General features: G+C 40.2%; 1 protein-coding gene and 1 pseudogene across 1 annotated transcript; one reads left to right on the plus strand and one right to left on the minus strand.

Annotated features, from left to right (window-relative positions):
- Positions 1-6214: 6214 nt before the first annotated feature.
- On the plus strand, positions 6215-82993 carry LOC142164194 (uncharacterized; annotated as a pseudogene).
- Positions 82994-125865: 42872 nt separating this feature from the next.
- On the minus strand, positions 125866-126294 carry LOC142164195 (putative mitochondrial protein AtMg00860). The gene has a single exon (XM_075221535.1). It carries the CDS (start codon positions 126292-126294, stop codon positions 125866-125868), a length of 429 nt encoding a protein of 142 aa, XP_075077636.1.
- Between the last annotated feature and the right edge of the window lie 17885 nt (positions 126295-144179).

Below are 144179 nucleotides of genomic sequence, written 5' to 3' on the forward strand. Positions count from 1 at the left end.
CCTGGGGTTAGCAGGTTACTATCATCGGTTCGTGGAGGGGTTTTCATCCATTGCAGCCCCTATGACCAGATTGACCCGGAAGGGTGCCCAAATCAGGTGGTCGGACGAGTGTGAGGCGAGCTTTCAGAAGCTCAAGACGGCTCTGACTACGGCACCGGTATTGGTTTTGCCCACAGGTTCAGGGCCATATACGGTCTATTGTGATGCGTCTCGTATTGGGCTTGGTGCAGTGTTGATGCAGGAAGGCAAAGTCATTGCCTATGCTTCGAGGTAGTTGAAGATCCACGAGAAGAATTATCCGGTTCATGATCTCGAGTTGGCAGCCATTGTTCATACCTTGAATCTCTGGAGGCATTACTTATATGGCATGACGTGTGAGGTTTACACTGATCACAAGAGTCTTCGGTATATGTTCAAGTAGAAAGAGTTGAATTTGAGGCAGAGGAGGTGGTTAGAGTTGCTAAAGGATTATGATGTTACTATCTTATACCACCCGGGGAAGGCCAATGTGGTGACCGATGCATTGAGCAGGAAGTCCGCCAGCATGGGTAGTCTTGCTTATATTCCAGTCAGCCAAATATCGCTTGCTTTGGATGTTCAGGCCTTCGCCAATCGTCTTGTGAGGTTGGATATATTTGAGCCTAGCAGAGTGTTAGCTTGCACGGTTGCTCGTTCCTCACTATTAGAGTGTATCCGTGAGCGGCAGTTTGAGGATCCCCATTTGTGTGTCTTGAGAGACACGATGTAGCGTGGAGGTTCCAAGAAAGTAACCTTAGATGATGATGGTGTATTGAGATTGCAGGGGTGAGTTTGTGTGCCCAATGTTGATGGGATTCGAGAGTTGATCTTAGCGGAGGCCCACAGTTCTCGGTATTCTATTCACCCGGGCGCGGCGAAGATGTATCAGGATCTAAGGCAGCACTATTGGTGGCGTAAGATGAAGAAAGACATTGTTGTGCATGTGGCTCGGTGTTTGAATTGTCAGCAGGTTAAGTACGAGCATCAAAGACCTGGTGGTCTATTTCAGAGGATTGCACTTCTCGAGTGGAAGTGGGAGAGGATTACGATGGATTTCGTTACTGGACTTCCGATGACTCGGAAAAAGTTTGATGCAGTTTGGGTCATTGTTGATAGGCTGACCAAGTCAGTGCATTATGTTCCTGTTGCAGCCACCTATTCGTCTGAAAGGTTAGCCGAGATTTATATTAGGGAGATTGTTCGCCTTCATGGGGTGCCACTATCTATCATTTCGGATCGGGGTACGCAGTTTACCTCGCATTTCTGGAGAGCGGTTCAGCGATAGTTGGGCTCCCAGGTTGAGTTGAGTACAGCATTTCATCCCCAGACGGACGGTCAGTCCGAGAGGACTATTTAGATTCTTGAGGACATGCTCCGAACCTGTGTCATTGATTTTGGAGGCTCGTGGGACCAGTTTTTGCCTTTAGCAGAGTTCGCCTACAACAACAGCTACCAGTCCAGCATTCAGATGGCTCCGTATGAGGCATTGTATGGTAGACAATGTCGGTCTCCAGTTGGATGGTTTGAGCGGGGAGAGGCTAAATTATTGGGTACGGATCTGGTTCAGGAGGCCTTGGACAAGGTCAGGATTATTCAGGATAGACTTCATACAGCTCAGTCCAGACATAAGAGTTATGTAGACCGCAAGGTCAGAGATGTTGCTTTCATGGTTGGTGAGCGGGTATTGCTCCGTGTATCGGCTATGAAGGGCGTGATGAGGTTTGGGTGAAATTGGGTGTTTTGAGTAGAACTTATGTTTCCTACAAATTGAGGAGTTGGACCTCAATTTGAGGTCCGATTTCAAAACAAATAATATATTTGGACTCGTGGGAGAATGGGTAACCGGGTTTTGGTCCTAACCTCGAGTTTCGACCACGTGGGTTCGGGGGTGTTTTTGACCATTTTGGGAAAAACCTTGTAAAATTTATTTTCATGCATGGGGAGTGATTCATTTAGTAATTATTAATGTGATTAAGTAACCTATGACTAGATTCGAGCGGATTGGTGGTGGAATCAAGAGGTAAAGCTATACTAGAAGCGTGAGTTGAGTTTGGAGCATTCGAGGTAAGTGTTTGTTCTAACTTTGGCTTGAGGGATTAGGATTTGGATGTTATTTGCTACGTGTTAACTGTGGAGTACGATGTATAGGCATGGTGACGGTTATCTATGCACCGGAGTCTAGCATGACCGTGAGTCGTAGTTGCTTTTAAATTCGAAAGATGTGAAACAGTTGAGCTAATTACTTGCTATAATTATGAAGTGATAGTTGAGAAGCAGATGAGTTAAAGAAGGAAGTGTGGTATTTTTCCCTTGCCGGGACTTATTGTTGATTTGTTCTCCCTTGCCGGGATGTTTAATCTTGTTGTATATTCCCTTCCCCGATTGGTTGTGACTGATGATTGGGTGAGGAAGAGCGATTATGCACGAAGGGTCTTTCCGTGCCATGTTTTGATAATTATGCACGAAGGGTCTTTCCGTGCCATGTCTCTAATTATTTGAGCAAAAGCACGAAGGGTGATGTCGTGCACTATATTTGACAGTTTTGATGAGAATTGAGAGTAAAAGCACAAAGGTTGGTGTCGTGCAGTTGTTGATTCACTTGATCTCTTTCATAGATGTTAATTATTCAGTTTCCATCTCTCTGTTCGTTGGTCTTATATCTAAATTGTTACACCCCACAGCATGTCCCCTCCCTATTATCTGTTTAAATTCTGTATATCTTTCTGTTGTTGCACATATATCTGTACAGGTTAATTGTGGTAGGTCCGGTCTAGCCTCGTCACTACCTCGCCGGGGTTAGGCCAGGCACTTACCAGCACATGGGGTCGGTTGTGCTGATGCTACACTTCTGTGCCCTTTTTGTGCACAGATTCGGGAGTAGCTTACGGACCGCAGTAGCAGTAGATTGGGAGCGTGCCTTCAGTCCAGAGACTCCTAGGTAGTTCGCTGGCGTGCGTGGGCCCTGAGTCACATCTATTTCATTTCTGTTTGTTTTCATTGTATCGAAGCAGACTCCTTATGTATTTTCTTTCAAACTCTTATTTGTAGTATCTTATAGTAGTCCGTGAGTATTGTGACACTAAATCTTGGGTAGAGGATGATGTTAATTTTTCCGCATTTTCGTTCATTTAATATTAAATTAAGACTTCCGCTTGAATTTATTGTTTTTAGTATTATCTTGTTGAAAATTAGTTGAAAAGGTATGTTAAGGTTGGCTTGCCTAGCTCCGACAGTAGGCGCCATCACGACTCCCGATGGTGGGGAATTCGGTTCGTGACAGGAATAGATACCTCTATAGAAATATACTTAGCAGACGATAGAATTGTACAACTTATAGAAAAAAGTATAATAAGTGCAGTAAAGGGTAACTTAATATACCAAAAATTAAAATTCATAGTAAGTGCAAACTATTCGGTTGCAATAGATGATAAAAATATAGATAAATCATTAGTTCTATACTGGAAAATATCGGGAATAGAACTAGCACCAGGAAGTAAGATATTCACAGCAAGATGTAAAAATCTATATGTCTTAACAACAAAACATAAGATAGCAGCTAAAAATAAAATAAATAGAATTAAAATAGAAAATCCGTTCGAAAGAATAGTATCATTTATAGACAACAATGATTATAGTTATAAAGAAATAGACATAGAAGAAGATTTAGAAATAGTAAAAGAAAGATTAAGCACGTCAAAACGAACAAGTGATGAAATACGAGAAACATCATCAAGAATGAGTACATCAAGAAGAATAGATTACACAACTCCACAAAAATTAGTAGAACAAAAAATAGAAGAAATAAACCCACATCATTATTATATAACAGGAATAATGGACCAAAGAAAATATTTAATATTAATAAATACAGGACAAGAAGAAAATTATGTTATAAGAGAATTAATACCAGAAAAAGAAATAGTAACAAAAGAACAACAATGTTCAGAATTACCAAAAGCACTAAGAAAAAGTGAAGAAACGACTGAAAAAGAATTAATTATTGGAGGAATACCAATATTAATAAATTTCAAAATATATCAAGGAGATAAAAACATTACACTAGGAATAAAATGGTTAGAAAAAGTCAAACCATATAACTTAGAAGATAGGCAATTAACAATAAGTTATGAAAACAAAAAGATAATAATCAAAAGAACCTTAATATAATGACAAAAATATATATACTTGTCAAGATAATAGTAGAAGGATATTATAATAGATATTATACACCTATGATGGATACAGGAGCAGAAGCTAACATGTGTAAACATAATTGTCTACCAGAAAATAAATGGAAAAAGCTAAAAAAAAAACTAGTAGTAACAAGTTTTAACAATGAGGGAAGTATGATAACACACAAAGCAAGGAATCTAAAAATACAAATATGGGATAAAATATTAACCATAGGAGAAATATATAGTTATGAATTTGCAAATAAAGATATATTACTAGGAATGTCATTTTTAGATAAGTTATTCTCATATACTATAACAAAAACACATTGGTGGTTTACTACCCCATGTAAACAAAGAATAGGAGCAAAAAGAGTAAATAATAAATTGAGAAAAACAACACCCTGGATTAAAGGAAGTGAGAAGATCACCCAGAAATTAGAAAATATAACGCTAAGCAACCATAATATAGAGATAATCATTTTCTCAATAGACAAGATAAAACAACTCCAAGATAAATTAGAACTACTATATAATGATAATCCCCTACAAGGATGGGAAAAACATAAAACGAAAATAAAAATTGAACTAATAAATGAAAATAGTATAATAACACAAAAACCTTTAAAATACAATTTTAATGACCTAACAGAATTTAAAATACATATACAGGAATTGTTAGACAATAAGTACATACAAGAAAGTAATAGCAAACACACTAGCCCATCATTTATAGTAAATAAACATAGTGAACAAAAGCGAGGAAAAGTCGAATGGTTGTAGATTATAGAAATTTAAATGCAAAAACAAAAACATATAATTATCCAATACCAAATAAAATACTAAAAATCAGACAAATACAAGGATATAACTATTTTAGTAAATTTGACTGTAAATCAGGATTTTACCATTTAAAACTAGAAGATGAATCTAAAAAGTTGACAGCATTTACGGTACCACAAGGATTTTACGAATGGAATGTATTACCCTTTGGATATAAAAATGCACCAGGTAGATACCAACATTTTATGGATAACTACTTCAACCAATTAGAAAACTGCATAATATATATAGATGATATACTATTATATTCTAGAACAAAGAATGAACATATAAAACTACTAGAAAAATTCATACACATTGTAGAAATATCAGGAATTAGTTTAAGTAAAAAAGAAAGCAGAAGTAATGAAAAATAAAATAGAATTCTTGGGTATACAAATAGATAAAAATGGAATAAAAATGCAAACTCATATAGTACAAAAAATAATTAACTTAAAAGAAACACTTGATACAAAAAAGAAGTTACAATTATTTTTAGGATTAGTTAACCAAGTAAGAGAATATATTCCTAAATTAGCAGAAAATTCAAAACCATTACAGAAAAAATTAAAGAAAGATGTGGAATACCATTTTGACGAAAAAGATAAAATACATATAAAAAGATCAAAATTATGAGTCAAAAATTACCAAAACTATATTTTCCGGATGAAAAAAGGCAGTTTACATACATAGTAGAAACTGATTCTAGTGATCACAGCTATGGAGGAGTTCTCAAATATAAATATGATAATGAAAAAACTGAACACCATTGTAGATATTATTCAGGATCATACATGGAACCACAATTAAAATGAGAGATAAATAGAAAAGAACTATTTGGATTACATAAATGTTTGTTAGCATTTGAGCCATATATCGTTTATAACAAATTTATTGTAAGAACAGATAATACACAGGTAAAATGGTGGATAACACGGAAAGTACAAGATTCAGTAACAACGAAGGAAATAAGAAGGCTTGTATTAAATATACAAAATTTTACATTTACAATTGAGGTAATAAAGACTGATAAAAATGTTATTGCAGACTACCTATCAAGAAAAAGGTACCCAAACTGATGACAGACAAGAAACAAAAGATTTATTTACAATCTTTACTACTCTATCTTTACAGATGGATAGTATGGGTAAAAGATTACAACAACTAGAGGAAAGCAAGCCAAGTCAGCAGCATGACTATAAAATGCGGAGCTAAGTCGATCGGAAGACTCAAAATTTCCAGAGTTAGAGGGAGACGTTGGGAAACTCCGTAAAACCCATAACAATGTTTGTTTACATACAGCTTGTCACGACCCTAGTTCACCAACCGTGAACATGTCATGACGGCACCTAGTCTCCGTGACCAGGTAAGCCTAACACTTGCGGAAACATAATAATTGCGGAAAAATAGAATACCATATTTAATTATCTAAAAAGGAAATTATACTGAATGTCGCTCGGCATATACGACATCAATGTCTCAAGACTAAAACAATCCCAAAACCCGAAAACTCACGGGAAAACACAGGCTACAGAAATGTATAGTGAGGCTCCAAACTCCAGAATATCTAACAAACGGAAGGAAAGAGAACTAAGTACTAAAGATAGAATAAAGAGGGAGACTCGTCGGTCTGCGGACGCAGCAGATCTACCTCGAAGTCTCTGTAGTCCTCCTGCCTCACTGATAGTGCGCCTGAGTAGAGGTACCTGGATCTGCACATGAAAACATGCGCAGAAGAGGCGTGAGTACACCACAGCGGTACTCAGTAAGTGCCAAGCCTAACCTCGGTTGGGTAGTGACGAGGAAGGTCGGGGCCCTACTGAGGTTATATAAAAAATATAAAGATGTCAGGATAAGATAAGCAGTGCAATTTAGAACCTACAGTAAGAATCTATGCAGGATAATAAGAGTACAATAACGGAAACAATGATGAAAGCAAACCATAAGGAAAGTAATCGGGGATCTCTAAGTATCCCGAGGATCTCTTAGTATCCTCGTCATGTACTAGGGATCTCTTGGTATCCCGAGGATCTCTTGGTATCCTCAATATAAGCCAGGGATCTCTTGGTATCCCGAGGATCTCTTGGTATCCTCAATATGTACTAGGGATCTCTTGGTATCCCGAGGATCTCTTGGTATCCTCAATATCAACCAGGGATCTCTTGGTATCCCTAGGATCTCTTGGTATCCTCAATATATGTGTCGGGGATCTCCCGGGACTCTAACCCCTAGTCCCAAAGTAAATGTGCCGGGGGAATCTAACCCGTAGTCCCAAAGTAAAACAAGAGCAGCAACACAAGAATATTAAATTAAAAGCTAATTTCCTACCAAGTAAACATTTACTTCTAGCCTAACATGCTTCACGTAATGCAATTCAGGCAATTTAAGAAAATAGGCAATTAAGTCAACTAAACATGCCTTTTTAGACTAGCAACATGCTAAATTCACAAGTAGCATAAAACAAGGAAAGAACTCAATTGAAATACTTAAGGAAAAACCGGATTTTCAACAATTAGCTCAAGTACGCGCTCGTCACCTCACGTACAGGGCATTTCAATTATCAAATATAGCACATCCTAAGGGGAAAGGTCCCCCACACAAAGTTATACAAGCCACTTACCTCGAACCGGTACAAAAATCGCTAAGAAACAATGCCCTTGCCACGAGTATCTGACTCCGAGTGGCCCAAATCTATTCAAACCAATTACATATTGTAAATAACATCGCAAGTAACTAGTTCCACTGTTAAAATCAAAGCTAAGGCACGAAAATAGGTAAAATGACCAAAATGCCCCTCAGGCCAGCATCTCGGAATCGAATAAAATTTACATTTCCAGAAACCTCGTACTCTCACGAGTCTAACCACACCAAATTTATCCAATTCCGACACCATTTGGTCCTTCAAATCTTCATTTTATATTTTTTGAAAGATTGCACAATTTTCTTCCCAAATTCTATCTCAAATCACTAATTAAATGATGAATTCAATGGTATATTCATGTATTCTAACCAAATCTGATTTAGAATCACTTACCCCGATGAATTTCTTGAAAAATCTTCGAAAAATCGCCAAAATCCGAGCTCTATAGGTCAAAATATCAAATAAAAACCCAAAACCTCGTATTTATAGAGTACCCCTCGGATTCCGACAGTGCTGACCGCACAAAAATGACTGCGGTCCGCGCCCAGGGAGTGCTGACCGCACAAAAATGGTCACGGCCGCGCAGCAATTTGACTGCAATGACAGGCTTCACTATTTAGGCCGTAACTTTCTCTACAAATGTCCAAATGCCTTTTATAATATGTTTCTGAAAACTAGATTCAAAGCTCTACCACTTGTGTTTTTCAATCACCTCAAAATTCCATGTTGATCAAAAGATATGACTTCCGAAGTAGAACCAGCAGCTTGCAGATCTTCCCGGGCACGGCCGCGCGTCCAGCGCGCAAAGGAGCGCGGTCCGCGTCTCCACTGCTGCCACCTCCATTTTGCTAAGTTCCGGGGTATCCGTACTTGCTCAAAACTCACCCGAAACACACTCGAGGCCCCCCGAACCTCAACCCAAAGCACCAACGCCTCCTAAAACATTATGCAAACTTGTTCCAATCATCAAAACACCTCGACTAACACTAAAATCATCGAATTACATCAACTTCAAGCCTAAGTTCTTTTAGAAACTTCAAAACACACATTCGATCAAAAACCGGACCAAAACATGTCTGAATGACTTGAAATTTTGCACGCATATCCTAAATCATCTAACAAAACTACAGCAACTTCCGGAATTCCATTCCGACCCTTGGATCAAAATTTAACCTATCAACCGGAATTTGTCAAAATACTAACTTTCGGCATTTCTAGCCTAAATGAGCTACGGACTTCCAAAATATATTTCGAACACGCTCCCAACCCCGAAATCACCTAACGGAGCTAACGGAACCATCTGATTTCCATTCCGAGACCATCTTCACACTGTTCCGATTATGGACCATTTTTTCAACACTTAAGCTCTTATTCAGGGACTAAGTGTCCCAAAACACTCCGAATCCCAACACTGAACGTCCCGGCAAAATAGAATAACAGAAATGAACTTAGGGGAAGCAGTTAATGGGGTGACAGGGCATAAATTATAAAGACAACCGGCTGGGTCGTCACATCCTCCTACACTTAAACATTCGTTTGTCCTCGAACGAGCATAGAGAACATACCTGAAGTAGCAAAAAGATGAGGGTATCGGCTGCGCATATCCTGCACGGTCTCCCAAGTCGCCTCCTTGGCCGGCTGACCCCACCACTGAACCTTTACTGAAGTTATATCCTTTGACTTGAGCTTTCGGACTTGCCTGTCTAATATTGCCACTGGCTCCTCAACATAGGATAGATCCTTGTCCAGCCGGACTAAACTGAAATCCAACACGTGCGACGGGTCACCGTGATACCTCTGGAGCATCGATACATGAAATACTCGATGCACTCCTGCCAATCTGGGAGGTAAGGCAAGCTCATAAGCAACCCCCCCCAACTCGCCTCAATATCTCAAAAGGGCCAATAAACCTCGGACTCAACTTCCCTTTCTTCCCAAATCTCATAACGCCCTTCATAGGCGAAACCCAAAGCAGAACCCGCTCACCAACCATATAGGAAACATCACAAACTTTCCTGTCCGCGTAACTCTGCTGTCTGGACTGGGCTGTATGGAGTCTGTCTTGAACCACCTTAACTTTTTCCAAGGCACCCTGAACTAAGTCCGTGCCCAATAATCTAGCCTCGCCCGGCTCAACCCAACCCACCGGAGATCTACACCGTCTCCCATATAAAGCCTCATACGGTGCCATCTGCATATTGGACCGATAGCTGTTGTTGTAAGCAAACTCCGCCAATGTCAAGAATTGATCCCAAGATCCTCCAAACTCAATGACACACGCGCGGAGCATATCCTCAAGAATCTGAATAGTGCGCTCGGACTGTCTGTCCGTCTGAGGGTGAAATGTTGTACTCAACTCTACCCGAGTACCTAACTCATGATGAACGACCCTTCAGAACCGTGATGTGAACTGAGTACCTCTATCTAAAATGATGGAAACCGGGATACCATGCAGACGAACAATCTCCCGGATATAGATCTCCGCCAACCGCTCTGAGGAATAAGTAGTACACACAGGAATAAAGTGAGCGGACTTGGTCAGCCGATCTACAATCACCCAAATAACGTCGAACCTTCTCAAAGTCCGTGGGAGCCCAACTACAAAGTCCATGGTGATCCGCTCCCTGATACAGTCAAACAAGGAATACCGAGAAACCACACAAGCTAGGACTCGACTGGGCTTCGAAAGGTCCAATCTCACAAACTGGCTGACTAAGGCCTGAACATCCATTGCCATAAGTCTCTCTGCACTGCTTCTACTTTCTTTAGATCCACCCGAATACCCTCACCCGATACTACGTGGCCTAAGAATGCAACAGAATATAACCAGAACTCACATTTCGAGAACTTAGCATATAACTTCTTCTCTCTCAAAGTCTGAAGCACAGTTCCCCGGTGTTGCTCATGATCTTCCCGACTCCGGGAATACACCAGAATATCATCAATAAAGACAATGACGAACGAGTCAAGATATGGTCGGAACACACTGTGCATCAAATGCATAAAGGCTGTTGGGGCGTTGGTCAGCCCAAATGACATAACAAGGAACTCGTAATGGCCATACCGAGTCTTGAAAGCAGTCTTCGGGATATCTGGTTCCCGAATCTTCAACTGATGGAAACCTGAGCGCATGTCAATCTTAGAAAATATCTGTGCAGCCTGAAGCTGGTCAAATAAATCATCAATACGAGGCAAAGGATAACGGTTCTTCACTGTAGCTTTGTTCAACTGTCGATAATCAATACACATACGCATAGAAGCACCCCTTTTTTTGCTTTACCAACAAAACAGGAGCACCCCAAGGCGATACACTGGGCGAATAAAACCTTTATCAAGCAAATTCCTATAACTGATCCTTCAACTTAACTGAAGGTTTCACCTCATCCTTAGTCCATAACCTTAGGACAGGACCCAAACTTCAAAATTTGCCATTCGTCATAGGATACGAATTCCACATCATCACACTGCAATAGTCTTATTTCAACACACTTAAACTTTTAATAATGCTTAAATACTTCGAAATTATTCCTCCAGGTTGCTACATTCTCCCCCACTTAGGGTCATTCATCCTCAAATACACGACGTAGCTTATCTCTTTCTTCGCACATCTTAAGGTCTCAATTTTTCTAACTTCCAAAATTTATTTATTTTTTTGAAATTTCGGCAGAGCCTCCCCTGTATTTGGGTCTATCCACCTGCCAGAGTAACACCAAAACAACTACTAACAACACATCCACAACCCAATGAAACACCACAATGTATATATCAATAACACTAATCTCATCATTATAAGCATCGCATTATCATGCTGATATCTGGACATGAAACACATCATCTGTATGCTAATAACCATGTCTCTGGCCATAATAGTTGTTCATAAATCACAACATTGCCAATTAACCTTATGTTAACAATCATCTTATTTCAGACCTCCACTTTACTCACAACGAGGCATTGAGACCTCATAATTACTTACCCAAATTAACGAGTCACATTTAACGCCACATGGACGCTCATCTCATAGGCTAGAGCTCAACGTTTACAACACAAAAAAAATGGTTGAATATGAACAGAAAATATACAAGAATTGTCAAATAAGCCCAATAGGCATGACTCCCATTTAAAATATAGTACCAAAAATTTTAATTTCATAAAAGGAGAATTTTAAACACATAAACCTTTCACTACCAGGACCTTGTCCTTATATAACATCCACCGCAGCTTGTAGCTCGGTTTAAAATATTTCACATTATATTATTATTTGAGGATATCACCCTCAACTCTGAATCACAAGTATTTGCACATTGTGCCAACTGAAATTTTTCATTTCCTTTCTTTCTTCTTTTCAATAATTTCCGTCAAAGAAAATCACAACATACAATGATAGGGATAGCTATCTCCATATAATAGCCCAACGTGAGTATTCACATAAGTAGATTTCAGGATTACGAAGCTCACTCATGAGTGGAGCATATTAAGAGGACTCGCCTAAATTTTCAAAATCAAATCAAGTTAAGGAAAAAAAATCATTTTTGTAACAATCAGAATTGTACTTGTAATGACACCATCTGGTATAGTGTCCTCAGCCACACTATAGCAATTAGATCAATGGGTCGGGCATCCACCTCTTAGGCGCCATCTGCCCGTTCGTTCTCCGTCTCTATCTTGTAGCGTATGTAGATTAGTATCTATAATGGAGTGTGTTGACTGTGTGTTCTGATGAAATAGGTTTCTCCCAAGTTTGGGATAATTTCTCATGATGTTTCTAGTATCACTACATTCATAACAACCCATCTGCAGTTCGGCTGCTCATACTGAGTCTGTGCCGGATAACTAGAATAACCATTTAAGGAACCCCATGCTAGTGGTGCATTTAAAAGATAATTGTCCCATGAGAGTGCCCTGATTAACTGGAGCACTACGAGTATTCTAAAATTGTTTTCATTTCCCTGCTGATGCTGAATGTAGAATCATTATGGACATAGGAACATCGAAAGTCCCCACATCATCTCATACAAATCTCAGCTCCTACTCATATACAAGTTTCAGAGAACTTTTGGATACCACATAAATACACCTCATGCCAAATCGGATATGACACATGACCCACAATTTGATCGTTGATAGTGAACTCTCTTCACTTGGTGCAAGGCTATAAGATACATCTTGATACTCCACAATACTAACCTTTATCGCTCGTATGTCACCATCATGAGACACCTCAAGCCATTCGTTTGGCATATGTCCTTCTTAGGACAGTTAAACTCACTTCCTCCAGCATCTCGGTTGCTAGTTGTAACCTTTGCTAGATAGACATCTCATATGTACCATATAGTCCCTATTACCACCAACTATCTTCAGATCTACGTCCACCTCGTGACTCTACCATTACTGCGACGATTAGGCAATTAAGTAAACCTTCTTAAGACCGTTCTTATCAACCAGATGTCAGAACCTATTGCACCCTCATGTGCACAATTGAATGATCTCTCAATACTTCTGCATTATCGATATGGATGGCACGCGGTAACAACGGTTGAGCAAATTCTTGGCTCCCTTATAATCCTTCTGTAGCATCACGAACCATCGGCGCAAAATTGATACCGAGTGCGCAATTTCAATACACGAGTGAATGCAAAAAGGACATATGATATAAGCTCCAAACTGAATAAATGACGCACGATAAGAAATGAAATGAAGTGGAATTTTCCTAACGTTTACATAGCCTCTCGTAGATAAGTACAGACGTCTCCGTACCGACAAGCGAGACTCTAATAAACCGGCCTGTGTCCCGTGACTCCTATGAACCTAGAGCTCTAATACCAACTTGTCACGACCCTAGTTCACCAACCGTGAACATGTCATGACGGCAACTAGTCTTCGTGACCAGGTAAGCCTAACACTTGCGGAAACATAATAATTGCGGAAAAATAGAATACCATATTTAATTATCTAAAAAGGAAATTATACTAAATGCTGCTCGGCATATACGACATCAATATCTCAAGACTAAAACAATCCCAAAACCCGAAAACTCACGGGAAAACACAGGCTACAGAAATGTATAGTGAGGCTCCAAACTCTAGAATATCTAACAAACGGAAGGAAAGAGAACTAAGTACTACAAATAGAATAAAGAGGGAGACTCGTCGGTCTGCGGACGCAGCAGATCTATCTCGAAGTCTCCGTAGTCCTCCTGCCTCACTGATAGTGCGCCTGAGTAGAGGTACATGGATCTGCACTTGAAAACATGCGCAAAAGAGGCATGAGTACACCACAGCGGTACTCAGTAAGTGCCAAGCCTAACCTCGGTTGGGTAGTGACGAGGAAGGTCGGGGCCCTATTGAGGTTATATAAAAAAATAAAGATGTCAGGATAAGATAAGCAGTGCAATTGAGAACCTACAGTAAGAATCTATGTAGGATAATAAGAGTACAATAACTGAAACAATGATGAAAGCAAACCATAAGGAAAGTAACCGGGGATCTCTAAGTATCCCGAGGATCTCTTAGTATCCTCGTCATGTACTAGGGATCTTGTCACGACCCAAACCCCGCTCCGGTCGTGATGGCGCCTCTCATGAAGACAAGGCCAGCCAACCTTTTTAAACAGCCTTTTTCAATAATATATAAACATGAATTAAACAGTTTCAAGATAATTAGATAACGTGATTTCACGAAATATAACCCAATTCGACCCAAACCGGGGTGTCACAAGTCACGAGCATCTAAAGAGTTTAAATATGACTAAAAACCTAGTAATATACAGGATGGAATTTAGAATCCAAGGAATAGGTATGGTGCCACGAACGCAGGCGGTCACCTTGCTCAGCTATGATAGCAAAACCTCTAATCAGCTAATATCCCGCTACCAGGTTATCAGTACCTACAGCTGTACGCGAGGTGCAGGGAGTAAAGTGAGTACTTTCAACTCAGTGGTAATAAGAGTAAATAATAACTTAGCGATAAGAAATCACGTAAGAACACTTCATTATGCTATCTAAGACGGTACAACCCTTTTTGAAAACAGTAATTCCATGAAAATCCTTTATAAAATATCTAACTCAGTTTCAAACCTCTTTTGAAAATAATCTTTTTAACAGTTGCAAAATAATTCCAGCCATCAGTGTCACTATGCATAGAAACCCACCCCTCGGGCAATATCTTCTTTCCTGGTCAGCCACTCGGGCACCAACACTCAAGGATCAGATAGCACCAGCAAAAGCAGATAAATATCTTCAGAAATATCACAACAACAAATAATGAACAAATGCGTGAATGCAATGCAATGCATATGATGGTACATTCCAGTACCCAATGCGGCGTGCAGCCCGAGCCATCCATATTTATTTATCGTCGATGGCGCTCACTAGGGGTGTGTACAGACTCCGGAGGGGCTCCTACAGCCCAAGCGCAATATCTTGGTCAGTCATTGTTACCTGACCAATTTACATCATACAGTGCCATTGTTACCACTGTTTCAAGTATATCATACAGTGTCATTGTTACCACTGTTTCAAGTATACATCACACAGTGTCATTGTTATCACTGTTTCAAGTTACATCATACAGTGTCATTATTACCATTGTTCAAGTTACATCACACAGTGTCATTGTTATCACTGTTTCAAATTTCTGCTCTGTCCAGAAAAACAATATAAGCCCCTTGGGCATTTATAAAACAGTAGTCCTCAGCCCGAAACAACACTTAAAATATCTTTTGAGTTTTCAAAACTTAGAGATATGGCTGAGTTCGCAAAACAGTATTCAAAACCTTGGTCTGAGACCGTATGATATGCAAATTATGCTAAAACAGTAATATCAATCCCCGAAGGATTCTACAAGTCGGCACAAGGACCCAAACATGGCAATCAGCCCAAATTATGATGATAACATGTAATTTCAGTTAAATACGCAGTAAAATCAACAACCGAGACGGACCAAGTCACAATCCCCAATGGTGCTCTACCCCACGCTCATATCCGGTGTGCAAGTCACCTCAATATAGCACTATGATGTGCAAATCTGGGGTTTCAAACCCTCAGGATATCATTTACAAGTATTACTCACCTCTAGCTCGCTATGCCCTTGCCTCTCAAATTGGCCTCCTCGTGTGACGAATCTGCCAAAAATACACAAACATCGATGAAGTTCGATTTCTAAAAGACGGGGTTTTTAACCCTACATATTTGAAATTCGCCCCTTAATGATACTATAATGATCCCATACAGTTATGTAACTTCAATCTACAATACAACACTCAATAGGGCCAATATTAGTACTAGATCCCATAAATTATGCCATTTAGGCATATTATCAAACATCTTGTAAGCATAAATATTTACACCTCTTAACTATAGCATTGGTTCCTCCAACTATCACCATTAACCAACAATTCATTCCACTATTATTCTTTAACAATTTATACTCCTAACATCACATGTGTGATCAACCATTCACCCCAAACCAACAAAAATTCCATCCAATAAACACCTTTAAATCCCTACCATGTTCATGTATTTAAATTGGGAATTTATGGCTTCCAACCACCATACAATAAGTTGTAATACTTGATTCATACTCATATTCCCATAATATATCCATTTATGTGAGTCTAAGGTGTAGGATTTACCTTTTGGAAGATATCTTGCAAAACCCTTCTTTCAGTTCTTGAAGGAATTTCTTGAAAATCTAAGAATTTTCAAGATCAATCCATGTTAATATAAGTGTTTAGGAGTAGTAATCAACTCAAAGTACTCCAAAAATCTTACCTTGGATCATAGAAATGAAGAGTGAGACGAAATCCCCTTGAGAGAGCAAGCCCTTGCTCCAAAAATGGCTTGGGAACTCTCTATTCCCGGTCTTGGGGTATTTAGGGGCCTGCTACTAGCGCGGCCGCGCATCTGGGCGCGCTAGTTTGCCCAGTGTTCTGTCTTGGGCGCGCATATTTTAGCGCGGGCGCGCATCTGGGCGCGCTAGTGACACATGCCCAGTAAAATGGTCATAACTTTATGTATACACCTCCAAATGAAGAACGGTTTGTTGCGTTGGAAACTATACTCAAAGGGCTTTAATTTTATAGGTTGTGGGTCATACAACTCCTTATATAACGGGACATATGATCGTCCAAAGTGAGGTCTTACGTGCACTCATTTACAACTTTCGTCTATTATGAAATTTTTCCAACTTCAAAAGTTTCCATTAGCCATCCGAAATCACTATGAAGCCCTCGGGACCTCAATCAAACACGCCAACATATCCCATACATTATTGGAATTTCTTCCAATCAACAAAACACCTAAAACAACATCAAAACCATCAATTCACATCGAATTCAAGCCTAAGGTTTTTCCAAAAACTTTCGAAACACGCATTGGATCAAAAACTTAACCAAACCACCTCCGAATGAAATGATATTTTGCACACACATCCCAAATCACATAACGAAGCTACAGCAACTCTCGGAATTCCATTCCGACTCCCGGATCAAAATGTCACCTATCAACCGGAAATCGCCAAAATACTAACTTTGTCAATTCAAGCCTAATTCTACACCGAACCTCCAAAACCACTTCCAATCACGCTCCTAAGTCACAATTCATCTCCCAGAGCTAACGGAGCCATCAAAATTTACATCCGAACCCTCTAACTCATAAGTCAATGCCCGATTGAGTTTTCCAACTTAAGTCTTCTTAAAAGAGACTAAATGTCTCATTTCTTATCAAAATTGCTCCAAATAAATTCTAATGCATCCAATACCAATAATGAAACATGAGGAAGCAGAAAATGGAAGAACGGGGCAGTAACTCACGAGACGACAGGTCGAGTCATTACATTCTCCCCAACTTAAACAAACGCTCATCCTCAAGCGTACCTAGAGTTGTCCTAGAAGCCAACCAAAAGCTGAATGACCTTATCAAGCATAAACCCAGGGATGATCCCACGTCACCCTATCTCACATGGGTCTGATAACGCGTTGTAACTAAGATCACACAATCTAGTCTAGCCCATAAATCATAGAGCCACATTTCACCTTTTCGAAATCATACACAAGATCAGAACCTCAAACCTATATTCAGGATAAGTCTGAACCAGCTGTAATAGACCATGCCTGCAACCTTAGGTGCAATTACATGATATATTAATAACTCAAACAAATGTAGCGATAACTTCCATTCACAGCAGCTGCCCACAACAACTAAATCCCGATAGAAATCTCTTATTAGCCAATGTCTCAATCCAACACTCTCATATACTGCCAATGATAACTGAAACATGCAATAAATCATAACCATTGCTCAGATCAACCATTCATGAGGCCATTTCTCCTCTAGCAATTATCGTAATATATATTTTTTTTTAACTGAACCTCGATATTTACCCATCAAACATGCTGAAATCAAATCTATTCGTATTCATCAATGACCCCATTGATCACCTCGAATCAAACACACCACTCTGGTGATATGGCACCTCAATACATGCCTAAGCCACAACTTTCATAATACGCGCACCAATAAGAAACGGCCTGAACATACTCAAGTCATGAAAAAAATGACTCAAACGAAAGAGCCGCACCTCAAGCTCATCAGTACCATCAGCGAACCCAACAAGAACATGCCGCAATACTACCGAAATATCATTAATTTAATAATATTACCTTTATGAGACATATACTCTGGTCAAATCACTTTCAATTAGCAATATTATTTCCCCAATCATCCGAAGATCATTCGCCCTAATCATCTGAAGCTCTTTTCTCTAATCACCTAGAAGAAAATCGTTACACATCCTATATTCTGTATGATGTACATAGGTATTGTTCTAACTCTTACAATATTGACATGACGGACAAGATCTGTATAAATTCATAACACTATCGAATCAATAATTCATTGGGTCTATACTTATGGCAAAAATTATCACCTCATTCTGAACCAAACAATAGTCTTAGCCCCTTAATTTACTTTATATACTCAGATTGCACTGATCTCAAATTCAATGATCTTGTCTCACCCATTACGAACTGCCCAGGCAATAAGCCACCTCAGATATAATCAAAAGCTGCATATGATGCCCCAATATGCCAATAGGATACTAATTCGAACGTGTCACAAAAGGAAAACGAACTCTGGAAGGAATTACCAATCCCATGCACTAATACGGACTTTCCTTAGAAAATAGGAAGCAAGGCATACAAAATAGCATATAGAAAACTATACTCAGTATCACACAGTTGTGGCGTGCAACCCGGTCCAGATAACATACCCATGGCGGCGTGCCACCCGATCCATACATAGATCTCACATAAGGAGATGCACATCGAGCCAAATTTGCTCATTACAACAAAATACCAGGTATCGATCATAAGCATGCTAAGTGCATAATAATATCTCTGAGGGACATATAGCGTTATAAGCTACAAAACTCAAGCACAACTGAGGTGCGATGTACAATCTGAATTTCAAGAGCCAAGATGATCATACAACGTCATTCCTACACAGATTCTCAACACATAGCAATTTCTCAAGTCGTCTCACAACTCACACGGCGCAATGCATCACTACGCCAAATATCTGACAATGAAACATCAACCTAACTACTCCTCAATGAGGACCGCATTACTAAAATGCACACATCAGGCCTGATATAGAGCCATTATTCACATTAAATCTATCCATCGACTTCAAGCCAATTCTGATCACACTGAACTAGCCTGATAACCTTTCAAAGGTCCATACTAACTCCCATTTGATAACACATAAGAACAACCATCACAAATTTCCTACTTGATTTACATCTTTAACCAATCAAGTGATCACATGCCATACTTATATAATCTTCCCGTGGGACACACTCCCACAACCTACCACAACAATATCTGGAGCGTACCTCCAAACCATCGATCGCACTAACGCTGAAGCGATCAAGAGTCATTAACCAGGATGCAAAACCCCTTTACAAAACACCGATCTTAGGTGACACTGAAGACAATGCCAACTTACCGTAAACATCGAAACTTATCTCCTACTCATCCGAGCTCATGACATCTTGTCAAAAAAATTTCCTTCACTCGTGCCATTCTCGACCCAATTTCCACAACCAGAACTGATTCATCTGCATACATCAATCAGAACTAACATAGTATATAACCGCACAATCTGCTAACCAATAGCAAGCTCCCCAACTTGGCTCAAAGCCATATATCACAACACACTATACTCATAACGTATATACTCCATTGCTATCATAATACCATAGTGAGATTAAACTCACTCCTTCATAAGCTTGTGGAAACACAATCCATCTGAAATTTTAACTCTTCCGCGTTTTCTTGCATTCACTCACATAATAGTTAAGCCTACTCTTTAGGCGACCAAATTTTTTTACTAAGTCCCAAATTTTTCAAAAATTTCGGCAGAGTCTCCTTTGTAATTGGGCCTATCCACCTGCCAGAGAATCACCAAAACCATCCTAACAACACATCCACAACTTAACAAAGCATCACAACATATATCAATTACATTAATATCAATATTACCTATATTATACTATCAAAATTGATACATGGACATGTGTTGCACCTATTTGAACCATAACACATAGAAAATACCTTTCAATCCTCCATTATTGGGCTATTCAACCGAGTAAGAACATATTCTTTCTTTAATATTTTGGACCTTCAAGGTGGTCTCCTTGACTTAAAGATTTCGTCATAATACATTTACAGAAGCGATCTCAGCTCCCAGACTTATCTAACTAGTATGACAAATAGCTTCCCCTCATAAGCCAATTACCCACTAGCTTTACCTTTAGTTAATATTTTTGTATACCTTCCACTGCCATACACATTACACCATCACTTAATCTTCTTGAGTCTAAACTCATACCGTAACATGAAATTTACTTCACTTCAAATAGGAGACATAAAAAGATCCTTCACGCACGCATTACTTGGGACTACAAATCCTATCACAATGGAAATCATACATTCAATAGTTCATCTATCATCCAGTAGATCTTCCTCGTCACTTCCAAGTCGTATAGATACATATCGTAGTACTATCATACTCCTCACATAGCTATCCAGCCATGATTCCCACTAATAGAGACAATACCGAACATATAAGTTCAAAATACTTGCTCACACAATAAGCACCTCGGTGCTAAAGCCATTGGCAAAGATCTGGCCTCAAGTCCTCCAAACTGGCCTAACATCAAACTCAAAACGACCACGTCTTGCCCTTCGATCGGGGAATTACAAGCCATCAAGGCACATCTAATACTGAGCATTCGTTCGCGCATACGAATACGTGGAAGGAATTGTAAAAGTTATTTTTTTCAAGCTGAATCAAGGACGCACGATAAGAATTAGAGAATATGAAGTTTTTCCTAAAGGTTCTACAGCCTCTCGAGGATAAATACAGACGTCTCCATACCGATCCGCGAGACTCTACTAAACCTGCTCATGACTCGTGAGACCTATGTAACCTAGGCTCTGATACCAACTTGTCACGACCCAAACCTCGCTCCGGTCGTGATGGCGCCTCTCATGAAGACAAGGCCAGCCAACCCTTTTAAACAGCCTTTTTCAACAATATATAAACATGAATTAAACAGTTTCAAGATAATTAGATAACGTGATTTCACGAAATATAACCCAATTCGACCCAAACTGGGGTGTCACAAGTCACGAGCATCTAAAGAGTTTAAATATGACTAAAAGACCAGCAATATACAGAATGGAATTTAGAATCAACGAAGAAATATGGTGCCGTGAACGCTGACGGTCACCTTGCTCAGCTACAATAGTATACCTTCAGTCCGCTAATAACCCGCTACCGGGTGAACAGTACCTGCAACTGCACGCGAGGTGCAGGGAGTAAAGTGAGTACTTCCAACTCAGTGGTAATAAGAGTAAATAATAACTGAGCGATAAGAAATCACGTAAGAACACTTCATCATGCTATCTAAGACGGTACAACCCTTTTTGAAAACAGTAATTCCATGAAAATCCTTTATAAAATATCTGACTCAGTTTCAAACCTCTGTTGAAAATAATCTTTTTAACAGTTGCAAAATAATTCCAGCCATCAGTGTCACTATGCACAGAAACCCGCCCCTCGGGCAATATCTTCTTTCCTGGTCAGCCACTCGGGCCCCAACACTCAAGGATCAGATAGCACCAGCAAAAGCAGATAAATATCTTCAGAAATATCACAACAACAAATAATGAACAAATGCATGAATGCAATGCAATGCATATGATGGTACATCCAGTACCCACTACGGTGTGCAACCCGAGCCATCCATATTTATTTATCGTCGACGGCACTCACTGGGGGTGTGTACAGACTCCGGAGGGGCTCCTACAGCCCAAGCACAATATCTTGGTCAGTCATTGTTACCTGACCGGTCAGCCATTGTTACCTGACCAATTTATATCACACAGTGCCATTGTTACCATTGTTTCAAGTCACATCATACAGTGTCATTGTTACCACTGTTTCAAATCACTGTTGCGGCGCGCAGCCCGATCCATGCTCAATCTAGAAATCTCATTGTTACCATTGTTCAAGTTACATCACACAGTGTCATTGTTATCACTGTTTCAAATTTCTGCTCTGTCCAGAAAAACAATATAAGCCCCTTGGGCATTTATAAAACAGTAGTCCTCAGCCCAAAACAACACTTAAAATATCTTTTGAGTTTTCAAAATTTAGAGATATGGCTGAGTTCGCAAAACAGTATTCAAAACCTTGGTCTGAGACCGTATGATATGCAAATTACGCTAAAACAGTAATATCAATCCCCGAAGGATTCTACAAGTCGGCACAAGGACCCAAACATGGCAATCAGCCCAAATTATGATGATAACAAGTAATTTCAGTTAAATACGCAGTAAAATCAACAACCGAGACGGACCAAGTCACAATCCCCAATGGTGATCTACCCAACGCTCATATCCAGCGTGCAAGTCACCTCAATACAGCACTATGATGTGCAAATCCGGGGTTTCAAACCCTCAGGATATCATTTACAAGTATTACTCACCTCTAGGGTAGGATTTACCTTTTGGAAGAAATCTTGTAAAACCCTTCTTTGAGTTCTTGAAGGAATTTCTTGAAAATCTAAGGATTTTCAAGATCAATCCATGTTAATACAAGTGTTTAGGAGTAGTAATCAAATCAAAGTACTCCAAAAATCTTACCTTGGATCATAGAAATGAAGAGTGGGACAAAATCCCCTTGAGAAAGCAAGCCATTGCTCCAAAAATGGCTTGGGAACTCTCTATTCCCGGTCTTGGGGTATTTAGGGGCCTGCTACTAGTGCGGACGTGCATCTGGGTGCGCTAGTTTGCCCAGTGTTCTGTCTTGGGCGCGCATATTTTAGCGCGGGCGCGCATCTAGGTGCGCTAGTGACACATGCCCAGTAAAATGGTCATAACTTTCTGTATACACCTCCAAATGACAAACGGTTTGTTGCGTTGGAAAGTAGACTCAAAGGTATTTAATTTGATAGGTTGTGGGTCATACAACTCCTTATATAACGGGAGATATGATCGTCCAAATTGAGGTCTTACGTGCACTCATTTACAACTTTCGTCTATTATGAAATTTTTCCAACTTCAAAAGTTTCCATTAGCCATCCGAAATCACTCCGAAGCCCTCGGGACCTCAATCAAACACGCCAACATATCCCATACATTATTCAAACTTGTTCCAATCAACAAAACACCTAAAACAACATCAAAACCATCAATTCACATCGAATTCAAGCCTAAGGTTTTTCCAAAAACTTTCGAAACACGCATTGGATCAAAAACTCAACCAAACCACCTCCGAATGAAATGAAATTTTGCACACACATTCCAAATCACATAACGAAGCTACAGCAACTCTCGGGATTCCATTCCGACTCCCGAATCAAAATGTCACCTATCAACCGGAAATCGCCAAAATACTAACTTTGTCAATTCAATCCTAATTCTACACCAGACCTCCAAAACCACTTCCAATCACGCTCCTAAGTCACAATTCATCTCCCGGAGCTAACGGAGCCATCAAAATTTACATCCGAACCCTCTAACTCATAAGTCAATGCCTGGTTGAGTTTTCCAACTTAAGTCTTCTTAAAAGAGACTAAATGTCTCATTTCTTATCAAAATTGCTCCAAATAAATTCTAATGCATCCAATACCAATAATGAAACATGAGGAAGCAGAAAATGGGAAGAACGGGGCAGTAACTCACGAGACGACGGGTCGGGTCATTATAGATCTCTTGGTATCCCGTGGATCTCTTGGTATCCTCAATATAAGTCAGGGATCTCTTGGTATCCCGAGGATCTCTTGGTATCCTCAATATGTACTAGGGATCTCTTGGTATCCTCAATATCAACCAGGGATCTCTTGGTATCCCTAGGATCTCTTGGTATCCTCAATATATGTGTCGGGGATCTCCCGGGACTCTAACCTGTAGTCCCAAAGTAAATGTGCATGGGGAATCTAACCCGTAGTCCCAACGTAAAACACAGAGCAACAACACAAGAATATTAAATTAAAAGCTAATTTCGTACCAAGTAAACATTTACTTCTAGCCTAACATGCTTCATGTAATGCAATTCAGGCAATTTAAGCAAATAGGCAATTAAGTCAACTAAACATGCCTTTCTAGACTAGCAACATGCTAAATTCACAAGTAGCATAAAACAAGGAAAGAACTCAATTGAAATACTTAAGGAAAAATCGGATTTTCAACAATTAGCTCAAGCACGCGCTCGTCACCTCACGTACAGGGCATTTCAATTATCAAATATAGCACATCCTAAGGGGAATGGTCCCCCACACAAAGTTAGACAAGCCACTTACCTCGAACCGGTACAAAAATCGCTAAGAAATAATGCCCTTGCCACGAGTATCCGACTCCGAGTGGCCCAAATCTATTCAAACCAATTACATATTGTAAATAACATCGCAAGTAACTAGTTCCACTGTTAAAATCAAAGCTAAGGCGCGAAAATAGGAAAAATGACCAAAATGGCCCTCAAGCCAACGTCTCGGAATCAAATAAAATTTACATTTCCAGAAACCTCGTACTCTCACGAGTCTAACCACACCAAATTTATCCAATTCAAACACCATTTGGTACTTCAAATCTTCATTTTATATTTTTTGAAAGATTCCACAATTTTCTTCTCAAATTCTATCTCAAATCACTAATTAAATGATGAATTCAATGGTATATTCATGTATTCTAACCAAATATGAGTTAGAATCACTTACCTCGATGAATTTCTTGAAAAACCTTCGAAAAATCGCCAAAATCTGAGCTCTATAGGTCAAAATATTAAATAAAAACCCAAAATATCATATTTATAGAGTACCCCTCGGATTCCGACAGTGTTGACCGCACAAAAATGACCGCGGTCCGCGCCCAGGGAGTGCTGACCGCACAAAAATGGTCGCGGCCGCGCATCAATTTGACTACAGTGACAGGCTTCACTATTTAGGCCATAACATTCTCTACAAATGTCCAAATGCCTATTAAAATATGTTTTTGAAAACTAGATTCAAAGCTCTACAACTTTCGTTTTTGAATCACCTCAATATTCCATGTTGATCAAAAGATATGAGCTTCCGAAGTAGAACCAGCAGCCTGCAGATCTTCCCGGGCGCGGCCGCGCGCCCAGCGCGAAAAGGAGCGCGGTCCGCGTCTCCACTGCTGCCACCTTCATTTTTCTAAGTTCCGGGGTGTCCGTACTTGCTCAAAACTCACCCGAAACACACTGAGGCCCCCCGGACCTCAACCAAAAGCACCAACGCCTTCTAAAACATTATGCAAACTTGTTCCAATCATCAAAACACCTCGACTAACACTAAAATCATCGAATTACATCAACTTCAAGCCTAAGTTCTTTTAGAAACTTCAAAACACACATTCGATCAAAAACCCGACCAAAACATGTCCGAGTGACTTGAAATTTTGCACTCATATCCTAAATCATCTAACGAAACTACAGCAACTTCCGAAATTCCGTTCCGACCCTTGGATCAAAATTTAACCTATAAACCGGAATTTGTCAAAATACTAACTTTCGGCATTTCTAGCCTAAATGAGCTACGGACTTCCAAAATATATTTCGAACATGCTCCCAAACCCGAAATCACCTAACAGAGCTAACGGAACCATCGGATTTCCATTCCGAGGCCATCTTCACACTGTTCCGATTACGGACCATTTTTTCAACACTTAAGCTCTTATTTAGGGACTAAGTGTCCTAAAACACTCCGAATCCCAACACCGAATGTCCCGGCAAAACAGAATAGCAGAAATGAACTTAGGGGAAGCAGTTAATGGGGAGATGGGGCATAAATTCCAATGACGACCGGCTGGGTCGTCACACAGCTGCAAGTACGAGTAAACAAGTTAATAAGAAACCATATACCAATGCCAATTTGAATAACATATTTGATAAACCAATTACTCCAAAAATACCAAAAGAAACAAAGACTACAACACCACAAACCTCAACCTATGCAAACAGTCTACACCAAAATAAGAAAATATACAACCATATTACCCAGACCTATATTGAAAACATATACAAAATCCAAACATTTCTAAACCTTAACCCCAGAGCAACTACTACAACAAATCCAACACAAAACTATATAACCCAAAAACTCCAAGGATATAATAGACTTATTGCCCAACCAAAGACCAGATCCAATTTAGTAAAAACATGTTACAATTACGGATTACTTAGCACAGTATATACCTATGATGGAGAAGAGATAAGTGGAATACCAGAGATATATAAAGCATTCATTACATATAAAAGAATTACAAAAGGAAACCTATTTTTTATAAAATTCTATACAGCACCAGTTGAGATACTATACGATGAAATAAAACCTCTTATACAAGTTGTAAAAATATGATTGACACGAGATATGATAATACCAGAAGAGATAGAACAACAACCAGAGATACCAAAAATCGAGATACCGAGTTTTTACGCCAACAAAAGAATAATTGGAATAGCAACTATTAACCAAGAATTAGCCAACAATTATCTACAGGAAAATGCCATTTGGAGCTACTACTCAAGAGATCAACTAATGATATATGCAAATTCAAGGGAACTACGACAAGGAGATATGGATGAAGTCCAAAAATGGATTTTATCATTATTAAAACCAGAGATGCAACCAATTACAAGAGCACTAAAGAAAGGATTTATTTCCAACGAATTACTAACAAGATACTGCAAATTAGTAGGCCACAAGTACCAGTATAAATACAAATACATGAATGCAATGCAATGCATATGATGGTACATTCCAGTACCCACTGCGGCGTGCAGCCCGAGACATCCATATTTATTTATCGTCGACGGCGCTCACTGGGGGTGTGTACAGACTCCGGAGGGGCTCCTACAGCCCAAGCGCAATATCTTGGTTAGTCACTGTTACCTGACCGGTCAGCAATTGTTACCTGACCAATTTATATCATACAGTGCTATTGTTACCACTGTTCAAGTATATCATCCAGTGTCATTGTTACCACTATTTCAAGTATATCACACAGTATCATTGTTACCACTGTTTCAAGTATATCACACAGTGTCATTGTTACCACTGTTTCAAGTATATCACACAGTGTCATTGTTACCACTGTTTCAAGTATATCACACAGTGTCATTGTTACCACTGTTTCAAGTCACTTTATAATCAGTCCAGAAAATAATATAATAAGCCCTTTGGGCATTTATAAAACAGAAGTTCCCAGTCCGGAATACATTTAAAAATATCATTTAAGTTTTCAACACTTAGAATTATGGCTGAGTTTGCAAAACAACATTTAAAACCTTGGACTAAAATTAAATGATATGCAAATCATGCTAAGCAGTAATATCAATCCTCGAAGGATTTTAAAAATTGGCACAAGGCCCCAAACATGGCATCAAGCCCAGTAATATCAATGAAGTATGTGTATCAATCACCAGTATAGTATAAACATCACACGGGATGGACCAAGTCACAATCCCCAATAGTATCCCACCCCGCACTCGCCATGGAGTGCGTGTCACGCCTCAATATAGCGTTACGATGTGAAAGTCCGGGGTTTCAAACCCTCAGAACAACATTTACATCTGTTACTCACCTCAAGATTGCCAAAAGTCTACTCCGCGATGCCCTTTCCTTTCGAATCGACCTCCTCGCGCGTCGAATCTTGCCAAAACCACAAGGAATATATTACAATAGGCTAAGGGAATATAACCCAATCGAAAAGACTCGAAAAATATCGAAAATCACGAAATTTGCAAAACCCGAGCCCCAGGCCCGCTTCTCGAAAAATTACGAAAGTCTCATCACCGGATTCCTCGTCTCGCCACGAGTCCGTACATATAAAATTTACCAAAATCGGAGTTCATTTGATCCCTCAAATCACCAAATCTTATTTTCAAATCCCTAGGCCTAAATCCTCATTTTTTCTACAATTTTCATGCTCAAATCAGTACATAATTGATGTACTTAACTTAAAATAGGTGGGGATAACTTACCTTCACATTGATGATGAAAATCCCCTCTTGAAGCTCCCCAAAAATCGTCCATACTTTGAAGAAATGAAGAAAAGTGAGCTAAATCCGTGTATAAAAGAATCTGCCTGTGCTTCGCCGAGTTGTACCTTGCACTTGTGCTATACAAGTTGTACATCCTATTAAAATTGTTCCTTGTCGGATACCTTTTGTTTAAACACCCATAACGTCTTGTATAAATATCCAAATGACAAACGGTTTGAAGATTTAGAAACTACACTCAAAGATCTTTAATTTAATAGGCTGTACACCATATAACTCTTTATATATCCCGAGATATGAGCTTCTAAAGTGCATCGTAAATTCTGCCGAAATTGCTCCAGCAGCCCTTTTCGATCCATAGTAACTTTTTGAAATGATATCCAAATCGCAAATGGTTTAACTTTACATAAACTAGAATGTATGGGCTACAACTTTTGTGTTTTGTACTTTTTCTGATTTCTTATAGATTACAAGATATGAGCTTCCAAACTGGACTACTCGCACCTAAAATTTTCTGGGCACAGCAGAATTTTCTGCAATTTTCTGCAATTTTTTCTAAGTCCGAAATCACTCTGAGACACCTCCGAAACACTCTTGAACCCTCGGGTCTCCAAACTAAATATGAACACTGACTCTAAAACATCACACGAACTTGCTCGAGCGATCAAATCGCCAAAATAACATCAAAATCAATGATTTGAGCCTTAAATCCAAGAATTCTGTCAAATTTCATAAACTTTCAAATTTTCCAATTTAAGGCCGAAACCCGTCAAACAACGTCCGTTTGTAACCAAACTTTACAGGAAGCGCTTAACCAGCATATATGACCTGTACCGGGCGTCGGAACCAAAATACGAGCCCGATACCATTACTTTCTGATCAAATTTCATTTTCATTTTCATTTTCCTTAAACATTTTCAGAAAACAATTTCACGAAAAAATTCATTTCTCGGGCCTGGGACCTCGAAATTCGATTCCGGACACACGTTCAACTTCCATATTTTTCTATGGACCTTTCGAGACCAAAAAATACGGGTCCGGATCCATTTACCAAAAATGTTGACCAAAGTCAACTTTAACAATATTAAATATCAAAATTTTTCAAATTTTTCCCATAATTCATATATTTCAACAAAAAGATATTCCGGACACACTCCTAAGTCCCAAATAACCTAACGAAGCTATCCAAACCATAAAATTCGCATTTCGAATCCGATATCAAAATTTCCACTTCCGGCCAAATTTTCTCAAAAACCTTCAATTTTCCATCTTTAGTCGAACGACTCCAAAATGACCTACGGACCTCCGAATTCACTTCCGATCGCGCTCCCAAATCCAGAATCACCATACGGAGCTACTGCCAGTCTCGGAATCCCAAACGGACATCAATAACACCGAAATGCATTTTAAACCAAACTGATGCAATTTCTTCTAAAATGCTATCTTCCACAATAGGCGCCAAAACGCTCCCGGGTTATCCAAAACCCGATCCGGGCATACGCCCAAGTCCGAAATCATCATACGAACTTGATGGAACCTTTGGATCCCAATTCCGAGGTCGTTTACTCAAAATTCCAATCCTAGTTCATTTCTTCAATTTTAAGCTTTCAAAATGAGAATTTCCATTTAGATTTGACTCCAAACTTCCCGAATTTTAATTTTGACCATACACACAAGTCAATATACCTGAGATGAAGCCGCTCATGGCCTCAAACTACTGAATGATGCGCCGGAGCTCAAAACGACCGGTCGGGTCGTTACAATCTCCCTCACTTAAACATACGTTCGTCCTCGAACGTGCTGAGAACTACACTGAAGTAGTCTGAAATCACTTGTTTAACACATCATGCACCTTCCCATGCTACCACTACTCCGTTGAGCACATTAGCTCGATAATTCTGTAGATATACTTATTTATTCAAGCAAATAAGTCATTAGGCCCAATTCCAACATCCTGAATTTCCCTGCCAAGCCTGTTTCCATCATACGACCACCATATCAATCTCCACATGTTGTACCCAAACATGACTGCATAACTTTGCTGAATTCACACTTTGCATCACTTTACTCATAGAACCACAATAACATTCTTTAAACATAATAGTCGAAATTCCACGAATCTGATGCTCCCATTGCATCTCATGATCTACACAGGTCTTGCTCTAGTTTTTTTTTTCAACACCGATACGACTGAAGAGATGTGCCGAAATTTACAACCAACTGCTAAATCAACAATTCATTGGATCTAAACTCCTGACAAGTTCCATTACCTTGTCCCAAACCAAAGAATGATCTTTGCTCTATAATATACTTCATATAATCAGTTTGCACTGACCCCAAATCTAGTAACCTCGTCTCACCCAGTACGAACTGCTCAGGCAATAAGCCACCTCAGACATAATCAAAAATCCCACAAGACGCCACAATGTGCCAGTATGTTATCAATTCGAACGCGATACAAAAGGAAGGCGAACTCTAGAAGGAACTACTCAACTCGCACACTAACATAGACTTCCTCAGAAAACAGGGAAACAGAACACACAAAAGCAAATATGGGCACTGAACTGAGCATCACACTGTTGCGGCGTGCAACCCGATCCAAACAACATACCCATGGCGGTGTGCCACCCGATCCACATATAGAACTCACATAAGGAGATATACGTCGAGCTGAATAGCTCATCACATCAAAATACCGAATATCGGTCATAAACACACTAAGGTGCATAATATCATTCACAAGGAAACATATAGCGCTATAGGCTACAAACTCAAGCACAACTGAGGTGCGATACATGATCTAAGTCTCATCCTGCTCATATAACATCACCGCTGAGCGGAACCTCAACACATAAGGAATTTACCAAGCCGTCTCACAACTCATACATTGCAATATATCTTTACATGAATTAACTGACCACGAAATAAGACTGCGATTATCCTTCCATAAAGAGCGCATTGCTGAAATAAACACAACTGGCCTTACGTAAGGCTCACTTCCACATTTAAATCTATCCACCGACCTCAAGTCGATCTTGATCGTGCCAAGCTAGGCCAATAATCTTTCACAAGTCCATAACCCAATAAACAGAGTGCCCTCCAGGCATAAATTCTCAAATGGATGATATTACCAAAATCCTCATACTTGGTTTAAATTTCTAATTAATCAAGTGACTACATGTCACACTTATACAATATTCCTGTGGGACAAGCTCCCACCATCTTCCGAAATAATTAACGGGTCTGCACATCCAAACCACCGGTTGCACTAACGCTGAAAAGCGATCAAGAATCCCTAACCAGGATGCAAAGCCTTTCTCACAGAACAACGACCTCAGGTGATACTAATGTCAATACCCATCTTACTCAAAACACTGAAACTCATATACTGCTTATCCGAGATCGTGACATCACAGTCATTGACCAAACTGCAACCTTGGTCCTTACTTCAAATTCCATACCACTCACTGCACCTCACGTGCTAATATACGATAGACGCGATTTCCATCACAACTCTGGAATCGTCGATAGGCTAATACTTCATCACATAAGACTTTCCATTTAACTCACTTCAGGAGAACTATAGCAGCTTACAGGCGAATCCTCATAATCGTCGAATATGCCAATCTCTAAGTAGTTGTCCAAGCCACCATAACACTTTCTGGGATCCGCCTACTCATAATAGGCCCTAACAAAAGAATGCTTCAGAATAACATCAATCACTGCGGCCGACAAGCCTCACATGCATAACTCGATCACGCTGAACGAACCGATCACTGACACCAGTATACCAACTCAACTATGGCTAATCAATCTACTTCCTTCCAATTTATCCTTGATTGCCTTAGAAATAATAATATCTCCCTTTAACACCTAACTTATTTCAACCAAACTCACCCTGAGTGACCTTAAATCACGAGACCATGCTGTCTCAAATACCATGACCATTTCATGTCTCTCAAATGCTACACCGCAAATCAAAACATCATAGAACATTCTGTGTCTTTCTTCATAAGCTGCTTCAAAAGCTTGACTCTTAACCGTACTTATAGACTCAAAATCATTAGGCACCACACTTTACCTCTTGGATTAACTAGGACCGCTATTGAGAGCCACCCAGCTCTGACTTGGCCCCGAATGCAACCAACTCTACTGAATTTTATAACATATGAATACCCTCTCGATAAAGCACCTAGAGGGATCACTTCCCTCGAAGCCTGCACCTATACGAGGCATAAATCATGAATCTTCCCTCAAGTCTGAACATGAGCCAATAAGGCTAACCATAGCATGCATCCAACAATTCATTTACTCAAATTACCACTCATGGTCCTTTTCCGTAGCTGCAATAACCCACTAATACGCCAATAACCAGAATTCACGCAGGTAATAAACCGTGCAATCAGCTAATCAACAGCAAGCTCCCCAACTTGGCTCGAAGCCATAGATCACAACACATATACTCTATTGTTGTCATAATATCATGGTGAGATTAAACTCACTCCATCATAAGCTCGTGGAAACACGAATCATCTGGAATTTTAACTCTTCTACAATTCTTGCATTTACTCACACAACAGTTAAGCCCACTCTCTAGGCGACCAATGTTTTTTTTTAAGTCCTAAATTTTTCAAAAATTTTGGCAGATCCTCCTTTGTAATTGGTCTTATCCACCTGCCAGAGAATCACCAAAACCATCCTAACAACTCATCCACAACTTGACAAAGCATCACAATGCATATCAATTACATAAATCTAAATTGATACATGGACATGCGTTGCACCTATTTGAATCATAACACATAGAAAATACCCTTCAACCCTCCATTATTGGGCTATTCAACCAAGTAGGAACATATTCTTCCTTTAATATTTTCGACCTTCAAGGTGGTCTCCTTGACTCAACGATTTTGTCATAATACATTTACGAAAGCGATATCAGCTCCCAGACTTATCTAACTAGGAGACACAAAAATTATTCTTCACGCGCCCATAACTCGGGCTACTCAACAAATCACAATAAGAAACGAATCACTTAACAGTTCATCTACTATCCAGTACGCTTCTTCGCCACTACCAAGTCGTACAAATACACCTCGCAACACTAATATACTCATCACGTGGATATCCAACCGCCATTCCGGCTAACAAGGACAATAATGAACATATGAGTTCAAAACACTTGCTCACAAAATCAGCACCTCGGTGCTCAAGCCATTGGCAAATATTTGGCCTCAAGTCCTCCAGACTAGCATGGTAGCTGCTATTATTGCAAATTTGATGAGTGGTAGATGTCCCTCCCAATTTCCTTTGATGTCCAAAACACAAGCTCGTAACATTTCCTCGAGTGTCTGAATAGTGAATTTGGCTTGGCCGTCTGTTTGCGGATTGAAAGTTGTGCTGGAATTTATTCTTGTACCCAATCCTTTTTGGAATGATCTCCAGAAGTGAGCTGTAAACTATGTACCCCTGTCTAATATAATAGAAATCAGAACACCATGGAGTCAAACTATTTCCTTGATGTATAGCTTAGCATAATCTTTACCTGAGAATGTTTCCTTAACTAGCAGAAATGAGCTAATTTAGTGAGTCTATTCGCGATAACCCATAGGGAATCAAATCTTTGGCATGATCACGGTAATTTGGTAACAAAATTTTTGTTGATCATCTCCCATTTCCAGGTTGGAATTTCCATATTCTTAAGCAATCTTCCTTATTTCTGGTGTTCAACCTTAACTTGTTGGCAATTTGGACACTAAGTGGTGTATTCAGCAATGTCCCTCTTTATGCCATTCCACCAGCATAGCTGTCGAAGATCGTGATATATCTTGGTTTACCCTGGATGAGCAGAATATCGAGATTGGTGAATCTCTCCCAAGATTTGCCTTTGAGTCACCCTATATCGGGAACACACAACCGGTCCTGGTATCTAAGGACTTTGTCCTCGGATAGCTCAAACTTTTACTCCTTTTGAAAGGGAATGTTTTCTCTTATCTTTACCTAGTTTGGATCATCAAATTATTGTGTTTTTACCTCAGCTACTATCAAGGATCTGGTAGCAATTAGAACTATGGCTCCTACGCTACCAGTGTATAGCAATCGTATACATAAATTAGCCAACTGGTGCAAGTATTTAGTCATTTCCTACTTATAATCTTTCGCATGTCGTACGGTGTCTATGGATTTTTGACTTAGCATGTCACCCACAATGTTTGCCTTCATAGGTGGTACAAAATATCAATATCGTAATCCTTTAACAATTGAATCCACCACTATTGTCTCAGATTTAATTATGTTTGCTTGAATATGTAATGCAAGATCTTGTGATCGGTGAATATGTTGACATGAACTCCATACAGATGGTGATGCCATATTTCAAGGAAAAATAATAGCTACTAGCTCGAAGTCATGAGTTGGGTAATTTTTCTCTTGTTTCCTTAGTTTTCTTGAATCATAAGCAACAACTTTCCTATGTTGCATTAGCACACTACCCAAACCCACTCTAGAGGAATCACAATAGTAACGTACCCCTCGAGTCCTTCAAGAAGAGTTAGAACTGGCGCCAAGGTTAACTTGTGCTTTAACACTTGGAAGCTTCTATCACAAATAGCGGTCCATCGGAATTTCGCTGCCTTATGCATCAACTTTGTTAATGGAGCAGCTATAGAGGAGAAATTTTCCACAAACCTTTGGTAGTAACTAGCCAAGCCCAACAAGTTGCGTACCTCGGTAGGTGTTGTGGGCCTTGGCCAATCCTTAACTTCTTCTACCTTTTGACCATCAAAATTAATTCCTTCACTTGTCACTATATGCCCAAGAAAAACTAATGTGTTCATCCAGAACTCGCACTTGGAAAACTTGGCGTAGAACTTGTGATCTAAAAGCCTGTAGGACTTTTTGCAAATGCTCTACATGCTCTACATCTGATTGGGAATACACTAAAATATTCTCTGTGAACACGATCACAAATATATCCAAAAATGGCCTGAATACTTGATTCATCATATCCATAAAAGTCGCCTGTGTATTGGATAGGCTAAAGGACATAATGAGAAATTCATAGTGGCTATATTTAGTCTGAAAGGCTGTCCTCAGAATATCTTCTTCCTTGTTTCTTAGCTAATTATACCCAGATCTAAGTTTAATCTTCTTAAAATACTTAGCTCCTAGCAATTGATCGAATAAATCGTCGATCCTTGGAAGCGCATACTTGTTCTTAATGGTGACCTTATTCAGTTGTTGATGATCATTACGAATCCTCAAAGACTCATCTTTCTCTGGAACAAATATCACGGGAGCTCCTCATAGGGAAGTACTGGGTCGAACAAAGCCCTTGTCTAAAAGATCTTTCAATTAAGTATTCAACTCCCTCAATTTAGTAGGAGTCACCCTATACATAGGGATAGATAACTGTAAGGCCACATAAAATTCTTCTTAAAACCAGGAATTTCGTGGTGCCAAGTTAGGATTATGTGTTAGAGCTTGCTCGCTGCGGTTCAGACTTTTTGGATTGAGCAGTATGACATAAAGTTAAAGGAAAATGTTTTGCAGAAGTGTGTGTTTTTGCGGCCCATTATACGACCGCTTAATCACTTTGCGGGTAGCAGAATGGCCGCAAAGTGAGGCAATCTTTCTGGCCAATTTTGAGGTCAGTTTTGCGGCCAATCATGCGACCACATATCTATTTCGCGGACCACACTTTGGTCGCATAATCATCCTTGGACTTTTGTGATGGGAGGTTGTACGGCACATTATGCGACCGTAGAATAGGTTTGCGGATCGCATATTGGCCGCAAACCAAGGCAGAAAATTCAGGTCCTTGAGGGCCACATTTTGCTGTCATTTCACTGGCCGCATAGCCATTATGTGTTCGCATATCATATATGACCGCAGATCTGTGTTGGGACTCCAAATTTCTAATTTTTAAATATGTCGATATATCATATGCTATAGCTCATTTTAAACCTATTTCTGATAAATTTAGAGTGATAAAGAGGGTCCGAGAGGGTGAAAGGGTTCTTCATAAAAAATTACTTGATCTTTGCTAGAAACATTGAAGATTTGTCAAGTGAAGTTCACTAGGTCTTCACCATAAAGGTAAGAATCGGTTCCCCACCTCTCAATTTTGAAATTTGTACTAATAATGGGTAATTAGTAAAATGGCTCATGGGTATGAGGGTTATTTATTTTGCATGCATGTGTGGTGAAAGTGTGTAGGAAGATTATGGGCTAAAATGATAAAAGATGGGTTGTGGAACGATGGAACCTTACTCAAAAAGTGTTTTAAGACATAATGCACACAAAGTGTTTGATAGGATGCTCCAGTGAGCAAGAATTATACACCATTCTCCTAATTTTGTGTTCAATTATCTTATATTGCAAAAATAGATTGAAGTTGCTAAATTCCTGATCATCTTAATGTTTAGGGGAGCTCAATTGAGGTATGTATGGATAAACCTCCTTCTTCTTAGGAATGAACCCCTGGTGTTCGTGTAATTGGTGCAAGTCCCTAAATTGATCACACAAGAGTTGACTGCCCTAATGTGTTGTGTTGAAAGATTCGTGTTCAATATTTGCTCTAAATGTTCATCATGTTATCATGACATTTGAGGATGTGTTAAAATGTGGATTATATGTTGAGAAAGGTTAAGAATTCATGTCAAGAATCGAATAAAGATTGTTATGCTAATTTGTATGAAGGGCCTCTATGTACTTATGATCTTCCAAGTCTTACCCTTATGTGTACAAATGCCTTACATGATATGCCTTATTGTTGCTTGTGATCGTGTTATTGAATGTGTAAAAGAGAAACTTTAATTGTAAAATACGGCCAAGGGCCAAGAAAGACTTAATAAATGAGGCCACTCGTACCAATGTGCTGAAAGATGGGAATGAAATATGAAGTGAGATGATTTATTTAAAGGATGATATCTCAAGTGAGATGGCCTAGCTGATCGGGCCATGATCGTATGTCATGCCGCAAATATGGTGGTAATTGTGCTGGAAATGATGGTTGAAATTGTGGATATGGCTGATGTCTCAAATGAGATGAACTAGCTGATCGAATCGAGATCAGATTCTGTATAAGAATACGGTGGTATTATGGATTATGGCACATGGCACTAAAGATTATCAATTTAATAAAATGGAAATTGACTTGAGAACTAATATATCCTTACTTGATGTTTTAGTATTGTTTGATGCCATTATTGTACATCGTGATTGTTCCCCTTTGTTTCATTATTCACTCTATTAAGATTGGTATTTAGCTTTACATACTAGTAATATTTGTTAGTACTAACTTCCTTTTTACCGGGGGCACTACATCTTTAAATGGATGTAGGTGGTCCCATAGCAGACAATGTTGATCGTAGCTAGTGGTGTATAATCATCACCCTCTCAGCAGACTCGGTGAGCCCCATTTCTTCCCGGGGTCATGTAGCACATCTTCTGTTTATATGTTTACCACATTTTGAGGTATGGCCGGAGCCTTGTTGCCGGCATTATCATAACTGTCATTTGTATCTTTAAAGACTCCGTAGACATTTATGTGGGTCGTATATGGGTATTGGAAGGGTTAGTAAATTACGTTGTGTTTTGAACCCTTGTTCCTTCAAATTGTAAAGTGTATGAAATTTTGAAAACATACCAATGATGTAGCAAATGAATCGATTTAGAAATGCTACAAAAATCTTCCTACTGTATAATGAATAATAACCTATTTTCTTGATCATAATGAGTTGGGTAGAAAATTTTTAATAGGCTTGCTCAGTCGGGTTCACTTGGTTGAGTGCCGGTCGCGCCTCCCCAGGTTGGGGCATGACAATATCAGTTTTCTATCGGGTGGCACATCGATGGAAAACTCGATCTCTCTATTGGGAGGGATACCCAGGAGCTCATCATGGAATACATAGGAAACTTCACTAATAATCAGAATCGATCGTAGGGTTGGAGGCTTCGCCTCAACATCCTACACCCGCACCAAATGATAGAAACATCTTTTCAAAATCATTTTCTGGAACTTAAGGTAAGAAATGAAGCTCCCTATTAGTGCTGCAACATCACCCTTCCATTCAATGACGGGTTCTCCAAGAAAATTAAAGCGAACGACTTTCAACCAACAATCCACTTTGGCATAGCACGAAGCTAACCAGTCCATCCCTATAATGACATCAAATTCCATCTTCTCTAATTCATTAAAACTATCCAAGGTGTGTCAGTCATGAATCATCACATCAAAACCTCGATATACCCGTGTAACTATCACAGACTCACCTACAGGCGTGGATACTTCAAATGGCTGATGTAACAATTCACACTCTTTACCATATTTACTAGCAACAAGTGGAGAGAGATACAACAAGGTTGAAATAGTTCTATCAGAGCATAAATATTGATTGAGAATACAAATAGTATATATGTAACCACATTCGGCGATGACTCTAGGTTCTGCCATCCCGACAATGAATATATGTGGTTATGTTTACCACCCGAGTTAGATGATCCACCTCTACCTCCACTTCTTCCTACCAATGGTTGCATGTGGCTCATGATGGTGTGTTAATGATGACAAAGTTGATGTGGATCCCGTTGGAGGTATCATGTTATCCACATTCCTCACCGTGCAAAAACGCATAATATGACAAGGATGACCTCAAGAATAAGATATGTCTGAACTTTGCGACAAGTACCAAAATGACTGGTACCACATCGACCGCAATACGACATCAGGGGCCTCATCCTATTGGGGTCTCCACTATATTGCGAGTTTTGCCTTCAGGAATTTTGACCCTGAAGGGAAAAAGTGGCCCGATCATGACACTGACCTTGGGACTGTGTTGTAGCATTAGCCACTAGATAGGATGGGTGCCAGGGAAATAAGGTCTGAACTCACCTCGAGACTCACTCATGTCACATATAGACTAGGCTCTTTTGCGTTGGCCCCAATCATGCTCTCAAGCAACTCGTTGTTGCCTTTTTTTTATCCTCTAAGCTCTGCGTATAGTCTTCAATACGACCAATATCAATTTTCAGACTTATAGAATTAGTGGTGCATTCATTAATAAAATGTGTTCCCATACCACCCACAAAACAATGTACTCTATCATTCATCTCTGCTACAACCAAAGGAGCATACTTGGCAAAGGAGTTAAATTGCATATTGTACTCCCAAACATTCATTTTACACTACTCCAAATGTAAGAATTTTTCTTGTTTAGCTCGGCGGAGCTCAATAGGCAAATAATACTTCACTCCATCCATCCTTCTAGTGGAGCAAGAGGTCCCTTAAATTTTTCCCAAGTTTCATACCAAATCACAACAATATCCCGCTCTTTGTATGAGGCAATCTCCACAGACTCTGTACCAATAGCATGCATAACTCGTAAGGTCTGCTGCATCTAAGCAAGAAAATTTTGAGGATCTTTATTTTGATTTGTGCCAATTGTCACACCTCCTTTTTCCTACCCCCGGAAGAGTATAAGGGAGTTTTTTCTAATTTAAGTGACATTATTCTAAATGAGATTGTTTTAATTAATCAGAGTCGCCACTTGGGATAATTTATTTGGTATCTCACGTCACCAGTTTATTTTTAATCCCAAATCGAGGGAATTTCGACTTTCCTTTTGAAGTTTGCAAACCAGAAATTCTAAGAATGGAATTCTGTTAACCAGGGAGAAGGTATTAGGCATTCCCGAGTTCCGTGGTTCTAGCACAGTCACTTAGCAATTTATACTTGGCTTAAATTGTTTAACTATTCATTTTTAGGACCTATATGCATTTATCTATTAACCGCTTTTAAATACTTGATTATTAACTATAAAATATCTTAAAACGAGTCATGTGTACGTGTACTCATTTCGTTTGGCGCGTCAAAATCATATCACGCGAACGTGTCCACAATTAATAACGCGTTATTATTATTAAGAAAGTCAGGCCGAAGTTGCGCGAACACATACTCCAAATTGATTTTTAGGATCGTTATTATGTTACGCGAACGTGTATACAATCACCATAATTTGATTAATCAAGAGCTCGCCTAAAGTATCCTATGGATATTCACGAATTGTTTCGATTTGACGAGCACGAGACTAAAGCACGTATATAAAATAGGTTACGTTAGACGTAGAGAGGGATACAAGAATGGTTGATAGATTCATTTCAAAAAGAACAGTTGATTGGCAAAATGTGAGATATTTATAAACACCTTCAAACATATGTTTCGACATGAATTCTTTGGTATGCAAAATGTTGCTACTCTTATTTTTATCAAGTAAGAAAATTGCTAATAAAACAAAGGGCTAATTAAGATAGAAGAACTACAAAAGATTGGGCATATTCACAGCACGAATAAATACAAAATCTATCCAAGTAGAACAAAATCAGAAGGAGCCAAAAGAATTTTGTCAAGAAAACCATCACCTTTTCCATCATAAAAAGAGGTAAAGATTGTTCATGTCCTCTATCACAAATCTACAAACCCAATTTACTATGAGGAAACAGTTAATAATACTACTTACAACTACTCCCAGTCGATGATAAAGAAAAGTGTGATAATTATTGAAACAAACTCCATAAATCAGTAATTCCTAACATAAGGAAAATAGCAAATCAATAGAAGAGTAGGGAATACTCAAATACTCAAACTCCATATTCGAATGTTTCGTTTTAACTCAACAAATACTCAAATATATTTAACGACCATGTAAAGAGCAGGGAAGAATCAGACATTTATATAGATGCATTTGGATTAAAATTACAGCAACTTAAAACTTGTGGAACTTTTGACCCGAAAATTTTCCATCGACCGGAGAGGACCTCGACGAACTCAGAACTCCTCGGAACTCCTCGGAAAATATGGCAAAAAACAGTGGCAAAGCACAGAGCGACCATAAAAGCAGTAAGGTTAACGGCGAGGGACGTGACTCCGCCCAAAACGTGGAGTACCCGACTCTATAGAATTAAGTTTAGGAAGCTCTACTTCTGAATCCGCCGTCACTCCCATTCCTCTCTCTATATTTCCTCTCTAGGAAGCTTTTTGGTCAGCTTTATTTTTGTCTTTTTTTAGGTCTTAGGCATTTTTGTTAAATTCTCATAAAGTAGATGATGAGCCTCCGATTTTTGAAGCTGAAGCAGTAGTCACCAAGGTTTGATGGGGATTCACGAAGAAGATAAAAATTAGGGAGGAAGTCCTTTGTGAAAATGGCGCTCCGTGTTTTTTTGGGTGTCCACGGCGCTCAAAAGCTCATGGTAGAGATTAGGTTAGGGGTATGAGCCTAGAAATTATGGGCTTGAGAATTATGGCTATGTCCAAAATTAGTCCTTAAAATGGATTGCTCGAACCCAAGTTTTATTCTTTCTCCGTGAACGGGACTAAAATACGACCACATTTATTAATTAGTCCTACTTAAATAAAATAACTGTTAAAATAAGACTGACCATTAAAACAAGATAATTTTTGGTATTTTTCAAGATTAAAAATGACTACAAAACATTAATGAACCTATTTTTGTAATTTTCGTTTTCTTGTAATAAAATAAAAGTAAAAGAGTAAAAATGAGCTGAAATAGTTATATTAGGCCTAAATTAAATATTTACATGCTAAATTATGTAAAACTTGGGGAGGGTAAAAATCACATGTCTACAGCTGCCCCTCTTTGACTGGAAATACGAAGTATTTTCTGACAAAGAACGACTAGACAAGTTTTTTTTTACCCGACCCTTATTTAGGAGACCAAAACAAAGAGGAAGGAGAATGTGACCGAGCTCTGGTATCTGACCTGCCTACATATCCTTGGCTATAAAGAAATCAGACCACGTGTAGTTCAAAAGTGAGTGAGATGATGGAGTATGCCGAGGTGGAGAGCTGGTTGAGGTGCCGTTCCGCTGAGGTTCTGGTCCACGGTCCCGTTATTACATCAAAAATCAAAACATGAAAAAGACTAGTTAAGCCTATCAACTACGAGTTAAAAGATTCCTATCTATAAGTCTTCTGAAGCTTGATCTTGAGTCTTGAATGGTTCTTCATGTAGACTTTACATTTGAACCTCGGCGCTGGTTAGCTGCAGCTACTAGCTCGTTCTTCTTTAGCTTTGGGATCAAGACCGGACATGCAGTGCTTGTGAGCTCAGTCATGTCTTGAGCAATCCACCTCTTGTTTCAGCTTCACTCCCTTTTTTCCTTTTTCTTTTCTTATTATTTTTTTTGTTTTTTTTTTAATTCTGGACTGAGATTACTTCCATTGATCATCTCGTCTGTTGACTCGCCTTCTTGTCGCGAGCTTCTGCCACTTCTAACTTGAACTGTTTTTCTTTGAGTCTTGAACTGCTTTCCCTTGAAACTCAAAATGTTTTCCCTTGTTCTCCAGGTGAGCGCTTGATTGCTGAAACTTGAACTGTCTTCCTTTGAAACTTACAACTGCTTTTCCTCGAAACTTGAACTGTTTTTCCTTGTTCTCCAGGTGGGTGCCTGATTGATGAAACTTTTTGTGTTCCCTTGTTTTCCATGTGGGTGCCTGCAATTAAAACCAACAAAACAAACGAAATTTTTCTGCCCTAGTTTGCACTAGGAAGATTTGTGAGTTATTAGCAATATTGTAAACCACTTATACTATTGATGCAATGATGAGTTAACTAAAGACTAGACTAGGATGTACGTCTCCTAAAAGTGATTGAGCTTGCGAAAAACTATAAACTAAGCTTGACTAAAGTAAAAACTGACCCTATTCTCCAGGCGGGCCCCCTGATTTCAAGAAAACTAAACATTGATAATCTTAAGAAAACTAAAAAATGACTCTCTTCTTTTTTTTTCAAATTCAGACTTCCCTTTTTTTTTTAAATTATTATCCTAGGATAAAATTTATCGGACTAGGTTTTCTATCTTAGGAGAAAGATTCATCAGAGTAAGATTTTGATCTTAGGAGAAAGTTCATCAGACTAGGTTTCTTTTCTTCTTCACTTGGTTGTCTATCTTAGGAGAAAGATTCATCAGACTAAGACATCGATCCTAGGAGAAAATTCATCAGACTTGGTTTTCTATCTTAGGAGAAAGATTCATCAGACTAAGATTTCGATCCTAGGAAAAAATTCATCAGACCAGGTTTTCTATCTTAGGAGGAAGATTCATCAGACTAAGATTTCTATCCTAGGAGAAAGTTCATTAGACTAGGTCTTCTATCTTAGGAGAAAGATTCATCAGACTAAGATTTCTATCCTAGGAGAAAGTCCATCAGACTAGGTCTTCTATCTTAGGAGAAAGATTCATCAGACTAAGATTTTGATTGGGAGGAAAATTCATCAGACTACGACTTTTTATCCTAGGAGGAAAAAATGTGAAGATAAATGGCAAGATTTTATGCACAATAGCAAGACAAATAAAGGCAAAGATTTGAGAAACTTCCCGTTGTCGGCTCTTCTCATCTTTTCTTTTTCTTCTTTTTTTTGTTTTTTTTTTGAACCACTTTTCTTGCGCTGCTTTGTTCCTGTTTCACACAAAGAAATATTTGTCAGTTTTTGAAAATGATGGTCGATTTGTGGCCTTGAGTCCTTGGCAGCTTGGTTTTTGCTCAATCAGCTTGAGTCGGCTTCAAGAGACTTTTGCTCTGCATCAACTCTAATTGTTTCACATCCGGTACCATTGTATTTCTGGCTCAATCAGCATTATCCCAACTGGAGATCTTTTCTTAGATGACCTTTTCTGATATCTTGAATGACTTCCTGCTTTTGAGCAATTTTTCTATCAGAGAGAATCACAAGTTATCTTTGCTTACGCCAAATAGGATGACAAGAGTCTTTTGGGAAGAGCCTTTGCATGAATCCTCAAGGCACGTTGACAGTAACAACCGAGTGCTGGCCAAATTTACTTTGTACAACTGAAAAGCTGGTAGCAGATTTTGAAATCTTTTCTTGCTTGTTTTGAGAAGGACTGACTCAGGGTGAAGGATATAATGACGCAAAGAAACAAATATTAACAAGAAATGCCCTTGTCGGAAGGACAGGAGGAAGAATTTTTTTTTTCAATAACTAGCCTTAATGATTATGACATGCATTTTAGACTCAACGGCCTGATCTATCAAACTAATCCAATCTTCCCTTTTACCATTCTTATGATCTTTGAATTCGGGCCTATCTGTGTCAATCCTTTGCATCAGCTTCACGACTCACTTTCGAGTAATGGTGCCCCGAGGAATTTTCACCAACAGGCCTCTCTCATTTATTCATCTCTACTTACCGTCGCCTTACTGTGCCCTAGAGGGTTTTCACTAGTAAGACTCTCTCATTTTTCTTTTTCTTTTTCTTTTTATTTTCTTACTTTTTGTGAGTAACTTGACAGTGTTATATGTCGTATGACAACCGTTGCTCATTGCATGCTTCTCTTGACATTCTTGAAGGCATATCGGGAGGCCTTTATTTGGAAGGTTTTTGGATAAGGTTGGACGAAAGACCGATATGAGGCTCAAAACAGACTAAAGATGACGGGGTTGTATACTTACAACTTTTGAAGTCGACTCTTTTAAAAATGAAATAAAATCCTTGCTCTAGTTTCAACTATTATGGATTTTTTTTTTTGAATTTTTTTTCTTATTTGGTTGGACCGAACCGTGAGGCTGCCTATGTATCTTTTTTAAGGAATCAGGTCGAACGTAGTTCAAACATCTGACCTAAACTATTTTTCATCTTTCTTTCTGTTTCTCCTTTTCTTTTTTTCTCTTTTTTTTTGCATCAGCTTCTATTTTTTAGGGCATGGACCTTTGACAATTCTTTTTTTTTCTTTTTCACTTGAACTTTCTAAGAATTGCCCCAATTTGTACTCTTGGGACATGGACTTTTATTTTCTTTTTCTTTTCTGTTTTTTTTCCCTTTTTTTTGACTCTTGATTCCAAAAGAGGGTGGTCAAAGAATATAACACAGGCTCAAAAGGGGTAGTGAAGGATATAAAGTGTTTGGATAGCAGAAAAAGGGCCTCCCAACCTTGAGAACGCCAAACATAGTATCTTTTCGTGATCACATTATTAACGAACATGTCTATCTTCTTGGTGTGTCGTGGTCACAAGACATTTTCCATCCCTTAATGTCAAACTTTCCAAACAAACTTCAATTGAGTAAACATTTTCAAGCCCGATCTTCACAATGATTTGAAGGTGAATTTTACTCGACCTTAGTTCCAAAGTATTGCAACTCTTTATTCATCCTCAAATGTATATTTTTTTTAGTTTTTGTTTTTAATTATCCAATTCTAGATTAAATCAGTTCCTAAGATCTGGCCAAAATTTTCGCATGCATGTCATGTCATTAGAACTAGCGACAAAAGAACTAGGAACAGTATGACACAGAAGGACAAACTGTATTTTATTGAGTAAAGGATGAAAGGGTTTTACAACTAAACAAGCAACCCAAAATACGAGTTACAACCCTAAAGTAACCCGAATAATAAAAATAGCAACAGAACAGACAGACAAGACTCGCACAAATAGAATGGAGGGATATAAGGGTTTGACTCAATAAAACAAATAAAATCTGGATCACAACCCTGAAATAACCCAGATAACAGAAAAATCATCAAAACAAGCTACTAAGATTCCTTCCTAATGAGGAGGGAATGACTTTTTAATTGCTAAGCTTGACATTTAGCCACAAATTTGCTCATCCGAATCAGCAGAGCCTTCTCCAATTTCAAAATCATTAACTTCGGTTAGCAAATTCCCGAAAGGATTCTCATATTCCCTGTCACCATGCATCATTCCCACAATGTGTGCATCATCATGTGCAGGTAAAGGATTCTGCACGATATTCTGGGTGTCACTGTCTTGGATCACAATCAGGTTTTCCTGGATTATCCTTTCTATTTCTCTTTTCAAATCCCGACAGCTTTCAACATTGTGCCCCTGGGCATTGGAACGGTATTCACACCTTTTAGAAGGGTCAAAGCTTCTTGCACGGGGGTCCACATGATTTGGAGTAATATGTGCAATCATGTCATACTGCTTTAATTTCTCAAACAAGCTTGCATAGGACTCTCCTATTGGTGTAAAATTATCTTTCAACCTTTGTTCCCTTCTATACCCCTGGCTTGGATGTGGGTTATAGGGCATTTGAAAATTTTGTGGAGGCTAGTGGAGATTTTGCGGTGCTGGTGTTCGCCTTCTGGGGTGTCTTGGTGGCTGGGCAACATACTGAGGTGCAGCAACAGAGTATTGAGAGTTCTGAAGTAGATAATAGTATTCAGGGGAATCATGGGAAACCTGATAAGGTTGCTCATACCTTCGAGATTCTCTCCTAGGACCTCTTCTTGACCCTGATGTCATCATGATTTATTCGTGCTTCTCATTCGTGTCACTAAAATCATCGGATTCAATTGAGACAACCTGAGTTGCGGTTTTGAGAATTGCTTGACTTATAATTTTGCCTGTCTTAAGACCATTCTCAATCATTTCCCCCATTTTGATTGCTTCCGAGAAGGATTTACCCACTGCGGACATCATGTTTTGAAAATAATCTGGCTCTTGAGCCTGAAGGAAGACAGTGATTAACTCGTGCTCATCCATGGGTGGCTTAACTCTGGCCGCTTGCTCTCTCCATTTAATGGCATATTCCCTGAAACATTTAGTTTGTTTCTTTTTCAAGTTTGAAAGGGAATTGCGGTCTGGGGCAATGTCAATGTTGTATTGGAATTGCTTGACAAAGGCCTGTGCCATGCCATCCCAGACGTACCAGTGAGACGTGTCTTGGTCCATAAACCATTCGGAGGCTACTCCCGTAAGGCTTTCCCAAAAATAAGCCATCAACAATTCTTCATTTCTTCCCGCACCTCTCAGTTGATTGCAATACCTTTTCAGGTGGGCTATGTGATCTCCATGTCCATCATACTTTTCAAATTTGGGAGTCTTGAATTCAGGCGGCAAGTGGACATCGGAGAACATATATAGATCTTTGAAGGCAACACTCTTTTGACCTGCCAACCCTTGCATATTTTTCAACCGTTGTTCTAAGTTTTTCACTCTTTGGGTCATTTCTTCCTGTACCATCTTTCGGGCAGGCTTCTCAATATTTGCAGGAAGATCAAACGAGTACGAGTGATACTCAGGATAGTGGTATTGCTCTTGCTGTGTAGCAAATTGTGACTCAAGACGAGGCTGTCATTGACCACTGGCCCATTCTTGACACATTTCGGTCATTTGCTGTTTTAGTATTCTATTTTTCTCAAACATAGTAGACTCTTGTTGAACCCTCTGACCCTGAGTCTCTTGAGCACTTGTAACAGCTTCGATGTCGATTATCATTTTTTCTTGGATCTTGTGTTTCCAGCTTACCACAAACCGACCACATTAACCTTCTTCACAATTAAAAACAAAACATGTTAGAATGGGCTCAGTCGGTCCTTATTATTATCAATATTATTTCATTTCTTCATTTTTTTTTCATTTCTTATTAATGGCGAGCGAACCTGATGTGGGTTGCCTACGTATCATGTGGGAACATGAATCAGATCTTGCGTAGTTCGGGAAAATCATGAATAAAGGAAATAAACTAACTTTTTTTTTGGATTTTGAATTTTTTTCATTTTATTTTTTCGAAAGAAAGACTTATAAAGAAGAAAGAGAATATTTTTGGGATTTTGATTCTTCTTCAAAAATTTTGCAAAGAAAGACTTCTAAAGAAAAGAGATATTTTTTTTTGAATATTGACCTCTTATTTTTGGAATTTCGAAGAAAAACTTCTAAAGAAAGAAGAATATATTTTTGAATTTTTGGACTTTTATTTTAAAATTGTGAAAGAAAGACTTCTAAAGAAAATATTTTTGAATTTTGAATTTTCTTTTCAATTTTTTAAAGAAGAATGAAAATATTTTTGGATTTTGAGAAGAAATTAAAAGAAAATATTTTTGGATTTTTATTTTTAAAAACAATTGGGGTCTTAAAGAAAGACTTTTCTAAAGAATGGAGTAAAGAAAAATATTTTTGGATTTTTTTGAAAATGGTGGGCCGGAACCGATGAGGTTTGCCTATGTATCTCACATCCGGTGAGAATCAGACCCGCGTAGTTCGCCCAGTTTTGACGGAACAAGAAAACATGACACTTGAAAATTTTGGCTCATTTAGAAATGACTTTTTTTTCTTCAGAATTTTGGCAGATTTTCAGAATTTTCTTAATACCCACCTCTCACTTTTTGATTTTCTATTTTTTTCTCTTTTTTTATTTTTTGATTTTCTTTCCCTATTTTAGAAGTCGATCAACATGCAAGCCGAAACAAACAGATGCGCAAGTACCACGTAAGATGCATCAGAATGGTCTTTTAATTTGGGTAAACCTTTCCTAGACGGACTCAACCCCTATGTTGAGTCCCCAAAATCAAATGCACGTGATACAAACAAGCGTTCCTACTAGGGATCCGGCATGAGGCTACGTTATTCTAGGTTTAAAACCTGGGTGTATTGTTCTAGACCTGGCTTACCCGAGCGGACAACTGGGGCCGAAGAGGGGGCAACGTACTGGGAGCACTAAAGTCTACCCAGCCTTGTTGCTGGCCCAACTTCGATCTATTTGGTATAATTTCTACAGAAAAAGCGGCTCACGCGAACGTGTGCACCATTTTCAGAAGACTTAGAGGGGTGGCGTAAGAAGACATTTAAATACAGTTCAAGTAATATCAAAGCGATAAATGACAATTAGCACATTAACTCCACAAAATACAGTAATATCAACAATAAAGCCAAATAAAAATCGCATTAATAAGCTCGAATTCTTGAACCCTGAACCAGAAGTTCTGGGTTCTTATCCCCAGTGGAGTTGCCAGAGCTGTCACACCTCCTTTTTCCTACCCCCGGAAGGGTATAAGGGAGTTTTTTCCAATTTAAGCGACATTATTTGAAATGAGATAATTTTAATTAATCAGAGTCGCCACTTGAGATAATTTATTTGGTGTCCCAAGTCACCGATTTATTTTTAATCCCAAATCGAGAAAATTTCGACTTTCCTTTTGAAGTCTGCGAACCAAAAATTCTAAGTAAGGAATTCTGTTAACCCGAGAGAAGGTAGTAGGCATTCCCGAGTTCCGTGGTTCTAGCACGGTCGCTTAGCAATTTATACTTGGCTTAAATTATTTAACTATTCATTTTTAGGACCTATGTGCATTTATCTATTAACCGCTTTTAAATACTTGATTATTAACTATAAAATATCTTAAAATGAGTCACGCGTACGTGTACTCATTTCGTTTGGCGCGTCAAAATCATATCACGCGAATGTGTCCACAATTAATAACGTGTTATTATTATTAAGAAAGTTAGGCCGAAGTTGCGCGAACGCATACTCCAAATAGGTTTTTAGAATCGTAATTATGTCACGCGAACGTGTACACATTCACGATAATTTGATTAATCAAAAGCTCGCCTAAAGTATCCTATGGATATTCACGAATTGTTTCGATTTGACGAGCATGAGACTAAAGCACGTATATACAATAGGTTACGTTAGACGTAGAGAGGGATACAAGAATGGTTGATAGGTTTATTTCAAAAAGAACAGTTGATTGGCAAAATGTGAGATATTTATAAACACCTTCAAACATATGTTTCGACATGAATTCTTTGGTATGCAAAATGTTGCTACTCTTATTTTTATCAAGTAAGAAAATTGCTAATAAAACAAAGGGCTAATTAAGATAGAAGAACTACAAAAGATTGGGCATATTCACTTCACGAATAAATACAAAATCTAGCTAAGTAGAACAAAATCAGAAGGAGCCAAAAGAATATTGTCAAGAAAACCATCACCTTTCCCATCATAAAAAGGGTTAAAGATTGTTCATGTCCTCTATCACAAATCTACAAAACCAATTTACTGTGAGGAAACAGTTAATAATACTACTTACAACTACTCCCAGTCGATGATAAAGAAAAGTGTGATAATTATTGAAACAAACTCCACAAATCAGTAATTCCTAACATAAGGAAAATAGCAAATCAATAGAAGAGTAGGGAATACTCAAATACTCAAACTCCATATTCGAATGTTCCGTTTTAATTCTCAACAAATACTCAAATACATTTAACGACCATGTAAAGAGCAGGGAAGAATCAGACCTTTATATAGATGCATTTGGATTAAAATTACAGCAACTTGAAACTTGTGGAACTTTTGACCCGAAAATTTTCCATCGACCGGAGAGGACCTCGACGAACTCGGAACTCCTCGGAAAATATGGCAAAAAACAGAGGCAAAGCACAGAGCGACCAGAAAAGCAGTAAGGTTAACGACGAGGGACGTGACTCTGCCCAAAACGTGGAGTATCCGACGCTATAGAATTAAGTTTAGGAAGCTCTACTTCTGAATCCACCGTCACTCTCATTCCTCTCTCTATATTTCCTCTCTAGGTAGCTTTTTGGTCAGCTTTTATTTGGTCCTTTTTTTTAGGTCTTAGGCATTTTTGTTAAATTCTCATGAAGTAGATGATGAGCCTCAGATTTTTTGAAGCTGAAGCAGTAGTCACCAAGGTTTGATGGGGATTCACGAAGAAGATAAAAATTAGGGGGGAGTCCTTTGTGAAAATGGCGCTCCGTGTTTTTTTGGGTGTCTACGGCGCTTAGAAGCTGATCGTAGGGATTAGGTTAGGGGTATGAGCCTAGTAATTATGGGCTTGAGAATTATAGGTTAGGTCCAAAATTAGGCCTAAAAATGGATTACTCAAACCCAAGTTTTATTCTTTCTCCGCAAACGGGACTAAAATATGACCACATTTATTAATTAGTCCTACTTAAATAAAATAACTATTAAAATAAGACTGACCATTAAAACAAGACTATTTTTGGTATTTTTGAAGATTAAAAATGACTACAAAACATTAATGAACCTATTTTTTTAATTTTCGTTTTCTTGTAATAAAATAAAAGTAAAAGAGTAAAAATGAGTTGAAATAGCTATATTAGGCCTAAATTAAATATTTACATGCTAAAATATGTAAAATCTTGGGGAGGATCAAAAATCACATGTCTACACCAATAAATACTGGGGGTTCCAAATTATGAAATCCTGAAACCTCGTAATGACTGTTTTATATGAGGTAGCAAGGGCCTGATGTCGGGCATGCGCATCTACTAATGGAGTCAACAATGGCACAACACTCCTTATATCTTGATCATGTTCATAAGAGATAGAAATGCACAAGCTTTTAACCTGAATACCATAGATAAGCAATCGGGGGCATACACTACTATAGCCATGAATCATAAATGTATGCAAGCTTTTGTAAAACCATGTAAAAGTCAAGCCATGCATTAAATATAATATATATATATATATATATATATATATATATATATATATATATATACATACATACATACATATCTGGGGCATATCATCACATTTCATTCCATACCCAGCCTCATAGAGGACTTAGTCGTACCCAGCCTCAGGAGGTCTTGGCTATAACCAGTCTCAATGTAACTGACCTTGAGAGGACTCCTAACATCGCATTATACATCAATCCATACCTGGCCTCATAGAGGACTCGATCAGACCCGGCCTCAGGAAGCCTCGATAGTACCTGGCCTAAACAGGACTGTCCCCTTTTTTTCGAAATCGGGTTTCAACATTTCTGGGACAACTCTTTTTTGAGAGGGTATAGAATCGAAAAAGTCGCCACCTAAGTGATTAAGGTGTGTTAGGGCACTTAGAGCAAAAAACTCATATAACCACTTTACATCACCAGAGATCGGGTAAGGGCTCCAAATTACCTTGAGGACAAGGTGTTAGGTATCCCTCGAGGTCCACAACGGTGGGTCTCGGCCGAACTTAAATTAAGTGAATTAGTCTAAAAGGGGAGAAAATAATTTGGACGATACAATATTCAATTTATTTTAAATAGGGGTATATGGGTGGTGCTAAGCTTTTTTAGCCTATATGATCATTCCATGCAATACTTTGTAACTTCTTCATGTTGGGGTGTTACTCATAGCATTAGCACACGGACTATCATCTCCTTACTACCCAATTACTAACCTTATGTTGTTACTTAAGCGCACTAGTTGAATCTAAATCGTACCTTATGCGTGCATTACCTGTCCCTTGCCTATGGCCCTGGAGGTATTAGGACCTCTATTTGGGATGGTTCTAGACCTATGTTATTTAAAATGCAAAATCTAGGCGACAATTAAAACAAGTAAGACTTTCAGATAAAGAGCAAGTGTGGGCTCACATTGACCTCCACACATAGGCAACAAAAGCACACAATTAAATCAGTAAGCTTCGTTAACTTTCGAATCCTATAGGTAAGATATCTAATGATAAAAATAGAGTATAAAGGTAGTTTTATTAAGGCTAGCATTAAGACCTATTTGTTTGCCTACTGATTTTATTCAGCATGAATCTGGGCACTTCATGCAGTAATATGTCATAATTTAGATCCAGAATCATTGTTAAGGCCTACAAATACGTTGCCTAAGTGATTGACAATAGCCATTTAATTCATAATTGAGTAATAGAATCCTATAAGCATGATTTCTATGAGCTTATTAATTACTAACCTATAGACATGGTTTCTGGATGTAGTACTGATTTTAACTCGTAATATTATAGATTTTTATTTCTTATAGGCATGCTTTCTAATTGCTGAATTGACTTAAGTCCTATAGGCATGATATCTATTTCTTTAAACCCTATAGGCATGATTTCTAGGTTTGACATTGATTTAAATCCTATAGGCATGATTTCTATTAACTGTGTACGGAGAGAAATGAAACAAATTGCCAAGAAGGACAGTTAATTCAAACAACAAGATCCTATAGGCATGATTGCTAATGCACATTTGTTGAAAACATGCATAGACCCTATGAGCAGGATTTCTAATGTACAGAATTGAATGAAAGTCCTATACGCAGGATCTCTAGTATGCAAATATAAAATACGGAATCAAGATGATTATGAAAGTCCTATAGGCAGGATTTCTAAGCATAGTATAGTACTCACACAATTCAATCAGCATAATTAAAACCTATATGCAAGGTTTCTACCTAGTTTTACCAAAAGATATAAGGAGAACCCTCCCCCAACTTTACTAAATAGCCCTAAATCTATTATTACAGACTAGAATAGCTGAATGAATTACATAATGGTAATAGTTACACAATAGGGAGGCTTCATAAGCCCAAATAAACCTAAGAACCAGGCCTTCCCACATAACAACCTTGAAGCATAATAGTAATTCATCAACAACACATTAAAACCTGGCTTCTAGTGTGTCAAAGTTCGCAAAGAGCCTCAGAGACCCCGGGCAATGCTCACACCAGAACCACACATTCAGCAAAGAGTTCATAAAAGCTTGAAAATCAGTCCCCCAGTGTGTCAGAGTTCAAAGGAGTCTCAAGGACCCTAGGCAGTGCTCATATTGAGGTGGTTGAGAACCTAAGGAACTAAGAGTAGAGGTTTTAAAAACCAGTACATAAAAAGGAATAAAGGGCAGGTTTTAAAATAGTTCAATTTCAGAAGAAAGAAAGTTCAGAACATAGAGTTGTAGGCAGAATTGCTCGAGGAAACAAACAAGGTTCATGCTTAAACACATAGTTCAAATAAGTTGAATCTAGTTAATATAAATACTTATGCTAGTATTCAAACAGTCATGGCTTAATCACAGAAGCAATTAGGTAGAAATATTTGAGTTAAACAAACAAGACATGTGAGTTAAGTAACAAGCTAACTGATTGCATGCTTATAGTGTGTAAAGTTCAGAACAGGTAAAGGGTAATAAGTAATACATGAAACAAGTTAAATCTTAGGCTAGATCATGAAAAGGATTCATATTATTCAGAATAACTTAGTCTTAAGTTAACAATGTTACTAAATGAGATCATATAATTATGTGAAGGATAGAATCATACTGAGAATTGAAATAGGCTAGTCAAGCAAGGCATAGATAATGAAAATACAAAGGCTGGGGCATACCAGTTAAGTGACAAAGAAAGTAAGTATACCACAACAATGAGATTCCAGTAAATTTTGGCCTTGGCTTTCAGCCGGCCAAAGTCAAGAGATACTTAGCACATAAGTCAGAACAAGAGAGAAAGAGAGAGCTTAAACTTTTTTAGTGAAAATCAGAGAGTTCGAGAGTTGTCTAGAGGGAGTGAGGAAGAGGTTTAACTAGTACTCAACGAAAGAGATAAATAAGGTGATAGGTCAATCGTAGACAAATAAGAATGAAAATAGAAGTAGAATCAATTCAAGGTCGGCTTCAATCAATTAACAGAACACAATAGCATAAAATCAGGCAGGTATTATTTAGATTAAGATACAGAATCAATCAATAGTCAAGTACCAGATCAAATAAGGTAAGGAAATAATGAGAACAAATAAATCGACCAAAATAAGGAAATATCAGTATCATATAGGAAGGAAAGACAGAAATTTCAGTAAAAATTTCAAAAATGCTAATTTTGGGGTAAGTGAAAGATTCAACCAAAAATAGACAAATTCAACGAGTAACAAGGTAAATAATATTATTAAAGCGAACCAAAAATGAACCAAAATCTGGTTTGAACCAGAGATCCAATACCTTAACTGAAGATACAAAAATCGTACTCACAGATATTGGGATGAACACGGATGAGAATAACTAAAATATAAGAGATTCTGGATCAGATCTGGTTCGAATCTTTCAAGATCAACTTTCCATTTGAGGCAAACCAGATTAAGTAACACCATAGATGGATTGTAGGTAAAGAAGTAAGGTCAAATAAGGCAAGGAATTAAGAAATGATTCCATTTCTAGCCTAATTTGAAAGAGAAATGGTGACGGCGGGTTAGGGTTTGAGAAGGTGAAGGGCGAGGAGATAAGAGCATTTAGGGGTGGCGGAGACGGGATAATGGGATTAGGGTTGGGTTTGGTTAAGTTAAAAAAGGCGGATGTAATGTGGACCGTTGATCTTAGAGATCAACGGTTCTGATTTAAGGGGTTTCTGGGTCGGGTGGTTTAATTGGGTAGGGGTAAATGAGTATTGGGCTGGTATATATAATTGGGTTAGGTTCGAAATTAATTAGAAAGGGGATAGATTTTAAATACCTAATTAAATCAGTAAAATAATTTATATAAATAATTAATAAATAATAATGAGACGACCAACTTGTCACGACCCCAAAACCGGACCCGATCGTGATGGTGCCTCTCGTGAAGACAAGGCCAGCCGACACTTACCCATTTCAGTTTTTAAGTAGTTAACAATGAGAATTAAGTCTAAAACATGATAAATAATCCAAAATTAAACAGTCAACAATACAAATTTGCGGAAGAACAACCCAACACAGCCCAATACCGGGGTGTCACTAGTCATGAGCATCTATCAATCCTACCACAAGTCTAAAAAGTCTATAAGCTATTACAAAATGTCTGATAAAGAGATAGAAATGAGATAAAGGGGGAGAAACACGGGTCTACGGACGCCAAGCAGCTACCTCGTGGACTCCGAAGTCTGCTGGGAGCTCTCAACTCGTGCTGGCAGGATTTGCAACGCCTGAATCTGCACACGGGGTGCATGGAGTAAAGTGAGTACTCCAACTCAGTGCGTAATAATCATAAATAAAGACTGAAAGTAAGAAATTACGTAAAGCACATTACAAGCTATAATGAAGAAGTAAAAGCCATTAAAACAGTAAATCAGTAAGGATATGTGAAAGTCATTTTAGTTCAACTTATACTTCATGAAAAGACTTTTCAACAATTTAAACAGGTAAATGACAGGCAATTAAGAAAGATAAACACATAAAGGTTCTCCCCTCGGGCACAGTATCAACAAATCCGTCCCTCGGGTAATATCTCATAACAATACCAGCCCCTCGAACAATATCTCATATCACAATGGGTACCCGCACTCACTAGGGGTGTGTAGACTCCTGGAGGGGCCCCTTACGGCCCAAGCGCAATAACCAGCAATCTTGTGGCATCATCACTAGGCTCTCGGTCTCATATCCACAAGCCATCTTGTGGCGTACATATCTCAGGCCCTCGGCCTCATAATCAAAATCAAATGTTTCCTCAAAACATAGGCCATCGGCCTTACTCAGTCAAAAATCCTCACAAGCCACTCGGGCAATAGTAAAACATGATTCTCAGCCCAAATATCATTTAAAAGATCATTTAAGTGTTAAAATAGAGTAAACATGGCTGAGTTATGAAAATAGTGGAATATAACATGACTTACTTCAAGTATAAAGTCAAAACAATAAGAAAATATCAATAAAAATCCTGAAGGGTTCAAATAGTTGGCACTAGGCCCAAATATGGTGTTCAGCACAAAATATGATAATAGCAAACAGATTTCAGTCAAATACGCGGTAAAATAGTCATTCGAGACAGACTAAGTCACTTTCCCCAATAGTTCACGACCCAATGCTCGTCATCAAGCATGTGTGTCAGCTCAATATAGCACAATGATGTGCAAATCCGGGGTTTCATACCCTCAGGACATCATTTACATTCATTACTCACCTCAATCCGGTCAAATCTCCAAAATACCAACTTCGCCAATTCAAGCCTAAATCTATTCCAAACCTCCAAAACTCATTCCGATCACGTTCCTAAGTCCCAAATCACCTCACGAAGCTATTCAACCATCAGAACTCACATCCGATCCCTCTAACACATAAGTCAACATCCGGTTGACTTTTCCAACTTAAGCTTCCTCAAAAGATACTAAATATCTCAAACCTTACCAAATCCTCTCCGAACCGAGCCAACCAACCCAATCATATATAGAATCGATAACAAAGCAATAAGAAGCATAAATAGGGGAAACGGAGCGGTAACTCATGAGACGACTAGCCGGGTCATCACATCCTCTCTAACTTAAACAAATGTTCATCCTCGAACGAGTCAAGAAACATACCTAAAGCCACAAACAGGTGAGGATATCTACTCCGCATCTCCCGCTCGGTCTCCCAGGTATCCTCCTCCACAGGCCGACCTCTCCACTGCACTTTCCCTGAAGCTATATCCTTTGATCTCAACTTTCGAACCTGACGACCCAAAATAGCTACTGACTCCACATCATAGGTCAAATCATCATCCAACTGATCCGTGCTGAAATCCAGATCAAGAGACAGATCCCCAATATATTTCTGGAGCATAGAAACATGATATACCGGATGCACACTCGACAAGATGGGTAGCAAAGCAATCTCATAAGCCACCTCCCCAATCCCGCGAAGCACCTCAAAAGGCCCAATGAACCGATGACTCAATTTACCTTTCTTCCCAAACCTCATAACACCCTTCATGGGCGAAGCCTTCAACAGAACCTTCTCGTCAACCATGTAAGACACATCTCGAACCTTCCTATCAGCATAACTCTTTTGCCTCGATTGTGCAGTACGACGCCTCTCATGAATCACCTTCATCTTTTCTAAAGCATCCTGCACCACTTGTTCAAGCAGAAGGATCTCAATTTTATGCAGCAGAGGTGGTTGGAGTTGCTTAAGGATTATGATATCACTATATTGTACCATCCGGGAAAGGCCAATGTGGTGGCCCATGCTTTGAGCCGAAAGGCAGTGAGTATATGGAGTTTGGCATATATTCCAGTTGGGTAGAGAGCTCTTGCATTTGACGTTCAGGCCTTGGCCAATCGGTTTATGAGGTTAGATATTTCAGAGCCCAGTCGGGTATTGGCTTATGTGGTTTTTCGGTCTTCCTTGTATGATTGCATCAAAGATCGACAGTATGATCATCCGTATTTGCTTGTCCTTAAGGACAGAGTTCAGCATGATGATGCTAAGATGTGACTATTGGTGATGATGGGGTGTTGAGGATGCAGGGCCAGATTTTTGTGCCCTATGTAGATAGGCTTCGGGAGTTGATTCTGGAGGAGGCCCACAGCTCGCGGTATTCCATTCATCTAGGTGCCGCGAAGATGTATTAGGATTTGAGGCAGCATTATTGGTGGAGGAGAATGAAGAAGGACATCATAGTATTTGTAGCTCGGTGGCTCAATTGTCAGCAGGTGAATATGAGCATCAGAGACCGGGTGGCTTGCTTCAGCGGATGGATCTCCCAGAGTGGAAGTGGGAGAGGATAACTATGGACTTTGTAGTTGGACTTCCACAGGCTTTTAAGAAGTTCGATGCTATTTGGGTGATTGTGGAGCAGCTGACCAAGTCCGCACACTTTATTCCATTGTGTACTACCTATTCTTCAGAGTGCTTGGCAGAGATTTACATCCGGGAGATTGTTCGTTTGCATGGTCTCCCAGTTTCCATCATCTTAGATAGGGGTAGTCAGTTTACATCGCAGTTTTGGAGGTCTGTGTAGTGAGAGTTGGGTACTTAGGTGAAGTTGAGCATAACCTTTCTCCCTCAGATGGACGGGCAGTCCAAGCACACTATTCAAATATTGGAGGACATGTTGTATGCTTGTGCCATTGATTTTGGAGGGTCATGTGATCACTTTCTACTGCTTGCAGAGTTTTCTTATAACAACAACTACCACTCGAGTATTCAGATGGCTCCATATGAGGCATTGTATGAGAGGCGGTGTAGATCTCCAGTGGGTTAGTTTGAGCAAGGCGAGGCTAGGCTATTGGGGACAGACATGGTGCAGGATACTTTAGAAAAGGTGAAGGTGATTTGGGAGAAGCTTCGTATCGCGCAGTCAAGGCAAAAGAGTTATGCTGATAGGAAGGTTCGAGATGTGTCCTACATGGTTGGCGAAAGGTTCTATTGAAGTTTTTACCCATGAAGGGTGTTATGAGGTTTGGGAAGAAAGGTAAATTGAGTCCTCGGTTCATTGGGCCTTTTGAGGTGCTTCGGAGGATTGGGGAGGTGGCTTATGAGCTTGCTTTGCCACCCAGCTTGTCGAGTGTCCATCCGGTATTTCATGTTTCTATGCTCCAGAAGTATGTTGGGGATCCATCTCATGTTCTGGATTTCAGCACGATTCAGTTGGATGATGATTTGACCTATGATGTGGAGCCAGTAGCTATTTTGGGTCGTCAGGTTTAAAAGTTGATATCAAAGAATATAGCTTCAGTGAAAGTGCAGTGGAGAGGTCAGCCCATGGAGGAGGATATCTAGGAGACCGAGCGGGAGATGCGGAGCAGATATCCTCACCTGGTTGAGGCTTCAGGTATGTTTCCTGACTCGTTCGAGGATGAACATTTGTTTAAGTTGGGGAGGATGTGATGACCCGGCCAGTCGTCTCATGATTTACCATTTTATTTCCCCCATTTCTGCAACTTATTGCTTTGTTATCGGTTCCATATGTGATTGGGTTGGTTGTCTCGGGTTTGGAGAGGATTTGGTAAGGTTTGAGACATTTAGTCTCTTTTGAGGAAGCTTAAGTTGGAAAAGTCAACAAGATGTTGACTTATGTGTTAGAGGGCTTGGATGTGAGTTCTGATGATTCGTATAGCTTTGGGAGGTGATTTGAGACTTAGGAGCGTGATCGGAATGAGTTTTTGATGTTCGGTGTAGATTTAGGCTTGAATTGGCGAAGTTGGTATTTTGGCGATTTTCAGTTGGTAGGTGAGATTTTGATATAGGGGTTGGAATGGAATTCCGAGAGTTGCAGTAGTTCCGCGGTGTCATTTGGGATGTGTGTGCAAACATTTAGGTCATTCGGATGTGGTTTGGTTGGGTTTTTGATCAAAAGCATAATTTAGAAGATTTTGGAAACTTAGGCTTGAATCCGATGTGTTTTGGTTGATTCGGTGTTGTTTGAGGTGTTTTGAAGATTGGGATAAATTTAAATAAGGTTTTAGGATATGTTGGTGCTTTTGGTTGAGGTCCCGTAGGCCTCGGGGTGATTTCAGATGGTTGACAGAGAGTTTGAGGTTTTAATGAAGCTGCAGATTTTTCTGCTTCTGGTATTTCTACACCTGCGGATTGTGGACTGCAGGTGCGATGCCGCAGATGCAAGGAATGGAGCTGCAGTAGCGGAAAGGAGCTAGGGAGGCAGAAACTGTAGAAGCGGTTGGAGGACCGCACCTGCGATGGCATAGGTGCAGATATTGGATCGCAAATGCGAAAAATGGGAAGTTAAGTGAAAACCGCAGAAGCGGTTCATTGGCCGCAAATGTGGTACTGTAGAAGCGGGAATTTGGCCGCAGATGCAAAAATACCTGGGCCAGAAGGTATAAATTGTTTCCTTCGCGATATTTGAGCTATTTCACCATTTCTATGTCAGCTTTGGAGCTTTTGGACAATTTTGATGAAGGATTTAAAGGGAACTTCATTGAGGTAAGGATTTTGGACCTAAAACTCGTTCCTATGGTATAATTTCGCGGATTAGAGCTATAATTAATGGAATTTAAGGGTTAAAATTGAGGAAACTAGGGCTTGGTATTGGAGACCTAGACTTGAGGATTTGAGGGACCATTTGTAGTCGGATTTAGGTACTTTTGATATGTATGAACTCGTGGGGAGATAAGGAATCTATTGATATGAATTTTATCAAATTCCGAGACGTGGGCCCGGAGGTTGGGTTTTGGTAATTTCGGGATTTATGTTGTAAATTGATTATTTTCGCTTGGGCTTCGTTCCCTTAATATATTTTGATGCCGTGATTCTGATTTTGGATAGATTCGACGCGAGTGGAGGCCGATTCGAGGGGCAAAGGCCTCGCGGACTAGAGATTTGACTGGATTGAGGTGAGTAATAATTGTAAATGATGTCTCGAGGTTATGAAACCCCGGATTTGCACATCGTTGTGCTATATTGAGGTGATGCACATGCTTGATGACGAGCGTGGGGTCGTTCACTATTGGGGATCGTGACTTAGTTCATCCCGAATGACTATTTTACCACGTATTTGACTAAAATATGTTTGCTATCATCAAGTTTTGGGCCGAACGCCATATTTGGGCCTCGTGCTGACTATTTTAACCCTTCGAGAATTTTTATTGATATTTCCTCACTGTTTTGACTTTATACTTGAACTCACTCATGTTATATTCCACCGTTTTCATAACTCAGCCATGTTTACTCCGTTATAACACTTAAATGATCTTTTAAATGATATTTGGGCTGAGAATCATGTTTTGCTATTGCCCGAGTGGCTTGTGAGGATTTTTGACTGAGTAAGGCTGGGGGCCTATGTTGTGATGAAACATTTGATTATGATTATTAGGTCGAGGGCCTGAGATATGTACACCACGAGATGACTTGTTGATATGAGGCCGGGAGCCTAGTGATGATGCCACGACATGGATTGATATTGCGCTTGGGCCGTAAGGGGCCCCTCCAGGAGTCTACACACCCCTAGTGAGTGCGGGTACCCATTGTGATGTGGGATATACCCCGAGGGGCTGGTATTGTTCTGAGATATTTCCCGAGGGGTGGATTTGTTGATATTGTGCCCGAGGGGAGAACCTTTATGTGTTTATCTTTCTTAATTGCCTGTCATTTACCTGCTTAAATTGTTAAAAAGGCTTTTCATTAAGTTTAAGTTTAACTAAAATGACTTTCACATATCCTTACTGATTTACTGTTTTAATGGCTTTTACTGCATCATTATAGCCTGTAATGTGCCTTACGTGATTTCTTACTTTCAGTCTTTATTTATGAGTATTACTCACTGAGTCGGAGTACTCACTTTACTCCCTGCACCACGTGTACAGATTCAGGCATTGCAGATCCTGCCAGCGCGAGTTGAGGGCTCACGACAGACTTCGGAGTCCACGAGGTAGTTGTTTGGCGTCCGTAGACCCGTGTTTCTCCCCCTTTATCTCGTTTCTATCTCTTTATCAAACATTTTGTAATAGCTTATAGACTTTTCAGACTTGTGGTAGGATTGATAGATGCTCATGACTAGTGACACCCTGGTATCAGGCTATGTTGGGTTGTTCTTCCACAAAATTGTACTGTTAACTGTTTAATTTTGGATTATTTATCATGTTTTAGACTTAATTCTCATTGTTGACTGCTTAAAACCTGAAATGGATAAGTGTCAGCTAGCCTTGTCTTCACGATAGGCGCCATCACAACCTGTCACGACCCTAACCCCGAACCCGGTCGTGATGGCGCCTCTCGTGAAGACAAGGCCAGCCAATTAAACCCAATTCACTTTTTAAAACATTTAAACAATATAAAAGCAGTCTAAACATGATTTAATGATAATAAGTAGCGGAAATACAACCCGATATAGCCGTAACCGGGGTGTCACAAGTCACGAGCATCTACTAGGGTATAAATACAACTGAAAGTATGAAGTGCACAAATACAGACTAATGAAATGAAGAGAGAAAAAGCAGTGCTGCGAACGTCGGTAACAACCTTGCTAAAATCTGATGACTCTACCTACGATCAACCAAAACCCGCTACCGGGTGTCTAAATACCTGAATCTGCACACAAGGTGCAGGGAGTAAAGTGCGTACTCCAACTCAATGAGTAATAATCATAACTAAAGCCTGAATGGTAAGAAATCACGTAAAGCATATCAAGATGTTGTACAGAAGCAGTTCAAAAACCAGTAAAAAAACAATGAAGTTGTAAGAATCTCTTAAAACATCTTAGCTCAGTTTAAACTTCTTTGAAAATGACTTTTTCAACAGTTACGCAAATGAATGCAAAACAGTTAGTGCAGATAAGCACAGAAATCCGCCCCTCGGGCCTAAATACCGTAGTTTAACAGGTAAATGACAGGTAAATATGAAAGATAAACACATAAAGGTTCGCCCCTCTAGCACAATGTCAACAACTCCTCCCCTGGGGCCATATCTCAGAACAATTCCAGCCCCTCGGGCAATCACATAGAACGGTACCAGCCCCTCGGGCAATCACATATAACAATACCAGCCCCTCGGGCTATCACATAGAACAATATCAGCCCTTCAAGCTTTATCTCACATCACAATGGGTACCCGCGCTCACTTGGGGTGTACAGACTCCGGGAGGGGCCCCTTATGGCCCAATCGCAATATCAAGCCACCTTGTGGCATCATAAACAGACTCTCGGTCTCATATCAATATCAAGCCACCTCGTGGCGCACAATCTCAGGCCTTAGGCCTCATTATCATAATCAGTATCTCACTGCTGCGGCGTGCAGCCCGACCCAAAAGTATCCTCACAATACAGGCCCTCAGCCTTCCTCTGTCAAAAATCACATAAGCCACTCGTGCAACAGTAAAACGTAACGCTCAGCCCAAAATATTATTTAAAATATCAATTCAAGTGTTAAAGCAGAGTAAACATGGTTGAGTTTTGAAAACAGTGGAAAATAACATGACTGAGTTCAAGTATAAAGTCAAAACAGTAAGGAAATATCAACAAAAATCCCCGAAGGGTTTAAATAGCTGGCACTAAGCCCAAATATGGCTTTCAGCCCAAATAATGATGATAGCAAATAGTTTTCAATCAAATACGCGATAAAATCATCAATCGGGGCAGACCAAGTCACAATCCCCAATAGTGCACAACCCCACACTCGTCATCAAGCATGTGCCTCACCTCAATATAGCACAACGATTTGCAATCCGGGGTTTCAAACCCTCAGAACATCATTTACAATCATTACTCATCTTGATCCGGTCCGAACTCTAGCCCGCGATGCCTCGCCCCCGCGAATTGACCTCCGGATACTCCAAATCTAGCCATAATCAGTACATAATCATTAAAATATTCTAAGGGAGCGAAGCCCACTCGAAAATATCAAATTTAACATCAAAATCCTGAAATTTCTCAAACCCGGCCCCCCAGGCCCACGCTTCGGTATTCGATGAAACTAATAAAATCCGACAACCCATTCAACCACTAGTCCAACCATACCAAAATTACTAAATTCCGATAACAATTTGGCCTACAAATCTTCAAATCTTATTTTCAAATCCCTAGGTCCAAATCCCTAATTTACACCTCAAAAACATGTAATCTAGTCGGATTATTCAGTGATAATTCAATATTATGGAGTAGAAATGATCACAAGTGACTTACCTCAATATTTCTCATGACTTCTTGCTCAAAAATCGCCCCAAACCGTGTTCTTTCACCAAAGAAACGTAAAAATGAGCTAAAAAATGTAATAGCTTTAATAAATCCGATTCTGATCGCTAAAGGCTTAATTCCCATCGCTAAAAGGTTCAATCTGGTCGCTAAAAGGTGCACACCAGATCTGATGCACCAGTAGTCTTTAATTTCACTAAAAGGCTCTAACTCCATCATATGAACTCGGAATTCGATGATTCTTATTCCTATGAGTCACAAATAATGATACGAACATAGTCCTTCAATCGAAACTCAATTCGGAGTTTGTTTTCTCAGTGCGATATCCATTTCGCTCGTTAAACAATTAACTCATGATTCGCGTCAAAAACCCAATCGCGACTTGATGAAATTAGACCAAACTTTCCAGATCACTCCTATAATTCATTATCAAAATTTTGGAAGTCTCAAAATCAAATTTCGATCTCTAGAACTAAAAATAGACCTTTGGATCATTACATGCTTATGCTCAAAACGCTAAAATCTTCCAAAAGCTCTTGCAAAACATATCTGAGCCTCATGGGACCCTGACTAAACATGCCAACACACCCCGTAACATAATTCAAACTTGTTCCAACCTTCAGAACGCTCAAAACAACATCAAAACATCAAATCCCTCAGATTCAAGCCTAAGAATTCCAAAACTTCCGAATTCCGAATTCGATCAAAAAGTCTATCAAATCTCGTCCGAATGACCTAAAATTTTGCACACACATCACAAATGACACACCGGACCTGCTCCCATTTCTGGAATTCCATTCTGACCCCGATATCAAAATCTCACATATCAACCGGAAAATGCCGAAATCTCAATTTCGCCAATTCAAGCCTAAACCTTCCACAGACTTCCAAAATGCATTCCGATCATGCTCCTAAGTCCAAAATCACCTAACAGAGCTAACTAAACCATAAAAATTCCAATCCAATATCAAATGCAAACAAGTCAAATCTTGGTGAAACCTTTCAAATTTTAAGCTTTCAACTAAGACTGTTCTTCCAAATTCATTCTGATTAACCTGAAACCCAACATCAATGATTTACATAAGTCATAATACCCCACACGGGGCAAGTCATGCCCGAGAACTGGCGAGCGAAGTGAAAAGCTCAAAACGACCGGTCAGGTCGTCACATCCTCCCCCACTTAAACACACGTTCGTCCTCGAATGTGCCCAGAGTTGTTCCAGAAGCCAACCAATTGCTGAATAACTTTATCATGCATATACCTGGGGGTGATACCACATCACCCTATCTCATATAGGTCCGATAACACATTGTAACTGAAATTTCATAACCCAATCTTGCCCATAAACCATAGAACCACATTTCCACTTCTAAAATCATCAATACGACCAGAATCTCACATTTATACTGTGAATTACTCCGAACAAGCTATTACAAACCATATCTGCTATCTCAGGTGCAATCACATGATATACCACATAACTCAAACACTTGTAGTGATGACTTCTAATCACAATAGCTGCACACAACACCCGAATACCGATAGGAAAACTCTTATCAACTGAAGTCTCATCCCAACACTTTCATATACTGCCAATGATCACTAAAACACGCGGTAAGCCATAACCATTTCCCAGATCAGCCATTCATGAAGCCACTTCTCCTTTGGTAAATACCACAGCAAATTTCTAAGCCAAAGCTCGATATTATCCTTCCAACATGCTGAAATCGAACTCGTTCGTGTTCATTAATGATCCCAACGATCTTTTCTAATCCAACACACCACTCTAGTGACATGACACATCAATATAGGCCTAAGCCACAACTTGCATAATAAGTGCACCAATAAGCAACGGTCCGAACATACTCAAATCCTGAAAATGACTCAAATGAAAGAGCTGTATCTCAAGCTCACTAGTACCACCACAACACAAGGCTGAGAACCCATCTAACATCATAAGAACAGAACACACGAATCTAACCTGCAAGGTCATACCTCCACATAACTTCGCTGCAATGCGCGACCCTATCCAAACACTGCTCCACATGAAACACCTCAAGTCACTCTGCTCGAAATTAACGACCACGCGCAATTGATGTCTAGAATAAAAGTAAATCATCATAACCACGGTAAAGCAAGTACATAACACCGCACAACCCGAAAGGGCATAACAAATGCGCCATCCGCCAAGTAATATCCAATACTCCTCCCGCTCAAATCCTGCTGAGAGACCCCAATAACACCGCACCACATGTGCCGATAACCAACAAATCCTAACACCTTGCAACACGGAAAGGTAACTTATAGGTCTCCCCGGATTACTAATAAGCTCAATAACCGACGAAGCAACACCTCTCTCAACAATACAATTCGGAGCCAACCAAGCCGACTCAAGTTAGAACACGCATCCACATTGGCCTGCCAACGAACTCCTTATCAAGGAAATCCTGAAGCTCCTCCTTCTACCCCTTTAACTCTGTCGGTGCCATAGGATACGGTGCCTGGCATCAAATCAATATCGAAATCAACAACCCTACTCGGCAACATGCCCGACCATAAGAAACACATCCGAAATGTCCCTCACCACCGGAACTGAATCAATGGTAGAAACCTTTACACTAACATCCATCACGAAAGCCCAAATAAGAAAGACAATCCTTCCCAACTGTCCGCTGGGTCTTCGAAATATAAACCACTCCACTAGGGCATAATCCTACGGACCTCGCCACTCAATCCGTGGCATTTCCAGCATAGCCAACGGTGCCACCTTAGCGCAATAGTCCAGAATGACGCAACACGGAGACAACCAGTTTGAACCCAATATCCCATCCAAAATCTAACATGCCAAGCACAAAAGATCTGCTCGGGTCTCCAAATCCCGATAGTCACTAAACAGTGCCGATACACACGACTCACAACCACAACATAGCCTGAATGTGAGAACTTCCTTGTCTCCAAATCTATATGGAACATGAATCAACATACCTGATCCCAATTCCACCGTCCGAATGCATACCGCACCTCAAATACCCAATCATTCCACGAAAGATACTCTAAAATTTCCCTGTGTCACCAAGAAAACTCGAATATCAGCAATCGATCTAATAAGAAAGCGCCGCAATTCTACTGCAGTACTATCAACTTAATCTCATTGCCTTTTATGAAACATATACCCTCGTCAAATCACTCCCATTTAGCAATACCATTTTCTTAATCATCTGGAGATCATCCCCCTAATCATCTAATGCTCATTTCTCTAATCATCTGAAACTACCCGTGATGCCAAAGACTTTTGTGACTTTCCATTCAAAACTGAATCGTAACCTTACACACGCAAATCTCAATCCTCCACAACATACCGCATAAACCATACCATCCTAGGATAACATGAGAACTTCATCTCCCTTTCGAGCCACAAACATCTACATACTCTACTAGTCAAGAACTTTCCATTAATACCATCTAGAAGAAAATCATATGCATCCCATGATTCTCATGCCCATAGAAAATATACATCTTCAACCAAGGTAGAAACCATCAAGAACTCTCCAAGTTCCCCATGCAAAAATCAGACCTGCCAGGACTGAATCCTTCTAACTCAACCAAGCTACACAAACCATCAAAACCTAAGAACATTGCCGCGAAATACCTATAGGAATTCATTACCCCGTACACACCAAAGGAACTAATCATATCCTTACCATACTGATCCGCCCTACTACCCATCTATCCCATATATTCGAGTTTCCTTCTGATTTACCTTCAATTTGATATCCCCTCTTGCTGTAGCACCACAATTCCTCAACCCAGACTTACCACACGAGACCTAAGCATAAAACCACACTGTTTAAGGCTCATAAGCCGCTGAGTACTCTCTTAAATGTTTCCAAAAGCACCACATTCAAAATACCTACCCCGAAGGGACTTCCTGCGAATCTGGAACCATTACCTTCCTAATATTGATATATAGAATCCCATAGTTAATTTAGAAAGTACCATAAGTCTTGACATCTTCCAAATGAAAACTCAGTTCCTAACTACATATACAACTTTAAAATACCCAATTGTTACATGTAGAATCTTAAACACATTAAAACCATTCTCAAGAGTCATTCACTCTATTCAAACTGCAATTAGTCTGATCAAATGAACCAAACAACCTGTGCCTCATTGGTACTTCGACACCGTAGAATGTAACCTCATCCCAATACAACCAAGCAACTTCCTGCTCTATACACCGAGCATTCTTGCCAATAACAACTCAAGACATCTCGTAATGCTCACACACCTATGAAGCATAATATAATATTCGTCAAAATTTTCCTTTACCCGAGCCATCCTCGGTTTCAACCTCCTAGGCCATAACTAATTCACCCGAATGTCTCAAACCGGAACCAACATAGCACATAACCATACAATCGCTTAATCAATAGCAGACTCTCCCACTTAGCTCGGAGTCGTATACCAAAACACACACATTAACTCATAATGCATATACTCTATTGCTGCCACAATACCATAGTGAGATTAAACTCAAACCTTCATAAGCTCATGAAACACAGACCATCTGGTACCTTGAATCTTCTGCAAATCTCGCATTCATCCTTGCAACAGTCAAGCCCACTCTCTTAAGCGATTCAAAATTCAAATTTCAACACTTATATTTTACTTGTAAATGAGACCTTCTAAAAGACACATAAGCATCACACAACCTTGGAACACTTCGCCGGAGATAACCCACCAGCCTTGTCTTCAACTACCATTTCTGTATACCTTCCACCGTCACAAACATTACGCAGTCCCTTAGCCTTCATGAGTCTAAACTCATACCGCAACATGAAATTTACTTCACTCCCAACTAGGACAAATGAAAAGACTCTTCTTACACCCATAACTCGGGGCTATACCTCAAATCAAGATGAAAATCAAGCACCTAATAGTTCTTCTATCCTCCACAAGACCCTCCTTGTCACTTCCAATTCATAAGAATACATCTCGCAGTCATAACATACTCATCGCATAGCCATGCATCCGTCACTTCCACTAATAGGGACAATACCAAACATATCAGTTTGAAGACACTTGCTCACACAATCAGCACTTCGATGCTCAAGCTATAGGCAAAGATCCGACCTCAAGTCCTCCAGACTGGCCCAACATCAACTCACAGAGATCACGTCTCGCCCCTCGATCGGGGAATCACAAGCCATCAATGCACATCTGATACTGAGTGATCATGCGCGCACACGAACACGTGGAAGGAATTCAAAGAGTTACATTTCAAGCTGAATCAAAGGACGCACGATAAGAATTCAAAAATGTGAAGTTTTCCTAAAGGTTCTGCAGCCTCTCGAGGATAAATATAGATGTCTCCGTACCGATCCGTGAGACTTTACTTAACCTGCTCATGACTCGTGAGACCTATGTAACCTAGGCTCTGATACCAACTTTCATGACCCTAACCCCGAACCCGGTCGTGATAGCGCCTCTCGTGAAGACAAGGCCGGCCAATTAAACCCAATTCACTTTTTAAACAGTTAAACAATATAAAAGCAGTCTAAACATGATTTAATGATAATAAGTAACGGAAATACAACCCGACACAGCCCTAATCGGGGTGTCATAAGTCACGAGCATCTACAAGGGTATAAATACAACTAAAAGTCTGAAGTGTACAAATGCAGACTACTGAAATGAAGAGAGAGAAAAGCAGTGCTGCGAACGCCGACAGCTACCTTACTAAACTCCGATGACTCTGCCTTCGATTAACCAAAACCCGCTACCGAGTGTATAAACACCTGATTCTGCACACAAGGTGTAGGGAGTAAAGTGAGTACTCCAACTCAGTAAGTAATAATCATAACTAAAGCCTGAATGGTAAGAAATCACATAAAGCATATCAAGTTGCTATATAGAAGCAGTTCAAAAACCAGTAAAAAAGCAGTGAAGCTGTAAAAATCTCTTAAAACATCTTAGCTCAGTTTAAACTTCTTTGAAAATAACTTTTTCAACAGTTACGCAAATGAATGCAAAACAGTTAGTGCAGATAAGCATAGAAATCCGCCCCTCGAGCATAAATACCATAGTTTAACAGGTAAATATGAAAGATAAACACATAAAGGTTCGCCCCTCGGACACAATGTCAACAACTCTGCCCCTCGGGCCATATCTCAGAACAATACCAGCCCATCGGGCAATCACATAGAACGGTACCAGCCCCTTGGGCAATCATATAGAATAATACCAGCCCCTCGGGCTATCACATAGAACAATATCAGCCCCTTGGGCTATATCTCACATCACAAATGGGTACCCGCGTTCACTAGGGGTGTACAGACTCCGGGAGGGGCCCCTTATGGACCAAGCACAATATCAAGCCACCTCATGGCATCATAAACAGGCTCTCGGCCTCATATCAATATCAAGACACCTCGTGGAGCACAATCTCAAGCCCTCGACCTCATTATCATAATCAGTATCTCACTGCTGCGGCGTGCAGCCCGACCCAAAAGAATCCTCACAATACAGGCCCTCGGCCTTACTCAGTCAAAAATCACATAAGCCACTCGGGCAACAGTAAAACATAACGCTCAGCCCAAAATATTATTTAAAATATTATTTCAAGTGTTAAAGCAGAGTAAACATGGTTGAGTTTTAAAAACAGTGGAAAATAACATGACTGAGTTCAAGTATAAAGTCAAAACAGTGAGGAAATATCAACAAAAATCCTCGAAGGGTTCAAATAGCTGGCACTAAGCCCAAATATGGCTTTCAGCCGAAATAATGTTGATAGCAAATAGTTTTCAATCAAATACACGATAAAATCATCAATCGGGACGGACCAAGTCACAATCCTCAATAGTGCACAACCCCACGCTCGTCATCAAGCGTGTGCCTCACCTCAATATAGCACAACGATGTGCAATCCGGGATTTCAGGCCCTCAAAACATCATTTACAATCATTACTCACCTCGATCCGATCCGAACTCTAACCCGCGATGCCTCGCCCACGTGAATCGACCTCCGGATGCTCCAAGTCTAGCCACAATCAGTACATAATCATTAAAATATGCTAAGGGAGCGAAACCCACTCGAAAATATCCAATTTAACATCAAAATCCTGAAATTGCTCAAACCCGGCCCCTCAGGCCCATGCTTCGGAATCCAACGAAACTCACAAAATCCGACAACCCATTCAACCACGAGTCTAACCATACCAAAATTACTAAATTCCGATAACAATTCAGCCTCCAAATCTTCAAATCTTATTTTCAAATCTCTAGGTCCAAATCCTCAATTTACACCTCAAAAACATGTAATCTAGTCAGATTATTCGATGATAATTCAATATTATGGAGTAGAAATAATCCCAAGTGACTTACCTCAATATTTCCCATGATTTCTTTCTCAAAAATCGCCCCAAGCCGTGTTCTTTCACCAAAAAAGTCAAAATGAGCTAAAAACGTAACAGCTTTAATAAATCCAATTCTGGTCGCTAAAGGCTTAATTTCCGTCGCTAAAAGGTCAAATCTGCTCGCTAAAAGGTGCACACCAGATCTGATGCATTAGTAGTCTTTAATTTCACTAAAAGGCTCTAACTCCATCATACGAACTCGCAATTCGATGATTTTTGTTCCTATGAGTCACAAATAATGATACGAACATAGTCCTTCAATCGAAACTCAATTCGGAGCTCGTTTGCTCAGTGCGATATCCATTTCGCTCATTAAGCAATTAACTCATGATTCGCGTCAAAAACCCAATCGCGATTTGATGAAATTAGACCAAACTTTCCGGATCACTCCTATAATTCATTATCAAAATTCTGGAAGTCTCAAAATCAAATTTCGATCTCTAGAACTAAAAATGGACCTTTGAATCATTACATGCTTATGCTCAAAACACTAAAATATTCAAAAAACTCTTCCAAAACATATCTGAGCCTCATGGGAACCTGACCAAACATGGAAACACACCCCATAACATAATTCAAACTTGTTCCAACCTTCGGAATGCTCAAAACAACATCAAAACATCAAATCACCCTCAGATTCAAGCCTAAGAATTCCAAAACTTCCGAATTCCGAATTTGATCAAATAATCTATCAAACCTTGTCTGAATGACCTGAAATTTTGCACACACATCACAAATGACACAATGGACCTACTCCTATTTCCAGAATTCCATTCTGATCTCGATATCAAAATCTCACCTATCAACCGGAAAACGCCGAAATCTCAATTTCGCCAATTCAATCCTAAACCTTCCACGGACTTCCAAAATGCATTCCGATCACGCTCCTAAGTCCCAAATCACCTAACAGAGCTAACCAAACCATAAAAATTCCAATCCAAGATCAAATACAAACAAGTCAAATCTTGGTCAAACCTTTCAAATTTTAAGCTTTCAACTGAGACTGTTCTTCCAAATTCATTCTGATTAACCTGAAACCCAACACCAACAATTTACATAAGTCATAATACACCACACGGGGAAAGTCATGCCCGAGAACTTGCGAGCGAAATGCAAAAGCTCAAAACGACCGTTCGGGTCGTTACACGACCGGGTTCGAGTTTGGGGTCGTGACAAATAAAAAATATCATTTGTGCATGAAAATTATTTCAAATAATTACTTAATATTATAAAAATATAAAATGTTAGTTTCTATATAGATAATGTAATTATGCATATATATATGAGCTATTATTGCAAAATGTGCAATTCTAGCCTTAAAAATGCAAATGTAATTATAAAAAATATAATTAAAATATTTAACCACTATATGGGCATAAATGATAAATTTAGATGATTAAATCATCATAAAATAATATGAGGGATAATTATTGGATATCTGTATAATAAAAAAATACAGAAATAAATTGATTTAAAGCCTTTAAAATTATAGAAGTACTTGTGCATATTTGTAAATGCATGTGCACTATTTAGAAAATATATATGCATATTAAAAAATATATGAGGGAAAAATTGGGTATCAACAAAGACTCGGCATAGTCGGGCCCAAGAAGACTCTGTAACCTCACATCACACATCATTGTAGCCGGCCACACAAGGGCTCGCTGATATCTCATATCATATCTCAACATATCCAACTAATTAGTTGTTGCACAATTGGTGTTGTACTCGGACGACTATAGCGCGACTTGGTAAAATAAAATAGATACATATCTTAAATTCAACGCAAAGTTAATTTCAAGAAAATACTTAGATTAAATGCATAAGGAATCATATTTTTCCGAACTAAGGGTACTATCTAGAAACGCCTCAAATTTGAAAAAATGCCACCAATAAGAATAATATACAAAAAAATAAATAACACCATTGAGGATACCTTAGGACAACCCAATATCACGACATAGAAATCGTTGAAGGAGAGAAAGACGTCCATACCAAGTAATTACAAGAAAGAAAGTTGACCTACATAACTTGTTCAAGACCTAGCTACACTTCTATGGTGGTTAACTCTGCCGCTAACGAATCTCCAGAATCAATATAGTAAGATGATAGATGTTACAGCGATGATTAAATCTCCCGTACACTAACTCTTACTAGCTTTACCTTCGATTTACCCTTACACTATCTAGGGAATTCTAAATGGAGTTCAAGAGAATTTTTGGTGAATTGATGTTGGTGATATATTCTAGAATGAGAGAACAGAGGGAAGCACTACCTTTTTATATCACACCAAATCTAGAAAATACCGCCGTTGCCTCATGCAAAACGGGTCGCTCCACCCCGATCAGCACCCGATGGGACAAGTGACACTAGCCTAATAAAACGTATAATCCCTTTTTGCCATGGTACGCGTCACTGTCCAATTGGCCGCGCAAGAAACCAAACATACCAATCTTCATTTTTCATGTGTGGGGTGTAACAACTAATATAATATATAACCATACAATCTTGTCACACCCCATATTTTTGTACGTGAGAGTACGTCGTAAGTTAGTTGAAGTAAGCTCGAAAATGAGATTATATTTGAAAGTGCATAAAGTAACTTAATCATTTTACATTTGAGGTTACAAATATTTAAGATCATGAATAACAAGTACCAAGAGGGTTGGAAATCTTAGAAGCTAAATGAATTGAAGAAAATAAGTTTTGTCAAAAGTCGACAAGTTTGGAATGTTATAACAAGTACTTTCATGGTGAGACTACAGTTCTTAACATGATAAAGAGGTTATGTCATAAGTTATTGTAGTTGTAGTGTGTTACATTTTGAAGTCAAGCGAGTTGTGGCACAAAAGTTGGCGAAAGTCATCACAAGTTACATACATAATATGTTGAAAATTAGGTAAAATATAGCTGAGTTTTTATCTTAATATACTTAGAATTAAGGGATGATCCACATACCAAATTGAAGGTCTACGAGTTTAGTTTCCAACATATTAAACTGTTTATCGATATGACGTTAGAATAAAGAGATATTTTTGTTTTCGCGAGACTGCACAAGCAGCTCCCATGGAACCCGCTTAGGCAGTGGGTGATTCTTCAACCTTTAAAGATTGGGGCAAGGCTCAATGTAGGCTCCATGATTCTAGAGTGAAAACAAAAGATAAGAACATGAATCCAACGCTAGAAATCACATGGTGCTTCCTAAATCATAGTTTTTCATCTTTTGGCTGTTTTGGAGGATCCTTCAAAGTGATGTAACCTCATATTTCATGTTTTATTGTTTATTAAGGTAACAATCATTCACTCCCTCATATATATTAGTGTTTTAAGGAAAAATACAAGTGTTTTCACACCAACTTGAACATAAAAGTTTATTTTAGAAGAGAATACAATTCCTATAGTGTTGTGGTGTGATTAAGGGTTGTTGTGAGCTACACATGCCGGGGATTTCAGGTTGTATCTACTGACTAAGAGGGTGTTTAGATTGGCTTATTTTAAGTACATATTAGCTTTTAAGCACTTTTTAAATTTGTGTGGTGTTTGGCAATGATAAAAAGTACTTAAAAGCATTTACTTTTAGGCATAAAAAGTATAAAATTAAGCCAAAAACCAAAAGTTGGGTATTACCAACTTATGGCTTTTAGCTTTTAACTTAAACGCTACTTTTATAAACCAATCCAAACACCCTCTAAGGTAAGTAAATCGTGTTCTTGATTGTGCTTTAGGTTAATCATGTGTTGGTTGAGTTGTTTGAGTGAAAATCTACAAGGTAGTAAGTGTCATGGCATAAGGAATCGTTATCTTTTTTTTGTGGATTGTGTTGCGGCTATATAAATTGTTGTGGCTAGAAATTGTTATTAATTGTTTTATTATGCTTTGGCTTCTGTTGTTAATCTTATCCATGTGCTAATTCAAATTATTGAAGAAGATAACATGAAAAACAAGATGTTGACGATAAAGGTTAAGGTGCTAGACTATTTTTGAATATGTGTATTATGATATTTTGGGTTGAAAATAATATGGCAAGCATAAGTCTTAGGTTTTAGATTTTGTAGGAAGATTCATGGAAAAGGAATTGGATTAAATTATATTTCGTTAATTGTAAATCGTGTTTGCCACTCAAAATATTTGCTGAAGTAATTAGAGAGCTTATTGTGAATTATATTTTTGTTGTTTACGTTGTTCTATGACTTTTAGTAACTTATGGGATGTAATAAAAACAACGGAGGTGTTGTCCATTTTCTTGTAAAATATTTGTTTTGAAATATGAGAGTTACAATGCTTATATGATAACGATGAAGTCGGTTAACTCATTGTAGACGTAAGAATATCATATTGAGCTTGATTCACGATTGGAGAGATGATTTTAGAAGTATGTTGAGGCACTTCCTTCTTTCTTTTGGCATGATCTAAAGTGAAATGAACGTAAATGATATGCTATTTCATAATGGATTCCTAGTAACTATGGTTGTCCATGTTGTTCTTTCCTTATAAAGTTATTCTAAGAAAGTATGTATGATCTTCAATTCTATTGATGTTCATTTTGATGGTATGTGTGTCCATAACGTTAATTAAAGGTGCAACGACCTTACGTCACTCCGAAAGGTTTAGAATGTAATTCGATGAGTCCAGCATGCATTGTATATATATGTATCTATTTTACTCTACCGAGCCGCATTATAGTCGGCCGGATATGGCACCTATTGTGCAACCATTAATCAATTGGGTTTGACCGAGCTCCATGCTATATATATATATATGTATATATATGTCACTAGCCCTTAAAGGCACTCTGATGTTATAAGTTGTATCTTCTTAATCTCTCTTTACATTACTATTCTTATTTATGCGTTACTACCTTACATACTCGGTACTCTATTCGAACAGACGTCCCTTTTGCCTCGGGATGTTGTGTTTCATGAACGCAGGTTCCAATAGACAGGTTGATAGTCCTCCTAGTAGTCTATCAGCTCAGCATAAAGTGTTGGTGCACTCCACTTGCTCCAATGTTGCCTATTTGGTAAGTATGATTTAGATATGTATTGACTGGTATGGTTGGGCTCTGTCCCAAGCTTTATGATATGTATGTACTCTAAGAGGCTTGTAGACAAATTTGATGTATATGGATACTTTTATAGCCTTGTCGGCCTATAGTTTGAGTGTACAAATGATTATTCCGGCTTTATAGGCCCGCATGTCACATGTATAAATTTGTATATCATGATGGGTCATCCTATGTCAAGTATTCCCTTATCTTTTGTTATGGGAAAGTTTTGAAAGTCCTTCTGGGCCTTCTACCCATGATGAAATGATAAGAAAGATACGTTTACGTTGGTACTCTATTGAGTAAGGCACCAGGTGCCCATCGCAGCCCTCCGATTTGGGTCATGACAAACATGGAATCAGAGCAGTTCTATCCTAAGGAGTCTACAAACCATTGTCGTGCCCCTTTTTTCCTCGCGGAATCGGATTTATGACATTTTAATATGGGACAACTCATTCCTTTTGGGAAAGGGGGTTTGCATTTTTTAAGAGTCGCCACCTAACGATTTAAGGTGTGTTACGACACCTATATGGTTTATTTATAACTACGTTTGGTAACCAGAGATAGGGTAAGGGCTTGAAATTATCCTAGGGGAAGGTGATAGATACTCCTCAAGATCCACTAGTGTGGTTCCCGGCCAGACAGATTTTTGTGAATTTGTACAATTAGCAAATAAACAAGTATGTCTCAAATAGTAGGGGATTTAAATTTCAATACGCAAGTGTTTGAAAAACAATTAGTGAAAAGCGAAATTTTTTAAAAGAATTACAATCTAAGCTTATTCATGAATGTAAAGGGGAGTGTGCTAGGTTTGTTTATAATATGGATCACATCAATGAAAGACCCGGTATGACACTCCTCAAAGAGGGGCTACACGTGGCATTAATGCACCGGTCATCATATCCATATCTACCCTTTTCCGTCCCGTGAAGGTAATTAAAGTGAAGGTTGGTCTCGACCCCTATTGCATGTTGTTACCCGTTCCTTCCTAACAGTCCAAGAGGAATTTAGGACTCTTATCCTATAAAGGGGGGTTCTAGGCAGACCCTCAAGTTTAAAGGTAAAATACTAAGGCGACATACAATAAACAAGTAGGACTTCAATAAATGAGAGCATGGAAGACAAATGAAAGGCTCAGATATACCTCCACACATAGTACACATAAACAACATGACTCATACACAATTAAGGTCTAAATTTAGATCCTAACAAGGTATCTAAGTGATAATAGTAGAACCAGATTTATTACATGACTCAGAAAAGAAGTCCGAATCAGGCTTGCCTAATAATTGTAACACGTTGACAATTAAACACTAATCACAAAGACGGTTCTGGTTTTATTTAAGTTATTACCTAAGGCTTGCCTGAGTGTAAAATAATATGCAGCAGTTACCAGATTTGTTAATAATTCCAGGTTGTTATACCTAATAGCATGCAATTCTAAATGTTGCAAACATATAAAGACTAATTACCAGTTTGTTTAGAATTGGAAGACCGTTTATACCTCTGTATTTAGACTAGGTGTGATTGAATAAGTGTGATCTTATAACATGATATCTAATGCAGCATGATGCATAATAACTCAAACAGGATTTCTAAATGCAAATCAAGTTATGCACAGTTTCAAAATAGGAAGGAGTGATAGTTTTTTTTATGATGTTTACCTAAAGCAAGATTTCTAAGTGCGGAGCATGGCTGCAATATGATGAGTGCATGAATAACAAATTGTGTTAACACGTTTACCCTAAGGCAGGATTTCTAAATGAAATTTCAAAACATGTTTACGTGCGCAGAATCACATAATAACAGCTTATTTTATTGTTATTATCTACCCTATAGACAGGATTTTTAAGTGTGGATGAGATGTTGAAAACAGTTATTTACCGTGAAAATGGTAACAACAATTAAATTTATAAATGGGATTTTAAAAATACGTGATCTATTCCCGAGCTAGTTGTTAGAGCAGTTGATGCTAATAATATTAAGTTTAACGATAAAGTGCGAACTAAAACGAGGCAGTAATCAAACCGAAGGGCATGATGCCCGGTCGTAGGGCTGATCGATGGTGACCTTGGGTCTAGGTTCAGGTCAAGCTCGAGGTATCCGTGGCAACCGAGAATGGGCTAACAATTAAGGATACAATTAAGAAAGGCTCTATACGATCGATATTGAGCTATATAGTGAAGAACAAGTAAGAGGATGATAAATATTGAAGCAGCCTCGGGCAAATATCAAATGATAAACGAAAAACAAGTAAGTTAGAAAGAGAAGAGAGAGAGAGAGATATTATTGCATTTGTGGAGAAATAGAGCAACATCAGTCCCCTACAATGTAGGGTGAGTCCCCTTTATATAGGAGGGGGGACTCAGTTACAAGTATGTGGAGACTAGTTACGAAGTACGGAGATGGGATGGCCTGACGTGATGCCTTAACATAGGCTCCGGGTAGGCCGGCCCTGTCAGTCTTAGCCGTGTGCCTTGGAATCTACCCCTGTCTTGGCTTCGATATCCATTTTCTCTGAGTCGGGCTTCGACGAGCCCCGAGGTTGGGAACTCGGTCGTGGCTGTCTGACCTCGGGGTACCGAGACATGCTTCTGAAATGACTTAACAACAAGAAATCAAGTCTTCTAATTGTGTCGCGTACAGATAGTCTCCGTGTTTCCCATAATAAAGTGATGGGAAATGATTCTGACTCTTCGAGCTTCTTTTGGTGACGTCATATCGATGATCCGACTCCTAGCACGAGCTTTGGGATAACTAGACATCCACGAGCTCGTTCTTTTCGACCTCATTCATTGCATTCCCAATTTTTGCTCTCCAAAGTGAAGATACCGTCGTCAGTTCGATTTCCCAATGATGCATTAACTGCGCCCGTCGGTCAATCTTCCAAAGCCTAGGTGACCGTGTTGTGACCCCCTATAAATGGGGGTGCCTTGGCTTTGCTTTTTCTATTCTAGTGCCTCCGTTGGCCTGCTTGCCTATTCTTCTTATCATCTTTTTTCACCTTTCACCATCATGCTAGGGGCTCATGACCTCAAGCCCATTTGGAGGAGTTTCCTTAGACCGTGTTGTGGCCTTTTGCCGGGACTTTCCTTCGTCGAGCATAACTATGCTATCCTTCTATTGTTGTGGTCATCGATATGATGGCCCTTGCTGCTGCTGTCGGCCCGAGGTGATGATGGGTGGGGAGTCGGTTTCCCCCTTATGTAGACATTTGTTCGGATTATGCACCGCCGCTTACTCTTCTACTCGGGTCTGGTGTGGCACTTCATTTCTAGGGTTTTTTCTTTCCTAACGGATAAAGTGGAAATACCGGCCGTTGAGGCTGGGGCCCACCGAATCTTCAACTTTTGTCTTCAGCGGGCCAAGTCTCTTTTCTCTGCCTCCTCTGTGTCCCCTCCTTTTCCTTTTCTTCATCTTCTCCGGCGGGAATCCCTCGGGGGATTGAGCTGGGAACCTATGGGAGGTGGATATTAAAGGAATGACCCTCGAGGATACGTGCTCGAGGGTGCGACGCTTGAGGATGCTAATATCGGAGATGGATCTTCGAGGGCGGACCGGGCGCCCGGGTTTCATCACATGTACATCCTTCCGTTCCTCCGCTTTAGGTGCAGACTCCTGTATGTTTTTGTAATTGTATGTAACGACCCCTCGAGGGCTGCTTGTACGCAAATTTTTATGAATAATAATATTCTTTACTGACTTCCATTATCCTTACTTTTGTATGCTTTCATACCATTCGAGGACCTTCAAATGCCTTTTTTTATTTGTTGGCTGCTGATATCTGACTTGGGCGCGGGCGTTCCTCCCGATCCTCTGCCGATCTACATGGCTCTCTTTTGAACCATCGTCGTACTTCGGACCAATCCCTGATTGATCCGATAAACCCAGGCCACCGAGGCCCTCCGGGTTGTATGGAGATAATGCGTCGAATTCCGGAGTCTTCGGGACTAATATCCTGAATGAAGGTCAATTTCGGGTACTCGGGGGTCCCTTTTGATCTTGATATGGATAGCACCTTTAAAAAGTATAGGATAGACTTTTGCTGAGGAGTTGCCTGTATTTAGGCCTTCGTGGAGCTTTCGCGACCGGAGCGTCCTGCATTTATTCCTCTTTTTAGAAAGAGGGAATCATGAGACCAGGTACTTGCCTAGCATCGAGTGCTGGTGCTAAAAAACTTCTCGAAGTCCAGCTTCTTTAGGTCAGGGATCATTGAGGTAGGATGCTGTCTCGATCTTGGAGACAATATGGATGGCCCCTAGGGTCTTGACTTCTTATTGAAGGATGCTATCAGGATCGGGTATTGATCCGTCAATCTGTATCGAGGCTGTCGGCTTCCCGGGGCTCGCCTCGTGTAGGCGAGTCGTTGCTGCTTCTCGCATACATGTGGGGCGGCTTCGACTTCTTCGTAAGACCTATCTATTTTTAGATAGCCATTTTTCTGCTTTGGCACAGGGTACTTTATCTCTTCAGGCACAAAAAGTGTTAGTGCATGCCCTTGCTTTGACATGTTAGTTTTACCATAGTCATGGAAACCACTTTAGGGCCGGTCTAGCAGGGAACAAGGGGTGTTGCTCCTGGCGCTCAGAAACCGAGGGAGAAGATGGCATCCTTGATAAAAGAGTAACACCTAGAGATGGTGAGGAGACATTGCGAATGGAGCGAGGGGTTAACACTACAAGTGCTTTCCCTAGATGAGGGTATTATGGACTATACTAATGGATTTCTGAGCGTATACCTATACACTTTCGCATTTCCCCCCCTGATAGGGTTGTACTTGATTTTTGCTTGAAGTATCGAGTTACTCTGGCATAGATACATCTGTCGTTTTGGCGAGTGCTATTGATGATGAGGTTCTTTGCAGAGAAGGCTGAGCTTGAGTTCATGCTTGATCACCTTGTAGGTTATACTGGCCCTTTCATCATCGAGGCCAGCTAACTCTAAGGTGTCGTTCATCCATGCCCTTTGTTGTTGACGACGAAGAAGATGGGGATCGAGAGTGGGCCAGCTATTTATCCGGGTCCAGACGGCTGACATTATCCCTACGGGGCTTTTGCCATTTCCCGAAAGGTGGAATCATGCACGTGAGTGGAGCGTCTAGCTCTTTTTTAGATTTTGCCTTATAGCAAAAATTAGTTGAGTAAAGATGTTGTCTCTCTTGTTACAGCTACTTCGTGGGCACCGGGCAAGGTTTTTGGCTTGACCGGCTGGGTCTGGAAGCTGGTCACCCATTTGACCTGCGATGAGCGCCAGTGGTGAGCTGTATTTCTTACCAAATGGGGAGTGAAATACCAAGGTATGTGCGTATGTTGCCTTTGACTTGGCCTTCATATATTCGATGTAATATTTTCCACTTTCATTTGTACTGGATTCGCAGTTTGCAGATATAGGGCGGTTCTTTAGGACGAGGCAGCACTCTTCTAAATAGGGGAAGGAATTGTTGGCCTCCGAGCCGAGGGGCGATGGCGATAAGAGGGATCAGCATCCGCAGTGTGATAGAGCTTTTAATAATGCTAGGCGGGCCCGTATCTTTGAGGAGAGGGCATCATCCGAGCCTGATGTTTCCGGAGTATCAGATTCCTGGGCATCGGTTTTTCCAGGTGAATATGCTCTGCCCTATGCTGGTCCCCCTAGGGCCGGAGAGGCAGGATCAACAAGAGTGTGTTTTGACTTAGAGGAAGTCTGTCGTCTTCTATTCGAGGTGAGTTTAGGCGCGTTTTTTCCTGTGTGTCATGCCCTCATCCCTTTATTGAGTTTTCCTTGCGCAAGCTTGTGATGGGCTTATGTCTAAGCTGCTCCATCAAGGGGCCAGGCTTTAGAAAATCCTGAACGAGGGCGAGTCACTTAGGCTCCTTAGCAAGGAGAAGGAGGCTGAGTTGGTGCATTGGCGATATGAGGCGTATCAAAGCTCAAACTATGAGAGCTAGTTGACGGAGCAGGTAACTTACTGTAGTACGTGCTTCACTTTTTTCTAACCTTAGGGCTAACACTTTTTGCCATATCAGCTGCAGAAAAAGGCGGAGGCCTTGGAGTACCTCAAAGGCGACGTCAACCGCGTCTGAATTGCTTAGGGGAGCAAAGGGTTCAAGTGCGAGCTCGAGCTTTGGAGGAGTCAAGTGCCTCGGCCAAGGTCCCTGACTTCGAGGCCCAACTCCGCTTGACTCGCGAAAATGCCAAAGTTCAAGCAGATATGATCGGGAAACTTGAATCCGAGCTCTCGAAGGTAAAAGTTGAGATAATTGACGCCCGGGCTGAAGCGGCCCTAAATCGGACCAAGACTGATCAGGATATTGTGATTTGTATGAAGGATGCGGCTAATGGCCAAGCTAAGATGAGGCAAGCCCTTGACCGGGAGAAGAGGATTGAGGAGTATATTCATTGAAGATCCCGGAGAGAGGTACTCGAGGAGGTCGGTGCACAAGGCTTCGTTCTCTCGTAAGAACTAGCTTGAGAAAGGGCGGATGAGCGTGATGCTCGATCACTTCTCGCTGACGTCATGGAGGGAAAACTTGGCAAGCTATATCCCTTTAGTGCGGAGCGTAGATTTTGCTGTTTTGTCACTTTGTTTCTGATATATGTAGAGCATGCCCGTAGATGGAGAACGCACCTTTTTCACGTATATAATATATAGGAAAACACTTGAAACATTATTTCTTCTGTACCTTTTTCTGTTATTGCCTTCGACCGGGCAGGCAAGTGTTTGGCGGGATCCCCGTAGGTCCAGAACTGATCGGATAGGCCCAGGGGATCTTACATACGATCCTTGGCACGAGCAGGTGCTAAGGCCTCCGTGTTTGTCCCGGCTGTTTAGGCTCAGTCTCCGAGTCGATCTTCGACTCAAGCCTTCTTGCCTTTGAATCTTCTTTGTCGGTGCAGGCAGGTAGTATTTGTCTTTGTTTCTTGTCCTTGGGCATTTGCCATTCCGACTAATTTGGGTTCAGTCTCCGAGCCATTTTGTGACTCAAGCTTCAATTGACCCTCAAGCTTTTTCCTGCTTGCATGGGCAGATGCTGATGGCCTTTTGTGCTTCGAGCCGAAGTGATCTTACAGGTGTGTGGCTCGGAGACTTGCTCGGCTAGTGACAGTGGCATTTATGCCATGCCCTTAGGCATGTTGTAGTTTAACTATTTCGGGTCCAGTCTTCGAGTCACATTGCGATTCGAGCTGTAATTGACCCTTAAGTTCTTTCCTGCTTGCATAGGCGGATGGCGATTGGCTTTTGTGTTTCGGATCGAGGTGACCTTACCGGTGTGTGGCCCAAGGGCTCGCTGATGGTGGAATCTATGCTGCTCCCTTAGGCATATTGTAGTTTAGCTATTTCAGGTCCAGTCTCCCAGTCCCATTGCGATTCGAGCTGTAATCGACCCTTAGGCCTTTTTTTCTACCTACGTGGGAGGATGGCCTTTATGCTGTTTGGTCGTAGAGACCGATTAATATGTTGCTCGTAGGCTTGCTTAGTTAATTATTTTAGATCCAGTCTCTGAATCGGGTTGCGATTCGAGCTCACTTTAATCCTCAAGTTGTCAATTTTTGGCTGGCGACAATGGCTCTTATGCTATTTTGGTCGTATAGACCTTTTAATGTGTGGCTCGTAGGCTTGCTTAGCTGGTGACAATGGCTCTTACGCTGTTTTTTGCCCGTGGGATTTTTTTGTATGCTTTGTTTTCCGCTCGTTAAGGTCTTTTGGAATATTTTTGCCTGACCCATCATCGGTTCCGGTTATCCTCGATTTCAAGTCATTATCGGCAATGCTTCGAGCACCTTGTAAGGTTCATAGCTCGTTGGTCGAGTAGATCGACGCTTTTGTGATTTGGAGCCGACATGTCAAAGCTTGTTTTTGCCTGTTGAGGGAAGCTTGTTTTAATCGTTTCTTTTCGAAGTATATTCAAAGTAGTGGCCTGCGATTTTAGCGACAGTCGGGCATCCCTGTGTCGCGTTATTTTGGTTGTTTGGCCGTAGCCATTTTTGATCCCGAGTGATAGTTTAGGTGTCTACGTCGAAGATATGCCCTTTAGGGGTTCTTACAAATGCGATGTATGGCCTAAACGTCGAGATTTTCATACATGTTAAGGTCTTACAGTTTGTCATGCCTGTTGAGGTCTTATAGTTTGTCATGCCTGTTGAGGTCTTATAGTTTGTCATGCCTGTTGAGGTCTTACAGTTTGCCATGTTTGTTGAGGTCTTACAGTTTGTATAATATAGAATAGATCTGGTTACGCCGAGGCTGCCCGCTAGGGGTCTTACAGTTTCGGGTTTTCCAGAGTATGGCGATTAATGGTAATCTCCGAGTCATCGAGTTTGTTTAAGCTTGAGGATAGCTTCTCATGAGCTCGGAGTTGCCTTGTAAGGGCTTCTTGAGCCCAGAGTTCCGACCCTGAGGTTGTGCAGGTGCTAAATTGCTGACGCTAAGTCTCCGAGTATCTCGGGACGTTTTTGGAGAAAAGGTCCTTGCTGTGAGTATGCTGATATCCCCTTTTCCGAAGTAAGAAATGCCGAGAAGATATTATTTATTGCTTGGCGTGAATATATGTTATAAATACATGTGGTCCCGTTATTGTGATCTCGGTCCGCATGGGCGTGGCTTCTCGGACCATTTGATACGGTACACAATTCTCGATTGGGGTTTGCTCTTCCATTTCCCGGTCTTCCCGAGGGGGTGGTGTCCTTAAAAGCTGATCATTGCTTCGTTGTCGGGCTGTGGAAGAAGACCTATGATCTTGTTGGATCTTGCTGGCAGGACTCTCTTTGGGGGTATGCTGCTCCGCTAATAATCTTGCCGGCGGGACCCACTTTGGGGAGTACGTTGCTCTACTAATAATCTTGCTGGCGGGACCCTCTTTGGGGAGTACGCTGCTCTGCTAATAATCTTGTTAGCGGGCTCCCTTAGAGTCTAAAGTTTGATCGAGATAAGAGAGCACGACGAGCCCTGCTAAGGCCTTGGGTCTCCGGGTGGAATTAAAACTTTCGAATGCCCCGGCTGATTGTCTGCATACAAGTTAGCGAAAAAATAACGAATGAGTGAAGTAGCTCTTCCTCACTACGGGATGTGTAGGTAACTTTTCGAGATTCGACATGTTGCTGCCATTTCGGGGCGCGAGCCCTAATACTGCCTTCTGCTGAGTCCAACCAGGCTTGGCCGACGATGTGGTTTGCTTACCTTTTGATCCTTTCGAGGGTGGGGGCATTGATGCCGGTGATGCGTCATCTGGTGAAGAAATTCCTTTCGTTGTGTATTGCCTTATGTCAACTTATTCCAGTTCTGCCATTTGGGAGGAGTTCCTTGGTTTGGGCGAAATGTGGCCGATGCTGTCTCCCGGTGTTGTGCTGGCAATCGTCTGAATGAGACGTCCGTGTTTTGGCCTCCTCCAATGGTATAGAGCTCGACGTCCTGGCCCGAGCTCATACAGGCTGTGTTAGGAGGATTGTCTTTGTGGCGATTTAGGAATTCGCTAGGGATTTGGGATGCGGGAGTGATTCGGTCCGTTAGTCGGACCGCCATAATGACTTTGGTTCGACATCGTTATTGTACGTGATTGAACCACCTGAATTTACAAACACATGTTTTATTTGTAATAGATCAAATGAGGGAGAGGGTTATTAATGCGTCGGTGTGATACCGAGGCGAAGTATCGATGTCCTTTTCCCTAGATGTAAGGGTGTCCTCCAGAACACTTCCCTGGACTTGTCTTTTCCTGACGGCGAACATTTTCACTTTCCATTTTATGAGTCCATGGAGGGTGTTGCCACTCCTTCACTGTCGTGGTAATAAGTCGTGGCTTGCTCACTTCGTCCTTCCCGGTTGACTTTCCTCCTTGGGGCTGGACTCGAGTCTGAACGCTCGACGATACCTGGTGGTGATTTTTATCGAGTAGCAAGGCGGTTGTCCTTCTGAGCTGGTGTTTGTTCTCGACCCCGTGTCCGCGCGCACTCTGCAGTTCCCACCCCGGGTTAAGGTTCTTTTGAAGGGGTCTTGGTCGAATAGGCCCGAGTCGTTTGTCATTCATGGTTTCGCTTATGGCGATCACGATGTCTGGTATAGCAATGCTGAAATCATACTCAGCTGGGTGGGGTTCCCCTGCTGGCCATACCTTGTTGAATCTGGTTCCACTGGAGATTCCTCAACGGTGTTGTCCGTGGGCTATTTCCATATCATTGCGAGGTAGGTTGCGTCTTGTGCCATTCTTTTCATACGTTGCATATGGATAGTACCTCCACCTGTTTGGCATTAGTTTCTTTGTTGGGAGTCTGCTTGGATGTGCCGAGTTCGAGGAAGTTCCCAGGCGATTGTCCAAGGCCCTTCTCCATGGCTGGTGCCAGGTGCGGGTATCTGGCCAGCTCTCAGCTGGGTGTCTGATCGGGCTTCGTCTGAAATGTCCTGGAGTTGTCGGATATGCTTCGTTTGAGCTTCGGGTGAAAGCTTGTGTTGTCCAATTATCCGAAACCGGGAGCGATCTCATTCGTTCCCCCAGGAAATGAGGTGCGACTTCCCATGGTGCTTCACTCTCTCTTTTTCTGGCCACAGGTGTGTCGAGCTCTTTCATCGCTGCTCCGATGACATCGGTGTGTGCTCCCACGGAGGGGGCTGCTGATGTGGTAGGCAAGTTTGCGAGGCCGGGTACCAGGCTGCGGCGATGCGTCATGGTTTTTTTCGAGAGTGCTCCCTCGAACTTCCTCAACGAGACAGACTCGTACTCATCAGTTTGAAGGTCGCTGCCTTTGAACGAGCGCGCATAAGCGGTGGTGCGCTCGCAGGGATCCAAGGTGCCGTCGCACCTGGGGAGTTTCAGCGTTCCGGGTTTCAGTGACGCGAGTTCCGGGACCGCTTCCTAGGGAGATTATTGCTGTATGAACTTCCACGGACCTGACTCGATCCTTTCGAAGAGATCTCCAAGCATCCTTGTTGCGGCGGGGTCGGTTACCGACCCGTTGTTGCTTGATCTGTCGGGTACTCGTTCGACGTAGGGAGATGTTTCTGGCGCTACTACGCTGGAAGTCTCTGGGTGACTTTGCAGCTGAGCGATAGCCAACTGCTGCGCCTGCAATGTTTCAAAAATAACATGAAGACTAACTTCGTTTTCTTCCCAGGCCGGGGTTTTTTGAGCTTCCTGTTGGTCGATATATTGTACGCTACCATAGGCGCGCGAGGCTTCATCGACCTTTTGTGCATCCTATGAATATGCGTTCCCTAGAATCGGTCCGGGCGTGATATCAGGATTCTGTGAAGGTGCTCCAGCGGCCGGTACAGCTACGCCATTTTCCCCATGGTTGTCGAGGTTGTCGTTCTCGATTTCTTTTACCGAGCCAGATATTTTAACCTGAAATCAAAGGATCTTGGACAAGAAAAGTGTAAAAGGTAACCTGTGTTTGTGTGATGAAACTAGCAAGAAAATAATCACTATTATTTTTAGCCCCACGGTGGGCGCCAAACTGTTTACCGTGAAAATGGTAATAACAATTAAATTTATAAATGAGATTCTAAAAATATGTGATCTATTCCCGAGCTAGTTGTTAGAGCAGTTGATGCTAATAATATTAAGTTTAACGATAACGTGCGAACTAAAACAAGGCAGTAATCAAACTGAAGGGCCTGATGCCCGGTCGTAGAGCTGATCGATGGGGACCTCGGGGTCCAGGTTCGGGTCAAGCTCAAGGTATCAGGGGCAGCCGGTAATGGGATAACAATTAAGGATACGATTAAACAAGGCTCTATACGACCAATATTGAGCTATATAGCGAAGAACAAGTAAGAGGATGATAAATATTGAAGCTGCCTGGGGCCAATATCAAATGATAAACGAAGAACAAGTAAGTTAGAAAGAGGAGAGAGAGAGAGAGAGATATTATTGCACTTGTGGAGAAATAGAGCAACATCAGTCCCCTACAATGTAGGGTGAGTCCCTTTTATATAGGAAGGGGGACTCGATTACAAGTATGTGGAGTCTAATTACGAAGTACGGAGATGGGATGGCTTGATGTGATGCCTCAACATAGGCTCCGGGTAGGCCAGTCTTGTCAGTCTTAGCCGTGTGCCTTGGAAGCTCCCCCTCCTGTCCTGGCTTAGATATCCATTTCCTTTGAGTCGGGCTTCGACGAGCCCCGAGGTCGGGAACTCGGTCGTGGCTGTCTGACCTCGGGGTTCCGAGACATGCTTCTGAAATGACTTGACAGCAAGAAATCAAGTCTTCTTATTTTTCCGCGTACAACAGTACATAAAAATCCTAAATAGCATGATATCTAATTCATGGTATGCTTGGCATGTTGCACCTAAACATGGCTGTTATTGCGCATAGAGAAAGTAAACCTAGGAACATGATTTCTACCCTGGATTATACTACAACATGCATATTACCTACCCCTTTTCACTATCCAACCCCAGAGTCATTTACAAATTATTACAGACCAATACTGAAATGAATTACATAAGAAAAGTAAAAATTACACTATAGAGGGCTTGAAACAGGCCAAGACTTTTAGCACCTGATTAGGACTTCCTCCCAGAGTTATGTAATAAATCACCTCAAGTGCCAAGATTATTCCATAGCCTTTCTCATATTTGGGTGTGTCAGAGTTCCCTAAGGACCTCAAGGGATCTCGGGCAGTGCTCACACCCAGGTTTCATATCCAAGACAGAGTAAGTGCAGAGTGGAAAGGCCAGCTTTTATGTGTCCAAGTTCAAAGGGAGCTCAAGGGTCCCAAGGCAAGGCTCACACAAAAGGGGCAGAACCTAGTGGTCTAAGAGTATGTGTGAGAGTGCTTAACATAGATTTAACAAAGTTGAGTTGGAAACAGTTTTGACAATGATTAGTGTTGGAAAGCAATAGAAGAGTTTGCCTTGGTGAAAACCAGTTTGAAGGAGAAAAGAAACAGGAAAATCAACAACTCAAAACCAAATCAACACACATAGTTCAAACACAGGCAGAGAAAGGAGGAATTGGGGACAAGTAGTTCATATGTGAAAGCATATTTGCACACAGGTTAACACTATAGAAGTACAACAGAACTTAAATAGTCACAGCAATAGTCTATCACAAAAGGTTCATGCCAGGAGCTTAACAGTATTACACAGTAGGGGTAATCACATGGCAAAATAGGCATGTTATTTCCAAGGGAGACAGCAGAACCACAAGTAGAAGCATAAGAGAAACAAAAAGAAGTACAATACAAATAGAGACATGTTGTTTTGGATGCTGTAAGTTAAACTGAAGACATACCAATAAAAATGAGTGAATAAGTGCAGAGTGAGGAGTGAAAAACAGTACAATAAAGGGAAGTAGAGCAGTAGAACAATAGAGCAGTAGAGCAATGTAACCACTCAGTTTTGGCTTGCAGCCGATTGAGTATCATGTAAGAGAGTATGTATGTGTGTAAGAGAGAGTTCAGAACAATGTAATTGTTCGTGTTATGCTAAAGAGAGGGTAGAGCATTTATAATCTGAGAACATGCAGGAAAATAAGATAATAAGTACTGACTTAGCACAATTATAGAAATAATACAAATAAAAATCAATTAAAGACCCGGACTCCCTTCAATTAGGGAGTCATAGTTCAAACGGGTACAAGTTCTATAAAATAGGGAAAATAATTACTTATAATACTGATTTTACCGAAGTAGGAATAGTAAAAGCATATAACATGTAATAAGGACTAAGTACAGAATATTTTCAAGTAAGGAAAGTACACGTTAAACAACTAACAACATATTTGTGCACATAAATAAGGTAGAGTACCATTTTAATTCTAAAAGTTAGTTCAAAGAATCACGAATGAGATTGAAAATCACGGGGAATAAGCAAGAACTAAGTAAAGTATCACAAAGGTAAGGAAGCAATTCAAAAAAATCAGTACAGAATTACAAGAAAATACACAAAATCACAGATTCAGGGAAGATATTGCAGGTCTAAGGAGATTACACAAAATCAATATAAATTATGTGAACAAGCAACAAAAAAAATAGTCGGACCAATTAAACAATAAATAACACATGTCGAACAAAATCAGAGAAACCCTAAGAACAAATTAGAGCAGGAAGCACAAGAGCATATAGAACATATATGAAACCTAGAATGTTCGTGAGAGACATGCAAACACATCGCGAACAGACTCAAACTTCAAATCGAACCTAGAAGTATTAGGGTTTCTTTACAAAAAATTAATCGAGCAAAAGGAAAGACTCAAGTGATGTTTAAACATGCTAAAAATCACAAAGTAATTGCTAAAAATCAGAAAGAAATCGGTTTTACAAAAGGGTTTTGAAACCCTAGTCTAGAAAATGATGAAATCGTTTGAAATCAGAGAAATCTTTTAAGGAAAACAGGTGAAAACCTTAAAAGACACATAGATCCATCATAGATCTAAAATGATCGGAGGATTTAAAGCTAGGGTTTCTAGAAAAGTAGTAGGGATAATAGAATAGGTCAAGAACCCATAGATCCGTAATAAAACAAGAAGAAGTTCTTACTCACAAACGGAAAATGACCTGAGATAGGCTGATAAACAAAGTTCCAAACCGGAACCAGTTGGGGTTCCCTTGAGAAAATCTCAAGGATCCAAGGAATCGAAGAGCCATGGCGTGTGGAAGACCAAGTCCGTTCGGAGAAGACATAAAAACATCGTAGGAGGGGTTCACGCCGGTGACAGCGTTTTAGGGTTAGGATTAGGATTAGGTCTCAAAGAGAATTTAGAGTGGAAGGGATTTGTGCAAATGAGATAATGGGGTAGGGTTTGGGGGGTGGGGGCGTTGGATTAAAAAAGGAAAGAAATAACGTGGACCATTGATCTGGGAGATCAACAGCCGAAATTAAATGGGGTAGGTGGGTTTCAGGTTTGGGTATGGGTTAATAGGGTGTAGGTAGGGTTTTTAATTGTAAAATTGGGCTGTAAATTGGGGTCTGATTTGGCTATAATTGAAAGCCAATTTGGCTATAATTTAAATAGCCAGTTTTTCCCTATTTAATTTATAAAAAAATAGTAATAACTTCTGGAAAATAATTTAAAATGCTAAAATGATTTATAATAGATAATAAGCAATTTAAAAATACAGGATCCAACTTTATGCATATAAAACATAATTAAATCTTAAAAGGGCTAATATTGCAATTATGTGCAATTTAGCTTTAAAAATACTAAATGCAATTATAATAACCTTAGCCATATTTTAGCATAAATATAGAAATCCAATAGATGAATTATCAACAAAATAATTTTGAAAAAAAATATTGGAGATTTTATGGATAAAAAGGGAGAAAATAAATCAATTTAAAAACTTAAAATTATGGAAAAAATAATAAAAACCTTGGACATGCTTATATATGCATATATATGCTATTTTGAAGGTATTTTGCATATTTAAAATATATAGAGAAAAATTGGGTATCAACAACCGTGTCTAGTAGCGTCTTGTTTATGAGTATGTTGTGCACCATACTTATAAGCACGAGGATACAAGATATTTGGGACTGGAACTCTTTCTACTTAATCAAGATTGTGTGGTAGAGTTCAATTGTAAGAATTCAAACTCTTAAATTAGATTTTATTAGTAATACAACGATACCTACATCCACAAAGACCTATGGTAAGAGATTGAATGTGTCTATGGAAGAGTTGAGTAAGAGGAACTCTATTTTGAATCATGCTTATGATGAGTAAATTTAAAGTTCTTAGTAAATTATTTGCGTAGTAAGACGTGTAAGTTTCTTGATAAGGAGCCCAAAGTAATGAATATGTATCCATCCATATGTTTTAAAAAGCAATGAGAGAATCAGAATGTAGATACAAGTTTAAACAAGTAATAGAAGCAAGGTGAAGAAGGGTACGAGGTACCTAGTTAGTGAAGATTATTATTTTTGAAAATTCAGGCAGAGAAATATAAGTATTCTGAGTTACCTTCAATAGTAATTGAGGTATGTACAATTGGTCACCCCTATATTTGTTATATCTTATGGGAGCTAACAGATATAGTTTAAGAGAAGGATAGGATAACAAAATACAGATGGGGTTAGAGTAATCCAAAATGGTGGATGAATTGTTAGCATTAGCTGACATTTCCTAAGGATATTGAAAACGTTGTAATAGTTCTCCTTGTGAGATAGCCAGATGGTACACTGTAAAATAGTATAGTTACATATGAATACTAGCATGTTCATAAAATTTAGAAGATAGGCACTGGAATCCTAGAAGGGATAAATATTTACCTTAGTATGGATCACGTTACTAGTAAAGAGAGAATGTTAGGCGAACTGAAGAGCCAGCGGATAGAGCAGGGGAGCTAAAAGCAAAAGAATATTTTATTAATGTTTTCAGAATAAGGTAATAGACGAAAATATTAACAGGAGAATAAGAAGAGAGTAAATGAAGTATTATGATTAAGATGTAATAAATAGGTGATGATGGTAAATCAAAATATGACAGGGTGATAGAGTCTATAATCAAGTGAAGGAAAAGACAAGAGTTGAATGACCTCGAGAAAATAAAGAGTATAAACCATAAAGTCATTATCTGCAATTCGAGAAATTAGTTGGTGACTCCAACGTACTAACCAAAATGAAAAGTTAGACCCCTGGAGTAATAGAAATCAGCATGGGCTAGTGAACAAGATATACTGAACATGAATTAGGGATCGAAAGATTTGATAATAGTGGACATCGCGAGAATTTGAAAGATCGCATTCCAGCAATAATAGAATGGACAACAGAAAAATGACCTTTTTAGGAAGACGCTTCCCTAAAGCAAGAACTGTGAGCATGTCATGCCCCAAACCTAGGGAGATGTGGCTGACACCCAGTGCCGAGCTGGCTCGAGCGAACCACTCTTAAACTCATGATCATTCGACTAAAACTAGAACATATATAGGTCAAGTTGGCTGAACGTTTTCTTTTTGTACCTATCATGGGCCAACATGGTGACAACTCATAATGTACAACTGTAAGTGGGCAATACTATATCAATAAACAATCGTTCTTAAAACAAGAATAAATATGGGCCGTCAAGGACTCTGATATACTGTACAAAATGAACCTTTCTCTACAAATCCTCTAAGATTATTTGACATCAAATAGGATAGGGTACCGTCCTACCCATAAGTCTGTAGCAAAACACTGACAAGATGACTCATAGACTTGGCTACACTCCAAATGAGGTAGAGTCTTACCGATCCTTTGCTGAATATCAATCTTGTCTATCATGATGGTTCGTCAAACTGATTATCTATACCTGCAGGCATGAATGCAGCGTCCCCAAAAAAAGGAGTCAGTATAATGTACTGAGTATGTAAGGCAGAACTGAAATATAACAATAAGTCAACATTAATTGAAGACATATAAAAATTAACCTGAATCATTGAAGTGCCACCGTATATGCATATGTATTATACTTATATATATATATATATATATATATATATACAATGCTTCTCTTTGAGACTATTATCCATATCGTATGATGCATGACTACCCAACTGATCAGTGGTAACTGCCCGACCGGCCGTAGCATGGTGGTAAATGCATGACTGCCCGACCAGCCTTAGCTCGGTGGTAAACGTATAACTGCCCAACCGACCGTAGCTCGGTGGTAAATGAATATGCATGACTGCCCACCCGGTGGTAAATAATGATACATAACTGCCCAACCGGTGGTAACTGCCCTACCGGCCGTAGCACGATGGTAAATGCATGAATATGCATGTATCACTATATTATAAACATTAACATCTTTATCAAATACCTCAACCACAAACATGCTATCAATGTCCACCGCCCATTAGAATCACAATCAAACACTAACTTCAAAAGGCAAGTTCTCATTTTCCATAATATTTCAATTTAATACTTTTTTGGCTAATTCTCGGAGCTTAAGTTAAAAAAATGTGTTTGTTTTTTAATATTAGAAAATTACAGATCATCTTTATACTTTATAATCTTCACCCTTTTCTTTTTATAGATAATTAGCTCGGGAGATACATCTTCTTTCCTTAAGTCAATTGCTTATGAAAGTCACGGAAAGGATAAATATTCTTGCAAGAACGTATTACTAGCTGAAACTATCTTTGGAAACCAACAGATAAACAATACTAGCTGAAGACTATTCTTCTTGCGGACATAGTATATCAGTTGACAAACACTTTCTTGTATTTTAACATCTTCTATTAGAACAAATTAGTTGTGATTGTAGGTGCATACGTCACTTATGTTATGAACATTAGTATCTTTATCATATACCTCAATAGGGAACTAGATACGTATTTAGACATGCTTGAATATTACTTTATGAGAATGAATATCATGAACATCCTTAACTGCTAAGAGTAGAACCACTTATGGAATATCATTACGTTAGACGTATCATCACATAGATCATGCCAAAAGAAAGAAGGATTAACCTTAACATAGTTGGAGTAGGGAAAAATCCGTATAATATTCTTGACCACTCGAACCCGATGTCTAGCTTCCAAGTGAGTAAATGAAACAACAAACCACTAAGGGCTTGTTCAGAATTAATAAATTTTCCTAGTTTCTCGTGCTTTGCATGTACTTGATATTTTGCTTATTGGTTGCGTTATTCAACACAAGGTTTAGAAGCTTTTGTTTTTTGGATCATAACAACAACATTATTCCTTTTTATATCCACTTTACTTCATATTATAACTTGGCCACATACCCCCTACATATGCCACCTCATTAAGTGAACTTATGAGTCATATTTTCCTAAACCATTTGCTGTCATGTGGGTGTGGGATGGAAAATTTTAATATTTATCTACTTATTAGGTAATTAGGTAATGTCCCGTTACCCGGTAATTAACCAATTACCCACAAAATTAAGAATTGTCTCAAATTACTTGAAACTCTACTTATTTTTGATACTTTATACACCTTACTACCGTGGTCATGTGGTACCATATAAAATAAATACATACACTATTATTTCATTTACATATATTTTCTCAGCATATAATTTTTCTAATCTCATATAAAGATTACAAATTTTCATACATTTAATTGATAAAATGGTAAAAAGATAACCTTCTTTTCTTCTGAAAGAAATAATTCATATCTTTAAAATAAAGAAAATATTATATACTTTCTTATATTACGTGTATAATTTAAAGTAGTAATATTAATAACTATATGAAATTAATTTTTTTTACAAACTATTTTACAAAAATGTTCCACTCAAAATACCTTATATAACGGTGTCAATATTGTTATACTCACGGGATGTAACAGACAGAGTTAATATTAAGAAACTAAGTGTGCCAGTTCACTAGGTGTCACCCTCGTGCATAACAAAATTCAATTATCCTTGGTATAGAAGGGTTATCGCAAGGTGAGTAAGATGTCAGTGAAGATGTGAAAAGACGCCAAAGATGATGAGGTAACTATAGAATAGTAAAGGAAGAATTCGGTTAAAAGGCCAACAGACTGAGATTGCATTTATTCAGATCCCACAAATATGTTACAACTCCAGAACATTATGCAAGCACGATACTGGGGAGAGGAAGTAAGGGTTCCTGCCCGAGATATTATTGATAATTAAGTGTGAATAAATATTTGATACATAAGGAGCCAATGCGAGAGGTAAGTTAAGACAAAGGAAATAATCCAATAGAGATTACACGAAATATGGATATGAAAATGGACCAACAAGTAGTTAGTAGTTAATTTAGGAAGAGTCTAGGCATGGCTAGACAAGATGACACAGATAAATCAACAGATCATGCAATACAAACGCAATGAACCATAACATAGGGAATTCAGTCTCGCATATATGACATCGTGATCCTTGAAAAATATTCAGATACGAGGTGGGGTGGTCAAAGATACTGTATAAGTGTTATGAAACTAAAAGAAAATTTCACTAGGGAGACAGTCAAAATTTCAGTTTAGTGCCAAACCTACAGCACAAGGGTGTAGAGGTAAGTAACTAAGGATAATTATAGGCGAGTAAGAACATTAAAATTTCCTTCAGTATATGATGTAATTTGGTCGCCGCTTTATGGGAGTCAGAGGGTTTCCACAGTGTACTACCCTGAAAGGCTAGCTGAGAAAAAAAGGAAGAAGGCTTCAATCTAAGCATAGTGGCCTAAAGAAGAAATGGTCTTGTGACAATAGTCTTATGGCAACATTATATGCAGTCCATAAGTGTGACGACCCGGCCGGTCGTCTTAAGAATTTACGCCCCCATCCCCTATTAACTGCTTTTCCCATGTTTATTTCTGCTATTTTGATTTGCCGGGATATTCAGTTTTGTGTTTCAGAGAGTTTTGGGACGCTTAGTCCCTAAATAAGAGCTTAAGTGTTGGAAAGTTGACCGCAGTCGAAACAGAGTGAAACGACCTCGGAATGGAAATCGGATGGTTCCGTTAGCTCCGTTGGGTGATTTTGGGCTTAAAGGTATGTTCAGACTGTGTCTTAGAGGCCCGTAGCTAATTTAGGCTTGAAGTGCCGAAAGGTCAAATTTTGAAGTTTTCGGTTCGATAGTGAGATTTTGATCCGAGGGTCGGAATGGAATTCCGGAAGTTAGAGTAGCTCTGTAGTGTTGAATGTGACATATGTGCAAAATTTTAGGTCATTCGAAAGAGGTTTGATAGACGTTTTTATCGAAAGCGTACTTTTAGAGTTTTTGGAAATTTTAGGCTTGAATCCGTTGGTTGATCCATCGTTTCGATGTTGTTTTAGGTGTTTTAAGGATTGGTATAAGTTTGGACAGTGGTATTAGACTTATTGTTTCCTTTAGTTGAGGTCCCGGGGGCCTCGGGATGATCAGATGGTTGACGGAACGATTTTGGAGTTTGGAGTTGCAGCTTCAGCTGCTGATATCTGTCATAACTGCACCTGCGGTTTGGATTCTGAAGGTGCAGAGTTGCAGAAGTGGCGGAGCAATCGCAGAAGCAGAATTGAGGAGGATCAGCAGGTTCCGCAGATGCGGGAGACTTACCGCAGAAGCGGTACCGCATCTGCGAATAGGTAATCGCAGGTACGGAATCTAGTCTTTAAGTGAAAGGTCGCAGGTGTGACCATGTCCTCACAGATACGGGACCGCAGATGCGGAAATCGCTAGGCAGAAACATATAAATACTTGCCTTCGCAAAATTTAGCTATTTTTCAAACAGGAAGAAGCTTGGGGAGCACTTTTCAAGAGGGATTTTCGGAGGAGTTCATTGGGGTAAGATCTTTGGTTGCTAAACTCTTTATTGGAATGATTTTTATCAATTTAAGCATGAAAAATTAAGGACAATCAGTGGTAATTTGTGGGTTAGGGCTTGACTAATTAGAGGCCTTTGAGTGATTATTTGAGGGACCAATTGATGTCCGATTTTGGTACTTTTGGTATGACTAAACTCGTGATAGTGTAAAGATTCTGGAAATGTAAATTTTACCTAATTCCGAGACATGAGCCCGAGGGGCATTTTGGTCATTTTACCTAATTTCGTGTATTAGCTTAGAATTTCTTTGTAGAATCAGATACTTTAAGTGTTATTTAAATTATGAAATTGAATTGAATAGATTTGGGCCATTTGGAGTTGAGTACTCGTGGCAAGAGCGTGGTTTCGGATTCATTTGAGCTGGTTCGAGGTAAGTGACTTGTCTGACCTTGTGTGGGGGACCTTCCCCTTAGGATATGGTATATTTGATAATTTAAATCCCTGTACGTGAGGTGACGAGTACATATTTGAGCTAATTGTTGAAAATTCAGCTTTCTTTAAGTAATTTCAATTGTGTTCCTCTTTCCTGTTTCATTTTACTTGCAATTTAAACCTGCTATTAGCTTAGAAAAAGCATGTCTATGTGACTTAACTATTTGTTTTCTTAAATTATCTTAATTGAATTATGTGAAGCATGTTAAATTAGAATTACCTATTTTACTTGGTACGAAATTGAGCTTAGTTGGGTATTCTTGCGTTGTTGCTATGAGTTTTACTTTGGGACTACAGGACGGCATCCCGAGAGATCCCATGTACGTATTTATGATTTGAACTAAGGTACGGGATACCAGGAGATCCCTAGAACATATATTGAGGATACCAAGAGATTCCTAGCATATATTGAGGATACCAAGAGATCCTCGGTATACCAAGAGATCCCTTGTACACATTGAGGATACCAAGAGATCCTCGGGATACCAAGAGATCCCTGGCATACATATTGAGGATACTGAGAGATCCCCAGTTATCATCCTTGTTATGAGTGGTATTTTTCTTGTATTTTGTTTTTATCTCTATTTCAGTTATTGTATTCCTTATTATCCTGTATTAGATTCTTACTGCAGATTCTCAATTGTACAATTTCTCTTATTTTGTCATCTCTATATTTATTTAATCTCAGTAGGGCCCTGACCTTCCTCGTCACTACTCGACCAAGGATAGGCTTGGCACTTACTGAGTATTGTTGTGGTGTACTAATGCCCTTTCTGCACATATTTTTCATGCGCAGATCCAGGTATATACTTCGAATCAAACTTACCATTCTTGAGGCGAGGCGACCCTTCAGAGACTTCGAGGTATATCTGTCGCGTCCGCAGACCGAGGAGTCTCTCTCCATTCTTTCTTGTAGTTACAACCCTTCTGTATTTACTTTGTTTTAGAATATTCTGGAGTTAGAGCACTACGTAGTATCCTTAGCTTGTGATTCATGGGTTTCTGGGTTTTGGGGCATATGTATTAGTTTTTTTGAGAGTTAAATATTGTGTATGCCGAACGACACTTTTAAACGTTGTTTTATTAGTCTATTTCAGTTTTAAATCATTTTCTTTCGCAAATTTATTTATCTTCCGCATTTTAGGCTTACCTAGTCGTAGAGACTTGGTGCCGTCATGATGGTTCACAGAGGGCAAACCGGGGTCGTGACAATAAGAAAGTGGCACATATCGTAGCTAAGTAAAAAAAGGTCAAAAGTAATATTCGAGATCATATGGGTTCCATGGAATTCCACTATGTGTAGGAACTAAGATATGCCAAGTATTCATGCTAAAAGTGGCAGAACGACCAGGAAAAGTTGTTGCTTACATTTAAAGACACTAAGAAGGCACGAAAGAAAATCTATTGTGCTAACAAGTTAATGGAAAGTTACAAGAAGTATAAATAGATGTGTAGGTTGCAAGCTAAAGTAAGGTAGAGCAACAAGGTTTTAGGTAGATAGGACTAATGATAAGAAAAGGAAGGTGAGAAAGTGACAAGAATAAGTAAGTCCTCCAAATTAAACCCATCAAAACAAGATAGATGATGGTTTCTATAAGTTATAGAAAGCTCAGTATAGCCTGAATAAACTCAGAGGATTCAAAGGCTAGGATCAGTTAGAAGAGATTGAATGCTTCCCTGATAGTAGAATAAGGGAATGCTGTTTAGGCCTTTGGTTGAGTAATAATTTAAAGAAAAGGGATTTCATGAATTGTACAGGATAAGACTACCCCCATAAGATGAATTACGTTGGGATGTTATGAAATACTATTATTGAAGTATAGTATCGTGCCTAGGTGGATCGGGAAAATCACTTTCAATGTTCCTCGATTGCAATGCGAGCCCTAGTGACAATGTATTACATAAGTGGTTTCAAGTTATCAGTGGTAGATTATGGATGAACATTAAGTTAATCAATAATCGATGGATAAATGTTACAAAGTATGAGATGAGATTAGGCCGTCATTCTTAAGATGAACAGTAATGAGGAAGCATTAAAGGACTTAGATTTATATATATAGGATAAGCAACGAGAGAGTAACCTGGAGTTGGGTAGCAGAGCTTGGTAACAATAAACTGAAGTAAGTGTTATGGTATATTATAACCTACCTAGATGTAGTAAAGCTATAAGCATAGATAACCAAGGATATGAAACAAGATATAGCAATAGTCGTGCGTTCGACTAAGTACCAAGTGAAGGACTTTAGTACACCTATAGATTCCTAGAGTGAGAGCTTGTCATAGTTCTGTATATATTCACAAAGTGAGGCCTACAGACTAGCTAAAAGGAGAGAAGAGTTGCATAGACGCGTATACAAGGAAAAAGTCGTACAAAAAGCATGACAGAAGGTAGCAATAGTTACGAGTATGGAAGAATTCTGACCATAAGTCATTGAGTGAGAAAGAAGCCTAAAGGGGGACGAATGTTTCTTAGGGGGGAATGATGTTACACCTCATATTTTTGAATGTGAGAGTACGTCGTATGTTAATTGATGCAAGCTCAGAAAAGAGATCCTATTTGAAAGTACATAAAATAACTTAATTATTTTAACTTGGAGGTTACAAATATTTAAGATCATGAATAACAAGTAACAAGAGGGTTGTAAAGCTTAAAAGCTAGACGAATTGAAGAAAATAAGTTTCATAGAAAGTCGACAAGTTTGGAATGTTATAAAATGTACTTTTGGGGTAAGACTAGGGTTATTATCATTATGAGGTTATTTTATGAGTTATTTTAGTCGTATAATAGTCATGTATTAAGTTTTAAAGTCAATCTAGTTGTGGAATAAAAGTTGGCAAAGGTCATCACAAGTTACATTCATAATGTGATGAAAATTAGGTCAAATATAGCTGAGCTTTTCTCCTAATATACTTTCAGTTAAGGGATAATCCACATACCAAATTGAAGTTCTACAAGTATAGTTGCCAAAATATTAAACTGTTTGTCCATATGACGTCAGAGTAGAGAGATCTTTTTGTTTTCGCAAGACTACAAGCAGTTTCCATGGAACCCTCTTAGGCGGTGGGTGATTCTCCAAATTTTAAAGATTGGGGCAACGCTCATTTGGGGTCATTTGTCGACCCAACCAGACCCTATAATCTCCAAAAACACTCTCAATGTAGGATCCATGATTCTATAGTGAAAACCAAAGATAAGAACATAAATCCAACACTAGAAATCACCTGGTGCTTCACAGATCGTAGTTCTTAATCTTGTGGTTATTTAGAATGATCCTCCCGAGTGATGTAACCTCAGATTTCGTATTTTTCTTGTTCATTAAGATAAGAGTCATTCCTTCCCACATATATATTATATTTTTAAGGAAAAATACAAGTGTTTATGCACCAACTTGAACATAAAAGTTGATTTAAGAAGAGAATACAACTCCTATAGTATTGTGGCGTGATTGAGGGTTGTTGTGAGCCATACAAGCTAGAGATTTCAAGTTGTATCTACTGAAAAATGTATGTAAATCATGTTTTTGGTTGTGGTTAAGGTTAATCATGTGTTGGTTGAGTAGTTTGAGTGAAAATCTACAAGGTAGTAAGTGACATGGCATAAGGAATCATTATCTTTTTTTGTGGATTGTGTTGAGGCTATATAGAGAGTGTGTTGTGGCTAGAAATTGTTACAAATAGTTTTATTATGCTTTGGCTTCTATTGTTAAGCTTATCCATGTGCTAATTCAAATGATTGAAGAAGATAACATGAAAAATAAGATGTTGATGATAAAGGTTAAGGTGTTAGGCCTGTGGACTATTTTTGAAGATTATTATTATAATGTTTTGGGATGAAAATGATATTTTAGCATAAGTATGGTGTTATAGATGTTTTACGCAGATTCATGAAAAAAAATTGAATTAAATTATATTTTGTTAATTGTAATCGAGCTTGCCACTCAAAATGGTTGTTAAAGTAAAAGAGAGCTTATTGTGAATTATATTGTGGTTGTTTGGGTTGTTCTGTGGCTTTTAGTAACTTGTTGGATGTAGTAAAAACATTGGAGGTATTGTCCATTTTCTTGTAGAATATTGGTTTTGAAACACGAGAGTTACAATGCTTATATGATAACGATGAAGTTGGTTTACACATTGTAGACGTAAGAAATCATATTGAGCTTGGTTGACGATTGGAGAGAAGATTTCAGAGGTATGTTAAGGCACTTCCTTATTTTTTTTGGCATGATCTAAAGTTAATTGAATGTAAATGATATGCTATTTCATAATGGATCTACTTGTAGTAACTAAGGATGTCCTTATTGTTCTTTCTTTATAAAGTTATTCTAAGACGGTATATATGATCCTTGAATCCTATTGACGTTCATATTGACAATATGAATATCCATAACATTAATCGAAGGTGCAATGACCTTAAATCACTCCGAAAGGTTGAGAATGTGATTTTATGAGTCCAGCGTGCATTATATATATATGTATCTATTTTACTCTACCGAGCCGAGCCATAGCCGGTCAGGTACGATACCTATTGTGTAACTACAGATCAGTTGGATTTAATCGAGTTATACGTGTCCGGGTATATATATTATGCCTTTCATGTCATTAGCTCTCAGAGGCACTCAGATGTTACATGTTGTATCCTCTCCATTTCTCTTTACATTACTATCTTATTTATGCTTTCATGACTTACATACTCGGTACTTATTCGTACTTACGTCCCTTTTGCATTGGGACACTATGTTTCATGTTGCAGGTCCTGATAGACACGTAGATAGTTCTCCTAGTAGGCTATCAGCTTAGCGGAAGGTGTTGGTGCACTCCACTTGCTCCGACGTTGCCTATTTGGTCAGTATGATTTAGACATGTATTGATTGGTATGGTCGGGCTTTGTCCCTACCTTTATGCTGTACATGTACTCTTAAAGGCTTGTTGACAGATTTCATGTATATGGATACTTTTATAGCCTTGTCGGCCTATAGTTTGAGTGTACAAATGATCATGTCAACCTTATAGGCCTACATGTTACTTGTATAAGTTTGTATATCTTGTTGGGTCGTCCTATGTCAAGTATCCCCTTATGCTTTATTCTGGTAATCTCATGACGGCCGTTTTGGCCCATTTACCCATAACGATATGATAAGAAAGATACACTACGTTGGTACTCTATTGAGTAAGGCACCAGGTGCCTATCGTAGCCCTCCGATTTGGGCCGTGATAAATCTGATCGTCAATAGTAAACTCCCCCACTTGGCTCATAGCCATAGAACATAACATCCGATGACCCATAATACTCTTACTCTATAACTGCCATAATCCCACACTGTAATCTAACTAAATTCTTCATACGCTTATGTTTCCCTATTCATAAGATACCTCAAGTATCTACTAAGTGCATAAACTTGTGACCGAGTGAACCAACATTTGGCTCATTCATTGTCTTGGATAATGCATTCTTTGTGACAAAGATCCTTTTTAAATTTAAATCATAATATTCGGCTCTATGGCCCAAAAATCTTCTAAAAACTTTATCCACGAATTCGTATTTTTAACGCCAATATTCTAAACATTTGTTTACCTTGAAAATGGTAACTATAATTATATTTGATTTTGTGGTTCTAAAAATATGTGATTTATCTTAACGCTAGTTGTTAGGCAATAAATACTAAGTATAAGTAAAGAGAATAAGAAATGCAAACCAATAGGGACACGAGATAAAGCCTCGAGCTGGCTAGAGTGGGGCGTCGAGGTCTAGGCAGAGTAATAGCAGTGAATAATTGATGTAGAATCAATGATAATGAGGGCCTTAAATATGGTCTTTTTTGGATAATAATTAGCAATAAATGAAGAACAATAAATGAATAATGAAAGAATAAGTAATAAATGTAAAGAACAATAATGTTAGTAAAGAACAAAGAGTGTTATATTGTATTCAATATGTTGTGTCATCAATAATTATCCCAAAGAGAGCTTACAAGATGAAAAGGGTCCCTTTTATATAGGAGGGGGATCCTTACATAGTACATGTCTAATCATGATAGGGAAATTCTATTGGTATAGTTGTATAACAACCTAGTATGGATCTGTACTATTCTTTGTAGACTCTGTTAGTCCTCATCACGTGCCTTTGGGGGTCTTCTGCCTTTTCATAACGGTCGTTGATTTCCATGCCGCCTCGAGGTGCGTCATAGCGAGCCTTCGATATGCCCTGCCTAGGTGAGTCCTTCAAGAACGAGCCTTGGGTTGTGCTTTGATCCTATCGAGGATGGGCTCAAAAATGCCATGGAAACCTTAAAATTGGCCTTCCCAATTTTAACTGCATACAGATAGTTCCCGCGTTCCTTGGAATGAAATAACAAGGAACAATTTGAATTCTTCGGCTCTTCAATGCATTCATTATTATGTCAGTTACACCACGTGATCAGTTATTGTGACAATAAAGGGACGTTCAAAAGTCACGTTTGCACGGTTCTCAAAAAGCCCCGAACTGATCATGATGGTTGGCCGTCCTTTTGAGTTTCCCCAATATGCACTACTGGCCTCTATAAATACCTTAATTCTCCACTCTTTGTTCTCTATCGTACCTCCGAACTTTCAACAGCTTTCCTTACTTCTTTCATGCGTTTGTTTCTCGCCCAGTTTTTTCTCTTTTCCTCTGAAATCTTTCAGTAGAAATGGTGAAGACCTCTAGAACCGTCCCTCAAGGTGATAAAGCTTCTTCATCTTCACGCTCATCTAAGGGAAAACCCATAACACCTCCTAGTCTTGAAGAATACACGCCCGGACTCAGTGAGACATCCTACGATTATTCAATCACAAGCCTTCTTCGAAACCGGGGCTGTGCGAACCCATGTCCCGATACATTAATCTGATCACCGACATTAGGAAGGTGAAAAATGACTGCTGTTGGGGAGAGGCAATGCAAGTGGAGGTGCCCTCCCGAGAGGAAGATATAACGACACACAGACCCGGTGTCCTTAGTGTATATACATATCCTTTTACCTTAGGTTTGGTAGAACCATCCTCGTCATTGATAGACCCTGTAATCCTTGATTTCTTTGTACAATACCGGGTAACGCTCGGTCAAATTCATCCATTGTTCTAGCGTGTCGTGCACATGATTAGGAATTTTGCAAACATGGCCGAGTGGGTACCCTTTACCCAAGACTATCTGATTAGGATGTACATCCCCCAACTTTATCGAGGGGGCCTGATTAAGCTTCAGCACCGGGCTCCAAAGGCTTTCTTTGCTTGTACTGATGAAGGAAAGGATAGGGGGTGGATGAGTTGATTCGTCCGGGTTAGGACCTCATATTTAATTCCCGCTGAGAGGATTCCATTCCCTGAGGAATGGAACATGAATCGTGAGTGAATATGTTGATTAAACCCTTTTTTCAATTCTTCGAACCATTGTCCTCCCAGAATTAACTTCTTTTGTTGGTGCAGCCATTAACTGGTACCCCGGTATGGTTAAGGTTCTTGTGGGATGGGTTTGTCGGCTCAATTTGATCTACCCGTATGATAAGCGCGTATGGAGCGATCTGGCCAAGGGCTGATGAAAAGGTAAAAATCATGGTGAGGTTTCTCTTTTGTCATACTCGGCAGGTACACCTTAACCATATTCCCAACTTTCGTAACTACCTTTTGCATTTGTGCAGGCCTGGGCGATGCCTCTTCGATATGGGAAGACTCCTCCAGGGGGAGGGATACCTCAAGTCTTGCCAAGGAGAAGAAGAGAAATAGAAAATATCCGACAAAGTCCCCGAAACCAAATAAGGCTAAATCTCAAAAGCCTAAGGCCAATTTAGCGGCCTTAACTTTGGAAGCAGTAGAGAGTCCCCGAGCTAGGGGTGGATCGGGAGACGATTCCCTGCTAGCACCCAGGGGAAAAAGAAGCGCGCCAGCTTCGGATTTTGCTAAGTCGATGGTTGTTGAGACAGAAGTTGTCGGTGTTGTCCCACCTCTGGCCGAAGAGACTCTCGAGGGTGATGCTCCTAAGCTGATCGACGGCCAAAAAATTCCCTGAGCCAAATGTCGTTCGGTGGGTGAGTTAGGGGGCCCTAACTCCGAGGCTCTACGGAGGCAAGAGAAGGCCCCGACCGATCTACCCGGGGTTATTAATGTAAGTGATTCTCCATTGGGTCCAACATCCTTTCTAAGGGAAATACGGGATTCCCGCAATAGAGAGACTTCCGATGCGGGGACGTCCCTCGAAGGGAATGTCGTACTTGAAGGATTCTTCACTAGGGTCGAAGAAAACCCCGAGCTTAATGCCTCCCTCATTTACGAGGAATTCGAGGGGCTGCTCAAACATGTAGTCCTTTGTCGACACTGCTTCTGAGCTTTGATTCTCATCTTCCTGATTTTGTTTTTTCATGCATTCAGGCTATGACGATCTACAATTGGGCCTTAGCTAAGTCCCAAGCTGAGGAGAAACGCTATGAGGAAGTGTGTGGGAGGCTCTCATCAGAGGCCGGCGAGCTTAGAGCTCTTTTTACCAAAAAGTAGGAAGAACTCAATGACCTTCGGGCTCGTTTTGAGATGGTGTCTTGAGAGTGGACTGATCTTGCTGAGCAGGTAATACAGTCTTCGCATGTTTTCATTTCCATGCTTGTTTGACCTCAGTGTTTAACAACTTTGGGTTGATCTTTACAACTTGAGATGAAAAAGGTCTTGAATAGGGAGGGGCTCAGAGCCAGGGATACTGAGATTCTCGGACTTAGGCAGTGTGTAGGCGACATTGCTGTAGAGATAGATACCCTCCAGGGGATGTTGACTTCGCTTGAGCGCTGCCTTCAGGAGGCAATAGCGGATAGTGGTAAGTATAAGGATCTCCGTGATGAATCGGTTGCCGCGCTATCCACTTCCAAGGCCGAGGCCGATGTACTCATTTCTTCGTACCTGAAAGATGTCGCCGCTGTAAATACTCCGGCTAGGAAGGTTTATGAGGATGCCAAGTTTGAACTGGCCCGAGCCTTGGAGAGTGCCCTATAAGAGTCTTGGAGAAAGGCTCTCGAGGATGTATATGAAGGGGGAATTGATTTGTCTGCTGAGATTGAGAAGGTGAAAGCCTTAGCGGAAGGGTCGGTGGCCTCGCTTACTTCTGATAAGGATTCAACTAGTGTCTCAGAGAGCGCTGGAGATGAAGAAGAAGTCCCCAAGGGGGAAGAAGCCATTGATGACTAGGGTGCTAAAGGGAAAGCTATCAAGGGCGCAGCTCTTGAGGGGACTCCATCTGACCAAGTGACTCTAGCTGAGGATTAGGCTTTCTTTTTGTTTCTGTGTAAAGGCTCCTCGTGGGCTTTGTAAACATCCTTCACCAGTATAAAAATTTCTTTCTTTTGCCTTCAATTTGTGTTGAGCCTCATTCTGCCTTCGTTTGCGAAGAATTCAAATGTTTGACTCTAGTGATTAGTTCGAACACTTGGCTTGGAACATCACAAACCCTTACTTATTAATCTATTGATACGATGCTTCATAAAGTACTTTGTTACTTTTCCGACGATAGCTTTTAGGCTTTACAATAGTCCCTGAGTGAGGACTTGCTCGCCCTCGAGCAGCCTTCGGGCTTAGTAATTGAGTGAGTGTTCACTCGAACTCAAAGTAAGGATAGCCCTAAGGCTTTATAAATAGTCCCCGAGTGTGGACTGGCTCGAACTCATGTAGCCCTTGGGCTTAATAGTCGAGCAAGCGTTCGCTCGAACTCGAAATAAGGTTAGCCATGAGGCTTTATGAATAGTCCTCAAGTGAGGACTGGCTCGAACTCAGGTAGCCCTTGAGCTTAATAGTCGTGTGAGCATTCGCTCAAACTCGAAGTGAGGATAGCCCTGAGGCTTTATCAATAGTCCCTGAGTGAGGACTGGCTCGAACTCGGGTAGCCCTTAGGCTTAATAGTCGAGCGAGCATTTGCTCGAACTCAAAGTAAGGATAGCCCTGAGGATTTATGAATAGTCCCCGAGTGAGGACTGGCTTGAACTCGGGTATCCCTTTTGCTTAATAGTCGAGCGAGCGTTCGCTCGAATTCGAAGTAAGGATAGCCCTGAGGCTTTATGAATAGTCCCCGAGTGAGGACTGGCTCGAACTCGGGTAGCCCTTGGGCTTAATAATAGAGTGAGTGTTTGCTCGAACTCAAAGTAAAGATAGCCCTGAGGCTTTTTAGGCTGGCCCTTAGGCTCTTTCGCGTTGGCCCTGAGGCGCTTTTCAGATTGGGTCGATGCAACTTCTGATATGGCTATAGTTTTTCCCATTTTGGCTAGAGACTTTTAAGTTTTGATTATTAATACGCTCAAATTATACTTTAATTAAGTAGTGTAAGGCGGTCGGTGTCAAATATAATAACCTAACAAGGTTGGGGTCGAATCCCATAGGGAATATGGTGTGAAAATCTTACTTTAGTAGTGTGGAACTTGACTTAAGTCGTAATTCTATTCCATTAACGTAACAAGCGAATGATGTGATTGTGAATTAAAGAGATAAGTAATTGTAATTTTGAGAGTGTAAATGATTTGATTAAGGAAACCAAGGTTGCATCTCCCTCAATGGAATGTAATGCTATCGATGTTAATATGATATATTTATAATAAAAGGTCCTTTTATATGCAACTGATTTCCAAATGACTATCCAATATTTTCCAATAGTTGAGTAGTATTTTCTCTCTATGATATTTCCAAATATAAAAGGGTTGCAATTTAAACAACAAATTTATGCCAAGTAGAACCCACTTATTCCTAAGCGATTTCATTAAACAAGATTTAAAGTCTTGAGTTCTTGATATTCAATTCTACCAAACCCAAACTCACTTTTCCAAGTAAGGAAAGAGTAAAATGGAATAGATTAATGTTTGCAACCACCAACCATAAATAAACAACAAGAATTGAATAAATATCAACAAACCATTATATATATATTCAATGTTAAATACCCATTAACATTAGACCTAGCTAGGGTCCACAACCTTAGTATCTAAAACAAGATACTCATACTAAAATATAAGAACAAAGTATTTAATAAAGCCATAAAGTTTACAAAAGTGCAAGATTCCTTCTTCACAACCTTCCAAATAAATGGAGCATTCAATGCTCTCTAAGTAGGACCTTCTTTTAGACTTGAATGACCCACAAAAACCCTAGTTATTCTCTTTATAGTAGACCAAAAGTCGTTGTCAAAATCGGACAAAAATACCCCTTCGGATAGCATATGCGATCACATAAAGGTCGCAGACCAATTATACGGTCCGCATATTCAACATTCCATTGCAGATTTGCTCAGTTCCAGTTCTTGCTTCAGTCGCATAACAGTTATGCGGTCCGCATGTGTTATGTGACCGCATATTCCATCGTAGACTTGTTGAGAACATTCTTCTACTGGAGTTATGCAACCATTATGCAGCTCACATAGGTGTTATGCAACTGCATAATGGACAACATATTTTCTTCTTCATTTGGCCAAAAGGTTGTATCTGTTTGCGATCACCATGTCAGTTATGTGGTCCGCATGTGAATTATGCGGCCGCATACTTGCAGCATATCCATCTTTTTGTGACTTTTTTGCTTCTTTTCCATGTTTTTAGGTCTTCAAGCTCATGCACTACAAAACAACCAAAATTGGTTAGAATTAACTAAAAATGCATTAAAAGACAAGTTAAAATCTAAGCAATTGGTATCAATTGTGCCAAAATTCTACGTCAGATCAATACCCCCAACTTAAACTCTTGCTTGTCCTCAAGCAACTAAAACAAAGTTATCCTATTCTATACTACTTTTATTTGTGATATTCTACAAAACAGTAGTGACTATAGATGGTTTTGACTGACAGCTAACAACCATGTAACCCCATTTATTTACCCTTCCTAAAAAACAACTTATCATTCAATCATTCGACTAATCAATTCGTGACCTTATAGCCTCAACCAAAATGACAAAATGTTATTCACGGTGAAGTGCACTTGTGTTCTACTTCAAGAACCTATCTTCTGCTAAGTCTTACAATTCATGCGCACTCACAACAAATAAAATCCACACACACAACATATATATATATATACAGGGGATGCAATCAAAACACTATAACACTCAGAACGAAAGCTACATGCTACAAGTATCAGTCCATATGCTTGTTGTTACATCTCGCGATTTTCGTACGTTAAAATTTCGTTTTCAGTTAACCGATGTAGACTCAGGGATGAGATCATCTTGAGTTAACGTACTTACGCTATTTGTAACAAGCGATAAATAAGTGTTATGAAGGATAAAGGGGTACACGGATTAAAGAAAACGAGTTTTGTTAAAAGTGGCCAATTTGGAATAAAATACGGGTCGAGCGAGAATAACTGATAATTATGAACTAATACCATGCAAGGTACCATATGACCACGGTAGTATAATATATAAAGTATACATGAAGTATTTTTAAAAATAAATAGAATTTCAAGTAATTTGGGACAATTTTTAAATTATGCGGGTAATTGTTTAATTACCAGGTAACGAGACATTACCCGATTAACTATAAGCGGATAAAGACTTAATAAATTAACCCCCAATGTGGAAAGAAGCCACAATAGCAAAAGGTGACTCTTAGTCACTTTTGCCAAATAGCCACCTAAGAACATAGCATAATCATGACTAAGGCTTAAAGTCTTAAGTAAGACTTGTATTTTAAACATTTACCATTATCCAGAACAATACAACACAACCATCTCCTTGGTATCATTTCTTGGTAAAAGGATCTAAAATCACAATCAGCTTGTGATTTGAAACAAAGGACATAAGAAAAAGACTCCATTCGTCCAAAATTTCAAAACCAAGCAAATATCGTTCCTCAAGTTAAAAAGCACAGAAGTTTAAATTGGATTTTTGGGTTCTAAGTTCAATCCATGAAAGTTTCCAATGGGATAATTATACGGAGTTGTTTCTACGCCAGGTATGTTAAGGCTCTCCCTTCTTTCTTTTGGCATGGTCCAAATTATACTGAAAAAATGAGCAAATACACAGTTTCCATAAATTACTCTATTCATAGAAATAGCAGGGGTGTCTATATTCTTTATTCCCTATGAAAAATATTATTATCTTCTGTTCATGGGTCTCAGAATAGTACACAGTTGAAAAAGTTTATCTGGAAGGAATATTGAGATTATTATGTATTTTTCATGCATTTCACTCATTTATATATGGGCATTGACCCATGACCAGATGGTGTTATATACACGTATATATGTATATTATATTTATATGGGATATGGGAAAAGGTTATGGCGTTATATACGCACCACCACCTGATCAGCTGATATATGATGATGATGTTGCCCACAGTGGCTGAAATATGATTCAAACGGCGTTATATACGCATATATGGGTATGTATTCAAATGGCGTTATATACGCATATATATGTATGTATTAAATATATATATATATATATATATATATATATAGAGAGAGAGAGAGAGAGAGACGACGTTATATACGTACCACCACCTGATCAACTGGTATATGTTGATGATGTTGCCCACAATGGCTGAGACGATATGATGGAATGCCCTCAGTGGCTTGATGATATTATGTACACTCATACCTATGCATGGCATGGCATTTTTATGCACGTGCATGACATTACAAACATTTCAAATTTACAAAGTTATTCAGATTTAAAGATGTGTTTCTATATTCCATGTTTCATCTATGTCTTTTACGTATAAATTTTCATGCCTTACATACTCAGTACATTTTTTGTACTAACGCCCTATTTCACGGGGTTTGCGTTTCATGCCTGCAGGTATAGGTAGGCAAGCTGACGGCCCCCCTTCTTAGGATCTCTGATCAGCAAGAGTTGGCGTGCTCCATTTGATCCGTAGCTGCTTTTGATTTTGGTGCGACACGTTTGTGTGTATATATATATATATATATATATGGGTATGACATGGCTCAGTCTCATCTTTATACACTTATATTTCTGTTAGAAGTCTGTGGACAGTATGTCTAGTTGGGTTGTATGTGGCCTTGTCGGCTTTCAGTTTTGGATGTATGGTTGTCTATAGCAGCCTTGCTGGCTCGCCCACTGTATTCTGCATGTATATGTATATATGCCTTGATGGCAGGTTTCCTTCACGTATGTTATTTTTGTAATGCAGTAGATATTTTTTAGGATCATATCGTAGACGCATGCTTAGGGGTGCTTGACAGGTAGGACTCAGGCACCCGTCACAGCCCATCGGTTTGGGTCGTGACAAAAGTGGTATCAGAGCAGTTCTGTCCTAGGGTTTTCTACAGACCGTATGTAGTAGAGTGTTGTTTATGGGTGTGTCGTTCACCATACATATAGAAAGGAGGCTATAGGACATATAGGATGTTATCTTCTCTTTTTATCTCAGATCATGCAATACAATAATTCATGTTCCTAACGATACGTTATATTTTTAGTGATGCCTCCAAAGAGTACATACACCTAGAAGAGAAAGTCTGTAGCTGGTGAGACTACTTGTCAAGTGCCACGTGTTAGTAGGGCTCGGGGAGAATCTCATGGTGAGGTTCCATCTTAGACTTCACATACCCCGCCTTTTCTAGAAGAGCTCCGAGGGGCACCAGCTCCAGCGCCCGCCCCTCTACATTTAGCACCTCAGCCAGATGCGCTGGGTCAGGAGATGAGATATGTTATTCAGTTATTGACCCAATTAGTAGTCGCACAAGCTCGGCGTCAGGAAGTAGGTATTGGTCACACAGATAGGTCCGTAAGTGCGAGGGTTCATGACTTTATTAATTTAGACCCTCCGGTATTCACCGGAGCAGACCCGAATGAGGACCCTCAAGTATTTATTGATAGAGTGTAGAGGACATTACGGGTAATGAAGGCCACTGCAACTGAGTCAGTTGAGCTAGCTTCCTATAGACTCCGAGATGTTGCAGTTAATTTGTACGAGTCTTGGGAATTGTCCAGAGGTAAGAATGCCCCTCCAGTGGTATAGCAGGAGTTTAAAGAAGCTTTTCTTCATCATTATCTGCCACTAGAGGTTAGGTGAGCTAGAGTTGATAGGTTTTTGACCCTTCGGCATGGAAATATGAGCGTTCGGGAGTACAGTCTTCAGTTTGATTCGTTGGCTACATATGCTCCCACTATTGTATCTAAGATGGAGGATTAGGTGCAACAATTCATGATGGGATTAGAGCCTCACTTGCTTAACGATTGTATGACGGTCTCACTTCAGCTAGACATGGATATTTCTCGTATTCAGGCATACGCTCAGGGTGTAAAGGAGCGTAAATAGAAACAGAGGGCCGATCATGAGCATGATAGGGCCCAGAATAAGAGAGTGAGGTCTTCGGGTCCTTTTGGTAAGTTTCGAAGTGGTTAAAGGCAGCAGTATTTGAGATATCCATCCCAACAGTTTGGCGATAAGAGATTTGATCGTTCTACATATTCAGGGCCTGGTCAGAATTTCAGGGCCTCAGGCTCTTAGTATAGGGATGAGTCAAATCAGATGAGGCCACCATTGTCACGATGTACTCAATGTGGTAAGCAGTATATCGGGCAGTGCCGTATGGGATTAGGTATTTGTTATACTTATGGTTATCCGGGCCACGTTATAAGGGATTGTCCGATGAGAGGTGATGCATGCATAACTTAGCCAGCAGGATCTGTAGCTGAATTGTCATCATCAGTACGCCCCCTTGGGCAAGGTCCCCAAGCACCAATGAGTCATGGTAGAGGCAGAGGTGGAGCATCTAGCTCGAGCAACCCTTAGAACCGCATTTATGTGTTGGCAGGATGATAGTACCAAGAGCCATCACCTGATGTTGTTACAGGTATATTATCAGTCTCCTCCTATGATGTATATGCACTGATTGATCCAGGTTCCACCTTATCTTATTGTTACTCCGTTGGTTGCTAGTAAGTTTGAAATAAAACCTGAATTGGTTAAACCTTTTGAGGTGTCTACACCTGTTGGGGACTCGGTGATAGCTAAGCAGGTATATAGGGGTTGTATAATAATAGTTCATGGTCGACCTACCGTAGCAGACTTAATCGAGTTAGATATGGTAGAATTTGATGTTATAATGGGTATGGATTGGTTGGCTTCTTTTTATGCCAACATTGATTGTAGATCAAAGATAGTCCGATTTCAATTTCCAGGGGAGCCTATTTTGGAGTGGAAAGGTAACACGGCATCGCCAAATGGTGGATTTATTTCCTATCTCAAGGCAAGGAAGATGATCAATAAGGGTTGTATTTATCACTTAGTTCAGGATATGGAAGTAGAGTCACCAACCATTCAGTCCATCCCTGTGATAAATGAGTTTCCAAATATCTTCCCTGATGAACTTTCGGGTCTCCCGCCAGAGCGAGAAATTGAGTTTTATATTGACCTACTACCAGATACTCACCCAATATCTATTCATCCCAATAGAATGGCCCCCGCAAAGTTGAAAGAATTAAAGAACAACTAAAGGACTTTCTTGAAAAAGGTTTTATCAGACCAAGTATGTCACCGTGGGGAGCACCTGTGTTGTTTGTGAGGAAGAAAGATGGTTCCTTACGAATGTGTATTGATTATAGGTAATTGAATAAGGTGACGATCAAGAATAAGTACCCGCTCCCAAGGATTGACGACTTATTTGATCAGTTGCAAGGTGCCAAGTGCTTTTCAATGATAGACTTGAGGTCCGGGTACCATCAGGTAAGGGTTAAGGATAAAGATATTCCGAAGACAACATTCAGGACTAGATATGGGCACTTTGAGTTTCGGGTTATGTCGTTCGGTCTGACCAATGCCCCAGCAGTATTCATGGATTTGATGAACCATGTGTTTAGGCCTTTCTTAGATATGTTTGTAATTGTATTTATTGATGATATATTGGTATATTCTCATTTAGAGGATGAGTATGTTGGTCATCTGCGTACTATGCTTAGAGTTCTCTAAGAAAGGAAGTTGTATGCAAAATTTTCTAAGTGTGAGTTTTGGCTGAACTCTGTAACTTTCCTTGGGCATATCATTTCGGGTGAAGGCATTCGGGTGGCTACACAAAAGATTGAGGCAGTAAAGACTTGGCCTAGGCCCACAACACCAACGGAGGTTCGTAGCTTTTTTGGTTTGGCAGGTTATTACAGGAGATTTGTGGAAGGATTTTCTTTCCTTTCAGCACCTTTAACAAAGTTGACTCAGAAGGGAGCAAAGTTTCAATGGACTGATGCTTGTGAACAGAGTTTCCAGGCATTAAAGGACAGGTTAACTTCAACACCGGTTCTAATGTTCCTAGAAGGGACCGATGGTTATGTTATCTATTGCGACGCTTCAGGCATTGGATTGAGTTGTGTGCTGATGCAGCATGGTAAGGTTGTGGCTTATGCTTCTAGACAACTAAGAAAGCACGAAAATAACTACCCGACCCACGATTTAGAGTTAGTTGAGGTGATTCATGCACTAAAGATATGGAGGCACTACTTGTATGGCATTCATGTTGATATCTATACAGATCATAAGAGCCTCCAGTACATCTTCAAGCAAAAGCAGTTGAATCTACATTAAAGGAGACTATTTTAGCTACTTAAAGACTATAACATTGATATTTTATACCATCCGGGGAAGGCGAACGTAGTAGCCGACGCCCTCCGCCGTAGATCTATGGGTAGTCTGTCGTATTTACAGCCAGAAAAGAGGGAATAGCCCATGAGGTTCATCAGCTAGCTAGTCTTGGAGTTCGGTTACTAGACTCAGGTGAGTTGGAACTACTCTTCAGGATACGACAACATCCTCTTTAGTAACTAAAGTAAATGAACACCAGTACAAGGATCATGTGTTAGTTCATTATAGTGATACCACCCTTTAGAAGGAGAAAACATCGTTTGAAATTACTGAAGATGGGGTCCTCAGATATCGAGGACAATTATGCGTACGTAATGTTGTAGGGCTGCGTCGGCAGGTTATGTAAGAAACTCACTATTCCCATTATTCTATCCATACAGGAGCGACAAAGATGTATCATGACATCAGGGAAATATATTGGTGGGACGGAATGAAAAAGGATATAGCAGAATTTGTTGCTCAGTGCCCTAACTGTCAGCAGCTTAAGATTGAGCATCAAAAACCTAGTGGATTATTACAGGCTATGGAGATTCTGACTTGGAAATGGGAAATAATCAATATGGACTTCATCGTAGGCTTACATCGTACTCAGCGTAAGTTCGATTCGATATGGGTGATTGTTGATAGGCTCACAAAGTCAACCCATTTTCTACCCGTTAGAACTACATATTCCTAAGAAGATTATGCGATGCTTTATATCAAAGAGATAGTACGACTACATGGTGTCACTGTATCTATTATATCGGATAGAGGAGCTCAATTTACATCTAATATTTGGAGGTCCTTCCAAAAAGGATTGGGGACTCAAGTAAGTCTTGGTACAACATTTCATCCCAAACAGACGGACAGGTTGAGCGTGCTATTCAAACACTGGAGGATATGTTACGAGCTTGTGTAATAGACTTCAAAGGTAGCTGAAATGATCATCTGCTGCTTATTAAGTTTGTGTATAATAATATTTACCATTCCAGCATTCAGATGGCTCCATACGAAGCTCTTTATAGGCGGAAGTGTAGGTCGCCTATAGGGTGGTTTGATGTTGGAGAATCTGGATTACACGAGCCAGACCTATTTCAGACAGCCATAGAAAAGGTAAAGCTTATCCGGGATCGACTATTGACATCTCAGAGTCGTCAGAAGTCATATTATGACGTGCGACATCGAGATTTAGAGTTCGGGGTTGATGACTGGGTATTCTTAAAGGTGTTGCCTATGAAGGGTGTAATGAGATTTAGCAAGAAAGGCAAACATAGCCCACGGTATATTGGGCTTTATAGGATAATTCGGAGAGTGGGCCGAGTAGCTTATGAGTTAGAATTGTCCTCGGAATTGGAGTTTGTCCATCCAGTTTTTCACATGTCTATGTTACGGAAGTGCATCGGCGATCCTACCCGAGTGGTTCCCATGAATGATGTACAGATTACAGAAGACTTATCATACGAGGAAGTTCTGGTTGTCATCCTAGACCGACAAATCCGCAAGCTGCGGAATAAGGAGGTAGCCTCCGTGAAAGTACTTTGGAGGAACAAAAATATGGAAAAAATGACTTGGAAGGACGAGGAAGCCATGAAGTCTAGATTCCCTACTTATTTCCTCCTTTAGAGAGGTGTTCGACTAAGACGTCATAATTATAAAGTACGTGTACAAATGCTATTGTCGTTGGTCGTGTGAGGCCATAGTCGTTATTTATAATTATGGTCATGTGTGGCGTTGGGTTATTAAGCTTCTACGAGGAGAATTGGTAGTGGTGTTGTTATAAAGGCGACCCTGCCAAAGTTATACAGAACACGGGGAGTTGGACATTCGAGGACGAATGTTTCTAAGGGGAGAAGGATGTTGCATCTCGCGATTTCTGTACGTTAAAATTTCTTTTTCATTTAACCGACGTAGACTCAGGGATGAGATCTTCTTGACGTTAACGTACTTACGTTATTTATAACAAGCGATAAATAAGTGTTATGAAGGATAAAGGGGTACACGGATTAAAGAAAACGAGTTTCGTTAAAAGTAGCCAATTTGGAATAAAATATGGGTCGAGCGAGAATACCCGATAATTATGAACTAGTACCATACAAGGTACCATATGACCACCGTAGTATAATATATAAAGTATATATGAAGTATTTTTAAAAATAAATAGAATTTTAAGTAATTTGGGGCAATTTTTAAATTATGCGGGTAATTAGTTAATTATCGAATAACGGGACATTACCCGATTAACTAATAAGCGGATAAAAACTTAATAAATTAACCCCCAACGTGGAAAGAAGCCACAATAGAAAAAGGTAACTCTTAGTCACTTTTGCCAAATGGCCACCTAAGATCATCGCATAATCATGACTAAGGCTTAAAGTCTTAAATAAGACTTGTATTTTAAACATTTACCATTATCCAAAACAATACAACACAACCATCTGCTTGGTATCATTTCTTGGTTAAAGGATCTAAAATCACATTTAGATTGTTATTTGAACCAAGGACGTAATAACAAGACTCAATTCGTCCAAAATTTCAAAACCAAGCAAATATCGTTCCTCAAGTTAAAAAGCACAGAAGCTTAAATCTGATTTTTGGGTTCTAAGTTCAATCCATGAAGGTTTCCAACAGGATAATTATACTGAGTTGTTCCTACTCCGGGTATGTTAAGGCTCTCCCTTCTTTCTTTCGGCATGGTCCAAATCATACTGAAAAAACGAGCAAATACACAGTTTCCATAAATTACTCCATTCATAGAAATAATAGTGGTGTCTATATTGTTGATTCCCCATGAAAAATATTATTATCTTCTATTCATGGGTCTCAGAATAATACACAGTTGAAAAAGTTTATTCGGAAGGAATATTGAGATTATTACGTATTTTTCATGTATTTCACTAATTTATACATGTGCATTGACCCAGGACCAGATGGCGTTATATACGCGTATATATGTATATTATATTTATATGGGATACAAAAAAAGGTTATGGCGTTATATACGCACCACCACCTGATTAGTTGGTATATGATGATGATGTTGCCCACAGTGGCTGAAATATGACTCAGACGGTGTTATATACGCGTATATATGTACGTATAATATATGGGATATGAGAAGAGGTTTTGGTGTTATATACGCACCACCACCTGATCAGCTGGTATATGTTGATGATGTGCCCACAGTGGCCGAGACGATATCATGGGATGTCCTCAGTGGCTTGATGATATTATGTACACCCATACCTATTCATGGCATGACATTTATACGTACGTGCATGACATTATAAACGTTTCAGAATTTACAAAGTTATTCAGATTTAAAGATGTGTTTCTATATTCTATGTTTCATCTATGTCTTTTACGTACAAATTTTCATGGCTTACATACTCAGTACATTTTTCGTAGTGACGCCCTATATCACGGGACCTGCGTTTCATGTTCGCAGGTGTAGGTAGGCAAACTAACGGTCCCCCTTCTTAGGATCTCTGATCAACGAGAGTTGGCATGCTCCATTTGATCCGAAGCTGCTTTTGATTTTGGTACGATACGTTTGTACATATATATGTATATGGGTATGACGTGGCTCAGTCCCATCTTTATACAGTTATATTTCTGTTAGAGGCCTGTGGACAGTATGTCTAGTTGGGTTGTATGTGGCATTGTGGGCTTTCAGTTTTGGATGTATGGTTATCTATAGCAGCCTTGCCGGCTCGCCCAATGTATTCTGCATGTATACGTACATATGCCTTGATGGTAGGTTTCCTTTACGTATGTTATTTTCGTAATGCATCAGATGTTATTCAGGTTCATATCTTAGACACATGCTTAGGGGTGTTTGACGGGTAGGACTCAGGCACCCGTCGCGGCCCATCGGTTTGGGTCGTGACACTTGCCCTTATTTTAACTTTGTCGCTATCTCAGGAATGATTGACCGTAGATCACTAAGGACTTTCCACGGGTTATAATGCAAGCTCCGGGACAGGTTGGATGAATATTTAGGAATGTAGTGGTTATACCCTCCTTGAACTCTACATACATTATGCTCTTTTACTACATAGCCCTTATTTACCACGGGTTACCAACCTAGAACAACCAAAAAGTATTTGTTCAAGTTCTACAAGACTCCACTCTTTTTCTCTTTTTTTCTGTTTTTCTTTTCTTTTTGGAGCTTGCATTTTGTTATATACACAACTTTGAGGTTATTGCTTCTTTTTTTTATACACACAGTAGCAAACCTTGCCAATTTCCACTTTATAACGACACTCACAACTTAGGCTTTAAGCATCAATCTCACATGTTCAATAAGGGATGGGTTCAAAAGAAGGAATTACTTCATAGAAGGGTTAAAGGTTTGAAATGTGGTAGCCAATGAAAGGTTAAAGGCTCAAAGAGGGTAACTAGGGTAATTAATGTACCATGGAGGTCAATTCAGGCAAAACTGGCTAGTAATCACAAGGAGAGCCTAAGATCATTTCAACATCCAATCATTAACCTGAGAGTCGCACTACGAAACCAACCGGGCAAGTTCTAGACATCACAAGTTAGACATGTGCATTATTCATACAAATCCTCACTCACTCACATCTCATGAATTGTTCAACTCAACATAGTTTCACCCCTCAAGAGACACAAAGCAACTCAACACTTTCATCTCAAAATATGTAAGATTCTGAATACGCATAAAGTCAATGAGCGAGCCTCAAATTCACAAGAATGACTAACCAACACATTTTTTTGTTTTTTTTAGATTCAAAAGAAGGAAGGGTATCATATATTTACAACATTTAGCACATGCCTGAAGCTACACAGTCAATACAAATAAGTCAAAATATTTCATGCTACTATCGTGGTTCTACTATTACACCATTGGAAAAGAACCCGGCGAAGAAAAACCAAAGGGAATTCATTGCTAAACTACAAGAGTTTATATACAAACATGGGGTACAACACAATATTTACACAAAACATATAGTACAGGATCATGATCATAACTACCCCACCCCCAACCAAAGATCATGCATTGTCCCCAATGCATATATAAAGCAAAAGAAAGTTCAGGGACTCCCTGGGGCGCACTAGGCGCTCGGGGAAGCTGAAGGATCTGGGACATCTGCGGGATCGGCTGCTGGTAGTGAAACTGCAGCTGGTGGGACCTTGGACTGAGTAGTATCTGCCATGGCTAGAGCAAGAGGCTCCAACTACTGTGAGGGTATAGCAGGAAGCTCCATCTACTGTGAGGCTAGAGCTGGGGCCTGGGAGATGCTAGCCTCGCCCGGTGATGGTTGAGTGGTCAAGCGATGTGCCTTGGTGATCATATCCGCTAGCGAATGTGCAATGGCTGTCTGCACAACTGCTTCCTCTTCATCCTCTACCCTTGTAGAGACACCAACCTATTTACCCTTGTCTTGATGACCCTCACTGTCCACACCCAGTGCCTCTTCATCCATCTCCTCATCTCCTGACTCCCCCTCATCGGACTCCTCAGTATCTCAAGATTCCTCATCTAAAGGAACATCAATGTGAGTAGGAGGAGTTTGATCCTTATATACCTCAACATGATCTGCCTCTAGGGATGTCATCAATGTCGTGAAATCAATATCTATGCCTGGGACGGAAGTGTCAGCACCCTGCTCTCTGTCGTTCGGGAGGAAGGCTGTCAAATCAAACTTTAAACTCTGGATCTTCTGCAGCTCAACTTTCCGGCCATTCACATCTTTCTAGAGCTGAGGCATACCTCTAACCTCACCCCGCTCAACCTTCTCAAGACACGCTTCAACACTCTTAAGGCAATCCTCATAAGTCTGATATTTCTGCTGAAGAACGGTCACAGAGGATTGGATAGGGGTCAACGCTTGCCGGATGAGGTTGTAAATTTCCTTGATAAGCCGGTCTACCTTAGCATTAGCATGTTGAGCAAGTAGACCCATCTTGGACAGAGCTAGTAAAGGGACCTAGGCCTGTGTAGTAGAGGGTTGTGGAGTAGTTGTGGAGGTAGCTGGGGCTTGAGAGATGTCCGGTAATGCTGGATCCTCTAATGCTGCTATATCTGCTGGAGGAGGAATAGGAGTCTCAGCCTGAGTTGCAGTTTCCTTTGCTATGGCATCACTGATTTTCATGATGTTGATGTCTTTGGTAGCCTTCTCCATTTTGTCATGCCTAGGCAGAGGAGGCACAATTGCAGCTTGGCAAAGAGTAGTGGTCCAGTAGTAGAAAGGAAGTGAGGTCTGTTTCTGATTAGCTCTGATTCCTAGCTCTTGGAATATTATATCCCCCACATCAATCTTGATCCCGTCATGATGCACGCAATGAGGAGTGCTTTCTCAATGTTGATGTCAGTTTCATTTCTAGACAGCATTAGATGGGATGTAACAAAGCTAAACAAGTAGCGACCCTCTCTTGTGAGATCCTCCTTGAAAATTTTGTGTTTAGGGTCAATCCAGGCCGGTGTCCCCTTTGCTATGACGGAGGCAACCCAGGCACGCTCATTATGTTTGTTGGCTACCTTGGCATCATATTCAGGTGTCCCTGACTGCCAATCCTCGAAATACCATTCATTGATCGTCTCAGCACCACAACTAACTTCAACCCCTCGCACTAGTTTAGACGTTGAAAAGATCATGTTGCGCTTCTGTGAAGCACTCCTTGAGGCACCATATGAAGCATAAAACTCCCTCACAACTGTCTCATTGTATTCATCCAGGACCTTAGTGAAAAGCTCCCACTTCCTCTACTTGATGTTCTCGAGTATGTGAGTATAATGCTAAGAAAGCCCATTTAAACTCAATTGCTTTTCCTCGAAAAAATTCCTCTAGGAAAGCCCTGCTTTGTATAAATCTAGGGAGCCCTTTACTGCAAACCGGAGGCTAAGGTCCTCCCCCAGCTTCCTTCGTGCCTCAGCCTGTAGATCAACAGGCGGTCCGAGGTCACTCTGCGACTCCACCTCTTCAGACTGGGAGGAGTGCTCCGTAGTATTGCAGAGAGCCTTAGCCCGCTGACGTTTGGCTTGTGGTGCTTGTTGGCTGGGAGTTGATTGCATTGGATTGGACTTCTTTGGTTCCATTCCTATTGATGAAACATTGTAGTAGTGAGTGAAAGAGGTTAGGGAAAGTCATCAGAAAAAAAAGAAAAAAGAACAAAATTAAATTAAATTAATTTTTTTTACTTTGCGATGGGTCATGCGGTGGACCGCATAACCATTGCAAATGTGCATTGGCAGAAAGTCATCAGCAGTTATGCGTTCGCATAACCAACCGCATAAGTGGTTATGCGATTGCAAAATGACAGCACATTGGAAGGCTAGAAAGCCTGAAGGACTACCTCAGTCTGCGGCACATATGCGGACCGCATAACAGGTCTGCGATTGCAAAAGCAATCACATAACCTGTTCTAACTTAGGTCAACATAGGGGGTCATATGCAATGATTATACGGAGCACAAAGTGGTTATGCGACTCGCAGAAGTCATCTTCTTCACAAAAAAAAAATATTCTCCTATCCCAAATCACATGGGTTCCTATTGCCACCCATTTTAAATCTAAAGCCCTTTGCTCAATTTCACAAGAGTGAGAGAGGTACTTAGACTTCCCCCTCTCTGGTTCGTGGCCAATAACACACAAATAATTCCTCAATTCACTCCTCACCAAATAAAATCAAAAGCTCATACCATACTATCATGCCAGTTACCAATTTAACCCAATTTTACCATTTACAACAACACAACTTTAAATATTCATGGCATTCGAAGTAGGTTAGATTCACAAGAGGCAGATCAAGAAGGAATAATGAGAGTGAAGAGAAGAGAAGAGAAACCATAAGTCATACCTGAAACTCGAGGATTCGATAACGGAAATGAGAAAAATTGTGAGCTTGTTTTGATCCTTTCCCTGGTTCGTCCTTAGTAGTGTTTTTTTCTTTTCTTTGTTTTACTTATTTTTGTTTAAACATTAGTGTGTGCAAATAGTGGGTTAGGATTATACCTGGCAGTTATGTGGCGTATAAGTTCATCACATAACACAATATGCGATCGCATAAGTGTTATGCGGTGGACTTATGACTGGACAGCGTAGCTACAACATGTGATGCAAAATGCGATCGCAAAGTGCACATGTGGGCCGCATAAATGAAAAATGACCACATTGTTGACAACAAAATTAGCCAAACATTCTGCCTGGGTTTGCGATGACTATGCGGTTCACATAGTCATTATGCGATCGCATAGTTGTCGCTCAATCTGGACCTCTCCTCCCTTCAGTTTCTTCACCACTAGGACCTTGTTCATGATATTTTACCTGCACTCTAGCAAACACGTGAAATTTCTCAATCTAATCTACATAAAAAATAAAATAAAAATACAAAAGAGTGTTACCACACATGGGTTTCCTCCGAAGAAGCGCTTGATTTAACGTCGTGGCACGAAGCAGTTGATTCCTTTTGGATTGTTCCTTGGTGGGAGTTGTCATTGGACTATCCCTTAGAGCAAATTGTTTTATTAAATGCCTATCTCCTGCAGTACCAGGGTAATGCTTGACTCATTGTCCATTCACTTTAAAATTTTGAGTCCCATCCTCCGACTCTAGTTTAATAGCACCATAAGGAGACACACTCACAACTTTAAACGGGTTAGACCATTTGGATTTGAGTTTACCTGGAAATAAGTTGAGTCTTGAATTGAAGAGTAAGACCAAATCACCAAAATTGAACTCTCGCTTCAAGATCTTCTTGTCATGGACAAACTTCATCCTCTCTTTGTACATGGCTGCACTTTCATAGGCATGGGGACGGAATTCTTCTATCTCATTGAGTTGTGTCATCCTCAGGTTAGCAGCCTCGGCCCAGTCAAGATTCAGCTTCTTCAAAGCCCACATGGCTTTGTGTTCAAGTTCCACTAGCAAGTGACAAGCTTTGCTAAAACCCAACCTGTGTGGTGAAGTGCCAATGTGGGTCTTAAATGTTGTGCGATATGCCCACAACGCATCATCTAGCTTCCTTGACCAGTCGGTCCTATTTGCATTGATAGTTTTCGCTAAGATGTTTTTGATTTCTCTTTTCGAAACTTCAACCTGACCACTCGACTGAGGATTATAGGGTGTGGTCACCTTGAGCTTAACACCATTTTTTTCAAGCATCCCGACGAAAGCCTTGTTGCAGAAATGAGACCTATTATCACTCGGGATGGCCCTTGGAGTACCAAACCGTGTGAATATGTTCTTCTTCAAAAATGCGATCACACTCCTTACTTCATTGTTAGGTAAGGAGATTTCCTCGACCCATTTAGAGATATAGTCCACAGCCATCAAGATGTAGGTCATGCCATACGAGCTCACGAAGGAGCCCATAAAGTTTATCCCCCACACGTCAAAGATCTCAACCTCTAGTACAAAGTTCATCAGCATCTCATATCTTTTAGATATTGACCCTTTTCTTTGACATTGGTCACATGCCTTGACCATTTGATTTGCATTTTGGTAGATCGTTGGCCAATAGTAGCACATTCAAGCACTTTTGCCGCAGTCCAACTTCCTTCATGATGACCCACAACAAGAGAATCATGGCATGCCTTGAAAATTGGCATTACCTCATCTTCTGGAACACACCGCCGGATGATGTTGTCGGCATAATTACGGAACAAGAAGGGTTCCGCCCAATAGTACTGCCTACACTCCCGCAAGAACTTTTTCTTTTGATAAGCTTCCAACCCTTTGGGAACAAGGTCACTAACCAAGATGTTAGCAATGTCCGCATACCAAGGAGCAAATGTGTTAGACAATGCCAATACGTGTTCGTCTGGGAAAGCATCATTGATTTTAAGATCTTCCTTTGGTCTCCCTGTCTCTTCAAGCCTAGATAGGTGATCTGTAACTTGATTTTCCGTCCCTTTTCGATCCTTGAATTCAAAGTCAAAATCTTGCAACAAAAGGACCCACCAAATCAATCTTGGTTTGGCATCCTTCTTCGCCATAAGATAACGAAAAGCTGCATGGTCGGTGTATACTATCACTTTGGACCCCAACCAACAAATAAGCTCAAAATTTCTCAAAAGCATAGACAATGGCAAGAAGTTCTTGCTCAGTCATAGTATAATTCATTTGAGAGTCATTGAGTGTCTTTCTTGCATAATAGACAGGGTAAAGAATCTTGTTATGATGTTGGCCAAGCACTGCCCAATAGCTATACCACTAGCGTCACACATGAGTTCGAATGGAAGAGACCAATTGGGGGTGACAATAATAGGTGTCGTGGTGAGATTTTCTTTCAATTCCTCAAAGGCTTTGAGGCACTTCTCATCAAATACAAACTTTGCATATTTCTCAAGTAGTTTGGACATGGGATTTGCAATTTTGGAAAAGTCCTTGATGAAACGCCTATAGAAATCGGCATGCCCCAAAAAACATCGGACACCTTTAACTGAAGTAGGTGGAGGAAGATTGGAAATGATCTCAATCTTTGCCCGGTCAACCTCTATGCCTTGTTTGGAAATTTTGTGGCCCAAAACAATACCCTCGTCCACCATGAAGTGGCTTTCTCCCAATTTAGCACAAGGTTCGTTTATTCACATCTCTTAAGCACTTGTCTAAGGTTGTCTAGAAAATGCTCAAAAGAATAACCCATGACAGAGAAATCATCCACGAATACCTCTAATAAATCATCCACCATGTCAGAGAAGACTGACATCATGCACCTTTGGAAAGTAGCTGGAGCGTTGCATAGCCCAAATGACATCTGGATAAACGCAAATGTCCCATATGGACAAGTGAATATTGTCTTTTCCTGATCTTCCAATGAAATATCGATTTGGTTTTGGGCGAAATATCCATCCAAGAAGAAGTAGAATGACCTTCTCGCTAGCCGATCAAGCATTTGATCAATAAAAGGCATAGGGAAATGGTCCTTGCACGTAGCACAGTTTAGCTTTCGCTAATCCATACAAACCCTCCATCCAATCACAGTTCTTGTTGGGATGAGCTCATTGTTATCATTTTCAATCACGGTCATGCCTCCCTTTTTCGGCACACATTTCACCGGTCTCACCCAAGAACTATCGACAATGGGGTAGACTACCCCAACATCCAACCACTTAATAATTTCTTTCTTTACCACCTCTTGCATGGAAGGGTTCAACCTTCGCTGATGATCCATACTTGGTATACTCTCATTCTCCAATTGGATCTTGTGTTCGCAAATTCCGGCGGGAATCCCTCGGATGTCCGCAATTGTCCACCCAATAGCTTTCATATGCTCCTTCAAGACATTCAACAATTGTTCTACATGCACATCATTCAATAAATAAGAAATGATTACCGATGGAGTGTCATTGGAGCCATGAAATTTATATCTCAAGTACGGTGGAAGTGGTTTGAGCTCTAGTTGCGGTGGCTCAATAATTGAAGGCTTTGCGGGAGGAATGGCTCTATTATATAAGTCAAGAGAGAGTTTCTTTGGAGCATAAGTGCAGGAACCAAGCCCTTCCAATGCATTTACTGATTCCATGTACCCCTCCATATCTTCACCATCGAAATTTATCAAAATAGCCGCCAATGCCTCACCGAGGCATTGTTCTTCCATCTTCATTTCAACCGCATCTTCCACTTTATCAACAACATCAATCACCGAGATGCTTTCATATTCATGTGGTAGTTTCATACCCTTGCTTGCTTGGAATATGACCTCTTCATCATTCACAAGGAACTTGATCTCATTCCATTCCGAATCCATTAGTGCTCTTCCTGTAGCAAGGAGTGGTCTCCCCAAGATGATAGGGATCTCTTTGTCAACTGCACAATCAAGGATTATGAAATTGGCGGGTAGATGGAACTCTCGCACTTTCACAAGCACATCATCAAAAATTCCCACCGGTCTCTTTATGGAACGATCGGCCATTTGCTACCTCATACTTGTAGGCTTCGACATACCTAACCCTGCATTCTTGTAAATAGCAAGAGGCATCAAGTTGATACTAGCCCCACTATCACAAAGAGCTCTTAAAAAGTCACACACTCTAATAGTGCATGGACTGGTGAGAGCTCCCGGGTCTTCTTTCTTTTGAATGGTAGTTGTTGCAATGATGGAACTGACCTGGTGAGTTACATTCACCACTTCATTCTTGGTGGTTTTCTTCTTGGTGATCAAGTCTTTCAAATACTTAGCAAAACCTGGCATCTCTTGAAATGCTTCCACAAATGGGATATTCACCGATAACTGCTTGACAATGTCATAGAACTTTTCGAGTTTGCTATCATAAACCTTCCTAGCAAGTCTTTGAGGGAAAGGAGGAGGAGGAGGTCTAGGAATAGGTGGTAGATTTTTGTGTGCCTCTTTTACCTTTCCTTTACCTCTTCCCAGTTCACTTCTTGAACTTTCAACTCTTCTAGAGCCTTTTTAGCTTCAACAACAATTTGCTCTTCAACTTGTGCCTCGGCGTCTTGTTCGAGCTCTTCCACTTCAACCACTTGTTCACTCTCTCCTTGTAGTAACTTCCCACTCCAAGTAGTAATTGCCATGATATGAGAAGCTGGACCACTCCTACTACCCTTTGGGTTCGCAATTGTGTCGCTTGGAAGTGTCCCCTTTTTCTTTGGATTTTGTTCACTAGAGAGATCTCTCATTTGCGTCTCCAATTTTTGAATGGATGTGGTATGAGAACTAACAAGCTCGGTCATATTCCTCATAGAAGTGTCAGAACGTTTTTGATTTTGCAATACCCGTTCAAGCATGCTTTCCATCTTGGAATCACTTGAGGAACCTTGATTAGAATATTTCCCCTTTGGTGGAACATAAGGGTTTGAACTCCGATTTGAGAAGTTGTTGTTGTTGTTGTTGTTATTCCAATTTCCTTGATTTGAACTACCTTGGTCATTTCACCAACGTTGGTTGCCTTTCCCTTTCGGGTTAGGCCTCCATTGATTTTGTTGTCCTTGACCTTGGTATTGTTGCCTTTGATAGCCTCCTTGAGAGTTGTTGACATAGTTTGCTTCCTCATAATCTTCATTTGATGAGGGTTGAACATTTTCCACCACATTTACCTTCTTCATTTGGCTTTCAGTGAACATTTTTGTCAACGCATTGACATTGGTGGCAAGCCCTACAATTACTTGATCTCTTTCTTGATTCTCCTTAATCATGTTGGTCAATGAGGGAGAACCATATGCAATTCCACTTGTGGTGTCCTCTGAGTGCCACACTTTATTATGTTTTTCCATTTTGTCAAGGATTTGTGTGATCCTTGCGAATGTCTTATCCATAAAAGATCCATCAGTTGCATTCTTGGCTATAGATTGGTTCATAGCATCTAAACCCATGTAGAATATCTCCAACAAGATAGAATCCTGAAAATCATGATTGGGCGACCTCACCAAATATAACTTGAATCGATCCCATGCCTCATGTAGATGTTCTCCCGGTAGTTGCTTGAAAAACAAAATTTTTATCCCGGAGCTCAGATTTCTTGCTTTGGGGGAATCATTTAGCTAAGAATGTTAGGACAAGTTAAGGCCAAGAATGAATGAAATTTGGTGGCATATTTTGAAGCCATTTCCTTGCGTCCCCAGCCAGTGAGTACTTGAACACCCTCAACCTTAGGGCATAATCTGAGATGTTGTACTGCTTGTGCATCACACACACACCCAAGAAGTTTCTAAGATGTTGTGTCAGATCATCATCAGTGGAATTACTGAAAAACCCCTCCGCTTTTATCATTAGGATTAAACCATGTTCCACCTTGAAAGTAGCAGCGCCAACTATCGGAGGTACAATAGCATTTGTATCCTCAATGTACTCATCTATGTCCGCAAAAGGATTTTCTTCCATTTCTTCCTCGTATTTATCCATGTTTTCCTATCAACATCAAGCAAAACAAGCAAAGTGTGATGGAATAGAAGAAGACGTAAAGTAAAGAACACACTAATTAGTAATTTCAAAACAGTATTCCCTGGCAACGACGCCAAAATTTGATACACTCAAATTATAATTTAATTAAGTAGTGCAAGGAGGTCGATGTCAAATATAATAACCCAACAAGGTTGGGGTCGAATCCTACAGGGAATATGGTGTGAAAAGCTTACTTTAGTATTGCGGAACTTGACTTAAGTAGTAATTCTATTCCGTTAATGTAACAAGAGAATGATATGATTGTAAAATTAAGATAAAACTAATTGTAATTTTGAGAATGTAAATGATTTGATTAAGAAAACCAAGGTTGTGTCCCCGTCAATGGAATATAATGCTATCGGTGTAAATATAATATATTTCTAATGGAAGGTCCTTTAATATGCAAATGATTTCTAACTGACTACGCAATATTTTCCAATAGTTGAGTAGTATTTTCCCTTTATGATTTTTAGAAATATAAAAGAGTTGCAATTTAAGAACAACCAATTTATGCCAAGTAGAACCCACTTATTCCTAAGCGATTCTATTAAACAAGATTTAAAGTCTTGAGTTCTTGATATTCAATTTTACCAAACCCTAACTCACTCTTCCAAGTAAAGAAAGAGTAAAATGGAATAGATTAATGTTTGCAACAACCAATGATAAATAAAGAACAAGGATTGAATAAATATTAACAAACCATGATATATAAATTCAATGTTAAACACCCATTAACATTACAACCATCTAGGGTCCACAACCTTAGTATTTAAAACTTGCTACTCATATTGAAATACAAGAACAAAGTATTTAATAAAGCCATAAAATTTACAAAAGTGCAAGATTCCTTTTTCACAACCTTCTAAATAAATGGAGTATTCAATGATCTCTAAGTAGGACCATATTTTAGACTTGAATGACCCACAAAACCCAAGTTATTCTCTTTATAGTGGACCAAATGTTGTAGTCAAAATCGGATAAAAATGCCCCTTCAGATAGCTTATGCGGTCACATAATGGTCGCAGACCAGTTATGCAGTCCGCGTATTCATCATTCCATCGCAGATTTGCTGAGTTCCAGCTCTTGCTTCAATCGCATAACAGTTATACGGTCTGCATGTGTTTTATGCGACCACATATTCCATCACAGACTTGTTGAGAACTCTCTTCTACTGGAGTTATGCGACCTGTGTGCAGTAAAACCGGGGCTCGATTTCCCCGTCATTAGGTTGCCTCGTGGGCATGCTTCTCGAGGATCGAAGCCAAGGTCGAGACCCACTCTCGGGAGTCGTCGGGAACTGTCCCTGGGAGGCATTGCATACCAACGGCTGTAGTACGGGAGAGGGGAGTTCCCAAGATGAACGGATAGCACTGGTAGAACCTGGTATCGTGTCTGGCTGTCCCATCTCCATACCTTTATAATTAATGCACTCTTGTAAAATGTTTGGATATCCCCTCCTATATAAGGGGTATCTTTGGCACTTTGTAAACCCTGTTGCTCCAATATTATACACAAGATCAATACCAACTCTCTCTCTCTCTCTTTTCTCTCTAACTTACTCGCTTGAGACTACAACTTTCATTTATTGCTTTCATACTTGTTCTTCATTTATTGCCTGATATTGGCCATAAAGAGCCTATCTTAATTATATCCTAACTGTTAGCCCTTTCCCGTTACCCCCGATAGTTCGAGCCCGAGCCTGGGCATCGACCTCGAAGCCCTTCATTGGTTAGACCGAGGACCAGACAGCTAACTCGTCGATTTGATTGTAATGCTGTTTTAACTCGCATTTCACCTTTATCTTCACATATCTAGTATCAACTGCTCTAACAACTAGCATAAAAATAGATAACGTATTTTTAGAGTGCCATTAACAAATTTAATTATTATTACCATTTTCACGGTAAACAGTTTGGCACCCACCGTAGGGCTACAAATAATAGTGATTATTTTCTTACTGGTTTCGTTACATAAAGCAAGTTATCTTTCACACTTTTTCTTGTCCAAGATCTTCAATTTCAGGAAAAAATGTCTGGCTCAGTGAACAGAATGGGGAACCAAAACCTCGAAAACAGCAAAGAGAAGGACATGATTACTCTAGATGTCGGTACACCACTAAACTCAACCCTGGCGGAAGGGGAGGCTTTCTGACATGACGTCCACCTGATTATTGGAGGAAGCAACGTTCCCCAAGGACCCATGTTCAAACGGACGAGAACGTCCACCATGGAAGAGGCACTGACCCGAAACCACATGCCCGAAGATGCCCTCGCATTCAGCGAGGAGGACCTCGAGGCCATGATACAACCGTACAACGATGCACTGGTGATCTAGTTTCTTTTACACAATAGTAGGATAAAGCGCGTGCTTGTGGATCCAGGCAGCTTGACCAACATAATTAGACCAGAGGTAGTAGGACAATTGGGGCTGCTCAATCAAGTCTCCCCCATCCCTCGAGTCCTCCACGGCTTCAACATGACCGGCGAAGTAATGAAAGGAGAGATTACTCTCCCAATCATCACGGCCTGCGTGATTCAGAACACTGAGTTCCAAGTTATCGACGACGACATGAGGTACAATACGTTACTCGACATGCCTTGGATACACAGCATGAGGGCAGTACCATCAATCTTACACCAGGTGATAAAGTTTCCCACGAAGGACGGCATCATGACCATACATCGAGAACAACGGGCAGCAAAAGAAATGTTCGCGGTCCACCATAAGGCGCCGATACCCACGTGGCCGATCTAGGACGAGGTTACGAACACACAGGACACTGAGGACGATGAGGAAGATTTCTTCGCTCCTCAAACCTTCGTTGACCCTGAAGAATCGAATGCGACTAAATCAACAGTCGAAGAGCTGGAGCAGACTATTTTAATCGAGCACCTCCCGGATCGTAAGGTATACCTGGGAACAAGGTTGACCCCCGAACTTAAGACGGGGTTCATTCAATTTCTTAGTAACAATATCGACTGTTTCGCTTGGTCACACTTAGATATGATAGGAATTACGCCGGAAATAACCTCCTAGAGGCTGAGCATCGATCCTAAATTTAAACTCGTGAAGCAGAAGAGAAGAGTACAGTCCGAGGTAAAACATGCCTTCATCAAAGAAGAGGTAACGAAACCTTTTAAAATCGAATCCATTAGAGAGGTAAAGTACCCCGAATGGCTGGCCAACATAGTAGTCGTACCTAAAAAGGGAAACAAGCTAAGAATGTGCATAGATTATAAAGACCTGAATAAGGCGTGCCCCAAAGATTCCTTCCCATTGCCTAATATCGATCGTCTGATTGATGCTACGATTGGCCATGAGACCCTCACCTTTTGTCAATGCCTACTCGGGGTATAATCAAATTCAAATGAACCTCGAGAACAGGGAAAAAACCTCGTTCATCACAAAGTATGGTACCTACTGCTACAACGTAATGGCCTTCGGGCTAAAAAACGCAAGGGCAACGTACCAGTGACTAGTTAATAAAATGTTCGAGCATCAAGTAGGTAAATAAATGGAGGTATATATTGATGATATGCTAATTAAGTCCCTGCGTGCAGAGGACCATTTGACCCATTTGCGGGAAACTTTCGACATCCTCAGAAGTTACAACATAAAGCTCAACCCCGAGAAGTGCGCCATCGGAGAGGGTTCGGGCAAATTCCTGGGCTTCATGGTTTCAAGCGCGGGGATCGAGATCAATTCTGACAAAATAAAGGCCATCGAAGAAATCACGATGGTAAACAATGTAAAGGCCATCCAACGACTAATAGGGCGGATAGTGGCCCACGGTAGATTCATATCAAGGTCATCAGATAAAAGCCATTATTTCTTCTCTTTACTCAAAAGAACGAGCAACTTCGAATAGACTCCAGAATGCCAACACGCCCTAGAAGAACTAAAACGATACCGGACTAGCCCACTTTTGCTGCACACGCCAAAGGAAGATGAAACACTATACTTGTACTTGGTCGTGTCTGAAATAGCGGTAAGCGGTGTACTGGTTCGAGAGGAAAGGTACACAATTTCCTTTTTATTATGTAAGCCGAACCCTGGAGGACGCTGAAATATGGTATCCCCTTCTAGAAAAATTGGCTCTCGCGCTAATAAGCGCCTCGCGTAAGCTGAAGCCCTATTTTCAATATTACCGTACCTGTGTTCTGTTGATGTACCCCTTCCAAAGCATACTGTATAAACCCAAGCAATCGGGTCAATTAGCCAAATGGGCCATCGAACTCGGAGGGTATGATATCGAGTATCAACCTCGAACGTCCATCAAGTCCAAATTCTAGCTGACTTCGTGGCCGATTTCTCGCCATCCCTCGTACGCGAAGTAGAGAGGGAACTTTTATTAAAATCAGGTATGTCCTCCGGGGTATGGACCGTGTTCACAGACGACGCCACAAACATAAGAGAATCCGGGCTGGGTATAGTCCTAAAGCCACCCGTTAGCGGCATAATCAGACAATCCATAAAAACCTAAAAATTGACTAACAATGAAGCCGAGTGCGAGGATATGATTGCAGGTTTAGAATTGGCCAAAAGCTTGGGAGCCAAGACCGTCGAGGCGAAATACGATTCGCTCCTCGTAGAGCCAGGTGAATGGGAGATATGAAGCTCGAGAGGACAGGATGCAGAGGCACTTGGATAAAATCAAAATCGCATTACGTCGCTTCAAAGAATGGACCTTAGTCCATATACCTCGAGAGCAGAACAGCGAGGCTGATGCCTTCGCAAATCTGGGATCTTCTGCTGAAGATGAGGACCTACTCCCTGGAGCTTTTGTCCAATTGATTAAATCATTGGTCGATGAAGGTCACGCAGATATTAATTCCACTAGTCTAACATGGGATTGGAGAAATAAGTATATTGATTATTTAAGAGACGGGAAGCTGCCCGCAAATCCAAAAGAATCGAGGGCCCTGCGAACCAAAGTAGTCCAATTCTCGCTCGACGAAAATGAGACTCTGTACAGGAGAACTTTCAATGGCCCCCTGTCGGTATGCTTAGGTCTAGGTGACACAGATTACGTGCTCCAAGAGATCCACGAGGGTACTGGGAAATCATTCTGGCGCCGACTCCTTGGTCCGGAAGTTGATTAGAGCAGGCTACTATTGGGACAACATGGAAAAAGAAACCAGAGAATTCGTCCTAAAGTGTGAAAAATGCTAGATATTAGCTCCCATGATCCACCAACCCGGCGAGCAACTACATTCCATTTTATTGCCATGGCCATTCATGAAATCGGGGATGGACATCGTTGGCCTTTTGCCGACGGCACCAGGTAAGGCTAGATTCATTTTATTTATGACCGAGAAGCACAAGACTTCGAAAAAATTAGAGAAAAAGAAGTCATCAATTTCATATGGTATCACATCATATGCCGATTCGGAATCCCATCTAAAATAATGTGCGATAACAGAAGGCAGTTCATCAGGGGCAAGGAAACACAGTTCCTTGAAAACAACAAAATCAAGAGAATCCTGTTGATACCTTACCATCCATGTGCAAACGGCCAGGCCGAATCCACGAATAAAACCATCATTTAGAACTTAAAGAAGAAACTGGAGAGCGCTAAGGGAAAATGGAGAGAAGCGCTGCCCGAGGTGCTATGGGCATATCGAACAACTTCAAAATCAAGCATCGGGGAAAGCCTTTCTCTCTAGTATATGGTGTTGAGGCTTTGATACCAGTGGAAGTCATGGAGCCGAGCGCCAGATTTCAGCACACTAATGAGGGCTCGAACAATGAGGCCATAACAACTGCCCTCGAACTACTCGATAAAAAGCGAGAAGCATCACTGATCTGGATGGCTGCCCAGAAGCAGAGAATCAAAAGATACTATAACAAGAGAATAAATCTTCGTTATTTCTGGATCGGGGACTTAGTCCTAAGGAAGATTACTCTCAACACCTGAAATCCTAATGAAGGGAAGCTGGGCCACAACTGGGAAAGGCCGTATCATGTCCTCGGAATAGTCGGTAAGGGATCCTATAAGCTTGGCTCCATGAAGAGCAAACAACTCCCGAGCAACTGGAATATATCTATGCTAAAGCGGTATTACTGCTAGGGAACCCAATTGAAAAATTCCGCAAAAATCCTCGAGCAAACGTTGCAATCTTTTCCTTCGACCGATCTTTTGTCCCAAAGAGGGTTTCTTCGGCAAGGTTTTTAACGAGGCAACGTCCACGCGCTACCTAAGGAGGATCCTACAAGCCGACAAGGTTTCTTTTGCAATCAACCCCGAACACTAGAGGGCACCCCTAGAGAGGTCATCCACTCGGAAGAACCAAGGAACAACAAACAAGGTTCCAATAGGATATGATGTACCGGGCCAAACAGTCAAACAAACTGTGTCCGCATAAGCCGGGCTTACGGCAACAAAACAACATGTACTTATTGCAAAAAATCAAAGAATATATTTCACCAAAAGTATCTCGTACTCCAAAGCAAATTCAGCATTTTCACAACAAGCATCCCTCCATCGAGAATGCCCGAAAATACTCGGAGACTAGCGTCAATAATTCGGCAGCTGCATGGCCTCAAGGTCAGAACTCCATACTTATAAGCCCTCAATGAGGCAACATGGAAATCACGAAACATTCCTAAAAGGTAAAAAATGTCCCGAACACTCAGAGACTGGCATTGCAAACTAAGAAAGCGCATGACCCTAAGGTCGGAATCTCTAGAAAACATAAGCTCTCAATGAGGCAACTCCGAACTCGTAAGTAACGGCCTCCGAGCCTAAGAAAACTCAATGACTCGTAGACTGCAGCCAATCGCCATTCAATTAAAAACCCGGGGACGTAAGAACCCAAGCGGGCAGACTCAGTCTCAAATAATAACTCGCATCAAGTATCAACAACTACACCTGTAAGACCTCAACGGCATGAAAATACTGTAAGACCTCAACAGGCATGAAAATACTGTAAGACCTCAACAGGCATGAAAATAATGTAAGACCTCAACAGGCATGAAAAAACTGTAAGACCTCAATAGGCATGAAAATACTGTAAGACCTCAACAAGCATGAAAAACTGTAAGACCTCAACATGCATGAAACTTTTGTAAGAACTTACTACAGGCATAAAACTCGATCCCGAAGTTTAGGCTATATATCGAATTTGTAAGACCCCTAAAAAGGCATACCCTCGATATAGATGCCCAGACCTCTATAATCGGGACAAAAATGGCTCCGGCCAAACACAAATGACTACGGTCATACGGCTGTACCAGCCAAATCAATGCGACTTGGGGACGCCTGATGTTGCTATAAAATCATAGGCCATTACTTCGAATCTACTTCAAAAAGAACCAGTTAAACATGATACCCTCGACAAGCAAAAGAGCTTCGACCATGTGAGCTCCAAATCACAAGGCTTCGAGCTACTCAGCCAACTAGCTAAACCTTCCGAGGTGATCGAACATCGCCGCAAATGACTTGAAATCGAGGTTCTTCCTGAACCGATGACGGTCCAGGCAAAATCATTTCAAAAGTCCTTAACAAGAGGAAAACAAAGCCTACATATGCCCAAGGGCAAAAGCATAAGAGCCATTGTCACCAGCCTAACGAGCCTCAGGGCCACACACTAAAAGGTCGCAACAACCAAAAGCGTAAGAGCCATTGTCACTAGCTAAAATTTTTGAAAGCTTGAGGGTCAAAATGAGCTTGAGTCGTAACCCGATTAGGAGACCAGACCCAAAATAGTTAACTATTACATGCCTAAGGGCAAAGCATAAGAGTCATTGTCGCCAGTTTCATGAACCTCAGGGCCACACACACTAAAAGGTCGTAATGACCCAAGGCGTAAGTGCCGATGTCGCCAACCCACGAAAATACAGAACTTGAGGGTTAATTGTGCTCAAGTCGAAACCCGACTCGGAGAATAAACCCAAAACAGTTGAGAGAAGCTTAAGAGCTCTAACGCCAGCTTACATTAAAGGTCACATCGACCAGGCGCATAAGAGCCTCCAAGCCTGCCTGACGAGCCCCAGGGCCGTATCACAAATCTAAAGATTCTAACCAACTATAAAAACAGGAACATCCAGCCGAATTCCGGATAAAAAAGGGGAGTGGAAGAAACAAAGCCATAGGGTTTACTTGATACATATGCCAGTATGAAAGTACTATATACAAACAGGAAAATCGATAGGAAAATCAACAGGAACCTAATTTATTGTCGAGCCTACATTCTCAATGGCTCCCCACGGGTTGCACCCTAACAACAATGAGTCCCCCGACGGCCCCTTCTTAACGGAATTTTCTCTCCCCGGGGATCCACCATCAATTTTAGCATCGCTCGAGCTGCCATCCGACACACCTCCAACAGTTTGCTTTCGGGAAATCGGCCAGGCACGATCCGCAGCTCGAGGTAAATTTGGGCTAGCCCCCTCAGACGCCTTGTTAATGCAAGAATTCGCGACAATAGCTCCCTCCACGTGCGAGGATACAAGCGTCTCAGCTTCGGTTTTGATCCGAGATAGTGCAACCACCAGTTCGGAATAGAGATCTCTATACTTGTCACTATCCTCCTTCGCGTCACGGAGCTGATGCTTGAATAAGGTTACCTTCCCCAGGAGGGTGTCCCTCTCGGAACTCATCTCATTTATGTACCGACTGAGCTCGAAAATTTCCGCATCTCTGGACCTAAGCTCCCCTCTCAGCAGGGTGTTTTCCTTCTCAAACTGCACAAATCAGGTCTAAGATGTTAAAAGAAATAGAATATCACAAAGATTAATCTAATAGTAAATGGGGGACAAGTAACCTTCTCGATAAGATAGGCTTTCTCACGCTCACGACGGTTCACCTCATCCTGGTACTGGGTGAAAGTCTGGTTGTAAAGCGCTTTAACCTGAAGCCACAAAAAAGGACAAGTTATAAAAATAAAGATCGGAGCAGCCCAGAGCGGCGGGCGAGGTTAGAAAAAATTACCCGCTCATATAGTCTGCCCATCTCGTTGAAAACAAATGAAGTATCAACCTCGGGACCTCCCTCGAGAACGGTTGCAAACTCTCGAGCACATCTCTGCCTTTGACTAGTGCAATTGCTCCAGAAGGCTCTTCACAAGGGGCATCTTGCACTCTATGCGGTGGCAGGATCACTCTCTGAGGGGAATTAACAACGATCACAGGGTTGACAGGACTAGTCAAAGACTCCGTCCCTTGTTCACCCTGAACCCTAGAGTCGGGCCCCTCCAAACTGCCCAACAAGGGCGCCTCAACTAGGGGAGAATTCTGACCACCAGCCAACTCGGGGGTAGTGCTCGATACTCCATCTGGTGCCTCCCCACTACAAAGATGGGCCACAACAGCATCAGGATCCGGCTCGAAAGCCTTCATCCCCACGGCCCGAAGATCGAACGAGTCTATACGCTCCTCGGGGACCGTTGGGAAGTTGCTTTCCCCCTCACCTTCAGCTCGAGGGTTTCCCGCCATCTCCGGGGCCAGAGCTGTTAAGTCAACCTTGGGTTCTTCCACCTTAACCCTCTTGAACTCCGGAGGCTCAACCGGTAGACCCCCCTACCTTCTTTTCTTCTCTCCAGGCACTAGGGTGTCCCCCTTAACTGGCGGTGCCTCCTTCATCAAAGGGACTTCCCCCAAACCTACACAAATGCTGAAGTTAAAAACAAAGAACGAAGAACGCTACTAATAGCAATTTGCATCAAAGCAATAAGGTTCAAAGCTTACCATGATCTTTGGCTTCCTACTGAGCTCGGGATAAATCTCACCACACTCGTTCGGCATATGGGAAAATTGAGTATAAGCGGCCAACCCAACCCTGGAGGTCCAAAGCCACACTAGGGTAGGTTGCTACAACTAAAAAAGCAAGAAAAATAGAGTTAGATGCTTGAAGAAATATTGCCAAAAACAAGGAAATGAAGACCCGACAACACGTTTACTTAAGCCCAGCATTCTGCTTCTCAGGGAACGACATATTTTCCGCCAGAATCAGGTCAGAAGTCCTCACTCGAACAAATCGGCTTATCCATCCTTCGTTCCCAAGCTCCTCGGCACAGAGGAGATGTGGACTATACATCCGAATTAGGTGGTTGAGGGTGAAGGGCATCTCCTCTATAATGTTTGAATAATGCTTGATCATATACATAATGCGCCAGAACAAAGGATGAATGTGGCCTAGAGTTACCTGATAACGTTGACAGAAGTCGAGAACCACGGGGTCGATCGGGGGCGAGGATGGCCCTACCGGCCCCAAGGTGAATGGATAGGTATACACACTTAGAAAGCCGGCTTTGTGATCCACAATATCTTCCTCCCTAGCAGGAATCTCCACAAGCACGATATCCCTCCAGCGGCAATCAACTCTCATTCTTCCGACGTCCGTTACCGAGCTGATGTACCGAGCATAGGCTCGTGACGCTTTGGCTTCGAGGAAGGTCTCGAGGCCTTGAATTCGGAGGTAATCGAAAAAGATCCTGGGATGCATTCCTCAGCACGAGGGGGTGTAGCCACTTCGCCTTGAGAAAGAAGCAAAGAGGATGATCCTGCAACCTCCCGGGAAGCAGAGGTAGAAGTTTTTGCCATCCTTAGAAGATTCTGAAGGAAGAAAAAGAGTGTGTTCCTGAGAGAGAACGAAAGCAAAGGAAGAACGAACCTTATTAGGGGTTTGAACACGCAATGGGTTATAGAAAGGAAGAAGGGTAGTATTTATAAAAGCATTGTGTGCGCATTGAAGGAGGCCAAGAGGCAGCCAACTGCCATAGTCAATGCGGAAACTAGCAGGAACAGTGTGCGTATTGCATCTTGGCACCTCGTAGCCATCGCAAATTGCAAGAACATCGAAGGAGGAAGAAATTCAAGGTCTTTTCTTATCGTTTCTTGCCACTTTCACTCTAAGAAAGACTATCTGTATGTAGTAAAAGCGGGGGACCGATTTCCCCGTCATTAGGTTGCCTCGAGGGCATGCTTCTCGAGGCTCGAAGCCAAGGTCGAGACCCACCCTCGGGAGTCATCGTGTACCATCCCCGGGGGGCATTGCATACCAACAACTGTAGTACGAGAGAAGGGAGTTCCCAAGATAAACGGATAGCACTGGCAGAACCTAGTATCGCATCTGGCTGTCGCATCTCCATACCTTTATAATTAATGCACTCTTGTACCATGTTTGGATATCCCCTCCTATATAAGGGGGATCTTTGGAACTTTGTAAACCCTATTGTTCCAACTATTATACACAAGATCAATAACAACTCTCTCCCTCTTTTCTCTCTAACTTACTCGCTCGAGACTACCACTTTCATTTATTTCTTTCATACTTGTTCTTCATTTGTTGCCTGATATTGGCCATAAAGAGCCTCCCTTAATTATATCTGAACTGTTAGCCCTTTCCCGTTAACCCCCATAGCTTGAGCCCCAAGCCCAGGCATTGACCTCGAATCCCTTCATCGGTTAGCCCGAGGCCTGGACAGCTAACTCGTTGGTTTGATTGTAACGCTGTTTTAGCTCGCATTTCACCTTTATCTTCACATATCTAATATCAACTACTCTAACAACTAGCATAAAAATAGTTCACGTATTTTTATAGTCCCACCAATAAATTTAATTGTTATTACCATTTTTATGGTAAACACAACCATTATGTGGATCGCCTAGGTGTTATGCGACCGCAAAATGGACCGCATATTTTCTTCTTCATTTGGCCAAAAGGCTATCTCTGTTTGCAACCATCATGTTAGTTATGCGGTCCGCATGTGAATTATGCGGATACTTGCAGCATGTCCATATTTTTGTGACTTTTTGACTTCTTTTCCATGTTTTTAGGTCTTCAAGCTCATGCACTACAAAACAACCAAACTTGATCAGAATTAACTAAAAATCCATTAAAAGACAAGTTAAAATCTAAGTAATTGGTATCAATTGTTCCGAAATTATACGACACATCAATTATGCCTAGGCATGTTTTATATTTGTCCAACTCTTAGACATCTCAAATAAGAACCTCGATTATAGGTCAATTTATGACGATAATTGAGTTCCTCGAGAGGTTCTCTTGAAGGTTGATTTTTTGAAGCCTTTTGTTGAAGGCTGATTATCTCGAAGCCTTGTTATTTTTTTGAGCTGATATGATCGAAGCTCTTTCGCTTATGCTGGGGGTAGCCTAATTAACCGGGTTTTTTCGAAGTATTAAGAGGTCTTTAATTTTATGGCGGCGGTCGGACGTCTCCAAGGCGTGTTAATTTGGCCAGAGCCATTTGATATGGTCGTAGTCTTTATGTTCGGTCGTAGCCTTTAGTCCCCGGGTGAGATGACCTCAGCATTTATATCGAGGGTATACCTTTTTAGGGGTCTTACAAGTTCGATATATAGCCTTGGTCTTGATGTCGGGGTTATTCCTTTTGAAGGTCTTATATGCTTTGGCATGCCCTATTGAGTTCTTACAGATTTGGTGTTGCCTCACTGAGGGATTACGAGCTCGAGATTGCCTTATTGAGGTCTTACGAATTCGAGTTTCTAATAGCTTCAACGAGCTGACTGTCAGTGATAGTCCTCGAGTGTTAGAGGATTTTTGGCCCTTGAGCCATTTTTGTGTGAAAGTAGTGAACGTCTCGAGCATTTTGATAAGCAAAGAGGCTTGCTCAATTATTTGATATATGCGTACATGTTTTATGATTTTGAAGGCTCGATTATTCTATATGGACATGGTTCATTTGACCGTTTGGCCCAATACAACATTCTCAAGATGAAGAAATGATAACTGCAATCTGACGACCTCAAGATGAACTAGCCTAAGGCCGTTATCTGCCCGGTCATCCACTGCACGGCCTTCACATTATTCACCACTGTGATTTCTTCAATGGCCTTGATTTTGTCGGTGTTAATATTGATCCCTCTATTTGACACCATGAAGACTAAAAATTTGCCCAATCCTACTCCGAAGGTACATTTACCAGGGTTGAGCTTCATGTTGTAACTCCTAATAATATCGAATGTTTCTTTCAAAAGAGTCAAATGGTCCTCTGCGCACAGGCACTTAACTAGCATGTCATCAATATAAACCTCCATGGATTGGCCTATTTGATGTCTGAACGTCTTATTAACTAGGCAATGGTACATAGATCCTACGTTTTTAGTCCGAAAAGCATTACGTTATAGTAGTATGTACCATACTTTGTGATGAACGAAGTCTTTTCCCTGTCTTCTGGGTATATTTGAATTTGATTATACCTGGAACAAGCATCGAGAAAAGTGAGGATCTCGTGGACGGTCATGGCATCGATCAAGCGATCGATGTTGGGTAATGGGAATGAGTCTTTGAGGCATGCTTTATTCAAGTCTTTATAATCAACGCACATTCTTAATTTATTTCATTTTTTGGGGACCACTACTACATTAGCCACCATTCGAGGTATTTTCCCTCCCTAATCGATCCTATATTGAGGAGTTTTGTTACCTTGTCTTTGATGAACGTGTGTTTTACCTCGGATTGAGGCCTCATTTTTTGCTTCAACGGTTTGAAATTGGGATCGACGCTTAGTCGATGGGTGGCTATTTCCGTTGGGATCCATGTCATGTCTAAATTGGACCAACCAAAGCAATCAATGTTGTCAACAAGGAAGTGTATGAGTTTTTTCCTGAGTTCGGGGGTCAACCCTATTCCCAGGTATACCTTTCGATCTAGAAGGTGCTAGATCAGGACGACCTATTTGAGTTCTTCGACCATTGGTTTCGTTGCATCTGATTCCTCGGGGGCAATGAAAGTCCAAGGAGTGAGCAAGTCTTATTTGTTGTCGTCATTCGAATGCTCATAAACCACCTGTTTCTCAGGGGTTGGCATGTTTCCTGACTCGTCTTGGATGGGCGGAGCAATGTGGGTGCCACATCGTTTACCGCAAACATCTCCTTCGCTGCACGTTGTTCTCCGTACACTATTTTTATGTTGTCTTTTGTTGGGAATTTCATCATTTTTGTGAAGAGTTGATGATACTGCCCTCATGTTATGTATCCACGGTCTTCCAAGTAAGGCGTTATACCCCATGTCACCTTCGATGATATGAAACTTGGTGTCCTAAAATATACCAGACACGGTGACTGGGAGAATGACTTCCCCCTTCATTATCTCGCTTGCCATGTTGAATCCATGGAGGATTCGAGAGGTGGGTACGATCTGGTCAAGCAGTCCGAGCTGCGCCACCACCTTCGACCTAATTACATTGGCAAAGCTACTTTGATCCACGAGCACAAGTTTAATTTGGACGTTATTCCAAATAAAAGAATTATCAGAGCATCATCATGTGGTTGGGACAAGGCCTCGATGTCTTATTCTCTAAATATAAGGGCGTCCTCAGGTATACAGCTCCGAATTTGCCTTTCTGCTGCGATGGACACTCTAGCCCCTTTTAACATGGGCCCATGTGGGACGTTGGTTCCTCCAATGATCATGTGAATGATGTGTTGAGGTTCTTCTGGTCCTTTCTTTCCATGAAGACCAATACCATTGTTTTTGTGTGCATTTGTTGAGTTAGACATTTTTTTTGACCTGGAATCAAAGAATCTTTGACAAGAAAAAGTGTGAAG

Source organism: Nicotiana tabacum, chromosome 1 (assembly GCF_000715075.1).
Source record: "Nicotiana tabacum cultivar K326 chromosome 1, ASM71507v2, whole genome shotgun sequence".
Lineage (NCBI taxonomy): Eukaryota > Viridiplantae > Streptophyta > Magnoliopsida > Solanales > Solanaceae > Nicotiana > Nicotiana tabacum.

Excerpts from the sequence above, each read along its gene's own strand:
- LOC142164195 (XM_075221535.1), bottom strand. The coding sequence starts at position 126,294 with ATGGTGGACGAGGGTATTGTTTTGGGCCACAAAATTTCCAAACAAGGC.